General features: G+C 38.7%; 2 protein-coding genes across 5 annotated transcripts; both read left to right on the plus strand.

Annotated features, from left to right (window-relative positions):
• The first annotated feature begins 19,838 nt into the window (after positions 1 to 19,838).
• MRPL19 (mitochondrial ribosomal protein L19) lies at positions 19,839 to 24,164 on the plus strand. The gene is made up of 6 exons (XM_070956729.1): positions 19,839 to 19,907; positions 20,762 to 20,879; positions 20,966 to 21,084; positions 21,593 to 21,727; positions 21,974 to 22,155; positions 23,436 to 24,164. The coding sequence occupies exons 1-6, from the start codon at positions 19,859 to 19,861 to the stop codon at positions 23,658 to 23,660; spliced, it is 828 nt and encodes a 275-aa protein (XP_070812830.1). The 5' UTR covers positions 19,839 to 19,858; the 3' UTR covers positions 23,661 to 24,164.
• Positions 24,165 to 26,575: 2,411 nt separating this feature from the next.
• Positions 26,576 to 101,014, plus strand: ITSN2 (intersectin 2). 4 transcript variants are annotated; one of them, XM_070933130.1, is made up of 40 exons: positions 26,576 to 26,649; positions 40,043 to 40,106; positions 41,978 to 42,070; positions 43,340 to 43,403; positions 46,579 to 46,742; positions 47,400 to 47,582; positions 48,181 to 48,277; positions 48,498 to 48,640; positions 50,418 to 50,481; positions 53,494 to 53,631; positions 53,726 to 53,805; positions 53,998 to 54,260; positions 54,887 to 55,036; positions 56,356 to 56,496; positions 57,210 to 57,294; positions 57,602 to 57,741; positions 60,158 to 60,238; positions 65,079 to 65,215; positions 65,610 to 66,058; positions 66,599 to 66,720; positions 66,906 to 67,084; positions 67,649 to 67,790; positions 68,763 to 68,968; positions 69,689 to 69,747; positions 71,031 to 71,197; positions 71,546 to 71,591; positions 71,667 to 71,788; positions 72,687 to 72,783; positions 74,113 to 74,304; positions 90,081 to 90,202; positions 92,350 to 92,456; positions 93,426 to 93,609; positions 94,537 to 94,635; positions 94,801 to 94,968; positions 95,695 to 95,907; positions 96,917 to 97,038; positions 97,818 to 97,900; positions 98,321 to 98,404; positions 99,126 to 99,299; positions 99,534 to 101,014. In XM_070933130.1, the coding sequence occupies exons 2-40, from the start codon at positions 40,064 to 40,066 to the stop codon at positions 99,689 to 99,691; spliced, it is 5,361 nt and encodes a 1,786-aa protein (XP_070789231.1). In that variant the 5' UTR covers positions 26,576 to 26,649; positions 40,043 to 40,063; the 3' UTR covers positions 99,692 to 101,014. The 4 variants fall into 4 exon arrangements, with proteins under 4 accessions (XP_070789231.1, XP_070789228.1, XP_070789229.1 ...); XM_070933127.1 differs by lacking the exon at positions 60,158 to 60,238 and having other exon boundaries at positions 71,546 to 71,788; XM_070933128.1 differs by lacking the exons at positions 26,576 to 26,649; positions 60,158 to 60,238.
• Positions 101,015 to 123,663: the final 22,649 nt, after the last annotated feature.

Below are 123,663 nucleotides of genomic sequence, written 5' to 3' on the forward strand. Positions count from 1 at the left end.
AGCCATGGCGTCATCAACAGGAAGCTGTTGATATGCCTGGGTCATATCTAATTTAGCGAAGATGGTACCATGACCCAAAGAATGTAGTAAATGTTGGACTACTGGGACTGGATAAGGGTGCGCCTGCAAAGCACGGTTGAGGGTGCACTTAAAGTCACCGCATATGCGGATAGACCCGTCCTGCTTAGTGGGAATGACAATGGGGGTCTCCCATTTGGAATAATCGGTGGGTTCAAGTATTCCCTGGCCAATAGTTTGTCTAATTCCGCATCCACCTTGGGGTGGAGGGCAAAAGGCACCCGTCGGGGCTTGAGTCTTATGGGTGCCACCTGAGGGTCAAGGTTAAGGGAGATGGGAGTACCCTTATAGTTACCCAGGGAGCCATCGAAGACCTCAGCAAACTTGGAGGTTAGGGCCTCGAAACCATCAGCGACGGTGGTGTGGACGCCCGAGACGATGAGCCCCAACGCCTCGAACCAGTCTAACCCTAACAAACTGGGAAGGCTACCCTTAACAACAAGAACTGGGAGGGACCCTGAGAAATCCCCTTTCTCAACTAGGAAATTGCCACAACCCAAAATGGGAATACTATTCCCCTGGTAATCATGGAGCCTGGTGTTGCAAGGCTGTAGCTGCTCAGGTGAGATGGTCGGCACCAGCTTCTTCAGTGTCTGCCAGGCGAGTATGGATTTGGAGGACCCGGTGTCCACTTCCATTCTGCACGGCCTTCCTTCAACCTGGACAGTCAGGAAGATCTTGTGCTGTCCTGAAGACGCATGGCTGACAGACACAGAGGGGTTTGTTCTGTCCCGGGAGATGGCAAAACAATAGTCCTTTGAGGGGGGAAACCCCTTCCTGCCAAGTCTGCCATTAGCTGGAGCGCTCGTGGTAGCTTCCTGAGGAACAGAACGGCAGACCTTGGCCAGGTGCCCTCTCTTCCCGCAGCAGCGGCAGACAGCATTTTTAAAACGACAAAAAGCGCGGGGATGCTCTTCCCCACAGCCGAGGCAGGGCGCAGAAGTCAGTCTCTTATTCGGTGGCCTCTTGTTACCCCCAGCTGCTTTAAGGCGGTTTACCTCGTCTTTGTCATCAGAAAGGTTGTCGGGGCAAGCATCCCTGATGTGAATAGCGGCACAGCGGGTGGCTGGTAGGGCGGTTGGAAGTCTACGCATCTCTGCCGCCGACCTGTCCGACATTTCAAAAGCACGAGCTTCGTCTACAGCCGACTGTAAGGTGATATCAGTTTTGGCTAAGAGGCGGCGCTGGAGCCGCAAGTCGTGCACCCCGCAGACCAATTGCTCGAGGAGGGAGTCGTCAAGGTTCTCGAATTCACAATTGCTTCCTCCCGGAGGGCAGCGAGGTATGTGTTAAGGGATTCCCCCTCCTTCTGCAATCTCTGACGGAACAGGAACCGGCGGGCAATTCGAGAGGGGGCGGGTGCGTAGTGGCCCTTCAGTTTCGCCAGCAAGGTGGGCCAGGGAACCGTGGACACAGAGAGGGGAGCTACTAGAGCCCTGGCCGTAGCAAAAATTTGAGGCCCACAAGCATTTAAGAAGTGGGCTCGCTTCCTGTCGTTAGAAAAGTCAGTATAATCATTGGCTTGTAGGAAGCACTCAAAACGCTCGATGTAAGCGTCCCATGTCTCTGAAGCCGGCACGAAAGGAGCGAATGTTGCCAGGTTAGCCATCGTGAGAGAAGAAAACTGGCACGAAAAATTTTTTTTTTCCTCAGAATCAGGAAATATCTACCTTCCGTGGTGGGAACTGAGTTCAGGATACGCGATGCTGTTGCTCAGTGAGAGGATCCCATCCTCGTCGCCAATGTTCTATTTTGAAAGAACAGGCAGGGAGACTGAGGCAACGGTTAACAGGAACGGTTTATTAAAATATTAACAGCAACAGCAAATGTCAGAACCAACTCAAACCTTTCTCGCACAGCCGCTATTTATATACCGGCTGGTAAACGCAGCAGCCAATGGCATCTCTTTAATTGTCCCGCCGGCTGAGCTGTCAAGTCTCAGCCAATCGGGAGCGCTTCCGTGTTGCCGGGTAGTGAAACGTCGCGTCTGTGTGCCAAAAGTGGGGGGAACGGGGGGTCGTGCGTGCTCGCACCCACACCCATAATTCAATGCGCCCCGCCCCCTGCACATGCGCATGCAACCCCCCCTGCGCGATCCCCGCTTTTGGCACGCAATGGCACAGTGGGCCTGGTAGGCCCGTTTTTTCGCCCTCCCCAGACTCCAGAGGCTTTCTTGGAGTTTGGGGAGGGAGAAAATGTCCTTCCCCACCACCCCAGAGGCCTTCTGGAGGCTGGAAACAGCCCGTTTCCTGACTTCTGGTGGGCCCAGAAGGCCTGAAAAATCAGCTGGCTGGCGTGCACATCCGCGCTGGTGCTGAGCTAGGGCAACTCTCGCGTGCCCACAGATATGGCTCCGCATGCCACCTGTGACACGCATGCCATAGGTTCGCCATCACGGTCCTACAGCATCCTGACTTCAAGGCTTTCATGCAGGCTGGTGGATGACATGCTGAAAGGGGGCAGTAACAAACTCAGAAACTGCCAAAATCTGACCAGAATTACATGGTCTGGAGTGGGAGTAAAATATTCTGGAGATTTCCAAACATTCCATCTTAAATCAATGAGTTTCACAGATCCTTATATTCTAGCTCCTTGAAAAAGGGTGGCTACTCTACAACTCAGCATGCCCTAGAACTTGAACCTGCATGAAAGCCTTGAAGGCTCCATCAAACTAGGACTCCTCTGATTCGAGTTTGCATAATCAGACTAAACTAAACATATCTTAAGGCTTCCAAGGCACGTCTCCAAGAAAGAAATCTTAGCTGAGGGAATTCCTTTGCTGCTCGTTGCGTCTCCAACACAACTGCTGGAAACACAGGAAATGGGGGCACTGATGGCCTGGCAGTCATATTAGAGGAAGGATTTGGAGAGAGGTGGCAGAAGCAAAACTGCTGGGGCAGGGAAAAGGAAGACAGAATGGAGCTCATACAGGCTTCACAGGCCCCTAGAATAAGGCACCTCACTTACCTAGAGCACGGATGTCAAACTTGTGGCATCATGTTGCCACCACGTGATGCACCACATTTTTCCCTTCGTGGAGCTGGGATAGGCATGGCTTGTGTGGGACACCCCGATCTAGAGGGAATCAACACATGCACAGGAAACTGGTCTCCCATTGCCATCACCTCAGGGGTGAAATTCAGCAGGTTCTGGAGAACTGGTAGCGGAAATTTTGAGTAGTTCGGAGAACCGGCAAATACCACCTCTAGCTGGCCTCAGAGTGGGGTGGGAATGGACATTGTGCAGTATCCTTCCCCTGCCATGCCCACAGAACCGGTAGGGGAAAATTTTGAACTTCATCCCTGCATCACCTCCTTTGCCCGTCTAAGGCAGCTCTGCTGCTGCTGCTACTACTTGTAATGGGGACCAAGGGTTTCCATTTCCACCCCCCACCCCACCCCAGAATCTGCTAATTAAAAAATAAACCATGGAACCCCTGATTTGGAGGCCAGGTTCTAGTGACAGAAAACTGGTTGTATCTGACTGAACATGTTTTCCCCTTAGCCTTTCCTGGAACCTCATGAAGTTCACTGAAATACTGGGATGTCACAACAATCTGATTAGTTATAGGGGTGGAGGAGTGATTGATTACTTCATGACGAGAGGTTTCACCCTTCCTTCTGCCTCAGCTGCAACCTGGATAGCAGCCTTAGGGCCCTTTATGGCTTGTCTGAGTATCAAGAGGAAGGGTTTCCCCACCCCCAGAAAGAAAGGGAGAACTTTGGGAAGAAAAGAGAAGGCATACTGTTTATCTTCCGAGGCAGCTGAGTCTTCAGTTCATGCACAAAGTAGCAACAAAATAGACCAAGCAACTCTGAGGCCTACCAGTCATAATGGTTTGCCTGCTGCCTCTGAGTTAATAGAAGGGGAGAAGTTGGAGCAGGAAATTGCATCTGCAGGCAAAGGAATACAATTTCTACGCAACTTTAAATTCTATTTGCAATTATTTTTCATACTTCCTTGAATAAATATACCATACAGAGAAAATAGATGTTCCTGAATTCTTGTTCTTCCATATATGTCTTACTGGAATTAGAGATCGATTATATCTACATCCCCCAAAACTCACTCTATTGTGCTTTCAGTTCAACATTTTTGTTAAATAAAAGTCACTGATGGGACAAATCACATTATCTTTATTGGATTGAATATATTTTTAAAATTCTGCTTTTAAAATAGTTTCATCAAAATTTGATTAATGTCACAGGAAGTGATAAATGAAGGGTCCACATACAGTTTTATGAGATTCCAGAAATGTGTTGTAATTTTTCAACCAGTAAATATCTTTGGAAACCTTTTAAAGTCAGCTGACAGTGAGAAACAGATTGCCTTTTCATTGATTGCAACATGTCACAGACCTCATCTCAGTGATGTCAGTTACTCACAAATATTTTGAGGAATTATTAAAGTAACAGTATTTTTTAAACATCTGAAGGAATGTTTGAAGAGATGTTTTAATCTACCACCTGTTTCACAGTCTGGAATATGAGCAAGAAAATATGTGTATCATCTGAGAAAAGTAATAAAGATCTGATAAATAGATTTTAATAAACCACCAGCTACCATTTAAGAGTTAATTTTTAAATGAATCTATAAAATGATTGTGTCTGCAAATTACAAGAATTCTACTTGGATTTAGTCCCAATATATTTCAGAATGTCTAGTTCCTTTGATCAGTCAAGCAGCAAGGTAATAATGCAGAAGGATGCCTTTTTGAACCAAAAGTCAAAATATTTCAATCAGAAACCTTTGTTCTAGATACCAGTCCTTTTAAACGTTTACATTGGTCTAGAATAAGGTCTCTGATAATGTAACTGTCTATTAGTTTTCAGTAAAGTAGCTAAGAGAGCACAGATGCAACTCTCGTTTCTGCAATGGTAAGTTAGCATCTGGAAAAATTGCTTTCTTTTTCTGCAAACATTTTGGGAACTTTTATGTATCCCCTTGTGAAAAATAATTCATCCCCTTTTGGATTTTCTGAATGTTTGCATCCTTTTGTCATTAGAGCTTCATGGGGGTCCCATCTATATATAAATGAGTGAACAGATGTTGCCCAAATTGGTGCTCATTTCATTTATTCTGTAAAAGAAATCTTCCAACATGAAGTATGCTAGCAAGAAAGACTTATTTAGAAAAAAATATAACTGAGCCTAGGCAGAGATTTGAAGCTGAAGATATCAGAAGTGTTTCTGCTTGTCATTCATTCCTTTTTAAGTTCTCATTCTCTGAATTTTGAGTCAGCCTTCCTCCTTCTGTTCCCACCCACACTTCCCCATGATTGATCCAAGGCTTAACCACTTCTCTTTCTCCTGGGTTTCTGATTTATCACTCACTGTAACCTAAATTCTACTTCCAGTCTTTGACTAGTGATGTGTAATACAATGTAGATAGCTGTTTTCTTTTAAATGCCTCTGCTCTTTTAGTTTCTATTTGTTAGATCAGGCGCAGGAACAGAAGACGTGACCAGCTCGATACATGTAACAAACTTTATTTACATAGTAACAAGTAAAAGAAGACTGCTGGTGCGCTGCCGGAGCTCTCCTTATATTCGCTCCCGGCAGACGCACCGCCCCTAGACAGGGATTCAAATCTCCCGCCCGATGGCTGGCAGCCAATCAGGGCGGATGCCCTTATATGGACATAACACTCCTCCCCCCTTAGTCTGAGCTGTCAATCTCGTTTACGAAAGTCACGTAGTCGCGCAGGTACGTAGGACGCCTCGGCACCCTAGCTGACCTGCGCAGTCTCACTTGTTCTCCGTCTCCGACCTGGATGGACGGGGCTCTGTCGTCTCCGGGCTCCCTCTCCGGAACCGGGCTTGGTTCGGCTGTCGAGTGAGCGGGGTCACCCCCAGCGCCTCCGGCCGGACCGCAGACCTTGGGTGGCTGGTTCTGGTGGTCTTCTTCCTGGCCTGTGGATCTGTTTCCTCGTCTCGGTGGCTCGGTTCCGACCCGGGAAGAGCGTCTGAGTCTTGGTAAGTCCATCGTTTGCTCCTCCCTGGTCTCCCGGGCGCTGCGGTTCGGTTGCGGTTCGGCCTGGTGCCGGGTGGGTGGTGGCTCTGTTTGGTGCCCTCTGGACCGGCCCGCCGGCTGCGGGAGGTGCTGGCCCGTGTTGCGTTGTCCGACCTCGCAGGGGTGGTGTTGGTCTGCTAGGTCGGGCTGGCGTTGGTCTACCCTGTCTGGTCGGTGGTTGTCGACCTGGTCAGGCTGTTGTTGCGGCACTACCTCTGCGGGGCGGCGGAGGTCTCCCTTGCCGGGGTGGTGCAGGCCTACCTGGCCGGGTTGTTGTCGGCTTTCCCTTCCCCCTAGTCCCTGGTCTACCGTTGGGTGGTGCCTGGGGTCATCCGGGTCGGGGTGTTGTTTCCTGGCTGCCTCTTGTGATGGGCGGGGGTCCCTCTCGCCGGGGAGTCGAGTGCCACCCTTGCCCATAGGTTTGGGGGTGCCCGTCTTGGATGGGTCCCGGTCTACTCGCCTGGAACTGCAGTCTCCCTTGCTGGGCTGGCATGGGCTGCTGTAACTGGTGGGGTGCGCTGCTCCTCCTCTGGGCAGGTCCCGGTCTACCTGCGGGCTGGGTTGGTGGTCCTTGGCCTTGCCGTGCCCGGTGCCCACCTGGCTGGGTTGGTGGTGCCATCCCCCGTGCGGTTGGCCCCGGTCTACCTCGCTGGGCTGCCGGTGTGACAGCATTTGGTAGTGGGCTGGGCCAACCTTGTCGGGGTGGTGCTGCTCTGCCTCGCAGGGGTGTGGTAGGCCTACCTCGTCAGGGTGTTGTAGGCCTACCTCGTCGGGGTGTTGTAGGACTACCTGGTCTGGGTGTGGTAGGCCTACCTCGCCGGGGTGTTGGAGGCCTACCTCGTCGGGGTGTTGTAGGCCTCCCTCGTCAGGCTGGTTTTCATGTGCCCCCCCCCACCTTTTTCGGAGTTGGTCGATGTGGCGTCTCGTGAACTGTCCATCTTCCAACTCAACGATGTAGGATTTGGGCCCGGTTGTGCTGGCAATTTTCCCCTTCAGCCACTTAGGAGAGCCGCTGAAATTCAGCGCGAAGATTGAATCTCCTTTGCTGAAGGCGCGAAGCGGGCGGCTGGCGGTTGCGGTCACTTCCGGGCTGTATTGGGGGTGCAGCCGGTCCAAGGGTGACCTCAACCTTCTGCCCATCAACAGTTCGGCCGGGCTCTTGTGGGTGGTGGCGTGTGGCGTGATGTGCTGTGTGAGGAGGAAGTTGTCTATGCGCTCTTGCCAGTCCCCCGGGCCCATCTTGGTGAGGGCCTCTTTGGTCAGCCGGACCATGCGTTCGGCTTGTCCGTTTCCGGCCGGCCTGTAAGGGGCGGACAGGGCGTGGCGGATGCCCAGTCCTGCCAGGAAGGACTCCATGGCCAGGGATGTGAGCTGGGGGCCGTTGTCTGAGACCAGCACATCCGGTAGGCCGTGTGTGGCAAACAGGCGGCGCAGGGCTCGGATGGTTGCTTCAGTTGTGGTAGATGCCATCGGCACCACCTCGAGCCATTTGGAGAAGGCATCTACCACGATGAGGAGGTGTCGCCCTTGCATCGGACCCGCGAAGTCAATGTGGATCCTCGACCAGGGGTTGCTGGGGGTCTCCCACTTCGCGACTTCGGATTGCGGCGGCGCTGGGCGAACTTCTTGGCACGGGTCACATCTGGAGACCCATTGTTCAATGTCTTTGTCCATGGAGGGCCACCAGACATAACTCCGTGCCAGGGCCTTCATGCGGACGATGCCCGGGTGCCCCTTGTGTAAGGTTTCTAGCGTCCGCCGTTGCAGGGTGCCTGGAATCAGCACCCTGTCTCCCCATAGCAGGCAGCCTTTGATGGTGGACAGCTCCTCCTGTTTCCTTGCGAACGGGCTGAACCTTTCCTCTGGCTTTTCCGCTGGCCACCCTCTGAGGATCCAGGACTTCACTTGGCGGAGTGTGGGGTCCTTTTGGGTGTGGACGGCCACATCTGCAGATGACACCGGGCAGCTGGCGTCGTCATCAATGTGAAGTAGGTGGAGCGTGGGGGCTGGGTCCTCGACCGGCTTCCTCGACGGGCATCTGCTGAGGGCGTCAGCGTTCCCTATGGCTGTGCCTGGCTGGTGCACGAGCCTATAGGAGTAGCCAGCTAGGAAGATGGCCCATCTCGTCATTCTTGGGGACATGAAGGTCGGGGTTGGTTGGTCGCCTGCGAGGAGTCCCAGGAGAGGCTTGTGGTCTGTGACTATGGTGAAGCGTCTTCCGTAGAGGTATTCGTGGAAACGCTTCACTCCAGCCACGATGGCCAGGGCTTCTTTGTCCAGCTGGCTATAGTTCCGTTCTGCGCCGGACATAGTCTTTGAAAAGTACGCGATTGGGGCTTCCGAGCCATTGGGCAGTTCGTGGCTGAGGACTGCCCCCACCCCGTAAGGCGACGCGTCGCAGGTCAGTCTGATGGGGAGCGTCTCGCTGTACTGGATGAGGACGCTTTTGGACGTCAATAGTCCTTTGATGGCCCGGAATGCCGCTTCCTCTTCCTGGTCCCACTTCCAGGCAGCCGATTTCCCCAGCAGGCGGTGGAGTGGCTCAGCAACTGTGGCTTTCTGTTTTAAGAAAATGGCGTAGAAGTTGAGCAACCCAAGGAAAGCCTGAAGCTCCGTTTTGTTTTTTGGGCTTGGAGCTTCATGGATTGCTTCCACTTTTGATTTGGTGGGGTGTATGCCTGTGCTATCAATGAGGAAGCCCAGGAACTCGACTTCCTGTACTCCTATGATGCACTTGTCCCGCCTGACCCTCAAACCCTTGTCCTTGAATCGCTGCAGGACAAGCCTGAGCCTTTCAAGGAGTTGGGGTCTCGAGTCACCGGAGATGAGCACATCATCGAAGTAAGGCACCACCCCTGGAACGCCTTGGAGAAGGCGTTCCATCATGGATTGGAATATGCCAGGGGCAGCGCTGACTCCAAATTGGAGGCGGTTACATTTAAATGCCCCTCTGTGCGTGACAATTGTCTGAGCCTCCGCCGTTTTGTCATCCACTGGCAGTTGCTGGTAAGCCTGGGCCAGGTCCAGTTTCGCGAAAATTGATCCAGATCCCAGGGAATGCAGCAGGTGTTGCACCACTGGGACTGGGTATGCGCTCTGTGCCAACGCCTTGTTGATGGTACAACGGTAGTCAGCACAGATGCGCACAGACCCATCATGCTTCAGTGGGGTCACAATGGGGGTCTCCCATGAGGCATGATCGATCGGTTCCAGTACGCCCTGGGCGATCAGCTTATCCAGCTGTTCATCTACTTTCGGCCGCAGGGCAAATGGAACTCGGCGGGGCTTGAGCCTGATTGGGGTGATTCCCTTGTCCAGATTAAAGGAGATTGGCCTCCCCACAAATTTCCCCAGCTTACCATCGAAGACTTCTTTGAACTCTTCGATGATGGAGTCGAGTTCGTCCCTGCGGATCTCGTGGATGCCCTGAAGTGAAAGTCCTAGAGGCTTGAACCACTCCACGCCCAGCAGGTTCGGTCGGCTGTGCTGCACGATGGTGATGGGCAGCTTTCCATCGAAGTCGTTGTACTTCACATGGATGGTTGCTCTGCCTAGGATGTCGATGGGGTTTCCATTGAAGTCCACAAGTTTGTCTTTCGGGGCTTTCAGCTGGGTCCTTTTGTATGCCGGTTTCAGCTGTTGTAGGTGCTGCCAGTCCATGATGGAGAAGGCGGATCCGGAGTCTACCTCCATCTTGCACGGAGACCCCTCTGCTAGCAGCGTCACGTGGAACTTGGTGGTCCCCTCGTCGCTTGTGTGAGCAATGGTGGTGGTCTGGTGCACCGTTCTGTTTCGGGGATATTCCTCCTCCCCGCGCCGGGACTGGTTTGAGGACCGTTTGGATGTCCTCTGGTTATCTTTGCGATTTTCCCGGAATCGCGGTCTGGGCGGCTCCGGGGCTGGGTCTGTGGCTCTGCAGGCCTCGGCGATGTGGCCCCTCTTCAGGCATCGGCGGCAGGTCGCGTCCCTCCATCTGCAGGTCGCTCTGGGGTGGTCGCCTCTGCAGCTGCCGCATCGCTCTCCGCGGTCGCCATGCGGTGGGGTTTCCCGCCTGGGAGGGCGGGACACCTTGTGGACGGCCATTTCCTCATCAGACTCGGATTGAGTGGTTGCCTCGTCCGATGAGGTTGGGCCCGACTTGTGGATCTTATGGATCCCTCTTGCTTTTACCATTGCAGCGGCTGCTTGTTCGGACGTTTCCGCCGCTGTTGCCTCGTCGAGGACGTCTTTAAGCGGAATCTTCTTCCTGCTGAGGAATTTCTTCTGCAGCCCCACATCTCGCATTCCAAACACAATGCGGTCCCGGATGGCATTGTCCACATTGTCGAACTCACAGTTGGCAGCGAGTTGGCGGAGCGCTGCCACGAATTCTTTGATTGATTCACCTTCCCGCTGGTTTCTTTGCTGGAAGGTGAACCTGTTTGCGATGGGGGTGCCTGTAGGTGCATAGTGCTCCTGTAAGACGTCCTGCAGGTCATTCCAGGACATCTCCTCGATGTCCCTAGGTGCCACGAGGTCCATCGCCATCTCTAAGACGTCCGATCCGCAATGAGCCAGGAAGAGGGCTCTTTTCCTCTCATCATCGAGGTTCTGGTATCCATTGCCTCGCAGGAACTGTCGGAATCGGACCATGTATGACCTCCACTTCTCCCGGGATGGGTCGAACGGGTTCAGCGCGGTCATCGGGGCTTGCGGGGTAGCCATTCTGGAAGTCGCTGTGGTGAGGTGACTTCAGCTCTTTGGGCGATCGTGCCGTGAGTCTTTCTCAGGTTCTCTTCTCTAGTCCTTCGTCGCCAGTGTTAGATCAGGCGCAGGAACAGAAGACGTGACCAGCTCGATACATGTAACAAACTTTATTTACATAGTAACAAGTAAAAGAAGACTGCTGGTGCGCTGCCGGAGCTCTCCTTATATTCGCTCCCGGCAGACGCACCGCCCCTAGACAGGGATTCAAATCTCCCGCCCGATGGCTGGCAGCCAATCAGGGCGGATGCCCTTATATGGACATAACACTATTTTAACATTCGCTACCAGCATGAACTCTTTCTAGCTAAGTACCCTTCTCTGCTGACATCTAACTGTAGATCAAACAGGTCCTGGCATGCAGTACTGTTTGTTCTACTATGTCCCTGTCATTGAGATGAGTTTGTCATCTTTGGCTGTTCTGGTTTAAATTGTGCTTTTCCATTAAAGTCAACAGCAATTATAAAACAGCTTTGAGATGTTTAATTTTTGTTGTGCTTCACTAACTATTCTCTCAACCAGGCAGATAATCTGTATGGGATGGGACTAGCTATAGTGTTGGCCTCTTCCAACTGGGGCAAGCCCACCATCGCTTTTAGATCCTGGGCACTTTTCTTTGCTGTCAACCTATTTTATCTTTTACATGGAAAGAGCTGGGTGCCTCTGCTGCACATCTCTATACATAGCAGTACCTTGCAGCCAGACAAATAGCTGAGAGGCAGACTAGGGAGCTGTACTTTAAAGCAAGAAATATGTCAGGTTTCTAATTTCTTCCACTTTACTATACAGCACTCCCTCTCTTTCCCCTTGCCATCCTCCATGGAGTTTTCTTTTTCATTATTAGAATTTTTCAATACAATAAAAATATACAAAATTAAAAGATTAAGAAAAAAGAATATAGAAAATAAGAAAATGGGATGGAATGGGATGGGAGGGAGGGAGGGAGGGAGGGAGGGAGGGATTGATTTGTATACCGCCTACTCCCGAAAGACTCAGGGCGGTGAACAGCCACAAAATAAAAACACATAAATACAAAATTTAAAAACAGAATAAAACTGAATTAAACAATTTGGCTGAAGACAGATTTAAAAACACCCCAATAAATTAAAAACAAATTAAAATTTGCATTTTAAAAGGGAAAAAGGGAAAAATTAGGCCAGGCCAGCCTGATGGAATAAAAAGATTTTAAGAGCGCGGCGGAAGGTGCGTAGATTACTGTGTAATTCACCTAGCTCACAAAATATTTGTTCACTGGGCTTGTTCAAGACAAACAATAAATCTGATTCAGAACAAGCCTACTGAGTAGTTGATTGGTGAGCTGTGAGTTGCAGTGGAAAGTGGGAGAACCAGCTTTCTCAGGATGCAGGAGCTCTTCAGCAGAATACAGGTTTTCCCACTTTATCACACAGCACCTCCGTTTTGACAACTCCGACTTCAATAGCTCTCAAGCTTCTGTTTCCAGGCTCACCCTGACTGGCACATGATTTTTCACTGGCTGGTGTTGCTCACAAAGACAGCATTTAAGCATTTGCTTAATATAATCTTTCTTTAACATGCTCCCACATGCAAAACCAAGACTCTATTATCCTGGAGCAAGGCAAAACCAAAGCACTAGATGGAATACTGGGATTCACAATGGGAAAGGCAAATTTTATGCGGGAATTGCTTTCTGCCAATTGAAGGAGAAGCAGGTAGCTTAGCAGAGGGGAAAGACAGTAAGCCTCCCTACAAAGTTCTCACTGTGCATCCCATCTAACTCTCTCTCGTTTTGCTAAAGGAAATGATCTTCAATTTTAATGTGTTCTATCACACTTTTTCATCTCCCACTTCCTTTCAGTCACCCTTTAGAGAGAGAGGGAGGGAGGGAGGGGGAGAGAGAGAGAGAGAGGGAAGGAGAGAAAGTTTTCAATTTTTTTTTCAAAACAATCCCTACATATTTATAATGAGGAAATCTTTTAGCAGCCTCACCAATAAATCTTTATAACAACATACTCTAAATACATTGCTTCTTTTCAAAAAGCAAGGAACAGGAGGAGGAGAATCTTGTGAGCCTCAGCATCAGAGTTCTCAGTATTTTTGGAGAGACAAGAATTGATGTTAAGACAGAAATACTTATTCATGAACCTGATGTCTATGCTGTGCTTTTGTCAACAGAACATGTGGAATGTTCAGCATGTTAAAAAAATGCATGTGGAAAAGCTACTGTGCCCCAATCAATGTGATATGCAGAATGCTACATGCCTCCTCTTAAAGTCTTGAAGAAAGCTGGTTTGAGGGCAATTACTCAACCACTGAACGCCTGCAACCTTAAGTCGTGTGGACTTCAATTCCCAGAATTCTACCAGCCAGCATGCATTAGATAGTGCCCAGGAAAGAGAACTTTAAAATGTCAATGGCATTTTAAAAATATAAATTCAATGAAATTGCCCAACCTTCTTTAAAAATTACTTTTTGATTTTTTGCCCACATAAACACTGCATTTTCTAAAGCAGGAATTCCCTCCATATTTCTCCCAAGAGGGCTGGAGAAAATATGTAAATTAAGGAATCTTAAGAAAAAAAAGGGAAAGGGGAAAGACCCAGGAAACTACAGACCAATCAGCTTAACATCAATACCCGGGAAGATACTGGAAAAGATAATAAAAAAATAGATCTGCAAACATCTAGAAACCAGTAAAATAATAACTAGAAGTTAGCATTGGTTTGTTAAAAACAGATCATGCCAAACCAACCTTATTTCATTCTTTGACATAGTGACTAAATTAATAGATGAACGAAATGCTGTGGATATAGTATACTTAGACTTCAGCAAGGCATTTGACAAAATAGACCACAACCTACTTCTTGCTAAGCTAGAAAAAAGTGGGATACATAGCATCACCATCAGATGAATTTGTAACTGGCTGACAAACCATATTCAATGAATAGTCCTTAATGGTACTATGTCCACATGGAGGGAAGTAAGCAGTGGGGTACCACAAGGTTTCATTTTAGGCCCAGTACTCTTCAATATCTTCATAAATGATTTATATGAGAGAATAGAAGGGGAACTTATCAAATTTGCAGATGATACTAAGCTGGCAGGAGTAGCCAACACCGTAGATGATAGGCTCAAGATCCAGATGGATCTTGACAGACTTGAACACTGGGCCCTAACTAACAAAATGAAATTCAATGTAGAGAAAAGTAAAGTCTTAGGCAAGAAAAACAAAAAGTACACATATAGATTGACAGAAACCAATCTTAATAGCAGTAACTGTGAGAGGGATCTTGGAATATTAGTAGACAACCAATTAAATATGAGCCAACAGTGTGCAGCGGCAGCCAAAAAAGCCAATGCAATCCCAAATTGCATTAATAGAGGGATTTAATCAAGATCACGTGACATACTAATACCACTCTATAAAGCCTTAGTAAGACCACATTTAGAATACTGTATCCAGTTTGGGACACCACACTATAAAGATGTTGAGACTTTAGAAAGACTGCAGTGAAGAACAACCAAGGTGATTAGGGGAATGGAGGCTAAAACATATGAAGAACGGTTACAGGAACTGGGCATGGCTAGTTTAGTGAAAAGAAGGACCGGGGAGACATGATATCAGTGTACCAATATTTGAGGGGCTGTCACAGAGAGGAGGGGGTCAACCTGTTTTCCAAAGCATCATGAAGGCCAGACTGTTGTGACCTACCAGCTGCCAGCGGAGCTGATGGAAGACTTGGACGATGAGGAAGTTGGGGAAAAACTTGGCCAGTTCTGGAGCCTGGGGAAGGCTCTGATGGATGCAGACCGTCGGACACAGAGATAGAGCCAGGGCCGTCCGGCATTTCCTAGCCAGAGAGGCAGCTGCCTTTGGAGTCAGAGATGAATGAGGAGGAGGAACAGCTGGGGCCTGTTCCAGATGTGCGTATGCGCAGAGCAGATAGGAGAGGTGAACAACTGAGGACAATGAGTCAGCTCCGGAAGCAAAACAAATGTGGATGCTGACTGGCCCCTCCCTGACTGGGGAATAAATAGGAGGAAAGGGGAGTGGTTTGATTATTGCAGACAGCCATTCACGTTTCTGGAAAGTTTGCTCCTTGTATATTTCGTGCGACAAAGAGTGCCTTGCCAGAACTAGGTTTATCTGTTTCTGTGTTTGAACTGACTTAATTTGCAGCCTCCTGGCTGGGAGCTCACAGCCTTGCATTTACCATAATGAGTGGATAAGGACTATTGTTTCAGTTAACTTATTGCTGGACTCTTGCCTGGCCTTTCTGTTGGTGAATGCAGTTAATTCCCAATGTGTAAATAAAGAGGGGGTTTTCTTTGCAGGGAGTCAGTTTCTTGCTTCTGCAAAGGCCGGGTCAGAACACAGACAAGGAATAATGGATGGAAACTGATCAAGGAGAGATTGAACCTAGAAATAAGGAGAAATTTTCTGACAGTGAGAACAATCAACCAATGGAACAGCTTGCCTTCAGAAGTTGTGGGAGCTTTACCACTGGAAGCTTTCAGGAAGAGACAGGACTGCCATCTGTCAGAAATGGTGTAGGGTCTCCTGCTTGGGCAGGGGGTTGGACTAGATGACCTACAAGGTCCCTTCTAACTCTGTAATTCTGTTCTGTTGAATCTGAAGAGTCCTTGGTGTTCTAGGAGATTGGCTGTTTTGTTGCAGGCGTTTCATTATCCAAAGTAGGTAACATCAGTGCTAGTTCTGAAGAATCTTTTGAGCTCCTCCTACAGGATATACAGAATGGCAGGGGACAGAAATAATTCTGCTGCGACACCTCAAGGGGTTAGGAGTGGGAGGCACTGTTTTACAGTGGTTCGCCTCTTACCTCTTGGGTCGTACGCAAGCGGTGTTGGCGGGGGGGCAGAGGTCGGCCATGAGGCCCCTCACTTGTGGGGTGCCCCAGGGGCCGGTCCTCTTGCCTCTTCTATTCAACATTTATATGAAGCCGCTGGGAGAGATCATTCGGGGTGAGGTATCATCAGTATGCTGATGATACCCAACTTTTTATATCCACCCCGAACCAGCCCAGTGATGCCCTCGATATGATGTCCCCGGTGCCTGGAAGCGGTACGTGTCTGGATGGAGAGGAACAGGCTTCAGCTCAACCCTGCGGAGACCGAGTGGCTGTGGGTACTGGCATCTCGGTCCGATCAAGAGGTTCCATCTTTGGCTATAGGGGGCGAGGTGTTACCCCCTGTAGACAGGGCACGCAACTTGAGTGTCCTCCTGGACTCACAGTTGAGCTTAGAAGATCATATAACAACTGTGACCAGGCGGGCGTTTGCCCAGGTTCGCCTGGTGTGCCAGTTGCGCCCCTATTTGGACCGGGATGCCCTACGCACAGTTACTCATGCACTAGTCACCTCCCATATTGACTACTGCAATGATCTCTACTTGGGGCTGCCCTTGAAGACCACTCGGAGGCTTCAGCTGGTGCAGAATGCGGCCGGGCGGGTTGTGATGGGAGGATCCCAATACGCCCATGTTACACCTCTCCTGCATGATTTGCATTGGCTGCCGGTTGCCCTCCGGGTGAGATTCAAGGTGCTGGTGATGACCTATAAAGTCCTACATGGCTTAGGCCCAGGATATCTGTTGGACCATCTGCAATCAGCAACAGCTCCCCATCATCCGGTACGTTCTCACAGGGAGGGCCTACTCAGGGTGCCGTCAGCTAGACAATGTCGGCTGGCGACCCCCAGAGGTAGAGCTTTCTCTGTGGGCGCACCCACCCTTTGGAATCAACTCCTCCAGGGGCTCCGGTTGGCCCCTGACCTTCGCACTTTCCGCCGCGAACTAACAACATGGCTGTTTAAATTGCCCAGCCTGGACTGATGGGGTTTTGATTTTTAATGTATTTTAATATACGTTTAATATGTATTTTAATATGTTTCTTACTTGGATTGAGATTGTATATCTTAATTGTTGTGAGCTGCCCTGAGTCCTATGGAGATAGGGTGGCATATAAATCTAATTAAAATAAAATAAATTATAAAACCTGAAAACTATGCTGCAATTCCTGTGCTGCAAGAACTAGTAAAAAAAAACCCATAAGCACACACACAACACAGGGCACTAAACGAGCTCTAAGAAACACTTTCAAAATATTGGGTGAAAAGACATGGTGACAAGGACTTCAAAGAAGAAAAAGGAAAAATATTGCTTGCTTGGCTGCCTCGGGCGCATGCTTTTATTTATTTTAATTTTTTATGACCAACCCAATTCAACCTACCAACCTAACTCTGGGCAAGTTATAACAACTCAAAATAAAAACCATAGAATAAATCAAAATTATAAAAGGCAACTGTAATAACAAATGAGCCCTCCCCCAAGATGAGCACCAATAACGCTTAGTTAGCTCGGAAGATTGTATAGCGAGTTTCATGTAATGGTAAGGGCAACTACTATAGCCTAGAAAGCAAGAGACTATGAGTTCATATATATATAATCTTTTATATATAATTTTTATATAATTAATATATATATATGTATGTATGTATGTATGTATGTATGTATGTATGTATGTATATAGGTTCATGTGAAAACTATTTTTTAAACATTCCTTGGATCCAAGTGGAAATTTCCAGTAATGGAGAAATCCCAGTGTTATCATAGCTTATCTGGGCATCAGTATTCATTTCAAAATAAATAACAACAAATAGCTAATAAACAACCAATTTTATATCTCTTTGTTTTTTTAAAAATCCTCACTTTAAAAAACAGCTTAGTTTAGCTTAGCACTGCAATGTAATGTAATGTATGGTAAGCACAGCTAGACCAGATTGCAAATTAAAGTTCTCTCTAAAAAATGCAGTAATAGGAAAAAATCAGTTTAGAAAAGAAGAGCAAACAATACTTCAATTCAGCATAGAATTTGCATATTTTACTTTATATGTAGACACAGTGCATCTTTGCATATTGGAAAAGACTTCATAATGTGATCTTTGAACCTGTTCAGTCTGCTCTTGGAGTGTTAAATGGCCTGTACTGTAAAGGATAATTAAGATTTGTAACTGAGAATTGAATGTATTGCAAAACAGTAATTCTCAGGGGTCTTTGGAAATTAGGATGGTTTAATGCTTTCAGTGTTGATTTTAGAAACCTCTTTTATCTCAATGTTGAGGTGATTATAGAATAACACAATCTTGGAGAAACAATAGGCTATCAGAATAGCATTTACTATTTATATTATTCTCCAATTACTTATAGTAGCCACAACCAAATATTATAGCAATGTTGGATTTTGCTTAAATATTTATTCATACTTGGTTAAGAATAAAGAAGATGCTCAGAAATCTGAAATATAAGCAATGTTTGTTTGTTTGTTTGTTTGTTTGTTTGTTTGTTTATTGCTGCCTATTCACCCAGGAGACTCAAGGCGGCTTACAGGATATAAAACCATATTTAAAACAATAAAACTAACAAAAGGAATCAAATAAATTAATATAGTACAATATAACAAAATCACCTCCACCTCCCACCCCGGCAATAGCAGATCACACAAGCCATTTATGCCAGAAGCCAGAGCTCCATCCAGCTCTGGGTTCCCAGGTCTGCTGACAGAACCAGGTCTTCAGCATCTTCCGGAAGAGTATTAGAGTGGGGGCCATTCTAATCTCTGGGGGAATGATGTTCCAGAGAGAGAGAGAGCCACCACAGAGAAGGCCCTTCTTCTGGGACCCACCAGGTGTATCTCCCTAGGGGATGGGACCCGCAACATTCCCTGCCTCCCTGCTCTGATGGGCTGGGTAGATGTGACCAGCAAGAGACGGTCCCTCAGATAACCTGGTCCCAAGGCATGTAGGGCTTTAAAGGTGACAACCAGCACCTTGAATTGAATTATATGCCAGGTACCTATTGTTCAAAAGTTTGCATATTATTTGTTCCCCAGTAAATCCATACAGGAACTGTTGGTGATTTGCTCTGCCCAGGTTAACCTAATTTTTAATAATTTGTACGCTATCTTTCCATTGAACTAAAATCCAGATGCTGGCAGGTTAGCCACCAAGATTAAGAATATTAATATTTCTTTGCTGCCATCTAGTGGTCATTCCTCTTTTTACAACCCAGATTTGATAGCTTTGCCAGTCTATCCATAAAAAAGTAAACACAGACTAAATTAATTAAAAAGCACAGTTAACAATAAAAACAACATAAAAACATAAATATAGAGTAATACTGTAATAAGATATCATTACACAATTACAAATGCTAAAATATGAAATGTGCTAAAATGTGTAGAAAACTAGTATAGAAATTTCAGAACAGGCAGGATCCAATCATGTTAGATGCACCAATTAAATCTTTCAGAAATTTTTCAAGGGTAGTCATATTTTCAGTTCAGTTGTATAGCATTTTGGAAATAATTATGAAAAGGGTGTTTCAGTATATTTAGAAACACGAATATAACCCCAATCAGCAATTTTTGAAGTAGCTACACGTTTTCCAAAGATGATATAACTGCTTGCCGTTATTCCAGGCAAAGACTATGCGACAGAGATGTGTAACGTTTGTGCATTATAATTGCCCAACATCATTTATGAAATGGAGTACAAACTTAATGCTTCTTAATATATACTAAATGAATTTGGTATACTAGGGATATTCCAAGGCATAGACAACTATTGTTAACATTAGACAAACATAGTATAGATTGAGAATTTGATAGTAAAGCTCAGATTTGCTAGAGAGTGGAAACAGTTTTTTCTTACCGATGATTGCTGTGTATATTTAATATAAATGAAAACAAGGCTTCACACATCACCAGGAAAACTGGGTGAGAATTTAAGAACTTTATTTTGCCCATCAATATACGGGGAGAGGGGCAGTTTGGCGCAGAAAAGCATCCCTAATTTCGACAATTCTCACTTTCAGCCGGTGTAGAGCAGGATGAAAAGTTCTACTGAAACCAGAACGTTCCCGCTTGGATATGATTTTCATTGCGAGAACTAATTTTGTCTCTCTGAGGCTGCCGTAGCATTCTCAGGCGCATGTGCTCTTTTCTCTTTTGACGGCATCGTCCTAAATCGTCATGGCCGCTCTTGCAAGGAAGCTTTGGTCGCCGCTTGTCGGGCGCCATAGTAAGTTTTCGTTCTGAACGTGTTTCGCCTTCCGAGGAGGCATATTCCTAAAAAGAAAGCCCTTTGTTGAGTGTGAAAGTGTTGGCCTTTCTCCTTGGGCATGCTTCTGTCGTTGTTCTCCGCATGAGAGGCTATGGAAAGAGGGATTGCCGTTTCAGTTGGTTCTGTTTTTGTATATCCCGGAGTGTTAAGTATCCCGCAAGGCAGTGTTTCTCAACCTTGGCAACTTTAAGATGAGTGGACTTCAACTCCCAGAATTCCTTGAGTTGAAGTCATTCATGCTGGCATAGCATAGCTGGCTGGGGAATTCTGGGAATTGAAGTCCACTCATCTTCAAGTTGCCAAGGTTGAGAAACACAGCCGTAAGGGAAGATTGTGAGCATCTTAGGCTCTTTCCTTAGAACTCTGGTCTTGACTTTTCGGTATGTAATAGTTGTATTTTATGCTTTTTGCACCTTGCGTGTGAATCAAGCCTATCTTCATTTTTTTTTTTTTTAAAAGTTGCATTTGTCAACTGCGGTTAGCACTTTATGCGTTTGATGGAATGAACCCTAGTCCGCAAAAACTTATGCCATGATAAATGTATTAAATATCAGAAGACTGTTTTTCTATTGTATGAATGGCATTTTCAACAATCCAGCTGCATCCTTTACATGTATAGATATTAATATCTAAGGTGGATCACAATTAGAAGCCAATATGCATCTGATTATATTTCTTAAGTGTCTTCTTAATTTTTTATACAGACTTGAAATACAAAGATGTTTGATTGTACAGGACACAAAGTCTACTAAAGCTATGTAAATGTTGTTAAAACATAGCAGTTAATTAATGTAAATATTACTCTCCCAAAGGGTACCTTTCTTTATCAGCTCAACGATTCAACAGTAAAGATGGAGAACCAGAACAATTTAAGCCACCTCCCAAGCCAATCATTATTGATGAATTAAAACAACAAGCAAAACAGAAACGGTAAAAATAACACTAGTTATATTTAATCTTTAAATGTTAAACAAGTCAAATTTTCTTTTATTTTAAATTATTTATATGTCTGATAGGTTCTTGAGTCCTGAATTCATCCCTCCACGGCAGAGAACAAATCATTTAAAATTCTTCCTTGAAAGACAACATATGATAAAAAGAAGAAAAGTAATCAATATTCCAGAATTTTATGTCGGTCAGTACTATATTTGGAATGTTAACTTCATAATGTGGCATTGCTTACATCATAAATAACTGTGCTGTAATGTAAAAGAAAACATGTTTTTCATGTAACAGTTGTCCATACTTAAGTAAATAATCGAATACAATACTCAGTTCTATTCTAAATGTTACAGAGTTAGTAATATTTATATTATATAAATATGTATAAATAGTATAATAGAGCGGGCATGGGATATGTACATATTTGATCAATTGCTTGGCTGGTAAGCCTGGCTTCTCATTTAATTCTGAAAGAATCAGAGTTTCTCATTAGTTCTCATGCAAAAACCCTAGTCCCATATGCAGTATTTGCCCATGCTGTTCATGTGATTTCCAGAACGTTGAAAGTATGCAACATGCAACAAAACTATATCAGAAAATTGTTGACTTTTATTTTAATGCGTTATATTTACTCTATATTAATTCATGGGTCTGACTTTACTTAGTTTCTGTGAATGTTGAATTATTTTCTTTTCTCCCAGGAAGTATACTTGCTGTTTCTGCAATGGATCCCTATTCCAATGGAAAATGCAACACTTTTGTAGGAATTTGTATTCAGCGATCAGGAAAGGGACTTGGTGCAACCTTCAAACTTCGAAATGTGATAAATGGACAAGGTGAGTACACAAAGTTTGTTATGTTTTTTAAGGATGCAGTCAGGACATTCACAAAAGGGAACAGTGTCAGCTTCAAACAACAAGGTTAAAAATTACGAAGAACTGACCGTATCACACAAGGAAAACTCAGCTTTCATATTTTTAAAACCTGGAGCATTTTGGGTCCATTCTAAGAAAACCTGAATTTGTTAGCTAAGCGTGGTAAGCATTTGCTATATCAATTAAAGAAATAATGTTCATTTTAAGGTGTTGAAATCTGCTATGAATTATATAATCCCCTAATCCATGAGATCAAGGTTTTGAAGTTGGAGAAGAGGCCAGATGATAACTTGCTGTATTTACGAGATGCTCTGCCAGAGTTCAGCACTGTTGATGTAAACATGAAGCCAGTGTCTTACATACTTTATGATGAAGTTCCTGTCAATAAGGTAATATGAAGGGGTAACTGCTGCATGCAGTTAACAATTTGTTGTGCTTGAAAATAATTTTGTGTTGTAAAGCTGTTGTACAGAATTCTGCTTGCTTGGAGAATGTTTTCCCAGTAGAGGTTTCCTGTCAGGTTACAGGTAGTCCTTGACTTATTATTGTAATGGAACCTGCCCCACACAGTCATGATGGTCATAAATCAGGTCACCCAAGTGGTGGGTTTCAAAACTGTTGGCTACCGGTTCTGTGGGTGTGGCTTGAGTGTCGCATCGCTTGGTGGACGTGGCAGGGGAAGGATACTGTAAAATCTCATTCCTTCCCCACTCCAGGGGAAGGTTACTGCAAAATCTCCATTTCCTCCTGATCAGCTGGGACTCAGAAGGTTGAGAATAGATGGAGGCGGGGCCAGTCAGAGGTGGTATTTACCGGTTCTCCGAACTACTCAAAATTTCTATTACCAGTTCTCCAGAACTGGTCAGAACCTGCTGAAACCCACCTCTGGGTCACCCATATTACCAACTTTTTTTATGACTTTTTGTGGCGATCACTAAGCAAAGCTGCAGTTGATAAGCGAACCAATGGTTCACTAGGGGCCAGTTTAGCTGAAAACCAGAAGTAAATGTTAGTTTTTGACTAAGCTGTTGTAAAGTGAAATCACAAGACTGGGATGCTGCAAAGGACCATAAATGCAGGCCAGTTGCCAAGCACCCAACATGCAGACACGCATCTGCAGAGGTGGCCTGGCCATCAGAACTTCGGAACTGGTTGTAAATATCCCCAGGGAGATCCATCATAACTGAATAGTTGCTAAGCAAGTATTATTAAGTCGAGGACTATCTTGTATATGGTAACTACCCTGTTTTTATTATTGTCAGCATTCTCCCCCTATATAAATAATTGTTTTTGAGTTAACAAAGAAAAACATTTTTTTATTACGAGCATGAAGATCTCTCTACAAACTGTGCCAAGTTCCAAAGGTTTCCAAATGATTTTAGGTTCCAGCACAGCATTGTATTTCACCAATAAGGTTCCTGTGTGAAGTACAGCCCACCTATTTTTGTTGCTGTTGTTATTTCATTAAGGAGAGTTTCAGTCAGCAGATAGTGATTGGCACAAGTTCACCCATTCCAAGAATAATTGGGAAACATCTGATCTCTCAGCATTGCTAAAAATCAATATGTATTAATGAGGGACTTTTATGAGTACAAAATAACATTTTTGAAAGTATTTTGCTGGAATACGATATTTACACACTAACACATTTTATTTTGAATTATATTAGATGAAGGTCAAAATGAAGCCCAAACCGTGGTCAAAACGCTGGGAACATCCAAAATACAATATCCAGGGCATCAACTTTGACGAATATCTTACAGAAAAAGACAAACAAAGAATTAAAAAATGGGAAATGCCTTGGAGACAATTTGATATGATACTAGAGTATGATACATCGAAAATTGAAAAGGAAATTCAGAAAGAAGTGAATGAAGAGCTGAATAAAAGCTAGGGGGCTATTACTTGGAAAGACCATCTTTCAAGGAATTATAGGATATATCTTTAACAGTGACTCTTGAAAAAGCATGTAGATGAAAGATATTCTTAGGGGTTTTTTTTGTGTTCAGCAGTCTTTACATATATAAAACATTCTAAACAAGACCAGGTAATCTTTTTGACAATTGAGGAAAATATGAAGGCCATAAGAAACACGTTGGTGACATCTTTAGAAGGGATTGGTCCTCAAAGTTTTAACTTTTTTGCAATGGGAGGTAGCTAAAGAGTTTTTTCATGCATAAACCAGCACATTTCAAAAATAATTCCTTAATTTGTAACCAAAGGGCTACAAAATTGAAAGTGATGGCCAATGGTTGCTCATGTCCATTCCAGAAGTTCTTTTTGTATTTGATAAGGCAAATAAGATAAATACTTTGGATTTGTAGGGCATGCTGAGTAATAGGAAATCGAAGTAGTATAACATATCTTCAATAAAAGCATTGATTACATTATTCTCCAATTCATTTTCTATTGGACCTATGTTTAATGCCTTATAAAGGCAATAATGCATAGTGTCGCATTTAGTCTTATATACAGCTTCACAGTGCTTTACAGCCCTCTCTAAGCGGTTTATAGAATCAGCATATTGCCCCAGCAATCTGGGTCCTCATTTTACCAATCTCAGAAGGATGGAAGGCTGAGTCAACCTTGAGCCTGGTGAGATTTGAACTGCCAAATTGCAGGCAGTCAGCAGAAGTAGTCTGCAGTCCTGCATTCTAACCACTGCGCCATCTCAGCTCTTACTATTGTTGGTTTAGCAGCAGTAAAAATAAAGTGATAATGTTGCATGTATTGCCTCTATCCATTGGTAAAGAAAGGTAACTATCCCAGGAAGAATAGCTAACTATTGTAGTAATTGGAATCTCAATATCAGTGTTTAGTTATTTGAAACAAAAATGTTAGCATATCTTCCAATTTATGTTACTCAACATTGTTATATACTTTTAGGATATAACTCATCCATTATAATAAACCTTCAATTGGAGCATAGTATTGTCAGAAATCACACTGAGAAATCCAATTTTATTCATGTTTATGTATTGTATAAAAAAATTGTAATATTTAATTGGATAAAACAAATACTGGCCAAGATTATAATATGCACTATAAAATTTCTATTCAGAAATAAAATTAAGCTTTATTTACATTATAAATAACATGTTAATTTGAGGCATGATAGCAAAGTAATGCTGCCATGTTAATTTCAGAAACACTTAATTGACTGTTGAGAAGTGAAATTGGCTTTTGATTTCAGCTCATTTCAGTAAAAATAAATGTTTTGAAAGCAGTATGGTACTACTGGGATGGGAAACAGAATTCAGGGCTATTGTCTACATTGAGAAGTAAAAAAAAAAAAAATCCAGAAGCAATAGTTCTTCCATTTGCCTTGAATAAGGCTTTGAAATCATCAGGAGTTGAACTTGGCTCAAAAGACTTTACCTTGTGAGTATAGCTCAATCACTAAATAGTGAATGCTCGTGTTCACATGACATGTTAAGGATATTCAGCTAATCAGTTTTCTGCATTTGCAGAATTTGAAACACTAACTATATAAACTATTTACACAATGTAGCCTATAGAAGCAGTAGGCTAAGATGGGTTAACTAGTGAGTTCTGCAAATAACTTGTACGTTGTATGATAATCTTACCGGATTTGGCATCTTTGGAGACCTCTCAGTTTCCTCTTAAACAATCTTTAGATTGACTGCATTCTTGCTCAGGTTTTGCTTGCCCCTAACTAATAGCTTAAAGTATGTTCAGTCATTATGTCTAGAGACCTTGTCAAATGGAGTCATTCCAGTGTTCTGAAAGAAGTGGTTATGAGATTATTGCTCTTCATTTGGCTTTGTTTTTTTCTATAACTCTTGCTATTTGACACATGCTTGACTGAGGAAGAAGCTTGATGACAAATTGCTGTGCTATAGGGTGTGTAGCATTTAATTGGTCAAACAAAAACCTATTTTTTGATCATGATAGTCAAGGATGCAACTCTATATTAAAGAATGCTCAAATTTTGCATGCTGAACAGCTTATGCCCCTCCTGACATCTGAACCATTGGGGGGGGGGGGGAATCTGTAGCACCTTTTCTAACAACTTTATTAAACGGCATACATCTTTTCTTCAAATTTCTGAAATTAATCTTGGAAATCCAATTTTGGAAATTAGGAAAAGAAAAGCTTTATTGGAAACATTTTCCCCACTAAATTTAAATGTTGAGTTGGTAATGGTAGGTGGGGAGACCGTAGCGCAGAGGGGTATGTTTTCTTCGGTTCTTCCGGGACAATGGGGCAATCGAGCTTAGAGAAAATCCATGGGCATCAAGCAGAACTCAAGTGTTGGGAAAGTATACCGGTGAACCAAAAAGTACCTTCCTCTCTTTCCAGCCTGTGTGGTGTGATGATTAAAAGGGTCACAGGCTCTGCTGGGCTTCCAGACCAGCGGAGCGACGGGAGAGTTTCGCTACATAATGGTGATTGGCCAGAAGAGGGGCTAAACCTCCGTTTGCCAGCCACAGAAAGGGGAGCAGCGATATCTCAAGAGTTTTGGCGCACCCAGAGAACGTGCGCTTTCGGCCATTTTTGCCCACTTGTGGCAAACTAAACCGGTAACAAACAAACAAAAAAGCCGTCTGGGTTGCATCTCCGTTCGGCAAGCGATTCAAGAATTCCGGAAGGAGGTGTTCCACTGGCGATCTGCTGGCTCCCTGAAACTCCGCGGGGGTGCCCGAGCCCAGGCGCGCAGGGAAGTCCTACTCCCGCTTCTTCCCTCTTGTATATATAGCAGCTGGCCCCGACGCCATGTTCCGGTTTTGACGCAACGGTGGTAACAGCCGCAGCCGGAGCAGCAGCAGCAGCCGCCCCAAGAGGAGGAAGTGCAAGCCAGAGGAAGGAGGCAGTCCACCAGCTCTCTCGGAAGAGGAAAGTGCTGACAAGCGGCGCAACAGGTAGGCGCAGGTGCTTTTGCTCCAGGCCTATCGCCGAAGTCTGCCGGAGGGGCGATGGCTGCGCCAGGGCGACCCGCGGTCAGGCAGGCAGGCAGGCGACCGGGGTCGGGAGTTATCGGAGAATGCTGCCTTGAATCCCTTGCCGTGGGGGTGGGGGTGGGGGTGGAGGTAGGCGGTCTCTTTGCTCGTTGCGTTTAATGGGAAGTGCAGTGGTAACATCGGGATGAAGGCGGGTTGGGCTTTGAAGCGCTGCGGCGGGGGAGGCTGGTTGCGGTTGCAGGGAAGACGCATCGGAGAGGAAGGGCTGAGAGAGGATCTGGGGAAGCGTTCGGAGCCGTAGGCAAGGGCAGAGAGGCTTGCCAGCTGCGGCGGTGTTTTGCGAGCCAGCCGCTAAGGGTCCGGGGCGGGACTTGTGCCCGGGATTCGGGAGAGCGAGAGCGCCAGGCCATTGGGAGTCGCCATTAAGCGCAATCAGTCGGCTCCCCTTCCGCTGCATCTGTCAAGCTTGGAATCAAATGCATCCCAGTGTTCCTGTCGTTAGTCCCGGGGCCTTCGGCTGCTTTTGGTCCAAGGGGCTTCGGTTTGCACGTGCGCACTTTTTCTATTGACTTCGTTTTGTGTGAGTTCTCTAGGTGGGTAGCTTGCAGAAGGTGAAAGGCAAAATAAATACAGTACAGCTATGTGTGCTGCCTTGCCAATCGAAATGATTTGGGGATACAAATAGTTACAGTGGCCAGAGCTTTAAAACAAAAATAAAGCTAGAACTGTATCTAGCTTATTTTTAACAATTAATTGTTAAATAGCAAGTCTTATGTTTGTATGTTTTGAAGCTTGTGGATATCTCTCACCTTAATGTGTTTTTTGCACTGTTCCTGTAACTTGCGTTTATTGCTTTCAATCTTAAAATCTGTAAAAATGTCTGATTTCTTTATGAAATTACCCATATATAAATTATATACATATACAAATGCATACACTTTAAATACTTATTTATGTTTCTATAGAAACCATACTTTTTGTAGTATAACTTGGATGATATTAAATAGGTGAATGCATTTGTATGGCTACCCAAAGAATGCTATGTATATTCATATGGATAACTGAGAAATAAGAGTTAATATGCTAGTGTATAAATGTATCTGTGTACTAAAGATGGACAAGCCTTATAACTCTTTAATTATCAGGATATAGTGGAACAAACAAGTTGTTTTATATTCAAGATTAACAAAAGTATTTGTACTACTGTCAATCTGGCCTATCTTCTGTTATTAAAAATAAAGAAGTTTCTTCTTTGGACTAACTAATACTAATCATGACTTTTTTGGCAAAAATTTAGGGTGTGGTGAAAAAAAAATAAGAGAGTGAAATCCATGTTTTCTCTATCTTGTTTAAAGTAATAAGTACGGAGTACACAATTTTTCCATATCTTATCAATATTTAGAAGGAAAGCATACTTAAAAATAACGAGATGACTTGAAAAAACTTTTAACATAATGAGGTGAAATGAAAATATCAAGATTATTATTTTTATTTTAACGTATTTTTTCAGAATCTTATTTCTCGTACTCTAAGAAGTGCAGTTGGGTTAACATGTTTTTGAAGAGTAAAACTATTTAAAGGACATCTTAGGAAACATACATGACATTGAAAGAAACTATTTAGAGTACATACTAATCATGTGAATGTTTGCTCAGGAACCAGTTCTGCTGTGTTCTGAGAGGCTTACTTGTTAGGCTTAACCTCTTTTTTGAATTACTAGGAATATTATGAACCTCATTATGTGCTGTTTGTGAATTTTTATATAAAAATAATAAGTTCTTTGTATAAAATAGTTTAGTATGAGAACTTTCTGAAAAACTAAAGAACGTGTTTGAGTTGGTAATTAATTTTTGACACTAAAATTCTTGAGATTAGTATTCTAATCTCTAGAATAGGATTTTCAAAAAAATAATCATCTAGAGTGTCCTAGGAAGAGTGGGAGATTTATCTGTGAGTTCACATTCTATCATTGCCAAGCTGCTAATAAATTCATTGCTACAGATGCATTATAAAGTAGAGCTATAGTTCAAAAAAAATCCCTGTGTTATTGCCAAGATATCCAAGCACAGTAGGGGTGAACCCATCTCTATGTATGAAAATATTCTACACATATTGTGCAATGAGGCAACCAAATATAAAGTAGATTCTTCCCATTTGCAAATGCTATGGTGCAATCAGGATTGTGACACACATAGGATGTTGAAGTTTGTCACTTGTTCCAAATATTTTATTTATGCAAAAAAATGAAATGGAACTCAGTCAACCTTAATTATGCCTTTAGGTTTGTATATTCACCCCACAAGTAGTTTCAATTTATCCCATATCAGGCTTGCAAGATAAAAAAGTGTAGGTGCATTGTTTTAATTGACCCAACATTTATTGTGAGATAGGTCCTTAATTCATTTTAATATAATCAGATATTATTGATGTGAGTGTATTCTCTATATAGACCAGTGCTTCTCACCCTTGGCAGCTTTGAGTTGTGAGGAATTCTGGGAGCTGAAGTCCACAAATCTCAAAGCTGCCAAGGTTGAGAAACACTTGTCTATATAATTTGAATGCCATCTTAAAAAACTCTTTCCTCTACGTATTATCTGATGAAAGGTAGCATTTTTCTTTTATACTAAAGACAGCCTCAAAATGTGTAACATCTATTAAGGCTTTGCCACCTATTATGTTGGAGGGAAGTCAGGTGGCTTGCAATGACTAAGGATAGAGACAATAGTAGCAGGATAGAGACTAATAATGAAGATAACAAAGTTCATGTTGATGCAGTTTTCTAATGGATTTGAGGATTGGCAAGAGTACTATAAATAGTGAGGAAGACTATAGCACCCCTGGTCAGATATTTAAAAGATGCAGAGATGGATTTTTTTGCCTTTGAAGATATACGTGATGAAAGTATACTGAAAGATTTAGACTAGAAAGCAGATCAAGCAGGAAAGGTGGCATTGGGCATCTGAACTGTCAACCTTGCCAGGTAGAACAGGTTGAACTAGTTGCTGTGCACTTATTGTGTCTTTCAGAGCTACCTGTGGGCTTGGGAAGATTACTTTCCTGGATACACAGGAATTCAAGTTTATAGATTATTATTTATTTATTTATTTATTAATCAAATTTCTATACCGCCCTACTCCCGAAGGACTCAGGGCGGTGAACAGCCAAGATAAAATACAGACAATACAAATATTAAAAATCCCTTAAAATTATTAAATATTTCGGCCGAAACACAGATTAAAACACCCAATTTATAAAATCACGAATTCAAAAATTTAAAATTTAAGAATTTAAAAGAGGGGAGTTAGGCCAGGCCAGCTTGCTGAAATAGAAAAGTTTTGAGAGCACGGCGAAACGTGCGCAGGTCCGGGATCTTCCGTATCTCTGGGGGGAGCTCGTTCCAGATGGTAGGTGCCCCCACAGAGAAGGCTCTCCCCCTGGGGGCCGCCAGTCGACACTGTTTGGCCGACGGCACCCTGAGGAGCCCCTCTCTATGGGAGCGTACTGGTCGGTGAGAGGCTATTGGTAGCAGAAGGCGGTCTCGTAGATACCCCGGTCCGATGCCATGGAGCGCTCTAAAGGTGGTAACCAAAACCTTGAAGCGCACCCGGAAGACCACCGGGAGCCAGTGCAGCTCGCGCAGGAGGGGGGTCACATGGGAGCGCCACGTCGCTCCCATAACCACCCGCGCGGCCGCATTCTGGACCAGCTGGAGCCTCCAGGTGCTCCTCAAGGGGAGCCCCATGTAGAGAGCATTGCAGTAGTCCAAGCGGGAAGTAACAAGAGCATGAGTGACCGTATTTAACGAGTCCCGATCCAGAAAGGGACGCAACTGGCGAATCAGGCGGACCTGATAAAAAGTCCCCCTGGCCACGGCCGTCATATGCTCTTCTAAAGACAGCCGTGAGTCCAGGAGGACACCCAAGTTGCGAGCCCTCTCCGTGGGGGGCAATAACTCGCCCCCAATAGTCAGTGATGGCGCCAACTGACTATATCGGGATGTCGGAAACCACAGCCACTCGGTCTTGGATGGGTTGAGCCTGAGCCTGTTCCTCCCCATCCAGATCCGCACGGCCTCCAGGCACCGGGACATCACTTCAAGGGCATCATTGGGGTGGTCCGGGGTGGAGATGTACAGCTGAGTATCGTCAGCGTATGCATATGGAGAATAATTGGCTCTTTTTGCAACCCAACTTGTTTGTCATGATGTATTTAATCATTTTAAACTTTAAGTAAATATGAATGTCCAGGACATACTGTAAGCATCACTGTCTTCAGGCTGACAAGGCCATATTCAGAGAAAAGCTCAGAAGTGGTCAGTAGCTTTTAAAGTAAACTAGAAGTCTATATGCCTTTTTCAGTAACCTTAATTCTTAATATTTTTCCAAATCAAGTCACAGAGAAACTCAAATATTCAACTGCATGGCAAAGTGTTAGTGTCAATGACAAAGAATGATTTCAACAAAAAATTTTTTTTAAGGGAGTTAGGTAATTTCCATAGAAGGTAGTTTAGACTGAACAACCAGTACCAGATACCTAAGAATCCCTTAGGTATCTGGTACTGGTTGTTCAGTCTAAACTTTTGTTATTAAACAAAAGTTGAATTGTAGGGAGGAGATTCTCTTGTATGTATGTAGGATTTGGACATACAGTGGATATAAAATGTCTACACAACCTATTAAAATGAGGGGCTCCTTGGTGCTTTTTGAGCTTTGTTGCTTTGTTGCAAATGTTTCATTACGTTCAGTACTAATGATGTTATCTAGTTTGGGTAATGAAACATTTACAAGAAAATAACCAAGTTCGGAGAGCACCAAGGACCCCCTCATTTCAACCCTGAGCTACAAATACTGTATTCTCCTTTATTGGTACCTAATAAAATGCCAAGTTTTTGAGATGTAAAAAAAAAAACCATACCAAGATAAATCACTTCAGGTTTTCCACATCTTTAGTATAACATATAAGCTGCACAATTCAATTGAAAAACTTTGAAATTGGGGGGAGGGGGAATAACAGTAAGAAACTAGAATGTGGTTGCGTAAGTATTCACATCCTCTTATAACGGAGATGTGACTATGTTCAGAATTAACCAATCACATTCAGACTGACATTAAACCATCATTTCACACCTGCCATCAATTAAAATGACTCTGATCAAGTCCATATAGGGTTCAGGTGTTCTAGTTGGGTTTTTTTTGTCATTTACTTAGTTACCTCTTACAGCAAAAGCCATGGTCTGCAAAGAGTTTACAAAGCATCAAAGGGATCTCATTGTTGGAAGTTATTAGTCTGGAGAAGGGTACAACTACAATAAAATTTCCAGGGCATTGGATATACATGGAACACAGTGAAGACAGTCATCAACAAGTAGACAAAATATGACACAACAATGACATTACCAAGAAGTGGATGTCCCTTCAAAATTGATGAAGAAGAAAACAAGTCCAAGAGGCCTACAGCAAAATTAAAGGAGCTGCAGGAATTTCTGGCAAGTACTGGTTGTATACTATGTGACAACAATCTCCCATATTCTTCTGAGCTGTGTGGTAGGGTGGCAAGGCAGAAACTTTTTCATACAAAGAAAAACATCCAAGCCCAGCTACAAGCTATATTTTGCAAAAACCTACAAGTCTTGACAAAGCATGTGGAAAATGTGTTGTGATCTGATGAAACCAAGACTGAATTTTTGGCCATAATTCCAAAACATATTTTAGTTCAAAAACAACACTGTGCATCACCAAAATGAAGATGGTAGTGGCAACATTATTTATTTTTCACATTTCTTAATCTCCCATCTTTCTCAGAGAGGGACTCTGGGAAAGGTACAGTTTAATCAGTAAAATTAAGCATTAAAAACAAAATAATTTAAGGGAAAATTTAAAATATATGTAAAACAACATTGTAAAATTTCAAAAGATGGAGAATTCCAAGATGAGATTAGCAGTTAATACAGGCAGGGGGGATTCTTTATGGGGCCAATCAGCCCCATGGTTGTGTGGACCCCTGTGTTCCCCACGCAATGCTACATCGCAGAAGGTCAAAAGATTGGGGGCTTTCCTCATCTCTGAGGGCAAGATGTTCCACAGTGCAGGAGCAACAACAGAAAAAGCACTCTTCCTAAACCCTGCCTATTTGTGTTGAGCTGCTTTTCTTCAGCTGGAACTGGGGCTTTAGTCAAGGGGTGGCGGGGAGGGAAAGATGAACAGTTCCAAATATCGGTCAATTTTGACACAAATCCTTTAGGCCTGTGCTAAAATGCTAAAGATGAAGAGGAATTTCAGCTTTCAACATGATGATCCAAAGCATATGTCTAAATAAAATATCTTCACCAGAAGATCAAATTTTTGTATGGCCCAGCCAGAGTCTGGACCTGAATCCAATTGAAAATCTGTAGTATAATCTGAAGAGAGCTGTGCAACAGGAGATGATCTCGCAATCTGACATATTGATCCAGAACTGCTTTGAACATCATGTGAACATAGTGAACTCTACTGTTCAAGTTGCCTGACTTTTTGGGGAATTCTACATAAGGTTTGGATTAACCGTATGAGCAGCTTATATGTTAAATTAAATATTAAACACCTATTATATATGTTATATTAAGAAAGCAAGTTTGGTCCAGTGGTTAAGGCACCAGGCTAGAAAGCAGGAGATCATGAGTTCAAATCCCCGTATTAGCCATGAAAGCCAGTTGGGCCAGTCACTCTCTCTCAGCCCAACCCACCTCACAGGGTAGTTGTGGGGGAAATAGGAAGGTGTGGTAGATATGTTCACTGCCTTGAGTTACTTGTAAAAATCATAAAAGTGGGATACCAATAAATAGATGGATAAAAATGCCAAATGCAGTCTGAACATTTGGCTGACTTCAATAATAAGAAACTAAAGTGCTCTGGGACTTTAGCATGACTGTAGGAAAAGAAATCAATGCTAGGTGCCTTGAGTGCAATCCCAAAACAACTGGAGCATCACTTGAACACCATTGGCATTGACAAATTCACCATCAGTCAATTCCTATTGCAAGGAAAGCTGCATCATCAGCAGCTTTCCTTGGAATAGCTTACATTCTGTGACAATATCTGTAACAACATCAAACATCCACATCTGACTATTTCAGGGCCTTGGGAAGGACTCAATAGGTGGATAAAAATGCCAAATCCAGTCTGTATGTCTAGCTGACTATGTGACAAACCATAATAAGGTAGAAAAAAATCTGAAATGATTTATCTTGGTCTGATTTTTACATCTCAAAAACCTGGCATTTTAACAGGGGTATGTAGACTATATCCACTGTAAATTCTAGATATAGTAGGGAGGAAAGACTGGGCTAGTCACAGGAAACCAGACATGAAGTGTATTGTCTCACAAATATAAGCTAGCAGGAAACTTCTGACCCCACCCAGCTGAGATTATTGTCACCCAATGAGTAAATTGACATTGTTCAAGCATCTCTTCCTTCTTTCTTTAAAGAAACATTTAAATGAAGCACAGTTTAAACTTCTCAGTAAACGAGCTAATTTATGCTTAAATCTAGAAGGTTTTGAATGATTCTAATACAGTAAATGGAGAACTTTTGAGACACAAGTCTTCTTGTTGACAAAGAAGGTGTTTTCTTCTAATAGTGAACACTATTTTCATGAAGAACTTGACTCGGGAAATGCTAGTATTGCAATAAACATGTGCTGAAAAAAATATAATTTCTTATCCCTCTAGTGAGATGGGCAGATACCTCCAGGGAGTGTAATGGGCTGTGAGAATAACTTGAGGAATAGGAGGAAGAGCTACAACCAAGACAACAGTCAGATAAGAGGAATCTTTGTCTGAAGCAGATATGTAATTTGAGAAAACATCTCAGGCTTGACCCTCCCTAGTTGTGTTGTAAATAAAGGCAGGGAGGTGGGAGGCATTTTCAGACTTGCAAGATTCTATTAATGTAATCTTATAATAAAAGCAGTTTTAGTATTCATGACTTTGGTTTCCAAATCTGGTTTATCTTGAAGGGCTGATATCAGTCTTGCAAGTCTGATAGTTGGCTTGGTTGCAGCTCTTCCTCATGTTTCCCACAGCCTTTTATAAGGAGAGGCAGTCTTGCACGTAACCTGGTCCCGTCCACGTAGGGTTTCAAAAGTGATAATTAGCATCTTGAATTGTACCTGAGAGGAAACTTAAAGGCAGTGCAGCTTGCACAACAGGAATATAATGTAGGCCAACTAGGGGTGCCTGGTGCTGCATGCACCAATCCATACTCGATCAACTGTAATTTCCAGGTGGTCTTCAAGAATAACTTGCTGTAAAAAATTGCAGTATTCCAAATGGAAAGTATCCAACACATGAGTGACTGTGAGCAAGGCCTCCCAGTCCAGGAAAGGGCACAGTTGGTCCAAAAGATGAATCAGTGCAAAGCACCCCCTTTCCCTTAAGCCATGGCTACCACCTCTTCATAGAGGAATAACTGTAAATTTAGGTAGACTCTGAACTTGTGCACAAATTCTGTCTGAGGGAATGCTATGCCATCCAGACTCAGACATGGCAAATCACCAGATGCTGGAGGCCCAAAACCCAAAGCCACTCTGTCTTGCCATGGTTGAGTCAAAGTTGGTTTCTCATTATCTGGACTTTCACAGCCTCCTAATTGCCTCATCTGCCCTACCAGGGGTGGAGATGTATAACTAGTATCATCAATGTACTGATGATACCACACCCCATACTGTCAAATGACCTCATCCAGCTGTTCTATGTAAATATTAAAGAGGAGACGAGAGAGATCCAAGTCCCGGGGGACCCCATATTGCAAAGGCCTAGGGCCCAACATCTCCCTCTCAACACAGACTAAAACCAGCCGTGGAGAAGGAAGAAAAACTGCAGCAAAACAGTGCCAGTACAAATCAAAATAAATTATTATTATTATTATTATTATTATTATTATTATTATTACTACTACTACTACTACTACTACTACTACTACTACTACTACTACTATTATTGAGATATATATGCCTCCCTATTTCCAGCCGGACTCAGGGTGGCTCACAACAGTAAAAAAACATCTAATGAAAAAGTTAAAAAGAAATTAAATCCAAATCTCATAATTTAACAGTTAAAAGTGCAATTAAGACTAACAAGTTAAAAATTAAAACCCCATCAGTCCAGGCCAGCCAGACGAAACAGTCACGTTTTCAGGTCGCGACAGAAAGAGTGGAGGTCGGTGGCCACCCGGAGCTCCAGGGGCAGTTGATTCCAAAGGGTAGGTGCGCCCACAGAGAACACTCTTCCCCGGGGGTCGCCAGCCGACACTGTCTGGCCGACGGCACCCTGAGGAGACCCTCTCTGTGGGAACGCACCGGGCGATGGGAAGCTGTTGCTGGCTGCAGATGGCCCCCCAAATATCACAGGCCTAAGCCATATAGGGCCTTATAGGTAATCACCAGCACCTTGAATCTCACTCAGAGGGCAACCATCACCCAATGCAAGTTGCATAGGAGAGGTATAACATGGGAGCATCGAGATACTCCCATCACAACCTGCGCGGCCGCATTCTGCACCAGCTGAAGCCTCCGAGTGGTCTTCAAGGGCAGCCCCATGTAGAGGGCATTGCAGTAGTCAATACGGGAGGTGACAAGCGCATGAGTAACCGTGCGTATGGCATCTAGGTCCAAATAGGGGCGCAACTGGCGCACCAGGTGCACCTGGGCGAATGCCCCCCTGGTTACGGCCGTTACATGATCTTCCAAATTTAGCCACGAGTCCAGGAGGACACCCAAGTTGCGCGCCCTGTCTACAGGGGGCAATACCTCATCCCCTATGACCAAAGATGGAATATCTTGATCGGACCGAGACGCCGGTACCCACAACCACTCAGTCTTAGCAGGATTGAGCCGAAGTCTGTTCCTCCCCATTCAGATCCGTACCACTTCCAGGCACCAGGACATCACGTCGAGGGCATCGCTGGGTTGGTTTGGGGTGGATATAAAAAACTGATGATACCTCACCCTAAAACCCCGGCTGATCTCACCCAGCGGCTTCATATAGTTGTTGAACAAAAGAGGAGAGAGGACCGACCCCTGGGGCACCCCACAAGTGAGGGGCCTCGGGGCTGACCTCCGACCCCCAGTCAACACCACCTGCGAACGTTCTGAGAGGTAGGAGGAGAACCACCGTAAAATAGTGCCTCCCATTCCCAACCCCTCGAGGCGTCGCAGCAAGATACCATGGTCGATGGTATCAAAAGCCGCCGAGAGAACTAATAGGACCAGGACAGAGGAGTAACCTCTATCTCGGGCCCTCCAGAGATCATCCACCAGCGCGACCAATGCGTCTCCGTACTGTACCCGGGCCTGAAACCCGATTGGTACAGATCCAGGTACTCCGCTTCATCCAGGGCCAACGGGAGTTAACGTGCCACCACGCTCTCAACAACCTTCGCAACAAAGCGAAGGTTGGAGAGAGGATGAAAGTTGTTTAAAATAGCTGGGTCCAAAGCAGGTTTCTTGAGGAGGGGCCTCACCACCGCCTCTTTCAAGGCAAAGGTACAAGCAAGTTGAGGGGGCTCCCATGGCAGCTCCCATAACTGTATTCAAATATATATTTAATACATAATCAAACTATTTAAATTTTACTAGTTTTCCACTACTTGTGGAAAAATAACTCACTGCACTGGAAGCTTTAAATATTTTTGTTTCAATGGAATCTTCCAATCCTTTTTTTCAGTAGGATTAAATCTTGATCATGTGGATTACTTTTGGTTTTATTTTTCCTTTCTATTTGTTTCAACTTTTTTTTCTCCTACCTTTCATTCTTTTTGCTTTTTTTCACATGTGTCTCTGAAGTAATTATTTCATTAGGGTAAGGGTTGAACAAGAAATAAAAACACCACTTACATTACAAGTTTATGAAACAAACTCTCTTCGCATTCAAAATAAATTTTAATTTTTAATTTTTTTAATGAAAAATGTAAACTTACTTAGTTTTCCATAATTCTTGCAATCTAGCTTTTATTTTTGACTCTGATACTCTTTTTTTTTTCTGTTCCATATGTATTTTGGAGTTCTATTTGTTCTTTGTAGCAGCCATTGTAGAAAACCCTAACTTTGTTGGTTTACCCAGCCAGAACAGAAATGAGTTCTGACAGTGAGCCAGCTTTGGGCATATACAGAGAGCCAAAGCCCCCTCAGATCATACTCCAGACTTTCTTCTCTGCTTAATTGGACGCAGACACATATCTAACTAGTCTGGGTGCTCTCTACTGCAAGAGCATGGCCAGGGCAAAGCTTGTATTTGGAGAAAGTTTAAAATAGGATTTTAAAATTGGATCAGTTTAATAGCTAAGTGCAACTGATGATGATACAAAGGCAACACCATGAGGGCATGACATAAACAAAAACTATTACAGGGAAGTTCATGACATGGTTCAGACATTAGAGGATAAAACTACTATCTGGAAAAAGCAGGAACATTGTTCTTTATGGAAATTTTGGCTTGCTCAAACCACCAATATTCGAGGAGTGGGCAGAGAGCTCTTACACCGTGGGATAATAATTTTTACTTGATTAAGAAGCTTGTCCAGACAAAGTTGATCACTGAATGATAAATTGCTGGTCTTTAGAAATTGTTCCAGGGTGCCTCTTATTTTGATTACGTCAGGCCAATGATGTCAGTGGGTAGAAAATAGAAAAAGAATAATTATTCAGAACTTAAATGACCACAGCTTGATTGACTTCTGAGAAGTCAGCTTTTGACCAAATTAGCACATGCCTGATCTACTATGTATCTCCTCACAAATATGTTTATCATACCTGGATAGTAGCAGCATAGGCAGATTCAATAGTTTTGTTCTTTCTACTAGCAGATTAATATTTTAGCTTGTTTAGGATTGAGAAGAATGTATTAAATAAAGCATATGTCTGTCACTTTTATATCCAGAATGTAAAAAAACCACCTTACATTTAACTTGAAGCTTTACACTTAACTCCAGTATTTTGCACATATACAGATTTTTGGAAAAAGGGGGGAAGTACCCTCATCAACTTGAGATATGCCAGTAGCTTCATATTTACACTGCCAACTTCGCTGATGGGACTATCTACTGAAAGGCTGTTCTTGCATTATGTATTACAACCTGTGCACAGGAATTACTGATGTGTTAGAGTAATAAGGGGAAAACACACTTTATATTGATTACTACTCCAATTCTTGGCCTACCCTAGCCACATAGCAACTGTACACATTATCTGAATCTGATGGAAAATCTTTCTGGGAATTACAATCCTAGTAATTAACTAAAGTTATTTAGTAAATAACTAAAGTTATTTGATCTCTGCAGGTACTCCTCAAGTTACGAACAGGTACTTAGCAACAGTTCAAAGTTACGATGGACACCCAAAAGCTGCTTACAATGAAATTTTAAAATTACAATGGTTGTACCATCCTCTCAGTCACATGATCACATTTTGGGCCCTTGGCAATTGACTCACCTTAATGGCTGTTTTCAGCGTCCTACGGTCACATCACCATGATTTTTGACATTTTTTTACCGTTTCCAGAATTTATTTCCAGTTTTTGATTAAAAAGCATCCATTGAGTAAAATGGATTTGCTTGACAACCACAACATTTGCTTAACAACCACAGCATTTCTTAAAAACTGCTGCAATTGCTTATGAGCACCCAAAACGTTGTAAAATTGTGTCTGAACTCATGGTGATGCATATAATGACCACAACAATTTAGGACTGTAGTTCAGGGCTCAATTACAGTAATAAGTTGAGGACTACCTGTATTCTTTTTCTTTATTGTATTTAATTTCTTTCCCCCCCCCCACATCCTTTTCATAACTTTTTCATTCCTTTGAGATCCTTTAATTGAGATTTTACCATTTTTGGTATAGAGATGTATTGATTCTCTTCTAAGAGTATTCTTTTCTTAGCCCAACCCACAGCAAGTGGCAGAATCTAATAACCATGACTGATCTCAAAAAAATTAAACAAAGATAATACTTGGATGAGAGACCAGCAGGTAGTGCCAGATCTATGAATGCTAGATTGAGAAATTTAAAAAGATGCTGGAAAAAGCAATGGCAAAAAAGCCAATTGTTCTGTTCATCTTCATTATCATTTTGAATTTGCTTGACAATTAGTATCACTTTTAATTTTAAAAGTATTGTTAATTAACAAAATATTGTTTCCAGCTGCATGTTATACTTTGTAAACTTTCTCCCAACCCTTTTTTGGGGGGTACTCTCAACATAGATCAGAAGCTCTAATGTAGAAGCTGGAGATTGATTTTCCTTGCCCTTTAAAGAAAGATGTGCTTCCTTTGGTACCTCTGTGTTATTAATAATACTTTATTCACGATGTTTTCTTGCAGATGGCTAAGAACTAGTAAGTTATGTTCAAGACTATGTTGGCTCAGCTTCCTACCACCATAAATGGTAAATAGTTTCTTTAAAGTATTTATTTTTCCAATACTGAATAGGCTCTTTCACTCTGCTAGGTAATACTTTTTAAGAATCTTATGTACTGATAAGTTGGCTAGTCAGTATTGGGTTTTTCATTTAAAAGCTTGTTCTTTTGGTTCTTTTGTTATTTACACACCATTATATTTGGTCATTTTGTTATTTACACAATAAAATGTACCACTTTGCTCTTGGTTTTTATATTTAAAAATTAATTATTCATAATGGTATCCATGTGCGCATACCTATCTATATCTGTGTGTGTGTGTATGTGTGTGTGTGTGTAAAATCCACTAAGTATGAAGGATCAAATATGCAGATATGCTCATGAAAAACATACAGGCATTGCAAAATATATATTTTAATACTGGTATTATTTCAGGAAAAAATAAAGGTGGTACAAATATATATTTACAAGAATGCAGTAAATATTATAGGAAAGACAATATAAGCAATAGAATACAAGTAGATAGCCAATCAATTGGAGTTAACCAGCAAATTGAAGATACCATGTGGCTAACATATTCTAATGTTAATAACTTAAGAGTCCTGATAGACATTTCATATTCAGTTTCTGGTCAAGAAAAAGGTCTCTATTGAAGTGTTAAAATATTTGTTCATATAATTTAAATAAGAGAAAAGAAAAAAACTGTAAATAGTAAACAATACATTAAGATGTTAATGTATTCATACACACATATAAACCTCTCAGCCCACCATCAAAACAGTAAAAAAGAACTCAGGAACCTTACCTCCTACCAGGTAGACTGGAAACATTCTCTGAAGGGGCAGCCAAGCTCTCACTTCAGGTATCAAGTCTGCAGGAAGCTAAGTGGAACTTAACCTTCTTTCCTACCTGCTCCTGGCTGCACTAAGGAATAGCCTCAAGTACACTAACAAACATTCCCCAGTTGTGGGTGTAGTCCTCCTGTCATCCCCAACATAGCTTCCCCAAAGGCCAGTGTGCATTAAATACACTCCATGCCCTCAAAAGAGAAAACCAACAAGGGAAGAACTTTTGGCTGGTTTTAATGCATTGCCATATCAATGCTAAGCAGTTTGCAATCCAGGGAATAGAGGAACAAAGGTCCAGAGAAGGCCTCACCCTTTCTAGTGATTTTTCTGCAGCTCCTCTTTTTTTTTTTTTCCCTGCTTCAGTCAGGAAACCCATGTCAGCTAGCTTTAGATGCAGCCTCCTTTAATGTTAAAAGAAATATTAGTAATATAAAGTTGCATTCTTACAATTTGTAAAATAGGGTTATATTTTATGTCAATGAATTAAAATATTTCAAATAATGTTTTAGGAAGTTGTATGCTCCAGTTCTAAATGTTCTATATTTTTTAGAAAAAAGTGGGTGTTTAAAGAAACATTGATTATGCTCCATTTCTTCTGTCCCTCCATTTCCAAAATCTATAATAATCATATAGTTCTGAATCTAAATAAATAAAGAAACTGGTGTTTTAATGTTGCATTAAATTAGATTCTATGCAAATTAGACTGCCATTTAGAAGAACAGCAGTGGTGATTTTTTTGAGTGTAAGGGATGAAGGGAGAGACAAAAATCTCGCTTTCTACAAAATCTTGAATTTGGGCAGTGTTGATTTCCTAAGAGAGAGTTTGTAAAAATGTGTGAAAAAGCAATCTGAAATATTAAAAACAAGATAATAAAGTGAAAAACTGAAGGAAGAATGGATGACTGCCAAGAAAAAAAAACCACATTCCTGTCAAATTGGTAGGAGCAAGATGGGTCATAAAAGTTTTAGGTTTAATATTATTACTAAGACAACAAAAGTTATTTTCCCCAATTGAACATAATTTTAAAAAAGTATTACTTTTTGTCTTTCAGGAGGCCCAAATATGTGGGCCATCACTTCTGAAGAAAGAAAGAAATATGATAAACAGTTTGACAGCCTTAAGCCAGTTGGGGGTTATATTACAGGTTAGTGTGGTCTTCTACAATGGATGGTTTTCTGTTATATGATTTGAAGATTTAGTTCATATTAGTTGAAAAAAATTATTGTAACTGTCAATACCACAAAAAATGATAGTGCTATAAGCCACATATAAAATTATAGTTGGAAGTAATGAACACATGTTTGTGTTTATGTAATGATTGTGTCACAGTTTATTAGACAATACATGACATGAGCAATATTTTTTGAATTAGAGGTACTCTTAGCTGTCCTAATTTTACACAAGAAGATAATAGATCTGCTTCTAGGAGGCATCACAGTAGATAGTCCCACCTCACCAATCTTGCCTGATTTCAGAAAAGCTAAAGATGGAATTGATTAGCATTTGGATGGGAACACTAGGGAAACTAGGGAAACCCAGGGCTGTAGATGGGCTAGAAAATTAGGGGGCAGGGACTTCTGAGAAAGAAGCAGTGGAAATTCACTTCCATGGTGTTTTAAAGAAAACTTCAAGGACATATCTATAATGACACCAATAGCCAAACCTGGCTCAAAGGAGCTTTAACTTAAGCTGCTTTTGATTTATGGGAGATATGCCCCGTATGGCTTTGGTGTTTCCAATTTTCATTTTCTGCTGTTAGTTCAGTTCTTCCATTATTTTTCAAAGAGAGAAGAGAAGAGAGTTAGGAAGTGGAGTCAAGTACCAGAGCAGCCACTCACTTTCCTGGAATGGAAGAAAGTGTATATGATCCTTCTAATTTATGCAGATTCTGTCTCTGAGTCAGATAGCAAGCAGGGAACATTTATTTTTTCTATATAAGGGAACAGACACCTACAAATGCTGAAGAGAAATGCCCATTGAATAGCAATCATCTCATCCTCTTGATCCCTTATCCATGCTCTCCCTCTGGTTGACTATGATTCTCCAAACTAAACTGGCATCTTTTCTAAAAGGCTCAAGCCTCAAGGTTATTTTGTTCAAAGGCTTTGGAGCTCCTACCCAGTCCAGTATGTTTCTCATTTTAGTCTTTTGCCTTCTCCCTCTCTCTCCCTCTCTCTCTCCCTCCTTCCCTCCCTGTCCCCCCCGCTCTCTCACACACACACATCAGTCTCAGTCTAATAAGAAAATGAAGGTTATGAATTGCCTTTTGATAATAACACTGTAATTGTTCAGTCCAGACAGTTTTTATATCCTATCCCATATCTAAGTGCATTAGAATCTTGACAGAATTCAACTGAGAGTATGGAAATGCATTATTATGTCCTTTTCTGTCCCCTTTCTTCTCTTCATACAGGTGATCAAGCACGAATGTTTTTTTTACAGTCAGGTTTGTCAAGTCCTGTTTTGGCTGAAATATGGTGAGCATCTCACTATGTGAATTCATTATATTAAGAGATTCCAGGCCTACTGTAGAAAGATGCTGTTCCAATGATTGCATGAGATGAGCCTCCTTACTCTCATTGAATAATGTTATGACCAGGAACTTGTAATTGTATGATTTTTTAAATAGATCCTTATTGTTTCTGTATATGAAAATTTCTATTTCAAAACTGTTGATGCTCTCTCCAAAATTGACCCCCTTTCCTCATAAAAACTCCACAGCCTCTTGCTTTACTAAACTGCTGAGCAATGCAATTGTAAACCACAACATCACATGACTGCATTGCTTAGCAGTGGCAATCCTGACACTCCCTGTTGCCACTTTTAACCAAAAGGCGTAAAACAAGGCTGAATATTGGCCCCATTTCTACTCAACTTTTCTATCAATTCCATGGTGGGCCATTTCCTCAACACAAACTTCCCATACACATTAGAGACACATCTATTTTATTCTATGCAGACAATGCAGCAATACTCTCAAGAATATCTACTACTCTTAAAAGAAACTGAGAGCATTAGCACAGTATTGAAAAGAAGACCAACTAGGGCTCAACTATCAGAAACCAAAATCATGGCATTTGCCAAAAGGTCCCAGTGCCAGTGCCAAGGTTTGCTGCTGTGCAGGATGGCCAAAAGGACAGAGGTGGGAGTGAAAATAGGCAGGTGAGGGGAGTTTAAATGCTCCTGAGGTTGTAAGTTTGGACAAACTGCCAAGCACCTGAGTTTTGATCACATGACCACATAAGTACCATATAAGTGCAGCACCACTGAACTTTGCAGGGTCATTGAATGAATGGTCATAACTCAAGGACCACCTATATATGAGTTGGAAGAGTTGCCAGGAAGGAAAGGCAGAGTCTGAATTCAGAGGGAATCCAGACAGGCTGGATCAATCTTTGGTGCATTTTATACTGGAATTGGGAAGATTAGAAGATGAAAGACTAGGAAGTATCCTTAGCATGCAATCATATTAATGTAAATTCTGTGTTCAGTGGACATTACTTTCACACTATTGCATTTAGGAATATATCCTGAATTCACTCATTCTTCATCTAAATATTGTTCTCAATTATTTTTCTCAAATACTTTTTTTAAAAAAAATTGATTTATATGCCGCCCTTCTCCGGAGACCCAGGGCGGCTTACAATGCGTTAAGCAATAGCCTTCATGCTTTTGTATATTTATACAAAGTCAGCTTATTGCCCCCACAAACTGGGTCTTCAATTTACCTACCTTAGAAAGGATGGAAGGCTGAGTCAACCTTGAGCCTGGTGAGATTTGAACTTACAGTAATTGCAGACAGCTGGTGTTAATCACAATGCTATCAGTCTGCTGAGCCACCAGGCACTTGTGTAGCATAGCATAGCATAGCATAGCATAGCGTAGCGTAGAATAAGAATGGAATGGAATGGAATGGAATGGAATGGAATGGAATGGAATGGAATGGAATGGAATGGAATGGAATGGAATAGAATAGAATAGAATAGAATAGAATAGAATAGAATAGAATAGAATAGAATAGAATAGAATAGAATAGAATAGAATAGAATAGAATAGAAGTTTATTTGGCCAAATGTGATTAGACACACAAGGAATTTGTCTTCAGTGCATAAACTCAGTGTACATGCAAAACATCATCATCATCATCATCATCATCATCATCACGCCATGACTGTGTTCCTAAGATCATTCACTGGTAATTGTGCCAGAAGTTTGGATTTGAGTACAGCAAAAACCACTGGGAACATCAGGTTGAGAAAGTTTTAGAGAATGAGAAACTCAAGATCTGTGGGACTTTAGGATTCAGACTGACAGGCACTTGGTCCACAACACACCTGACATAACAATAGTTGAAAAGAAAAAAGTATGGTTCATTGACATTGCAATACCTGGTGATGCACGGATTGAAGATAAGCAGCAAGAAAAAATCACAAAGTACCGGGACTTGCAAATTGAAGTTGAGCGACTGTGGAAAAAGAAATTGTGTGTTGTCCCAATTGTAATTGGAGCCCTTGGAGCAATACCCAAAAGGCTACCCCGCTATTTAGAAATTCTAAATTTGCCGGACTTGAACATTTTGACTCTACAAAAAACCACCTTACTCGGAACAGCTTACATCCTCCGACGATACCTTAACAGTTCCTAGGTCCTTGGTTAGGACTCTGCTGAGCTATTAACCAGCCTCAAAGGCTGTGAATCTTACTAAAGATTAAATAATAATAATAATAATAATAATAATAATAATAATAATAATAATAATAATAATAATAATGATGATGATGATGATGATGATATGAGTAGTAGAAAAGATGAGGAGGATAATAATAATACTACTAAAGCCATATTACATGGGTAAATATCCTAAAAACAGTGGAACTTAGGTCTTCAGCTGAGTGATGGCACAAGGGAAAAACTATCTCTGTGTCTAGATGTTTTGGCATGCAATGCCTTGCAGCAGCATCCTGAGGAGAGGAGTTGAAACAGTTTATATCCAGGATGTGAAGGGTCTATAGATATTTTCTCAGCCCCCCTTCTAACCCATGCAATATACAGGTCCTCAATGGATTGGTATTATCTTTAAAATGGCATATTTACAACTAAATTTAAATTTCTACTATTAAGGCAGAACTCTTAAAATGGATCATTAGTATCATTTCTGAAAATAATTTGAGAATCTGATTGGAAAATGCATCCTTTAAGAAGGATTTTCTTTTACATTTTCTTCTTTTACGTTTATTAACAAAGAGCACATCTGAATGGTTGCTAATTGACAAAGAGTTTATCAGATTGGTAAGTTTTCTACCAAACATACTTTGTAAAGAGAGTTTTGATGTCAGGAATGTGGATATACTTTTATATCCTTTTCATAATAATTATAGCACTTGGTGACTATGGCTAAATACAGCCCTTGGATTAATGATTTTCAGTGTGCTGAATTCTCACCCTTGCCCACTGGCTGCTTTACATAATAGGGTTGCTTAAAAAAATAGGCTTGTGAGACTTGTTCGGAGATTAAGGGATCAGCAACAGATATTGTTAGAAATAGTGGAAAAAACTTCATGCTGTGTTAGGTGTGAGTAATTGATCCACTGTCACTAACAATTGAATGTATATACATACACTCAATTTGTATACATTTTGTTTGTTTTAAAGGGCTCTTAGTGACCTGAATAAAGATGGGAAAATGGATCAGCTGGAGTTCTCCATAGCTATGAAACTCATCAAACTAAAACTGCAAGGCCAGTCCTTGCCTATGGTGCTTCCTCCAATCATGAAACAGACACCAGCATTTTCTCCCTTGATTTCTGCTCGTTTTGGTAATCATACAAATATCTAGAGATTGGCCCCTTCTCTGTTATGGGTGATAATGATGGAGAATTCTCTGCAAATTTGTATAAGGATTACATTTGTTAAAACTATATGAAGAAAATATAGTTAAAGATTATTTTGATAGCCATTGGGTACGGTAAAAACAAGCACTTAATTATATTATTTTCATTCTGCTGCTTTCCAGTGTTTGGACTTATGGTAATTTTCCCAGCCAGAAGGGATTGGTGGAACACATCAAATAATGCTTTGTGCAAGTGTAAGCTGCCTAACTAAAATTAGTTTTTACAATATCTGTCCTGGTGCTAGATACAAATATCCACATTATGGAATACAAATATATAAAAGGATAGTACTTTATTAAGACAATTTTTTTTAAATTTGATTTATATGCCGCCCTTCTCCAGAGACTCAGGGCGGCTTACAATGCGTTAAGTGTTTAATATTAAAGGCATGTTCATAAAAATCCCATCAAAGTAAGAAATATTTAGTCTAGCTCTTTGAATTCTCTGTCAACAGCAAGTTTCATAAAAATCATTTTCAAAAGGGAAACACATGCAAATGGGGCCAGCCATCAATCTCAGGGAGTGGGGTGGATTTCATAGTCTTGGACTGGTGTATTTATATTAACTCTTGAATTTCTCCAGGTATGGGCAGTATGCCAAATCTGTCTACAGTAGCACCTTTGGCTCCTATGTCCAATCTGACATCTGTACCCTCCATTTCTCCCATGGTGATTTCAACCCCACTATTGCCTTCTGCCAGCCCTCCATCATTGCCAAATGGAACCTCCGGCCTTCTTCAGCCATTAGCTATGTCCTACCTTTCCAGTGAGTACCCTCATGCCAGAAAGTTTTCAGTTTTGACAGCCTGATGTTGGTTGTGGTTTGTTCTCCGAGCATGTTGCTTTGACCTGGGAGGCAGCTTGATTAGCTTTGCAGATACTTAAATTACTTACAGTATTTTATTTCCCAGTCTAACTCCTATCCCCTCAAAAGACCGATTATTTTGCTTACGGAATCCCACCCCCTTCCAGGTTCCTCCCTCAGGGGAGGAGGTTTTGGCTAATAGGCATTAGGTTTGGCTAATAGGTATTGGAATCAGAGAGGTTCTCAAAGCTAGTTCAAAAGTTTTCATAAAATCAGATCTAGGTACCTAAAAGAAATGCACTTAAACATACATTAAACTGTTTTTATATATCAGGCTGTCCAATCTTGGCAACTTTAAAACTCGTGGACTTCAACTCCTAGAATTCTACAGCCAGGCATGTCTTAAAGTTACTAAGATTGGATACCTCTTTTGTCTTTCTCAGTACTGGGAGTCAGGGTTCAGGAACAAGGATAAGTCTTTTTTTCAAGTAGAGATGATGATGTTTCTTTCCAGGACTCGACTACTTATTAACCCATTTCAACATTTCTCTTGTTTCAGCTTTGCCTCATTCTAGTTCATACACTCCTGTGATAGGAGGATTTGGTGGTTCCAACATCCAGAAAACTCAGTCCTTGATAGATTTAGGATCTAGTAGGTATGGATCTTCAGACTTGAAATATTAAGTCTCAATTGATAGACTTAATTTTTTTTCCCCCAATAAGACCATTTCTTTTGATTATCTTTGCACCTGAATTGTAATCTCAGTATTTGGGAAGATTGGTTGAGAAAAATAGTAATCTGCAGAAAAATAAAAGAAGAATGTTAATTTTGAATATCACAGGGTTTTTTTTAATCGACTCTGGTTTGTATTACAGTTCAAATTCTTCTTCTACTACCTCATTAACTGGCAATTCACCAAAGACAGGATCTTCAGATTGGGCAGTTCCTCAGGCTGCAAGATTGAAGTACAGGCAAAAATTTAATTACCTTGATAAAGGGATGACTGGATATCTTTCAGGTTAGTGCTGGATGTAAAGATGGGTTTATATTTGTTTACATCCCCCTCTATTATTTTTACAAATAATTCAAGGCTGTAAACATATCCAAAACATCTTCCTCCTCCTGTTTTCCCCACAACAGCAACCCTGTGAAGTGGACTGGTCTGAAAGAGAGTGACAAGCTCAAGGTTACCCAGCTGACTTTCATGGCTAAGGAGGGACTAGAACTCACAGTCTTCCAGTTTCTAGATGGTGCCTTAACCACTAGACTAGACTGGCTCTCAACAATAAAATATTGCTTAGCACATTGTAAGCCGCCCTGAGTCTCCGGAGAAGGGCGGCATATAAATCAAATTAAAAAAAAAAATACACAAGCTTTATTTTAAAATTAATACTCTTTTTCAGTAATTATTCTTCTGGTTTAAAAGCACCTACACATCACATCATATTGTCCTAGTTTTAATTAACAAAATGATTTTTCTGTATGTTTGCAATACAGATTAAAATGGATAGCATTTCAAAGGGAACTATTTTGAAAAGTAGTTTTTTATATATTGTGAAATAAATAAGGTAGAATTTCCTTCAAGTCAAGGGCAATATGTGGAGACTTCATGGATGTATCTCTATCATAGAATGGATATAGTTTGAAATCCTTTCAGGAATATTTTTTCGATTCCCCACAAGCCTACAGCCCTGGATTTCCTGGGAGTTTCCCAGTATTCATCTGATTCCATCCTACTCAGCCTTGGACTATGGACTAAAGAGCTGTACACAAATTGAATCTTAGTTCTCAGATTTAGCTGGTTGATATCCCATTATCAAGTGCATGCAAACATGCTGTGGTTTTTCATGAGTGTATAAATTAGAAATGATGAGCTGAGAGTTGTGATGGCACAGTGGTTAGAATGCAGTATTGCCGGCTAATTCTGCTGACTGCCAGCAGTTTGATTCTCACTGGCTCAAAGTTGACTCAGCCTTCCGTCCTTTCAAGGTCAGTAAAATGAGGAGCCAAATTGTTGGGGGCAATATGCTGACTCTAAACTGCTTAGAGAGGGCTGTAAAGCACTGTAAAGCGGTATATAAGTCTTAAGTGCTATTGCTATTAATAAATTACAATATTTTTCAGGCCATTTACCATACATGGTTGCCAGAGACCCTGAGAGTACTGTCGGGACAAAAACTAAATTTAATTTTGACAAATTATTATGATAATACCAGTTGTGTGCATTATATTTTGCCTTATGCACATTAAAATTTACAATTAAGAAAGGCAGTGCATCTACAGTATCTCCCAAGGTTCGTGAGCCACAGTTCTCCTGGATTCTTAAGTAGTGTAGTTATGTGATTGCAGTCTGGGCTCTTGGCAGTCAACTCACATTTACGATTGTTTGTAGCATCCTGTGGTCCCATGATCATGATTTGGAACTTTTTTTGCTGATTTCTAGCAAAACATATCCATTGGAAAAACTAGATTAGTTTAACAAATTGCTTGATTCACTTAACACCGTGATTCACTTGACTGCCATAAAATTATCATAAAAACTCTGTCCAACTCAATTTATGACTGCAAGAACTTACAGCAGAAATGTTGATCCTAATTCTGCTCATAAGTTGAGAGCTACCGGTACTGATTATGTTTGGAATAATTTTTTTGTAAAAAAAAATATGATATTTTTGGAATGTAATTTTAAATGAAATTAATTCTGTAACTTTTTAAAATATAGATCTTTAGTTCATAGCTCTAACTGGTTTTACATGTTAATGTGTGTGGTAAATTGTTACATTTGATTTATTAAGGGTTTCAGGCAAGAAATGCTCTTCTACAATCAAACTTATCTCAGACACAGTTAGCCACTATCTGGTAAGTTTGTTCACAGATACATGTTTGTAAATTTTTTTAATAGATTGCCATTTTTATTTCAAATTCTTGAAAAGTACTATGGCTGTAACTACCTACTTTCACAACAACCACAAATAATGCTAAATCAAGCATTGTTTTAACTAAAGTTTATTGAATAGCTCAGATTTAATTTTCCAGATAGAATAATCAGGGTTTGCTTGACCAACTCCTGATATTCTTTCTCTGCATTTCTTAGTAGTAGCTGGTGTTTCAAATAACTTATAGCGATGAAGAATGGAATTGTTTTGTACAGTTGCAAGAAAAAGTATGTGAAACCCTTGGGATTACGTGGAGTTTTGCATGAATTGGTCATAAAATGTGCTCTGAACTTCATCTAAGTCACAACAATAGAAAAACACAGTCTGCTTAAAATAATACTACACAAACATTAGATGTTGCCATGGTTTAATTGAACATAACATGTAAACATTCACAGTGCAGGGAGGAAAAAGTATGTGAGCCCCTAGCCTAATGACTTCTCCAAGAGCTAATTGGAGCCAGGAGTGAGCCAACCTTGACTCCAATCAGTGTGATGATATTGGATGTGTTGCTGACAGTTGTCCTGCCCTTTAAAAAAACACATCTGTTTTGGGTTTACTGGTTTCAAGAAGCACTGTCTGATGTGAACCATGCCTCGCAGAAAAGAGCTCTCAGAAGACCTACGATCAAGAATTGTTGACTTGCATGAAGCTGGAAAGGGTTACAAAAGTATCTCCAAAGCCTTGATGTTCATGTGTCCACAGTAAGACAGACTGTCTACAAATGGAGAAAGTTTAGCACTGTTGCTACTCTCCCTAGGCGTGGTCGTCCTGTAAAAATGACTGCAAGAGCACAGCGCAGAATGCTTCATGAGGTAAAGAAGAATCCTAGAGTGTCAGCTAAAGACCTACAGAAATCTCTGGCAAATGCTAACATTTTTGCTGACACATCTACAATAAGGAAAACATTAAACAAGAATGGAGTACATGGGAGGACACCACGGAGGAAGCCATTGCTGTCCAAAAAAAATATTGCAGCACGTTTGAAGTTTGCAAAAGAGCACCTGGATGTTCCACAGCACTACTGGCAAAATATACTGTGGACAGATGAAACCAAAATTGAGTTGTTTGGGAAGAACACACAACACTATGTGTGGAGAAAAAAAGGCACAGCACACCAACATCAAAACCTCATCCCCACTGTAAAACATGGCGGAGGGAGCATCATGGTTTGGGGCTGCTTTGCTGCTTCAGGGCCTGGACAGATTGTTGTCATTGATGGGAAAATGAATTCCAGGGTTTATCAAGATATTTTGCAGGAAAACGTATGACCATCTGTCCGCCAACTGAAGCTCCGCAGAGGATGGGTGATGCAACAGGACAATGACCCAAAGCATACAAGTAATTCAACAAAAAAATGGCTTCAACAGCACAGAATACACCTTCTGAAGTGACCCAGTCAGAGTCCTGACCTCAACCCGATTGAAATGCTGTGTCATGACCTTAAGAGAGCGATTCACACCAGACATCCCAAGAATATTGCTACACTGAAACAGTTTTGTGAAGAGGAGTGATCCAAAATTACTCCAGATCGCTGTGCAGGTCTGATCTGCAACTACAGGAAACGTTTGGTTGAGGTTATTGCTGCCAAAGGAGGGTCAACCAGTTATTAAGTCCAAAGGTTCACATATTTTTTCCTCCCTGCACTGTGAATGTTTACATGTTATGTTCAATTAAACCATGGCAACATCTAATGTATGTGTAGTATTATTTTAAGCAGACTGTGTTTTTCTATTGTTGTGACTTAGATGAAGTTCAGAGCACATTTTATGACCAATTCATGCAAAACTCCACGTAATCCCAAGGGGTTCACATACTTTTTCTTGCAACTGTACATGTACAGCATTGTTGTATTCTGTGTTCTTTAATTTTGTGTTTATGGAAATGGCCTTAGATGGATGCCTGCTTAGGGATGTGGTTGCTAATCTGCTTACTTTTTTGTTGTTTTGCATGTTTCTTTTTTATTTCTTTACATGATGCATATAGTAGCTTGTATTCTGCATTATGTGCAGACTAGGTCATTATGCATTTAATATTGTACTATTATTCCTAGATTGAAAAAGGAGAGTATTGATTTTTCCCCCTGGATCGTTCATTTATTCATTTAGCTAGTGTGCTGCTTAATCTAAAACAATTCATTTTTCATGATAGTGGAGATATGCCATTAAATATACGGTAATATTTTCAATTATAATTACAAAACCACAGTACATAATCATAATAAAAGCATAACGCTTTAGCAGCCTTACCAAATCATGTCACAGAGAATGCAAGTTGATTCCCAAAGTGGTTTCCAGATTTCCACACTTTTCACCTCCCATGTTTAGGGAATGTGTTGGGATGAGCATGGAGGACAAGCTGTATTTCTCTAGAGGAGTTGCTGCTAAAGTTACATTGGAGCTCAGGCTTGTAGGGCTTTATAGAGAGATATCTCAAAGTAGGTTAAAGACAATGGTTATTATCATACTAATAAGAAAATTAAGCAAATGTTGACTTTTTGCTGTTAAAAAATCAATAGCACATAACCACATAACCTAGCTGAACTATATCTGGAGTCCTTCAAATTGATACCGTATGTGCCAATACATGAATTATAGAGAATAGGGAGGCCACTGGCTTGTGGATGATAATGAATGTCCACTCACAGCAGCGCCAGCCTGTCTGGATTTCAGCAACATTTTGTTTTTTATTTATTTATTGAATTTCTATTCTTCCCATCTCCCCTGCAAAAGGTGACTCTTAGTGGCTTACACACTATAGTTGCAGATTTCCTACCTCTTCCTGCCTAACAGTACCTTTAAGTGCTGTTTCTGTATCTGGTTTTTCAAAGCTGGTCCCTGCTTCATCATGGATACCCTGGAGACATTGTATGGAAAGAACAAAATAGCTCTCTCCAGTTCCCTCGGTTCTTTTAACACAGATCTGTCTTTCCTAGGTCTCTGTCTGACATTGATGGTGATGGACAGCTGAAAGCAGAGGAGTTCATCTTAGCTATGCATTTAACTGATATGGCCAAAGCTGGGCATCCACTCCCACTAAGTCTGCCTCCTGAGTTTGTGCCCCCTTCATTGAGGTGCTTAACACAAGGTGACATGTAATTAAAATTACAGAAAAATGCCAAGTGAACTGAAATTTTAAAAAACGACTATGTTCTCTTTTTCTCCTAGAAATGGAAAGCATTTGGAAAATATTAACTGTGCTCTTCCAGCTTATCAACAAGAAGAGGAACCTCCCCAGAAACTTCCAGGTAATGGAGATCCTCTCTTTCTGCATTGCAATAGGGGGTAATATTTTTGAAAAAAATGTTAGTAGTTTAATTATGTTAATTATATCTCTTATTTGATGATTTCTACCATAATCCAATTCGTAAAAATAATTGAGAAGAATATGACCTGATCAGTGTTTATAGTTCAGTGCCATTTACTGTTCTTTAACTTAGTTACCTTTGAGGATAAGAGGAAGGCAAACTATGAAAGAGGCAACTTGGAGCTGGAGAAACGGCGCCAAGTGCTCCTTGAGCAACAGCAAAGAGAGATGGAACGTAAAGCACAGAAGGAAAGAGAAGAAAAGGAGCGAAGAGAAAGGGAGCGGAAGGAACTGGAGCAGAAGAAACAACTTGAGCTAGAAAGGCGCTTGGAAAAACAACAAGAGATGGAGAAACAAAGGGAGGAAGAACGGAAAAAAGAGATTGAAAGACGAGAGGTTGTTTTTCTAATTTTTTTATGATTTAACCTTTGGAAAATTTGTTTCAGTTTGTCAGTTAAGTAAAACTATTCCTGTGAGAGTTTGGGGCTCTTTAAGTGTACTCTTAGAAAATATTTCCGTATTAACAGCTAAGAAATTGGGATTATTTTATATTTTGGCTTTTATTCTGAATTCTAATTTAAGCAGGTAGTTTTCATACAAATAAGTGCTCATTAAAGTAAATGATAGTCTAAATTTCTTGGGATGCATTTTGTGAACCTGAGCATTGATTGGAATAAATACAAAAGTTGCATCTTATGAATAACAAATATCTTCATTTTTAAATTTTAAAAAATGGATAGTATTCCATTATCATGCCTCCATTATTCTTCATAAGGTCGAAGAACATTGTGTCGATTTTGCTGCAAAAGATATACATGGAAGCTTTTTTGAAAATTATATATAGAATGTAAAAGAATATTTATATGTTACATACTAGTTTTTTTTAATATGCATTATTTTTATCTAAACTTTTTTTCCCAAGGTTCTGAGTTACTGTCTTTAATGAAAACAATAAATGAATATGATACTATTCTATTATCGCAGAAGTATTGAAGCTGATAGTTTAGGTGTTTTATTTTCAGGCAGCTAAACAAGAACTCGAGCGTCAAAGACGGCTTGAGTGGGAGAGGATTCGTCGTCAAGATCTTCTTAATCAACGTAATAGAGAACAGGAGGAAATTGTGAAGTTATCTTCTAAAAAAAAGAGTCTTAATCTTGAACTAGATGCATTGGTGAGTCACATATTCCACAAAAGTATAGCATTACAACTAAACATTCTGTTTTAGTGACTTCTACATATCTTTTGTCTAATTGCTTTAATTGTAAATAAATTGTAAAAATTTTTTTTGCTTCTATGGTGTCATTTCTTCATTTCTCATATTAAAGTTAAGAGTAGTCATTTATAGAGACAAAACAACTAAAGGGCAGCATCAGAAGAATTGAAGAAGCTTTCAGCTGTATGGAGCTATATACCCTGTTTCCTGGAAAATAAACCCTAGCATGATTTTTCAGGATGCTCATAATTTAAGCCCTACCCCAAATATAACCCCAGTTAAGATTGTCAACCAGATGGGTGCATTTAGTACCGTATTTCCCCAAAAATAAACCCTAATGCATCTTTTGGAGCAAAAATTAATATAAGACCCAGTCTTATTTTTGGGGAAACACGGGTAGTAACTATGTAGGAGGGGAATACCTTCATTAGTATTTCTTCAACTATGTTTTATTCATTCATTTCAATAACATTTATCTTTGAAGCAATGTGATGTTATTTCTTGTGTTATTCAATTTACACTCTCCCACTTAAAAACAATTGAGATTATCAATTCACCTTAAAAACCATGGCTGAAGTGGAGAGAGGAGTGTCAAAAGAAAAATATATTATAGCATGGGATTAGCCCAGAAGTAAACCACCTACATACTTTTCATCTTTCATAGCTTGGTAAGAGTTTTACAGTTTTGCCTACAAGAAGTGGTAGAAAAATCTAAGTCATTCACTAAACAGTGATCTGGCAGGTGCTTAGAATAGATCATCTTAATAGATCATCCAGTTCCCTGCAGTCCAAATACTAATTGGGATAATTGTGTAGTTGCATTGGGGATATAAAATACTGAACCATCCTCACTGTGGATCTTGAAATTACTCAGTAAATATAGTCCAAATTATCCCTGAGATTACCTTGCTAGAAAGAGTAATATAGTTACAAATTAGTGGATAGTATACCAACAGAATCCCTGCATTGTCCCAGTAAGTAGCTAATTTACATTAAGAGTTAATGAATTGCTAAATGGAGCATCTGGTCATTGCATTCATGTATAGCATATCCATCTACTGCCTATCCAAGTTGCCCAGCATCTAGTCTTTAACTGCTACTCAGTGGAGGAACCTGATAGACAGAACTCTAAGAGAATTCTCTTTAACTTGTACTTAGCCACGTCTCAATCACACATGCCAGAGTTTGGATTAAATCCTAAAGAAGTAATAAATGATTGTATGTCAAGAAATTTGTATATTTTATTGTTGTAATGTTTAAAATGTTTATTAATACAGAATGACAAACACCATCAGATCTCTGGAAGACTAGAAGATGTTCGTAACAGAAAACAAAAGCATAAAAATGAGTTTGCCAATCTAGAAAAGAAATGTGATATGGGAATTATTGAAATCAAGCAATTGGAACAACAGCTTCAAGTATGTGATGTTTTGATAAGTGTGGAATTCATTCCCACAAAATGACAGTCAATGCAGAGAGAAAAAAACCATTGAATTAACTTGTCTATTAAGGCTACGATCCTCTGAGTGTCCCAAGTTTCTTTATTGTTGTTTTTCTTGAGAAGATTGCCTATTCTCTGCCATCCATTCTCTCTTTGGTTTTTCATTTTCATATGCACAGTTCGTTTCTCTGGAAGGAACATATTACTGTAGTCCAATATCAGAATTGAGGCCTTGCACCTTCTTTGAAATTAGGTTCTGGGCAGCAGGTTTATTATTGGAGATATATTTTCCATGCCAGAATATATCTGGCTACATCAGAAATAGGTTTTGTTTTGTTTCATCCAAAGGACACATATTTTTGGAAATGTTTTGGCTTCAGGGATCATGGGATGACTAAAATGAAATCATTATAGTAGGTATATGAGGACTTTTAAGAATTCACACTTAGGAACTGGCCATTTCTCAGATTGGGGATTTTAAGGTGCAAAATTGATATGCGTCTGATACCCATTTTACCCTGTTAATTTCTCAAGAAACATTGAAAATTTGGGCCATAGTCACTTGGAAGCCACTAAATGGGTGCAGGAGTGTTTTTTCTTATCTCTGTGCTTTCATTTGTATTATCAGATTAGGTCAAACACATTATGCTGGTAATACTTTTCTAAAATATACCACCCTCAACTCTACAGGAATATCAGAATAAGCTGATTGCTTTTGTTCCTGAGAAACAACAGTTGAGTGAGAAAATAAATCACAAGATTAGCAACTCTTTTGGTAAGTATCATTGATCTTATGTGTACATGTTTGTAAGAATACATTCATTCAAGAGTTTTTTCCTCCCTCACATGAGGTATGTCTGAAAAGGAATTCTGACACACAGAAAATCTTCCCATTCCTTTTTGTACTGTGAGTGACATAACCCATTCTGCATAACAATCTGACTGTTTAAGGCAGCTCTCCCCTATAGTTAGTCAAAGACTGAAGTATTAGTAAATTAAGTAAATACAATATGTAGATATGTGAGTGACAAAAAATTAAAAATATGTAAGTAAATATTAAATATTTGGTCTTTCATTTGCAGATACACATCTAAATTCACTGCAGAAGAAATCATCAGAAAAAGAAGAATTATGCCAAAAACTTCAGGAACAACTAGATACACTAGAAAAAGAAACCACTTCTAAGCTGTCAGAAATTGATGTTTTTAATAAGCAGCTCAAGGTACAATTTTGTTGTAGCCTTTTATTTAAGCATCTAAGATTGTTTATTTAGCAAAACTTTCTTTCCAATTTGTTCCTTCAACCAATCAAGCTCTGTGGTATCTTCTGTTCATGAAAAATGCATTTCGTTGATGATACTCAAATGCTCGCCCATTAAATCTCCAATTTGATTTTAAAAAGAATTAGTACCAGCATTTTGCAGTTTGGCCCATTTACACCAAGATTCACATGGGTTTTATTTTGCATATTGTAGGATAAATTAATATTATTCAAAGTAACATCCACTAAAATATTGAAAGTGAATCTTGGCATAGGGAAATAGATGAAAATAAGATTTGCAAATACTCTTTTTCTTAATTAATAAAAGCTTATATATAATATAATAAGAACAAAAGGCCAGCTATTTCACTCAATATGTTCATTATTTAAGACACACCAAAGCAGTTTCTTGGTCCATGTGAAGTTAATATTACATCATCTATTCTCCTTCCATTCAACTACAGAATGTATGTCACCACAGTGAGAATTGGGAATATGCAGATAAGGGGGAAATATGGAGAAAACAAAAAGCTCGAAAAGGATGAGAAAACCAAAAATGTGTACAAATTGCAGTTACTAAACATACTTCTAAACGAAGAATCTATTCCATGTTCTTTTTATTGGCAGTTAGGTTCTCCACTTAACCTCTTTCCCGAAATAGAAGTGTGTTTTCAAAATGGAGAAGCAAGGGCTTAAGCTACACCTGAAATCTTCCTTACCTGGCTTACTTAGTAGTAATGTCTTCTTTTCTTTACTGTTTTCTGTCATCTCCACCCAAAAGCTATGATTGCAGCATGACAGCATGATTCAAATCTCTTTCCAGAGACAAAGGTGAATGGAGGGCTTGAAATTGTCCTTCAACTGTCAAATCCCAGAGAGCAAATGAGATGTATAAGTCATTTAGTGACAGTCTTCCCTGCTACATTACAACATATTTGTGTTTAAATTATAAAACATATTTTAGATACATATACATGTATATTAATTAGAATATTGAGGGCTGGCAAAGCTATAATTTTTTGTGCTTAAGATAATCTTGGGAATGTGGTGATTAGTAATTTCCTACTTAACAATATTGTGTCTGAAACCTTTTCGTGTAGCTGATAGATAACAGAGTATGCCTATAAATGTAACAAAGGGAAAAGTCAGTGCTGCCATCACTTTCCATTCTTTACTTTCTTGTTTTCTTCCCTTCTCTAAGTGGACAGCATAGGCAGGTGATATGGAAGAAGCGGCTTCCTCTTCTCAGTTACATAACTGAAGTCTCTTGTGATTGATTAACATTGGAGGCTTAGCCTAGCCAACTACAAGTAGTCCTTGCTTAATGACTACAATTAGAACGAACAGTTCTATCACTAAGCAACCCAATCATTAAACAAGAATCATGTGACTGCAACAGACTAACAACCTCACTCCTGCCACAGTTGTTAAATGTGACATCACATGTCTGTGACTTGCGATTTTACTGCTTTCCATTGACTCTGCTTTTTGGAATGGTGATCCCATAACTTTGGGTTGCTGCAGCAGTCGTAAACACTCGTCTGATGTAAAAGTGCTGAAATGGCAATCACATGACTGGGGATGCTACAATGGTCGTAAGTGGAAAGACTGATAGTCAGTACCGTTATAACTTTGAATGATTACTAAACATGGCAGTCATTAAGGAAGATCTACCTGTGAATCATATATGCTGTAGAACTGAGCAAGTGAAAGGAAATTGTCTGTTTCATGAAATATTGTAGTCAAGAGGATTGGACCATAGTTCCTGATCTGTCTGTTCTGTCTAAGTCAAGGGGTAGAGCAACAAATATAAAAGACTATCCTGCTTTATTTTATTGCTTTGATGAGGTCAAATCCATTATAGTACCTGTTTTCACTGTAGAGCTTACATGCAAATACTGTAGAAAGATGCCTACCCCAAGTACCAATCTTTACATTACAAAATAGCACCACTTCATCTCAAGCAGGAAGCATCAAAGGGTCAACAGTTGAAGGAATGCCAATTCCCCAAACTCCGCCCAGTTGTGTTTATGCATCCTATGGCATGCTTGACTTATTGTGGGAAATGAGAATAGAAATGGAATGGCATATGAAGCAGAAGAAGCGATGGCTGAATAGGAACATTGCAGAGGACAAGAGTTTATTGCTGATCTTATTTGTGAACCATTAATATTACTAATTTTGGCTATAGAAAACTCTGTCTCTCTCACTCTCATTTACCCCTCCACATAATATATGGGTAGATATGATGAGAGTTGAATCAGAACTTTGATTGCTAGATTAATTATTCCAATTCCTTGTCATAACCCTTAAATTCTCCACCTTCGCAACAATCCCAATGAAAAGTTTAACTGCTTTTTATCTGCCTTATCTTACAGTGTGAGACTATGGATGCTTCTATTCTTCAGTGCCTTTTGTATCTGCTAAGCTGTCTCAACAACCTCTTCCTCTTACTTAAGGTTATTTTCTAATCTTTGGCCTTTTTTTGCTTCTAATAATTTCCATGTTTCGTGTGTGTGTGTGTGTGTGTGTGTGTGTGTGTTAAAAATAATTTGCATTTCTACAGCACTTAAAATATTTTCCTATGCAATAATTTGATGCTCTATTGCAGGAAGAGATTTTATTTGCCTTCTGCTTGTTTTTAAACTCTGCCCACTAACTAAATACTTTCAATTATGGGAAAGGGTAGGAATAATCCTCACGTCGCTGCTTTTAAGTAAAATCCTTAAAACTCACAGTGTTTGGTGGATGGATTACCACTCATTACCTCATTAGTTTATCTGAAACAAAGTCCTGTCTGTAATCAAGATTGTTATTATTTTTTCTATTTTGACCATAGAAAAATACTTGTCTATTATATGCATAACAAAGGAAAAGTGTAAGGCCAGAATTCCTAGAATAAGTAAAAAGAAAAAAAAAAACACTTCGTGAAAAACAATCTCTGCTTCTCCCCAGACCAACTAAAATCCACTGATAAATATATATGCTTGATTTTGCCTCAAGAACATTGACAGAAAAAATAATAAACTGGCTGAGTTCTGAAGTTACACTTGAAGAAAATGGCCTGCTACTTTCATTTTAGATACCGGTAGTTATAAAATCAGAGGAAGTTGGATTCAGATCATAAAATCTCAAGACTATATATTCCTGGGAGAAAAACCTTGTGAAATTACAAAGCCCATTACATATTGACTTGTTCTCCCATGTGTTTGGCTTTTTATAACAAACCATCTGCCAAGTAGACTATCACTAAGGCAAGTTTTATATTTTGCAGAATAAAAATTTTAAGATCTTTGTTCCCTCATGGATTACATCTTTAGACTATTTTCAGAAACCCATTTGATTACCTCTTTGGATCCAAGTTCCATTCCACCACAACGTTTAGCTATATATAGCTGAACATGCTACATATAGGATCATCTTCGTTTGGCTTTTCACTATCACAATGTGACAATTGCTCTGATAACTTGCATACAGGCTGCCATATATTGCCTTCATCTTTTTCCAGTTTCCCCTTAGATCAAAGAGAAGAAAGCATTTCCAGAGCTGTTGACATGGAAATATAGCAGTGTTGGTCTTTTGTAGCAAAACAATTGTGTGGTATGAGATTTTATAAATCATTGCTTCAACACATGCACTGAATATTATTCTGAAAAAAAATAAAGAAGTCAAGGAGAATTGAAATGCAGGACAAACTGACAGTGATGTTGATAATTGTCATTAGCTGTGCAACTTTTTTATGTTAATAAATGCTTTTTACAAAAAAAACCTTAGGTATCTACTTAAAATCATAGATTATCCAGTTGAACTTTGTGAATTCTGACCTTCATTTTTCATTATGAAACTGGTCTTTATGTAATCATTCGTTCACAAATAATCCCTTTGAGGACAGTCACAGAGTATCCTGAGAAATGCCAATATTCATACTTTGTATCTATTCACAGAGTAACTGGTCAACTGATTATTTTTGGAATATTGCAGTAGTATTTCTGATAAATAACTTATATAAGAAAATGAACAAATATATGAATTCCTCATATTATCAATATAATGTGTGGATAGAGTTGGCATTTGCTTCCATCACAGGATTTGTTTCCTGTCATTTTAATTCCAGTTTGTTTTAAAATTGTGCGGCTGCTTTCAAAAAGTGCAGGTTTTTGGTACTTTCTGATGTTTCATTACTCAAACTAGGTAACATCATCAGTACTAGTGCTTCAGTGCTTCACTAGCATTGATGATGTTACCTAGTTTGGGTGTAAGATCCTTAAGAAACGTCACCGGTCTTTGGGCATGTGAAAGAATATTCTATCTGTCTATTTAGTATCAAAATACATCCAGAAGACTCAGAATGACAACTCCATGTAACAAGAATAAGATAGGATTGTGCTAGCCTATAGCAGTGTGGAAAGGGTGTCCTGCCTGAGGTGCACTTATTTAGAATGGGATGGGAATTTTGCCAGGCTGTATTAAGCCACACAGGACCATTTTTCTTCTGCCATTGGTAATATAAAAAGAGACATTTTTGAAACAAGGGGGATCTTAGAATGTCCACTGTTTCTGCAACAAAGCAGTTTTGGAAGGTGGAAAGCAATCTATCTTTTCCTACATGTATGATGGAGAAAGGCAGGTAGGTACATGCTGTATATGTATATTCTTCTGTGTATGTGCAAGCACAATTTTTGAAGACTTGGCCTGGCACTTGATTTGGATGTAAAGCCTTCCATTTGAAAACATAAAGCAATGGAATGAAAGTAAGAGCAAGGGATAAATACAGGATTGTTTTTATTTTGTACAATTCAAAGTGACATTCATAATGTGTCTTCTCCCTGTTTTCCTCATAACCACCCAGCCAGGTAGATTGGGTTGAGAGACAGATACTGGCTCAAAGTCATTCAGCCAGTTTCTGTGCTTAAGGAAAGACTGGAACTCCCTCCAATGTCTTAGTTTCTAGTCTAGCATCTTAGCCACTATACCCAAGTAACTCTCAGATTTTGTAATTTATCTTGATCATTTAACAATTAGTTTGACATTTGCTGATAATGTCTAATAGTATAATAAAGTTACTTGATAATCATATGGCTGATATGTACTAGCACAGTCTAATGTTCTGTACTCAATTAACAATGGCATTGTTATGTCAGTATAAAGGGTAATTGCAAGAAAGAGACTTGGCCAGAACTGCAGAAACATTCCACCCAATGCTGTAATTGGCATGCAGCCTTCTAACACTGAATTAAATATGATTGTTTACAAAGCATCTCTTATTATTCAGACAAGACGTAAGATACCAAAAGGTCTTGAGAATCTTTGAGGAGCTTTCTACACATTGGTGTTTCACATCACAGTTTTTATGATTCCTTCCAGTGATTCCATCCCCAACTACCTATAATGCTATAGTTTACAATTTATGGAAATTGTGAAGAATATGTAGATGCAGTAGTTATTAAAGTTTTTTTTTTCACTCTTTGTTGATGGGGAAACTTTGTTTGGAAAATTTCCCATCACCATATGGAAAACTACATAAATATAAGTAGAATTAATAGTGCTCTTGTTGAATCAGTAAAAAAAATGGGATGAGAAATACACCCAACAAAATGCATGTTGTTAATGAATGTAGCGAGTAAAGTAAATGACTTGGACCAAGATATGCAAGATCCATGAATAGACAACAAGGGACAATTTCTTGATCTGGTCTACTTAATGGGGCTAAGTGTGAAACATGTTACATAACTAAAGCAAGCCTGATTTGAAGATGAACTGATTTCAGCAAAGCATGTAACCCAAGTATGAAAACGTTTATTTTTTTTTCTTCAATAATTACTAGAGAAAAGTGAGGGACTGAAAAAGAACCATTTGAAAAGTTCATTGAAGAATGTGATGACAGGTCAGAAATGTAGTGGGAAATAGATATGAACAGTTCAGCTACTGGTTTCTGTTCAGAGACTGTGTATTATGTTTGTGATATTGGAAATAACTCAGAATATCAATAACTCTGTTATACAGTCATCCATAGCCCCTTCATTGTATGAGATTGGAAATGAAACATCAATTCTATGTCTGCTGATACAATTTAATGTTCTCAAAAATGTAGGAAAGGCCTTAACATCTTGAGGTTTTGGCAATTGGTGCAATCTTTATAGAGCTTACATATGTAAATGTCATGAATTACATGTATATTGCAGGGTAAAAACTGTAAAGGTGATGCTAAGCATCCTCACAACGATCTGTGTGTTATCCACAAGATGTGCATGTTTACCTTAATAATTAAGGTCAATGTATTAGTCTTTGGGGAACACTATTGAATAAAAATAATAATTCTCCAATTCCTGCACCAATAAACATGTAGTAAAATGATAAAGTAAACATGCAAATATAAATATCCCAATTACCATTTCTGCCCAAATTAAGTAGATCCTTATGTAGTCTTGAAGCATTGTTCATCTTAGTTGTGTTCATAGATTTTAGATTATTTATTTATTTATATTTCACATTTCTGAACCACCCATCTCTCTCAAAGATGGACTCGAAGTGTACAATAAAACATGATAACAGTATATAAAAATTAAAATGTTAGAATTAAAATTTTAAGTTAAAAAATGAAAAATTGTACAAATTTTTAAGGAGGCAAGAATAATTTAAATTTTGAAAATTGGTTGATAAAGGCAAAGAGAGGGCACTAACAAACACCATGACTGCCTGCTCCTCTGGGCTCCCCACACAAGCCTGCAGAGCCATGTTTTAACTCCTTTTCAGAAGGCCAGAGAATGGGGGCCTGCCTCACCTCTGGGGAGAGAATATTCCATAGAGTGGGGGTAATATCAGAGAAGGCTCTCTTCCTAGACCCGGAAGGAGACTGCAACATACCTTCCCAGCCTGACCAGGTGGGATAGGCTGATGTAATGGGATGAAGCCAGTTCCGTAGGTAGCCTGGCCCCATGCCATATAGGGCAGTATAGGTCATAACTAACACCTTCTTTTACATTGTTTACATTTTTAATTGTTAATGAACAATTACATTGTTTTTCTCCTCTTCATATTGCTGTTTGTTATTTAACATTTTTGAAGATTTTTTGGTGACCCTTTTCAAATAAGTTCTGAAGTAATTTAGTAGAGAAATAACAAAATATTCATGTCTCAGCAATTGAAAATCATCTCACAGTTTAAGGGTTAGAATAGAATCATACATCTTCAAAGTGTTGGCAGGTATCTGTGGTATCATATCAGGTAGGTATTAAATGGAATCATTTATCTAAATTCTGCTTGCTTTTTTGCTTATTTAATTTTGTGCTTTTTTAATAGGAACTAAGAGAAACTTACTGCACACAGCAGAAAGCGCTTGAGCAGCTCCACAAAATCAAACATGAAAAAATTCAAGAACTGGAAAGAAAAAGAACTGAACTTGCTTTGAAAAAAAGAATAGAAGATGAGACTTCACGGTAATGTTTAAAGTATTACTAATTTTTCCTCTAGCCCCTTCATTTTATTTTTTGTTTCCGATTAATAGGCAACAATAAATGCAGATACTGCATTTTGAGAATCCTTATGCATGCTAGCATTTACCACTCTTTACTGATTACATTGGTGTGACAAAATTAAAATCAGGCTTAAGTTTATTTCTAACATTCTGCATCAAAATACTGCATTTCAGTGAATAATACACATTAATATAGCTATAACCAAGACTGCATCAAACAGGTGAACCTAAAACCTTCAGAAGGCAATGAAAAGAAAGCTGGTATAAGGTTCACATCAAGATGTTTGCTATTCATTCTTGCTTTTCAATACTAATATCAGAATAATTATGTTTGTTTCTTTTCTATCTTTCAAAAGAAAAGCAAAACAGGAAAAGGAGAACTTGTGGCAAGAAACCATCAGGAAGGAAGAAGAAGAAAGAAAAAAGCGTCTGAAAGAAGATCGAATGCAGGAAAAGATCCATGAGGAAAAACAAAGAGCTGAGGAGGCCATTGCACGAGAGAGGGAGATCCAGAAACAAAAACCAGCAGAGGAGAAATTTGAAGAGGAAAGACAAAATAAACAAGTAGGAATTCTAAGAGAGACTGAGCAGCAAAGGCAGAAACAAAAGGCAGAAGAAAAAAAAAGACAGGAGAAAATTGCAAAAGAAGCTGAGGAGAAACTTAAACGATTTGAAGAAGGGAAGAAAAGAAAAGATATTTTTAATTTGCAAGATTCTGAGAAAATTGTTTCTCACTTAAATGAGAAAAATGTAAATGTTCTTAAACAAACAAAGGGAAATCTTAAGTCTGCCCTGAAAAATGAAGGTAACTATTCTTTTTTTAGATGTGAGTGGTTTAGTTTGGCTTATTCTGTAGTTTGAAACAACATTTAAGATCCTGAGATGGCTTCCACTCTTGAGATACGACTGTCCCCAGAAGGGACCCTCTCATGGATGCTCCAGTCAGATAGCAGATGTTGTTTTTTGCTGATTTCCCCTTCTCTTTGCTTTGAAATCTACTGAGGACAGGGGACTTCTATGGAACAGTGGTAGTTACCACACAAGAAGGTTCCTGCGTATTAATGGAAAGGCTTTTGTTATGCACATATATGTAAATAGGATCTACCATGACCTCTGATAGCTATCTACAATCTCTTGCTGTTCCTGATTGGTGAGGAAATAGGAGCTTAAAGGGATGGCAATTTTTCAGTAGTAATGATTCCTGTGTATTTGGCTCTTCCCAAGATTTAAACAAGAGGATAAGGTTGTGTGCTTGCAGAAATCCCGACCTTCCTAGAAATAGACTTTTGAAAAAGCATTTGTCAGGAACTAGCAATAAATTAATAGTTTCTCCTTGACTCTTCAGGCCATGCGGTTAGTACTGCTGATTCTAAGACATCAGTGGGCTTTGTGAATTATAGAGCTTTATACCCATTTGAAGCCAGGAATCAAGATGAGATAAGCTTCCATTCCGGAGATATTATTGAGGTAAATTATCATTTCTGAATACTAAATAAATAATTAGTTTACTTAATCCCAAATAATTTTGTTTTTTTTTCTTTACAAAATGCACCAACTGACATGTAGCAGAATTAAAACATATTTGTAAACAAGTAAAAAAAATATTAACATTACATTTGATTATTTTTTTTTCTTTCCTTTTTCCTTTCCAGGTTGCTGAGAAAACTGAAGGAGAACCTGGCTGGTTATATGGAAGTTTTCAAGGACATTTTGGCTGGTTTCCATGCAATTATGTAGAGAAAATGCCTGAAAATGAAAAAGCTGTTTTACGTCCCAAGAAAGCCTTACTTCCTCCTACAGTCACTGTACCAGCTACTTCAGTTCCTCTAGAGTAAATATAAATTTATGTATTCAATTTATATAGTGACCGGCTGTCTAAGAATAATAACCCAACACACACACACACACACACACACACACACACACACACACACACACACACACATAAACACACAAATAGGCAATACCAGCTGAAATTAAAAAATAACCATTAATATAATTCAAATATTTCAATAAAACTATTTCACAGTGAATGCACCAACATCACAAATTTTTAATTTGACATAATGTGAGAGCAGCTGATCTCTGTTCCAGTTTTAAAATGTAAAAGTATTTGTACTGTGTTTTGATATTATGTGCTTCTTGAATTAAAAATGATAGCTGTAATTGGAGGATCCATCTGCATGCAAAAGGTTTTCAAGTTGATTTCAAGAATTGCTCTCTTTCTGCACAGTAAGGATTCCTTAACAATTGCAGAAGCTATGAATTATAAAGACATCCCTAATATGTCCTTTCTGGAAGATCTTAAATGTTATTTGGTTAGTTTGCTATGATGATTTCATCTATTGGGTTTTATTGAAAGTAATTCCCTTATGTATATGTTTTGATCTTGCAGAGTACATTCACCCAGTAAACCAGCAGATGAAGCAGAGTACCAAAATGTATCTTTTGCAAATTTAAATGCTAGCTCATGGCAGCAAAAGTCTGCCTTTACTCGCACTGTTTCCCCAGGATCTGTTTCTCCCATCCATGGACAGGTATGTTCTTGGTACAGAATGGAACTGTTGGCACAGGGTTGGGAGCATCAATATGCCAAGGACACCAAAGCACATAGGTTTTGTACTTTTGGTATTTTATATTTTTGATTTTGTTATTAAATGTATATTTGGGATTGACTTTTCTTTGGGGAGCTCATTTTATTTTATGATGCTGTTATTAACGGCCCAAAGTTTTTGGGAATGAATAATCTACATATGAAATACATAAATATGTAAATAAATAAAATATATTGCTGTACCCGTCTAATCTGTAGCATTCATTTAGAAAAATGTATATTCTATGAAAAGTACTCTATTCTCTTTCATATAATATAATATTACATTATATACAAGAAATACATAGTGGTAACCTGCATAATTGGCTAATTGTTGGTTTATGAATGGTTACCCTGTCTACCACATACATTTTCAAGATAGTTTACCAGACCTTGTCCTGCTTTATTCTATTTTATTGAAAATGTTCCATAATTCAGATGGAATTTGTAGGCAAGGCAATAGATTTTTTTTTAAAAAAAAAAACTTATTTATGGGCAAATATGTAAGGAAATTTTCAGTTATCCAGGTCATTGTTGTCCCAAAAGTGCTTTTCCAAGAGGGAACTGGACTTTCTTGTTTTTCTTTTAAGACATTTAATTTCTCATCCAAGAAGTTTCTTCAGCTCTTGTAGTTAACAATTATCCTTAAAAGACACCTTTAATCTATTTTAATAGGTAATTTAAAAGATGGTGGTAGATATAAGTATTCCTATTTATGTGGTGGAGTTATTCATTTTTTTCTACACTACCCCAAATCAATTGCAGTATATTCCAAATATGCTTAGCTTCTTCCAAAGTAGAGCTGCTATGTTTTAAATCATCATTTGTATGTTTTTGGAGTGAACATATTTTAGTATATATTTTGTGTCTTTAAAACTTGCACGGCTGATATTAACATACTACCTACCTTTCACAGGGACAAGTGGTAGAAAATATAAAAGCACAAGCACTTTGCTCTTGGACTGCAAAAAAAGATAATCACTTAAACTTTTCAAGAAATGACATAATTACTGTGCTGGAGCAGCAAGAAAATTGGTGGTATGGAGAAGCTGGTAAAGGAAGAGGGTGGTTTCCCAAATCTTATGTGAAGATTTTGCCTGGAAATGAATGCCAAAGAGAGGAGTAAGTAAGGCTGTCAGAATATTTGAATTGAAATATTGGCAAAATACATGTGGTTTGTGTAGAAGATGAATAGAAGACATTGGTTGAGATTTGGAGGGATTCATATTGACAATCGCTGTTTCCCCACAGATGATTTTTTAACACGTCTGTCTTTAAACTTTGCTAGCTTTGAATATTAGTTTTAGAATTAAGAACAGTTGCACAGATCATTTTTATTCTCTTTTTAACTGTTCATACATTATATTCCCAAATTTTTGGATAAATTCAGAATTTTTAAAATGAAGTTTGAAATTGAGAAATATATTTGGAAGAAACCTTTTACCAGATCAGTGGTTTTACCTTAACAAATACCATCTTCACACAGAACTTAGAATTCTCATTTCCCTTCCTTTCTTACATTTGTGTTCTTATTAATGCCTTCTGCTGATGGGTTTGTAGGAAATCACCCAACTTTAAACCATGGATTCCAATGATGGCTTCTTTTAACAAATCAGAATTAATATTAACACCAAAGTATGGCTAATGTGAAACACATATTTCACTTTGAATCCACCCCAAGGGTAGGATGGGGAGGGCTATATGGGAAGAGAAAGAGATGAGGCTCTATCTCATCATATCTAGCATGATTTGATGAATTGATACTTTCCAGTATTTTCAAGCGTCTCTGAGTTTGAATAATTGAATATGGAAAAATAACTAACTTAATTATTTCTTCTGCAGACCAGAAGCTGTTTATGCAGTTATAAATAAGAATCCTTCCACATCAACTTGTGTTTCAGGTGAGAGTAAGACTTGCATTTAAGCACTCTGATTCTTAAGTTTTTGAATGAGTGTATGTGTCTCAAGGAATAAAGAACATGCATAGTACTGCACAGTGTTTCAGACATCCATGCTAGAACACTAACGTGTTTATTTGTCCAATACTATAAATGTTCTGAGATAAATATTTGTAATAATAAAGAAAGAAAAGCCTTTTATTCTGGTCTCCATATATTTTATCTGAAGAGTGTACTTTTCCTCTGAATACTTAATAAAATAATGTCATTAAAATGGTTAAATGCAGGTTAAATTGTGACACATGATAAGAAATCAGCATGCTGGATTCGGAGCAGTTAACCTAAGCACAGCATTCAAACTCTCATCTGCAAACCAGCATTAACTTAAGTGAAGAATAAATTTGCTTTGCAAAAGCGATGCTATACTTGCAAATACCAAAATGTGCAGTGTATATCTGTGTGATGAGGGTATGTTTATATCTTTCCCTCCGTTAGTAAGCTACACTATAAATCACAGTAGATAGCATCATATTTGTAATTTACTTATTTATTATTATTATTTAAATTTTTATACCGCCCTTCTCCCGAGGGACTCAAGGCGGTGCACAGCCACAATAAAACAACATATCTCTAATTTAAAAACAGTTTAAAACATATTAAACAATTTGGCCCTTATATTAAAAACTAAAAAACTAAAAACTAAAACACCCATTAAAATTCGTTATTTTAAGGCAGCCCATCCTGTTGAAACAGTAAAGTTTTAAGGGCACGGCGAAAGGTATGTAGGTCGGGGATCTTATGTATCTCTGGGGGCAGTTCATTCCAGAGGGCAGGTACCCCCACAGAGAAGGTTCTCCCCCTAGGGGTCGCCAATTGACATAGTTTGGCTGATGGCACCCTGAGGAGTCCCTCTCTGTGGGAGCGTATTGGCCGGTGGGAGGCTATCGGTGGCAGAAGGCGATCTCGTAAGTACCCAGGTCCTAAGCCATTGTCTGCCATACTAGACCCAGATACATGAAGGGACACTACACACTGCCAGTGTATGGTGTAGGATGTCTGAATGTGAGAGGAATATGTTTATGTGTGATTAAACTATTGCAGCATTACATTTTGACTTTGAATTTTTCTGTCATTAAAAAAGATATCTATAATTTCCTTTGTTGACTGATGTTACCTAAGCATTAGTCAAGGATTTTGAAGTAGAAAGGATTATATGAATAACTGTTTTACAATCTTTAGTCATATACAGCTTTACTACATGACTGAATTTTTCTCTACCTTTTCAGAATATATAGCACTATATCCTTATTCAAGTTCTGAGCCTGGTGATTTAACTTTCACTGAAGGTGAAGAAATAATAGTGAGTCAGAAAGATGGGGAATGGTGGACTGGAAGAATTGGTGATAGAAGTGGAATCTTTCCTTCAAACTATGTCAAACCAAAGGATCATGATGTAAGATTTCCAAAGTGTTCTCCTTTTAGGATTTTTTTTTCCAGTTAGAGATGCAGGAATTCAAGATGAAAACTGAGACTGTTGCAGGGATACTGGTACAAGCCCAAGGAAATGTAATAGGAAATAATTCAGCTTTGACTCAGAGAATAAATATTGCCCATTCTGATGGCACTTGTGGCCAGGGAATAAAAGGCAGGGATGATGGGAGGAGGCAGAATTCATTGCAGAAAGGATTGATTTTAGATTTTCTAGGTTGTGTTATGCTTCAAAAATGGGTACTTGGCTTGGAATAAAACGGGGAGAGATGAAATTAAACTTAGGCTCCCAATTGTTTGTTCTTTCTTGTAGATTTCTCCTACAGCTAGCAAAACAGGAACATTAAATAAAAAACCTGGTGAGTATTACTGGTATTTTTGTGTTCTTATATATTATAATCATTCATTTTACACTGATACATATTTCTCTTTAGAAATTGCTCAAGTTACAACAGCCTACACTGCATCAGGAACGGAACAGCTGAGTCTTGCTCCTGGACAGCTGATTCTAATTTTGAAGAAAAATTCTAGTGGATGGTGGCAGGGAGAATTACAGGTAACAGAACAGGAGGTTCCTCTGACTGGATATGATGTTTCTTATCTAGATGAGCAAATTATGTCTGTAAAAATACTTGTTGCTAAAAAAAATATTTTGAGCAAAACTGCATTTATTTCAAAAAGAAAAAAAATCTATGAAAAAAGGAGACCTCATTGGTTGGTTGGTTGGTTGGTTGGTTGATGAATTGATTATTGAAATCAAAAGCAATATATAGTATCGTATTTTTCAGAGTATAAGATGCACCTTTTTCCCCCCTAAAAGGGGGTGATAATTTAGATGCGTCTTATACACCGAATGTAGCCCCGCCCACCCACTGGCCCCCACCCTTTGGCCTCTGCCTCGCAGCAGTTACCTCCTTGCAGCAAGAAGAAACAGCTTCTTTCAGCTTTCTTGTGCTAATCAAGCTATGCTGAAAACGAAAATGAAAGTAAAGCAGGCTATTTGCTGTAACGAGGTAAAATTGCTCAGAGGCAAAGGCAGATTTCTTTTTCTTGTTTTCCTCACCAAAAAAAGTAGGTGTGTCTTATAGTCCAGAGCATCATACTCCAAAAAATACGGTAGTTAAATTTAATTGAAAACAAGAAGGAATAAGTAAGTAGACATATCAAGCATTTATCTACCAAAAACTAGATCTGTATCCTTCTTGCATCATCTGCTGTTGAGAGGAATGTTGCATTCTTCCTCCTTATGAATTCACAAGTAGAAAAAGAGCACATTTTCTTAATCCAGCTGTCCCAAAATGTATTAATAATGAAGGTATTAAATCTGAGACTGTGGTTCGTACAGAGGGCAGAGCAAGAAAACATGAGATACTGACTCTCTGCCAATCTGAGCAGAGGTAAAAGTGTGCAAGTAAAAGGACATTAGATTTTGGATTGCCAATTGTGTTTTTTAGGCAAGAGGAAAAAAAAGACAAAAAGGATGGTTTCCTGCTACTCATGTGAAACTGTTGGGTCCCAGCAATGAAAAGAGTACGCCAGCTGTTCATCCAGGTGAGCAATTAAAGCTTGTTTCTGATTGGTGGCCGAGTTCATACTTTATGGTAAAACCAAAGTGTTGTTTTTTTTAGCTTAGCATACTGTGTGACTTCATCCGTTGTAATTTGTAACCTATAGTTTATGACTTAAATTCATGTGGGAATCCACACAATTTTGATATATTCAATGAACTACAGATTCTCATAGTTTTAGGTGGTAGCCATATAACGGTATTATTTTCATTTTTATTCTTTTGTTTTGGTTATATTTTGTTCTTGAAACTCATTTCAATGTAGTTATTTATTGTGTTAATTTAATTATTTCTTTGATTTCTTAGACTTCCCTTCCCAATATGTGTGTGTTTCTCTTCAGATTTTACATAAAATCATTGATATGTAGATTAACAACAAAATCATATAATGCATACTTGTTTATGCATTATAGTCAAAATATTTGAATTTTATAAAGCTTTGGGCTTTATACTTTATGAAGAAGAAAAAAACAAATCTTTATTCTGGGAGGCAGTCTATAAAATGAGAATGAAAGTAAAGGAAAATAAAGACAGGATTAGACTAGGAAGAATGTGTTCTATTTTTACATGTTTGAATTTAGTTGCATCAGAATGTGGGACATACACTTATTGGATTTATTATAATTAATATAATAGAATCTTTGGAGGAGACAGTATATAAATAAGCAAGTAAATTTAGGAAAATAAATTAAGTTTCTGAATTTAATCACATTTATTTAAATAAAAGAATTTATTTTCTTTTAAGAATTAATTGGAAAAAAACTGGCATTATTTTTTCCACATTAATGTCCTAAGCATTTGTACTATTTATTAAGACAAGTGATAAATAAGTGGGCAATTTTAGCAATTTATAATTGGCAAAGCTTACCTTCACAAATTATGACGGCAATTGCTGTTATTTGAAAATTGAAAGTCTATTAGTAAACATTTTTTGCCGACCCTTTACTTTCAGAAAGCAGACACCCTTTACCTTATTGCAATTGGGTTTTGTTTTGTTTTTTTACATTTCTATACTTCCATGATAGCTTCTTTTAAGAATTGAGTGCAGAATGGTCAGATCCGCATTTGCTGAGATAAGTCAATCCAGAAGTCGAAACTTTTCAACTCAGAAGCAGAACTGGGCCATTGAGAATAAGATTGCTATTTCTGAATTAAAACTATTTTTGATTATAAAATGTAAATATTTAATATGCACTAACTTAAATAGTTTTGTAAATTTCTAGGCAAGGATGGGGATTTTTGCAAGTAGTGAAATAGTTATTGCTGGTGCTCCTGAAAAACATGTCCTTTGTCATATTTTTTGTTTCTATTAGTGTGTCAAGTGATAGCAATGTATGACTACACAGCAAACAATGAAGATGAGCTCACTTTTTCTAAGGGGCAGCTTATAAATGTAATGAACAAAGAAGATATGGATTGGTGGCAAGGGGAAGTAAATGGCGTTTATGGCCTCTTTCCTTCAAACTATGTGAAGATGACTGTAGACTCTGATCCAAGTCAACAGTGTAAGTAAAATTTGCTTAAGTATTCATGCTTTGGTATGGAATAAATTCAGATACCTCATTCAATATAGGTGTTCATTTGTATGGTCATGTCCATTTCTTCAACAGGAAAATGCTGAGTTATTTAGAACTGCAGGGCTAAAATAATGACTAAAATAGTTTAGTCACTGAGATACATTGCTGTGGACCTTGTGCCTTTTTAAACATGGCAATAGTTTTTAAGGAAATTGTTTGGAAAGCTCAATTAAGTATCCATCAAATTTTTACCATCTGCTTCCAATTATGTTATGTTGAACTCTTCAACATAACATAGTAGTGATAGTGAGTAGTGAGCTATTTGAATAAGAGCAATAGATTAATTTAATTTATATCTGGTACAATCAAAAAAATTCTCAGTGATTCATAACTTCTACAAACAATATAATAAAATCAAAATAACAACATAAATAACATAATCAAATGGGCATACTGCACAGATAAAATAATATATCCTAGTCCAATTTTCCTCAATAGAGTTAAATATAGATTATTGCCTTCTTTCCTTTTTTAAAAAGAAAGCATCAAAGAAGTTTTACAATGTAGGCTTCATAACTTCCAACCTCACAGATCTAATATGTCAGATCTTTGAGATAGACCAAGTCAGAAAACAGACCCTACAAGGCATGCTACCTTATTGTTGTAGGCTTGGTTTTTTGTGCCATCAAGTTAGCTTTTTGTTTCCTGGCAACTTTACTGCAGTTTTCTTGATGTTTTGGCAATGTTTGCACGAACCTGCTTCCTAGGGCTGAAGGAGTGTGTCTGGCCTAAGGTCAGCTACTGACTTCATGCCCAAGGCGGAAATAAAACTCATAGTCTCCTGGTTTCTTACCTGGTGCCTTAACCACTATACCGGACTGAACAAAAAAATAACAATCCTGAAAACTTGTCAAAGTTTCTCTCTGCCCACTTAGTATCAAAGAGAATCAAAGTGAGGTTATTTTGAGTTATCTCTGTACTGAAGCTAAAGCTCTGACTTCAGAGTATACAGCTCCGTTGTTTACATAATATTTCTTGACATCAGTCTTATTAATACAGAGGTTACCAACTTTTCATTATTCTGGTTTCCAATTATTAAGAGATCTGTGTTTTGCCAAGAGATGGAGATAGTTTTGAAGCAGGATTTTATCTTTTGTTTTTTTAAAAAAATGGGAGATCAAGAATTGTTCTAGGTATAATTCCACATGTAGCATAATATAATTAAAGTGCCTGGTAGAATCTAATTATGTCTCAGCTTGTGAATAACTGGAATAGTGTTGGCTTCAGCATTCACTGTTTTGTATCTTCCCTCTGACTTTTGCTTTGTTTACCATTTGATCAATAAAACATGAATGTTTGCTTTCTGTTTTGCAATTGTGATTTGGCCTAATTGAAATATTTCCTTGATATGAAATATGGATTATTTCCTATATGATTAGAATGATTTATCTGGCTTTTAACACAGTAAACAATTTAGTTCATACTTTTAGATTTAACATACTTAACAAATTGGGCTGCACCATAGTAATTGGATAAGCCAGTGTTTTATGTTGGGAAAATAGCAAGATAAGGTTTTCTGGCATTTTTAATCTTCCTCTAGAAGGCCAGTCCCATATTTGTGGATAGACCAGATTGTTATCCTTTAGAGCAATTGCAAACATATCATTTGTCTATATAGGGACAGTTTCTAGATAAGAAAAGTCGTTCCCATATCATAATACTGGGTTTTTGGTTTGTTTTTTATGCATATACCAAGAAGGAAGTTGCTGTAAACAAAATGTCTCTGGTTTGTATATATTATGCAAAGTTAGTAATTACTTATATTCTACCCTAATAATTTGGCTTGTATGAACTTCAGTGTTGGCATCATAGTTATTTCAAAATGAAAACCTGTTTCTTAGAAATATGTAGTTACTCTAGCAAAGATTTCAGTGCTCTACCCCACCCTCCAGGTACACTGAGTTTGTAACCCTATTTTCCCCCTCTCTCCATATTCTGGTATGAACATGGAAAGAGTTGGTAGCATATTTAATGCAGCAAAGGTCTGAGTGCTGACATGAATTGGATGCCTATAAATACACACACATACACATAATATACATATGCATATACATCTTTAATAAGTGTAGTTTGTCTTCCGTGCTGTATATAATATGAACATTATATTTCATTTTATCCACTATAGCTCATTAAATAAAATCTGGACATAGCACCATAAGGAAACAAAATGCTGCTATTTTTAGGTCTGTTCATTCTACTTTATAAAAGGTTGTGTCAGTGAAAAAAAAACCCTTAATTTAATAATGAGATGCCAAAATGTCTTCCTGGAATCTGTCTTATCTCCCAAATTTGATGGATGTTGTAATATAGCACGTATCTTAATTATGTGAGCCTTTGTCCTCGCAGGATTCCTGCCCCGGAGATTGTTGGATGTGAGTCTCTCCTCTTGACGTTGGACTCAAGGGTTCAGTTGGACTTGTTGTTGACATACCTGCCTCCCAGCTGCGTGACAACAGCCCTGCCTGTGCTGCTAGAGGCAATAGCTGGGTTGGTGGTGGAGTTCCCCAGGCTTATGGTACTGGGGGACTTCAACCTACCATTACATGGCGAATCCTCAGATGGGGCTCAGGAGTTCATGGCTTCCATGACAACCATGGACCTGACCCAAATAGTTCAGGGTCATGAGGGGGGACACAAACCCGACTGGTATTTCTCTCTGGGCAGTGGAGATATGATCTGTAATTAAGGGGTATAGAGATCTCACCCTTTTCGTGGTCAGACCATTTCCTGTTGAGGCTGGACTTTAAAACGCCACTCCTCCATCGCAGGGAGGCAGAGCCGATTAAATGGTTCCGCCCCAGACGCCTAATGGACCCTGAGGGGTTTCAGAAGGAGCTTGGGGAGATATCTGATTCCCTTGTCTACAGTCCGGCCGAGACCCTAGTGGCTGCCTGGCATAAGACGGCGTCTGGGGCATTGGACTGGATTGAGCCTTTGCGGCCTATCAATGGCAGCAGATTCAGGAAAGCTCCCTGGTTTACTGAGGCACTCCGGAAGATGAAGCGCCAGAAGAGACGTCTAGAGCGATGCTAAAGGACCAGTAAATCCGAATCCGACCGAACACTTTTAAGAGCCTTTGTTAGGACTTATTTAGTGGTGATACGGGTGGCAAAATGTTCACATTTTTCCACATTTATTGCATCCGCTGATTCTCACCCAACCGCCCTATTTAGGGTAACTTGTTCCCTCCTTAAGGTTGGGGGAACGGAAGAACCCTTGCAGGGTAGAGCTGAGGAATTTGTAGAGTTTCTATCGGATAAAATCACTCAGATTCGGATGGACCTAGACTCTGATTGGGCAATACCGACCGAGATGACAGGGGCAGGTCTTAGTCCTATTGTGTGGGAGGAGTTTGAGCCAGTGACACCTGAGGAAGTGGACAAGGCTGTAGGGGCGATGAGTTCCTCCACTTGTTTGTTGGACCCGTGCCCCTCCTGGCTGGTTTCGGCCAGCAGGGAGATGACACGAGGCTGGCTTCAGGCTTTAGTCAACACGTCCTTGAGGGCGGGGTCCTTCCCGCAGCCCTTAAAGAAAGCGGTTATAAGGCTCCTCCTCAAGAAGCCTTCCCTGGACCCAGTAGAATTAAAAAACTTTTGTCCAGTCTCCAACCTACCCTTTGTGGAAAGGTTGTAGAGAAGGTGATGGCACTTCAGCTCCTGCGGTCCTTGGATGAAACGGATTATCTGGACTCTTTTCAGTTTGGTTTCAGACCTGGCTATAGCACGGAAACTGCCTTGGTCACACTGATGGATGATTTCTGGTGAGCCCGAGACAGGGGTCATTCCTCTATCTTGGTGCTACTTGACCTCTCAGCGGCTTTCGATACCATTGACCATGGTATCCTTCTGGAGCGACTAAGGGAGCTAGGAGTGGGAGGTACCGTGTTGCAGTGGTTCGCCTCCTATCTCTCTGGTCGATCACAGTCGGTGCTGGTAGGAGGACAGGGGTCAACCCCTAGGCCCCTCGTTTGTGGGGTGCCTCAGGGCTTGGTCCTTTCTCCCCTCCTATTTAACATCTACATGAAACCACTGGGTGAAATCATCTGACGACACGGGGTGGGATATCAGCAATATGCTGATGATACCCAGCTGTATATCTCCACCCCTTATCAATTCAGTGAGGCAGTAGATGTGATGTGCCGGTGCCTGGAGGCTATGAGGATCTGGATAGGAGTCAACAGGCTCAGACTTAACCCAGACAAGACCGAATGGCTCTGGGTATTGCCCCCTAAAGATTATGTCGATTGTCCATCCTTGGTTCTGGGGGGTGAGAAAGTGTCCCCCTCAGAATGGGCTTGCAATTTGGGTGTTCTTCTAGACTCACAACTGAGACTGGAACAACATCTGACAGCTGTAGCTAGGGGGACCTTTGCACAGGTTCGTCTGGTGCACTAATTGTGACCCTACTTGGATCAGGAGGCTCTCCTCACAGTCACTCATGCCCTTGTCATCTCACGGTTGGATTATTGCAACACGCTCTACATGGGGCTACCCCTGAAAAGTGTTCGGAGACTACAGTTGGTCCAGAATGCAGCCACACGAGTTATAGTGGGTGCGCTTAGATACACCCACATTACACCAATTCTCCACGAGCAGCACTGGCTCCCTATTGGTCTCTGAGTGCAATCAAGGTGTTGGTCATTACCTTTAAAGCCCTATATGGCTCAGGGCCAGGCTATCTTCGAGACCGTCTTCTACCACATAGCTCTCAGCGACCGGTAAGATCCCACAGAGTTCATCTCCTCCAGGTCCCATCTAAACAATGTTGGCTGGCGGGCCTGTGGGGGAGGGCCTTCTCTGTGGCTGCCCCGGCTCTCTGGAACCAATTACCTCCTGAGGTCCGGACCGCCTCCACCCTATTGGCCTTCCGCAAAGCAGTGAAGACCTGGCTCTTCTGGCAGGCCTGGGGCCGTTGATCTCGTTATAATGATTGTTGAGCCTAGCAACCTGCTCGACACCGCTAACACGTGTTGAAAGCATCGAGGGACATATACATACTTGGTGGTGGTGGCACTGGGTGCAGGCGGCCGTATGCAGGGCGAGGGGAGGTGGTATCGGTGCAACGGGCTTAGGACATCTCCAGATGATGCTGCAACCAGCACCTTCGAGAACCAGCACCTTCGAGAACCAGTTGAGGACACTTACGCGCTAACATGGGTGTGGTGATAAGCAGGGGCGCGGTTTAAAAAGGGTTAATAAGGGAGGGCTATATAAACGCCCGTTTCTAGTACACTGTAGCGCCGATTTCATTCGTCTTTACGAGTCACAGCGTGTAGCCATCCCCGGACGCGAATAAACCAGCATGCCAAAAGGAGCTGAAAGGGGTGCTGCTGTGTTTTGATTGCGTCTCACACAGTCAAGTTGAGAATGATCTTGCGAGACCCGGCCACGAATAGGAGTGCATGTGTTTTAACGTTTTTAAAGTTTTTAATGTTTTTCTTTTTAACATTTTTTATGAGATTGTTCGCATTATTTTATTCTTTGTTGTAAGCCGCCCAGAGTCCCTTGGGAGTTGGGCGGCATAGAAATGCGACAAAATAAATAAAAAAAATAAATGTGCTTCTCAGCAACAAATGGTACCATCTAATCAGATAAGATTAGTATTGTACTTGCAAGCTGGTAGGGAAACTGAAGAAACGTTTTTTTAAAAACTGTTACTCTGGAAATTACATGGACATGCAGTCATGAGGGGTTAAACGCCATTTTTACCTTTACCAATGTTCATTAAGTCATTTTGATGCCCATTTTATCTCTTGAAATAAGTGTTGAAGTCATTGGCCCACAAAAATAGGTGAATATGGCAATGTCTGTTGATAATTGTTTAATTTGATTTCATGCTCTTGATAAGTGGTACTATGTAATTCAAACATCTATAACCCAGATTTTGAATTTAAATAGCATTTAAATCCAAACAAACAAGCCTTTATTATGCCTTTATGCCAGAAATCACCACATAGAAACATAAGAAGCGTAAAATACAATGATAACACTATAATTATAATGCAGGCCATAGTCAGGATCACCAAAATTAATACAAATGTTCAGTTGTAGATGGGATGAATAAAACAAATAGAGGGACAGAATCAGGCAATCTGGGAAGATACATCAGTCCTGGTGGGATAGAAGGATTGACAAATAAGCATTGCTTCTGAGCTTTTTGATTAAGATCAGGTTAAATATTAAAACTTTAAAATTTACCTATCACAAGCTCAGTGAATATTCTAAGAAATTACCTTGCTGCTTGATTTTATTTTCCCTTACGTTAATTTAATTTTTAAAATGAACTGTTACAGCATTTGGCAGTTTTAAACACAGAGTGTTCTGTTTCCAAATAGTTTTAAATTATAAGAAATATTTAAAAACATATTAATTCTGTCTTTACAATATTGGTTATTAAGACAGTACTGCTTCTTATACATTTCAACATATTCTACTATAGTCATTTATCCCTAATTTTCTTTTCTTTTCTTTTTCAAGGACCCACTGTTGTCTTCCAGTATGAAAGCACCTCAGAGACCCACTATACAAGTTTGACTATAGCATGGCGGCAGGGTGGACAGCCTGCTCAGATCTCTGAAACGATTTCTTTGCTTCGCTTCAGTATTAAATCCACTCAAGACTTCACGTTTTGTTCTATGCTGTACAATTACAATTCATTTATGCAAACTGACTAGTGGGTCTTTGTGTGGCTTTCTGCACTCTCCAATCTGATTTTCTCTACTCTTTATTTAGGAACAATAATGAATTATTAGAATGCTAGTCCAAGCTATCTCTTGGCATAATGCAACTTTAGGCACACAAAGACCTACTATTTGTACTGTCACATGGGAAATTGTGTTCTCATGATTAGCATCATATGTTTCCTATGTTGATCTCTCACTATGCATTTCATGTATGATCCTGTACACGGTGACAATGCTATTGTGAGAAAACAGAGCAGAGATAGAATAAAATCTGTTGTGTTGTTTTAAAGGCACTTTATATCACTGTTATGTCTATATATGTTATATACTAGAGCTCTTTAGTTTCACCTGAAACAAATATATAAGGTGGCTTTTGCTACAGAAGTTGGAAAGATTCTGCCCTAAATACTATACACTTCTTGGTATGTTAAAGGAGAGAGTAACAATTTTTTTGAAAGCTGGACAAAGTTTGTTTTTGAGAAAAACTTTTTAGAGCCTTGCTGAAAGTCTGAGAAGCCTTTGTTTCTTAAATTCCTAATACTGTAACACTTAAAGGTGCTTCTCCCTTCTGCCTACCCTCCCTTCCCTCTCATTGGTCCTGATACTTCGGGTGGTTGTGGGATTGGTGGAGCAGCAAAAAGAACCTTTTCAACTGTGGGAGACTTAAGGGAAATATCTCAATGCTCCTGGCATTATCAGCCTTCCAAGAGCATTTCAGATCCTGGTTGTGAGGGAAATGAGCTTGTTGCAAGAGAGGAGCAAGACATGGTACTGTGGGTATTGTGGGTCTATCAAAATGAAAAGAAGCCTTTTGGAGACCACATACCTTAAGATATTTAGAAATAGCATGATATTGCATTCTAGTTGTTTGTGCCTAAGGTTAGAAAAAATCCTCAAAAGAACACTATATTATGACAGGATAATACCGGTCATAATGTAGTGGGCAAGACTGACATTTTTGGCTCCCCTCCCCCATTATTTGGATTTTAAATGCAAATTAAATATATGTTTTAGGTTTATTTTTAAGAAAAAGAACAAAAAAATACCACTGAAAATTAGATACCATGTTTCCCCGAAAATAAGACCCTGTCTTATATTTTTTTGAACCCTGAAATAAGCGCTTGGCCTTATTGCCATGCGCTCAAAAGCCCGATTGAGCTTATTATCAGGGGATGTCTTATTTTGGGAGAAACAGGGTATTTGCTACCAACATGATATTGAAGAGACCAAGAAGCTAAATAGACTCTACAGTTGCCCTCCCCTGCCCCATTTTTAACAGATACATTTTTTAAAAAACTAAAGCACTTTTTAAAATTCCCAGCAATTTAGATTTTTTTTACTACTGCATTGCTTTCTGGGAATTTCTTAGTTAACAATTTTTTACTTTTAACCAAAGTTTTGGGTTAATTTCTTTTTTCATTCTTGCTAACATTTTCTAACATTCACCATTATCACCTCACTTCATGGTGCCTTTTTGGCCAGACAATCAAGCTTTTTTCCTTCCCTGATGTAGTCCATATCCATTTGTAAAGGTAGCCTTGTCCTGCCTGCTAAACTGTTCTAGACAGTTGTGCTGTGTTGCTGTCAGAATTATCTGGCCTGTTTTCAGGAGGTGTATTTGCATGTGAGCATAAGTTAGATGGGATTTGGGGCTGTGTGGAGTGACCCAACTCCCATCCTGTTGGTTTACAGATACCAGTATGAAAATTAGTTCAGTATTCTGATTGAAAGAAGTTCCTCATTTCTTCTGTACAACATTAGATATTTAATTTGGAGTGCATATCCATTTTTTTTCAATATTCTAAGGGTGTAATCCTAAAATTCTTTAATGAGTGATTTATTTTCTACAAAGTATTTTTAGCGCCATTGCCTCACAGTGCAGCCTGTGCATATTTAGTCCGAAATAAGCTATTGTGTTCAGTGGTGCTTAGTCTCTGATAAATGTGTTCAGAATTGCTATTTAAATGAATATAGCAGGCTTATCAAATCACTGATGCCTTTATTACTAGTACAAAGTAATGGATTGTAGGAGGAGGGTCTTTCATGCCAAATTGATCAGTTAGGTGCCTAAATCAAGTTATAAATAAATAAATGCTATCTTGTCTCTATATTATTATTAACAATAGCAGATCTGCAAATAGTTCAATGTTAAATTGATGATTATTCCATACTAATATTTATCATGACCTAATACGTTAATCAAAGTACATGATGGTCTTGTCTTGCAAAGCACAGTTGTAGTTTAGCAGCTGCCAATTAGAAGATCTCTTACAGGAGATATAGCAACTAAATCCCAAATTAAAACCAAATATTAAATTCTGTAAATTAATTCTTGCCAAGCTATAGTTCACCAGCCATTTATAATGGCAAGACAAGTGTTTATTCACCTCTTTGAGTTTACCAAAATAGCAACAAAAGCAACAAAATGAAGTATATCATTCTCCTGGTAGACCTCAGGTTTATGCTGTGTAAGAACTCCCAAGATCATAGAACATGGAATCATATGCCTAAAAGAGCCCTGACAGGTCCCTGCTCAAATGGTTATACCATACTGATCAAAGAGTTGTCCAGTCTATTTCTGAAAACTTCCAATGATAGAACATCCACAACCCCAGAAAGCAAGTTATTCCATTGTTTAATTGTTCTCACTGTCAGAAAATTTCTCCTTGCTTCTAGGTGTGACTTCTGCCAATAAATACAGGAACTGAAAATTTTTGTAGTTTTGGTTGTTGATTGCTTGCATGGGTTTTTAAGGATGAGAACGTGAGCAAAAAGCCTCTGAGGGGTTTATTGCTCATTTCTACCTTTAAAAAGTTTTTAACCTAAAGCTAAACTTGGTACAATTTCAGGCTGTTTCTGAGGCCTGAGGAGTTTTAATGGCAGAAATGAAAGCATTGTGCTTTCTGAGTTTATGGGAAGGGGGGTGGGAATAGAAATTGTGCTGCTGGACATCAAGTATTTTGCCATTAAATTTCAGTTTGATACAGGTAGTCCTCAACTTACGACCACAATTAGACCCAAAATTTCTTTTGCTAAGTGAAATGGTTGTTGATTGAGTTTTGCCCCATTTTATGACCTTTTTTGCCAGAGTTGTTAAGTGAATCACAGCAATTGTTAAGTTAATAACACAGTTGTTAAGTGAATCTGGCTTCCCCATTGACTTGGTTTGTCAGAAAGTCGTAAAAGGTGACCCTGGGACACTACAACCCTCATAAATATGAGTCAGTTGCCAAACGTCTAAATTTTGATCAGGTGACCATGGGTATGCTGCAACAGTCGCAAATGTGAAAAATGATCATAAATCACTTTTTCACTGTTATTTTAAATTCAAATGGTCACTAAATGAACTATTGTGAGGATTACCTGTAATCTCAGGGTACTGGGGACTGCAGGTTGTTCATCCTTGGCTTATCGGTTGCAGAAATGAATTTAACCATATTTTAGAGTTCAAATAATGTCTGGTTGATTTCATAGTAAAAGAGTAATGGGTGTTTGCTTTGGTGTGTTGGACTTAATTTAGCACTAATTATTACTGTTAGAATGAACAAATGGTTACTGTACCAGTTGGGTGAGTTTAAAAAAAGATGTTTTTGTCAGTCTATAAGTTAAAAATCTTCAGAGATAAAACATATTTTAATGCAAGAGGTACAATATAGCTCAAAAGAGGTACAAACTATTAATTGACATTAATAAGAATGTTTGATATGCTTAGGCTACTTTGCTATTATTTATTAGTATTCTATTTCGCTGAGAATTCATTTCTGTATTTATAATTTTATTTCTAGTATATTAATATGTTAAAAAAGCTAGGCCCAAACAGATAATGGCATAACTAAATAATAATTCAGAAACGTGCATAAAATTTGTGTATGGTTATAGTGAGTTATACTTGCTAAAATTTCAGAAAGGAGTATTATGCAACAAATTATTTGAGTAGGGTTCCAAATTAAGATTCTGAGAAACTTACCCAAAACAAAATTTACATAGAATAGGGGAAATTTTCTTCTCCTAATTTCAATATCCCAATTTACAAAAGTTACAAAATAGTTTTCTTTGTCACATGGATTTTCAAAATAAAAAGGAGACTGTTATGATAGTTGAGTCCAAGTTTTTACGCATTCAAAGATGGCTGTATAAATTATGTTCTTTAGCTTTAGATATGAATAGCTTTATTTTTCTTCATTTGGATGGCTAAGGTTTTTTAATATGATCAAAAATAGATAACAGTATTATAGCATATGGGGCAATTTGCTACAACATGTTATTTGTCCCCATTCCAGAAATGGAACTAAAGTTCTCCAAATAGGAATGAGGGATTTCCTAACTTAGAAATTAATATTCAGCTTTCTTAAAGTTTTTAGCTTGTGATTTCTTGACATTTTGAATGGAGTATGAAATAGCTGTGACAATGCTATTTTTTCTGTTTGCAAAAAGAATGTAAAAGTTAGAGTTCTTGATTTTTATTTTTACAAATGAATTGTACTACCCAGTGTGATTTGCCAGAAACGCACAAACCAGTATTTGCTAAAATATGTCCTATGACTTGTATTATTTTTCTATTAAAGTCAATCAGTGATGACAGACTTCCAGCTTTAGTGGTGTTTTGGGCTGCTACCGCAAAACGCTGCTTTCTTGTCATTAATTATGTTTGTTTCCTAAATATCACTATGCTGTGTGCTGTTTTGATATTTGTATTTTGAAGCTTTCTAGTATTAAAGTAATGGAATAATAATCAGTGTTTTGCAAACACAGCCTATGCTGTGCATGAACATTGTTTTTTGAACACTGGAAATAACTATGCAAAAATATTTTATTAAAGAGACACACAGAGAATATCCTTATTGATGTGTGATTTTTTTTCAGCACACTTAACCATTCTCAGGTTTGATGATACATTTTCATAAATTATTCATTTGTGTTGTTCCTTCATTATATAACCAACCAATCACTAAAATCTTCTGGAAGATGATCACATAGCTAGAACGTACTTTAATCAATTGGTGTATGATAACACATTGTAAGCCGCCCTGAGTCTCCGGAGAAGGGGGGCATATAAATCAAATTTTTAAAAAAATGATAGAGGAGAAGTTGTCATTTCTAACATCAATTTAAACCTGTTCATTCAACACAGGTTTTCAATTCTCATCAAAAAGAATTCCCAGAATGTAAGAAGGAAGTTATTACTATTAAATTGGGATCAAACTTGTAAAAATTGATCTCTAAACAAGATCAAGACTAGTTTTAAATTTATAATATAAACATATAACTCTGCAAAGCCAAGTCTTTTAACACGGTATGCATTGCTGATTTTTGCTTTCCTAGCAGGTGCTATAGATTGTCAGTTTCCTCCTTAAATTGTTTTATTCCTCACTTATAAGTGCTACTTTCTCAACTAATCATGTTATTAGGGAGACCAGTGGCATAGGTTAAAAGGACATGCCCACATCCTTCCACCCATTTACTAATTCACAAAGAGATTTCTCTAGTCATTGGATTGATAGTGGTATTCCATAATTCTCAACCAGAGAGTCTAATGCTGTGACTAATGATGCTGACTATTGTGGAATTCTATGGTTAAAGAAAAACCAGTTTTAAAGGTCTTTATGCTTATTTTGGAAAAAAAAAATAAAGCTTAGGAAATCATCTCTGCCTTTATATTTCTCAGAGAATTTAGCATTACATTTTGTCCTGGATTTAGAATGGGTAGGTTTGAATTTATGCTTTACCATGAAGCTCACTGTGACCCTAATTCACCTGCATTTCTCATAGCTTTGTTGTGAATATAAAAGTGGGGGAGAACCATGTAAGCTGGCATTTTTCATCACACACAGACACACACACACACACACGTATGTGTGTGTGTGTTCCTCGTCTTACGACCACAATTGAGCCACAATTTATGTTGCTAAGTGAGAAATTTGTTAAGTGAGTTTTGCCACATTTTATGACTTCATGCCACATTTGTTAAGTGAATCACTGCAGTTATTAAGTTATTAAGGTTATTAAGTGAATCTGGCTTCCTCATTGACTTTGCTTGTCAGCACGTCACAAAAGGTAATCACATGAATCCAGGACATTTGCCACTGTCTTAAAGCTGAACATTATTTAAATATGCTTCCCCACATACAGTTTACATTTCTTCTGTGTGTTAGGGCTACAATAATTCACAGCAGTAGAATAATGGAGATTCAGCAGTATTTAGGATTAAAATGATTAAAGGCCAATTGAGCTTGTATTATATCTGAGAGGAGCATACTGAAGTCTGTTCTTAAATTGCCTGTCAAAACATTCATAGAAACTTCAAACCTCATGAGAAATCTGGGGGCCTTAGAATTTGGAATTATTTTCTTTGAGGAGTAATTTATTCTCCAGGGGAGCAACAAAAAAATTACTGATAAATTCATATGCGTTCTCAGAAAATATTTCTACTGACAACTGTTCATGATTTATGGTAATTGGTTTGTAAATGAAAATGGTTTACTGAGAACAACTTCATATAAAACAATCTATCAGTATAATCTTTTTGCTTTAAATTATTTTTTATGGTGCAAGATTTTTTGTTTGGAGTTATTTTGAATATTTTCTATATAACATGCTAACCAGTCATTTCTGTTCTCTTGCCAACTTTATTATACTTCTCAGTTTAGGGCATATATGAGAATGATCATATTTTTTTCACCAATTGGCAGGACAATAAGGATAGTTAGCTTACATATCAGTATTGGTAAATGGTTTTCTTAATAAATAATTATCTCCATTATTCATGAATAACATCTATGAATAATTTTAATGTACTAGTAAAAGAAGATAGGCAAACTTTTGGGGCCCGTTTACATATTTGGCATTTCGAGAATATATTGGGATTACTTTTATAAAAGGAAGAGTTTATCTCTTACCCAAATACTTGCCACGTTGGGCATGCCACAAAATGCCTACATTCCAGAATCTAAATCAACACACTTGTTTCCCACACCCTCTCTTATCTACTGAACATTTTCTATCCAGCTTTTACATTTTACTTGGTTTGAGGCAGATGGACACTTCCAAATCCCTGGATTGAAACTATCTAGCATTTTTATTTTATCAGAGGTGCACTATGCTCCAAAGTTTCAAAGGCTTTGCTGTATATATTATGGTGCTTCTTTCTTATTATTGAGTGCCAGTTGTTCTTTTCCTTAGTTGAAAGAAACTTTTGGGGAAAAAATTGGGTGGGGAGAGAAACCTTTTGCAGGCCAAGGGAAGTAAGAGTCAGCCACTTGTGCCCAGTTTGTAAATCAGTGATGTTGGATAGAGCAGAATATACTACAAACATAAAATTGTGATGTAACATGAACAGCTCAGAAGCAGACAATAAAGTAAGTTTAGCAAAACTCATAACTTCTACAGTAATTATGAGAACTAGAAATTATACCCTTGATGAGAACCATGCAGACATCAGGAAGTGTGTGTGTGTGTGTGTGTGTGTGTGTGTGTGTGTGTGAGTGTGTGTGTGTGTGTGTGTGTACAATTCCTGGAAGAAACGGATTATCTAGACCCGTACCAATCGGGTTTCAGGCGCGGACACAGCACGGAAATGGCATTGGTCACCCTGGTGAATGATCTCTGGCGGGCCTGGGATGGGGGTTATTCCTCCATCCTGGTCCTACTTGACCTCTCAGTGGCTTTTGATACCATCGATCATGGAATCCTTCTGCGGCGACTCAGGGGGCTGGGGATAGGGGGCACTGTTCTACAGTGGTTCTCCTCCTACCTCTCGGGTCGCACACAGTTTGTTTGGGCGGGGGGATAGAGATCCTCCCCAAGGCCCCTCACTTGCAGGGTGCCACAAGGGTCGGTTCTCTCCCCCTTGCTCTTTAACATTTATATGAAGCCGCTGGGTGAGATCATTCGTAGTTTCAGGGTGAGGTATCATCAGTATGCCAATGATACCCAGCTTTACATCTCCACCCTGGACCAACCTAGGGATGCCCTTTCCGTGATGTCTAAGTGCCTGGAGGCAGTGCAGATCTGGATGGATAGGAACAGGCTCAGACTCAACCCCTCCAAAACGGAGTGGCTGTGGATACCGGCATCTCATGGTCTAGCGCCCCCATCACTTCGGATGGGAGGGGAGTTACTCCTTCTGAAAAGGCTCGCAATCTAGGCTTCCTCCTGGACTCGCGGCTGTCCTTTGTCGACCATCTGACAGCCGTGACAAGGGGGGCTTTTGCACAGGTTCACTGGTGTGCCAGTTGCACCCTTTCCTAGACAGGGATGCCCTTCGTACAGCCACCCATGCTCTCGTCATCTCTTGTTTGGATTACTGCAATGCCCTCTACATGGGGCTGCCCTTGTGGTGTACCCAGAGGCTCCAACTGGTCCAGAATGCGGCCGCGCGGGTTGTTACGGTAGCTTCCTGTTACTCCCGTGTTACACCTCTCCTGCACGAGCTGCACTGGTTACCGGTGGTCCTTCGGATCCGCTTCAAGATGCTGGTACTTACCTATAAAGCCCTTCATGGCATGGGCCTGGGGTACTTGCAGGATCACCTTCTCCCTGCCTCCAACCGCCCAGTGCGCTCACATAGGACTGCCCTCCTCCAGGTGCCATCGGCCAGACAATGTCGGCTGATGGCGCCCAGGATGAGGGCATTCTCTGTGGGCGCACCGACCCTCTGGAATGGTTTACCCATGGGCCTCCGGATGGCCCCCGACCTCCGCTCTTTCCGTGGTGACCTGAAGACATGGCTTTTCCAACAACCTTGCTGATCTGATGGGAGCTTTTAACTTTCATTTTTGGGGATTTTAATTGAGTATTTTAGTTGTAATTTTACTGTTTTATTGTTTTATTTTTGTGAGCCACCCTGAGTCCTTTGGGAGAAGGGCAGCATATAAGTATAAACAAACTAAACTAAACTAAACTAAACCTATTTCAGAGTCAATTTTGGGTTTTTTATTCATTAAAAGAGTCACTGAGAATTTTCATTGCCTATTTGGTATTGAACAAATAAGCTCAAAATGATTAAGAATGCTTAATTTTACAGGGTGTGCTGATCTCCAGAGCCTTGACACAATGCAACCCATGGAAAGGAAGAAGCAGGGTTATATACATGAGCTGATCCAGACAGAAGAAAAATACATGGGTGACCTTCAACTTGTCTTAGAGGTAAGATCTGCTTGGAAAGAAAAGTTGTTACTGTATAAAAATGTCTTCATTGCTTTTAATTAAATTGGAAGGTTTTGTGAGAAATGACCATACAGTATAAATAAAACAGCATGCATACCTCATTATTCAATACAGTATTGTAAGAATCATCAGCCATGAGGATTTCCATATTTTATACAGTAAAACACACATTATGAATATGCAGTGTTATATTTTGTTTGGCCTTCAAACAAATCAGCCATCAATAAATACATAGATACAAACCACATTTACACACCATTCGAAAGAGACAATAGAAAAGGTAAGAAGGAAAAAAAGACCATAATGCATCCAATCCAGGAGCCAACACCCAGATAAGCAGGGATTAACACCAAAAAATCAATCTAACAGAAAACAATAGTCTAAACAGGGAACTACCAAGAAGAAAGTCCCCCATCACTGTCAGGACAAACTACTATATATTAACAGGGAGCAAACCCACACTCTCTAGCCTTGATGATGTTACTTAGTCTGGTAATAAACATCTCAAGCAAATACCAAGTCAGAGAGCACCAAGGACTCCAGAGATAATTATGTCTTGTTCAAAATGCGATTGTCTTAGTTATCATATGATGTCTCCCTTGAAATCATTGGAATTGTTTAAATAAATATTGAAAACAAGACATTAAATGACTGGCACAGGGGTGAAATCCAGCAAGTTCTGACAGGTTTTGGAGAACCGGTAGCGGAAATTTTGAGCAGTTCGGAGAACTGGCAAATACCACCTCTGGCTGGCCCCAGAGTGGGGTGGGAATGGAGATTTTGCAATATCCTTCCCCCAGGAGTGGGGTGGGAATGGAGATTTTGCAGTATCCTTCCCCTGCCACGCCCACCAAGCCACACCACACCCACCAAGCCATGCCCACAGAACCGGAAATAATGGTAAATGAATTTTACAAACAAGCCAAGGATTAAATTCAACTTTACATAGGAAATGAAAGGACAACTGGCGACTCCAAACTTTAATTTTATTATCAAAATAGTTGTCTGAGGAAGATTACAGACTGAACTGTAACTTGTTATGGGCTGGAGATCTTTATGGAGGAAGTTGGACTTCTAGATGGTATGCATAAATATCTCTGAATTGATTGAAATAGAAACAAGCAGCTCACAAGAAATAATAAAGAGCAGCATACTGAGTTTTTGGGATAAATACAAAAAAAGAATTAGTCCAGATTTATTATGTCTTACTTTGTTAATTTTTATGAAAAGGAAAGCAGAAAGAAAGCACAGAGAAGAGAAATTATTCATATAACTAAAGATTTTATTAATAAGACAATCTCGTAATACTTTTATTTTTGTAATACCCTCATATTCCACATTGATTTTAATATTGCAAATGAATAGTATTGTATTAGAAGAACTGCAGAAACAAAAGGAATTCTTAGAGATTTTATTGAATTTGAAAGCCTTACAATATGAAATTTGGAGCAATGCTGGGTTTTATTTATAGATGATTGCTGAAATATGACTCAGAAAATGAACAAGTTAAAGACTGTATAATTATATGAATGCAAAATTAGATATAATGATAGATATGCAAGAATGGGAATTTAAGTGGAAGGAGGATCAAATTTATATACCATACTTGGAGAAAATTAATGTAATGTATTTTATTTGCTGGCATATTACTATAGGTCTGATTGCTAAAATGTATAGTTCATTTTCTGAATATTGTTGGAAATATAATGATTCAGTCAGATCAAGAAAGAATGTTTGATCCTCTTGGTAGAAGAATGGCTAAAATCAGTTCGTCTCCCATAGGAAAAATATACAGATTTGAAAGAATCAGTTTTCTCCATCAGGTGAAATAGAAAATGGAGTTCCAGAATTACCAGAAAGGAGTTTAGTACCTCCTGTCACAGTGCTACAGGAGAGAAAGAATCTGCAGTTGTGTTTTTTCTCAAAATTGATAAACTGAAGAGGAAGGCAACAGTCCTCTTTGCATCTGATTACTCTAATTCAACAATGTCAAATATTTTGAAAAAAAATTACCAGACAGTTTGAGTGCAATAGAAAGAATAAATAAAATATTTCATAAATTATTACTTATTGAATCAATTGTGATTTGAGTCACAACTATCACTAATAGTTCTTCCTCTCTGTAGGTTTTCCAGAAACAAATGACTGAAGCAGGCTGTCTCTTGGAAGCCGAAATGGGATTAATCTTTGTCAACTGGAAAGAGCTCATATTGTGTAATACAAAGTTATTGAAGTAAGTTCTGCTACTGTTTTGTTAATTTTTGTCCTGCTAAATGCCTCAATCCAAAACAGCAATCATATCATTAAGTTACATCCCCAACCACCCCAATATTGTTGAATAGAGACACAAGTTATCTTTTAGTACCTCTTATCTCAGTTTTAAAATTTTCTCCAAAATATAAAGAGCATGTGTCCCTGCTTTCTTCCTTAAGGTTATTCCGTTGTATTTTCTGCCATCTATTGCCTGATTTGATACGAGTTTGAAGGGAGAAGATTTCTAGTTTGGCATTCAGAGTCTCTCTTGATTGCAGTTCCAGGGTTTCAGGCACAGTTCCAGGCACTGGGAATTCCAGGGTGCTCATAGATAACCTCCTTTGGCACATTCCAGGCTTCGTGTCCTGATTTTATCTTTCTGATTTATTTATTTTTTAAATAAAATAAATATTGAAGCAGTATGAGCCTCAAGCATAATTTTCTAAGATTTTTTCTGGAGCTCACACAGATTCCAGAAGCATTATTACAAGATAAAAATGATAGAGGACTATAATCCAATGTTTTGTTTGGACATTGAGATAAGATGGGATGGTTGACATCTAATGCTAAGTTTATATTTGTAACTTGCTTTTGGGCCTTTTGGTTGTAAATAAGATTGACTGAGTGATGGGATTGATTGATTAGTAATGCCCTAGAAGGCTTCAGGAGGTGCTGGAAAGCAACCTTGTCAGTGTTTCTTCTTGCTAAATAAAAGTTTTGTGTATTGTTAAACCCACCAAGACAACCATTTTGCAAAGTATTCAAATTCCAAGTTGGCAAGTTCTGAGAGACTGCATTTTACTTATTCGGTGTGCCTGCCAGATCCACATATCTCCTGTTTCCCACAGTGTCCTGTAAAACAGAAAGCCTTGTTTGCAAGACCTTCTATAGCTTCATCTTTATGGAATTTCTGGAGTCAATCTGTTTTCCTATGGATTTTTTTTTCCAGAGCCCTTCGGGTGCGCAAGAAGACTGGGGGGGAAAAGATGCCAGTACAGATGATTGGTGACATCTTGGCTGCTCAGTTATCCCATATGCAAGCCTATATTCGATTTTGCAGCTGCCAGCTTAATGGAGCTGCCTTGTTACAGCAAAAAACAGATGAAGAGCCAGAGTTCAAAGAATTTTTGAAAGTAGGCTGTAATTCAGTAACTCTCTCTTCACTATCTTTCCTTTCCCTTTGGGTTACATGTGCAAGTATAACAGTAACTTTTTCTACTTGAAGAATAGAAGCAAGCCTTGACTCCCTCTCCAAAAAGCAAAGGTGCCCCTACTGAAGGCCGTAACAGCATGTATAACTTGCTGTAGCGATATATTTTAAAATTACTCTGATGTCCATTAATTTGACTCAAGCCATTTTTCTTTTTCACTGTAAAAATGTAGAGCTGTTAGCAGTTTAACAAAGATAGTGCATAGTGATTAGGGGAAGGACAAAATTTGCAAGTACATGTTGATGCATGTACAAAAGGGGCAGGGCATTGATTGCAATGCTGCACCTGCTGTGTTGCAGGTTTGACATATACAAATAATCTGTGGATGGTGCTGAGATGATGCCTTGATTTAGATCAATGAATCTGCCTTCCTTCTTTCTAGATTTCCTTTATAAAAATACTTAGCACATTGAAGGAAATGTTAAATTAACTGGGACACCTTCAGTTAGGTTACATTATCTCATTATGTAGTTTTAGTCTGTGCATTTGCAGCTTTAGTCAGAACCAGTTGACATGACTCTCACCCTTATCCTATTATTTATCTTTTTTTATGCATATGTCCTTTGGGGGGAATCATGCAGTTTCTGAATTATGAAAGCCCTTTGCTACATTTAAAATGAACAATCTCAATATTAAATATAAGGCTGGTATTTTGCCCAACTCTCAGATTTCCTGACAAGCAGTTTTGTTATAGTTTTCAAAAGTTAAGATATCCTCTTTTGTAAATTAGAGGCACAAGTGACTGGTTACGAAACATACAAAATCAACCGTTATAAACTTTTCAGAAGCTAGAGATGTTCTATAATTCTATAATGTATGTTTCTATTTCAAATTTGTTTAAACTTGTAGAAATTGGCCTCAGATTCTCGCTGTAAAGGCATGCCCCTGTCCAGCTTCCTCTTGAAACCGATGCAGAGAATTACTCGCTACCCTCTGCTCATCAAGAGTGTGAGTACCTGGTTGCTCTTTTTCTGAATCTCTGAGTAAGTTGCCTGATGTGGAAGGGTGAATATAGCATGGCAAATACATTTATGAAAATATAAGAATGGGTTTTTTTTCTCAGTATTGCCTTTTACTTAAGCCATGAGTTAATTTGTCTTTTTCTGCAACCAGATTCTGGAGAATACCCCTGAAACTCACCCTGATCACAATAATCTGAAGCAGGCTCTCGAGCGTGCTGAAGAATTGTGTTCCCAGGTGAATGAGGGGGTGCGTGAGAAGGAGAATTCAGACAGACTTGAATGGATACAGTCCCATGTCCAGTGCGAAGGACTGGTTGAGGTAACACGGGCTCAGTGGTCAAGAAATCCAACTCAAATGTGCTATTGCATAGTTCCTACGGCATGGAAGAAATGTTAGATAACATCTTGTAAATCCTTAGATAATATCTGAATTACATACCTAATACATTCATCCATGCTTTATATAGGCAATGTATATAGAGAGTTTACCAGATGTACAAGAATTTTTTTTAAAAAGGAAAAGACGCTGATTTAATGAATTTTTGGAACAGCTACGTAACAATGGCAATGAAAGAAATACTGGGGCCATGCACTGCCCCAGGATATGCAAGCTCCATAATGCTTTCTGCAAATAGTTATCCATTCTGAGACTTGATTTGTTTCTAGATGAATGAAAAGCATGCCTTTTAAGAAAATAAAAGATGTTAAGAGACATGAAATCTCTTAGTACAAAACCCCAAGGCTACAGAAAGATGTTTTACATCTTCTAAAATAATTAGTTCAAGTTCCAGAAATGTTCAGAGGAATGTTGTATCATTATACCTTTATAAGCCTGTCAGAACACAAAAGCAAATTCCAAAGCCTATTAAAAGCGTTTCATAGACACCAAATATGTAAAAATGTCATATTCCAAATTGAGAAAATTGAATCATTTGTTAGGACTAATTATAATAAGACATGCTTATCAGCAACATGGTTTTTAAGTGGAATAATTTATATGGTGAAGAAAATCAGTGTGCTTTGCATCATTTTCTTTCTCTCCTAGCAATTGATTTTCAACTCACTGACCAACTGTTTGGGACCACGGAAACTTCTGCACAGTGGCAAACTTTATAAGACAAAGAGCAACAAAGAACTCTATGGTTTTCTCTTCAATGACTTCCTGCTTCTCACCTACATGGTGAAGCAGTTCGTCTCTACAGGATCAGATAAACTGTTCAGCCCCAAATCAAATTCCCAGTTTAAAATGTACAAAGTGGTAAGTGAATTCAAGAATCTCAGAGTACTTTCAACTGGGAGGAAATGGGATTTCTAGGAATAGAAGTATGTTGTTCTTTAACCTGTAACTTTCTTCTTCCAACATGCAGCTGGTGTTAATTGTATTATGTTAATTGTGTCACCTTCTATTAGCAATAATAGTTTTGAATTTACTGATCAAAACTCAGCTAAAGTCATTATCTGTATCAATGGAACTTATTTTTTCTAAACTGCCTAAGCATTGGTTAGAGGCATAATGCACCCAAATTGTGGGCATTTTTTTAAAGAACAAGGTTGTTCCATTCAATATCATTATTTAGCCAAATTTCAGCAGCATACCATTAGATAAACACTTGTCTTTCCTTCTTAAGATAAGCAAAGGAGCCATACTGGTTATGGAAGTGTTGCTGTGTTTTATTATTATGCAATTAAATTTACTTTCATGCATTCAAATTTGGGTGAGTTTCTAGAGGCATGTTTTTTCTTGGCTATGAGCACATGGATGATGTGTGCTGTGGCTATTCAAATGCGTCGATCTTTCTGGAAAAGCCTGTCTTTTCCTTTGTCTCAACAAAGGAACAACAAATATACACTTGGGAAGGAGTTCCAAGAGAATCCTTGATGTGAAGATTAAACTTATTCTCCTTGCTTAAGATGTATAGAGCTATATTCAACACTTTTATTTTTTAACAAAAAATTTAATTTGTGGGCACAATAGGTTCTTCAGAAAGAATGGCTGCCTGATTTAAAAAGAAATTAATAGATGAAGTGATTATGGTTATCAAATTCCTTCAACTTGTTTTTTTAAAGAAAAAATAAATGCACTGAATTAAATGTTATTTGCATGAATAGTTGACTCTTCTTTCAAAATCATTCCTAATTTCAGATACAAAATTTATTCAAAACAAGCCTCTTCAGATTAGCAAGTTTTTCAATCCCTCTTTGCTAATCAGCCTGTCACTTTTTGCTGAAATGTTTGAATTAACTGAATCAAAATCTGCTTCTTCCAGCCTATTTTTCTTAATGAAGTCCTAGTGAAATTGCCAACTGACCCTTCTAGTGATGAGCCAATTTTCCACATCTCCCATATTGACCGAGTCTACACACTGAAAACAGACAATATAAATGAGAGGTGAGCCTCCAAATTCTTGCCTAAAAAGGGAATAAATCATTTTCTGAATTTCTTTCCCATGAAATGTCAAAATGTATGCTGTTTTCTTTTTTGTTATTATGCTTGTTCTTGGATTCTTTGACTGTAGTAAATCTTTTACTATCCAAAAGGCTACTGTGAGAAAATCACTGAAAACAAAATGTTCAAACACAAGGGTATATCACAAATTAGCTGCATACTTCAACTTTGTATCTTAATACCTAAAAAATAGATTGGTAATTTCACGAATTGCAGAAATTATAGGATTCATTATACCTGTAACCAGAAACCAGATATAATGAAAGTAAAGAGAATACTAATTGCCCTAAGGGAGACTGGCATAGAAAATCCCTTAAATAGTCTGTTGCAGCTTTAACATTCTATAATTAATGGTACTATAATAAATAAATAGAGAAATTTGCTGCGTTTTGTTATATGGCTACAAACATTGATCAGTACATCTATGTATGTACTATATATCCCATATTTAAAGATTTCTTATATTTCATGTTTTCAGGAGTCAATAATTAGGAATGAAATTAGAATGTGACATTCACAGATTTGTGTTCAGTTGAAGTCAAACCTCTTGTTTTTGTTATGAATAGAATAGAATAGAATAGAATAGAATAGAATAGAATAGAATAGAATAGAATAGAATAGAATAGAATAGAATAGAATAGGTTTTATTGGCCAAATGTGATTAGACTCACAAGGAATTTGTCTATATTATTATCCTTTAACAAAATTATTTATTCTTGTAGAACTGCCTGGGTCCAGAAAATTAAAGGCGCCTCAGAACAATATATTGAAACTGAAAAAAAGAAACATGAAAAGGCATACCAAGGTGATGGTCTGCGATTGACTGCAACTTTTAGTAGCAGCTATTTTTTTGTTTTGTGAGATTGGAAGGATTTGGCATTTATGTCAAGTGATATATTGTGTTAGCCAGGCGACATTTTCAAAAATTCTAAGATGGCAGTATTCATCAAAGATTGGGTTTTAAAATGAGTAGTACCATCTCTAAAGATGTACTAGATTCTTTTTTACTTAGGTGTAGATGTGTTAACAGAAAAACACTGATTGTACACTGATCTGTATAAATACTAATTGACAACCAGGTTGCTGTAGTACCTATTTTTCATGAAACAATTCCAGAACAAATTGATCAACTTGCAAACTGCAGAAATAGCTTTTGTGCAAACCTGCCAATAGATAGCATGTTCTGAATTTTTTTTTTCACATCTCATTTTTCTTTCTTTTTCAGCTCGATCACAAAAAAGCTCAGGAATAGGACGCTTGATGGTACATGTGATTGAAGCAACGGAATTAAAAGCCTGTAAACCTAATGGTAATAATTCAGGGATGGATTGTCAACTATCTGGCCAAATAGTTTAAACTAATTGAGGGGGGATTTGCTGTTCCAAAATATAATATGGGGCCTTGCAGGGGAGATCTTTTTACCTGTATAGTAATGGGGAATATATGAATAATAAAGGTGGGATATAAATGAAATAAACAAACATGCTGAAGATAATTGCAGACATTTATAACCAGATATTAAAACCATGAAGTTATTCTTTGGAGAAACTGTTGTGAATGCACCCTTTTGGCCTTCTGGAAGGTGTTAAAACCTGGCTGTGCCAGTTGGCTTGGTGCTCTGTGTTGGAGGAGGCGGGTGGACTAATAAGAACAAGTAGTCCTCGACTTACAACCACAGTTGAGCCCAAAATTTCTGTTGTTAAGCGAATTAGTTGTTAAGTAACTTTGAATTTTGATCAACCTGACCATGAGGATGCTGCAATGGTCATAAGTATGAAAAATGGTCATGTCACTTTTTTCAGTGCCATTCATTACACTTTGAACAGTCATTAAATAAACTGTTATAAGTCAAGGACTACCTGTATGATGCCACCAATATACCAGTCTTGCCTTTGGTTTTTATTTCCGTATTTAAGGTTCTTAATATTTATTATTTTAATTGTAATCCGCAGAGTTGCTTTGCAGAGTGAGATGAGTAGCATATAAATTTAACATATAAATAAACAAATGCACTTCTGTTTTGAATTAAGGAAAAAGCAATCCATATTGCGAAGTTAGCATGGGATCTCAAAGCTACACTACCAGGACACTGTCAGATACTTTGAATCCCAAATGGAACTTTAACTGTCAATTCTTCATCAAAGACCTTTATCAAGATGTATTGTGTATCACCATGTTTGACAGGGATCAGTTTTCACCGGATGGTATGTGTGGAATTCTGTTTTTCAAATATTTAAAATTTCCTTCTAATTCTAGTGAATAGAAAACAGAAGCATAGGTTCAAAACATTGCAAGATCCCTACTGATTTCGATTGTCCAGAATATGCTGTGATAATGCTTAATTTTCTTTATTTCTCTAAGATCTCTCTTCATTGTCTATTCATGATTATGTTTCCCATTTGGTGATCTGATTTAGGAATGTTGTTGTTGTTATGCAGAGTTTTTGGGTCGCACTGAAGTTCCTGTAGCCAAAATCAGGACAGAGCAAGAAAACAAGGGACCTACAACTAAACGTTTACTACTGCATGAAGTACCAACAGGGGAAGTTTGGGTACGCTTTGATTTACAGTTATTTGACCAGAAAACACTTGTTTAAAAAGAAAAAATATGTTTTATTTATAACAGCCAGGACCAGCATAGATCATTGAACTACTCTTACTGGCATGTTTTACAAGTGGTGTATATATACTGCTGCAAAATCATTTTGCCTGGTCACACGGACATTATTTCTCCTGGTATATATTCTTTAGCTCTGTGCTTTGCACTCCTATGTTGGTGGCAATCTATGCAATATACTGTATATGAGATAATATAAGACAGTGCCTTTCTTTATTGAAAGTAAATATTTTTAAAGCAAATGCCAGTGTTTATTTCAGATTCCTTTAAAGCGTTACCAAGGAATCTGGCAATTTAAAATGTTTGAAATATCTCCACTTAGATTTCAATGAACCATAGGATATTTTAGTTCTGGGCTAAAATCATTCCCCAGGTTCAAAAAATGGAGTCTGATTGACCCTTATCTCAGGTTATCTCAGGATATAATTGTGGAAGAAGTTTCAGCACTTCAGAATCCTTTCAAAATTATATATTGACACAAAGTGCAGCCTTTAAAAAACTTGCTTCTGTTGTAAAAAGGAAATAAAATCTCTCTCTCAATAATTTTGCAAATTTACCAAAGTTTTTTGGTGGTAAATAAGATAAATTTTGTATAATGTGGGACATAATGACTCGGGCTATTTGACTTATCTGCAGAAGCAAACAACCAAAGCACTCTCTAAAGCCACTGCTTAAGGCATCAGGAGACCATATCCTCTTCAAGGTGGCCCATCAGCAGCAATCCCAGTAAACTGTACAATAGGGAGCAGCCTTTGAAGCAGCCATGCCAAGCCACACTGGTACTCAAGCCATGGCTTCAGAGAGCGCCTCCAAATGATTCACGTGGCCTAATAATGTTTTGAAAAGTGGAGTTTCTTGCAGATCTCAATAAAACATGCAGCTAAAACATGTCCTAGTCAAAGATTCCAAGGAGGAGGAAGTTAATGTTACCTTGGGCTCTATAATAAATAAAATAAGCTGGTGAATATACTATAATTTCTCTACATATTAATATGTGGCATATTGCTTTTTCTAAGCCAATTGTATTGTATTCTGGAATGTAAATGAGTAAGAAAGAATCTAGGAAAGAAATCGTGCAAAATTATCAATGTTTTAAAACTAGTTACATTTACTACTGGAATTGTTATATAGGATTTTATGGAATTCAATATTCAAGTCAAAAGCGTTTGTCCAAACTCCTCTGGTATGGCTTTACTAATAGAGCTTGAGCACAGCTAGTGTTTATTTATTTGCAATGTTTACAAATGTGCTGCAATTGAACCATGCTCTTTATTGGGAAGGTTTGGTTCCTCTTTATAGAATGTAAGGGTTGAACAAGAGATGTGTATTTTGAATAAGCATCTCAGATATATGTATTACTTTTAATTTAAAATAATGAGTGAAGTTGTATGCCTTAAGTGCTGCCTTTCCATATAGCTAAGTGAATTGCAAACCTGAGAAACAGTTTTCTGAAATGCATTTTTATTAATATGAAATAAAAACCTATGTTCCCAAAAGTTAAATTGAAGTTAAATACATTGTATAAACGTCTATATGATAGTCATTTCCGGGCAAGTGGAAAAGAAACAAGCACTATTGAATTTTTCATAAGCCAAATTGCAGTTTAAATACTCCAATACATTGAAGAGGAAAAAACCTCCAAGTTTATACCATAAGAAAACAATTACATTTAAAACAATTAAAACATTTGAAAAGAAATAATTCTGGTGGTTCTGTCAGGAGATACAATTTATCTTGAAATTTATGTACTCATACACACAAGTATATTTCTTGGGTACAGAGAAAGCAAAACATAGCTCTACAGAGTGCTACAAAGATAATTTTCTCACAATTTTAGACCATTTGAATTTTTGCCTCCTTTTTTATTTGCAACTGATATGCTTCAGGCCAACAGAAAAAGAGAAAATTTCAATATTAAAAAGATATTCCAAGCAGAAATTTTCATTAAATTGTCCCTAACAGCCATTCCTTCCCAAAACACATCAGGAGAAGTAATCTGTCTGCTAACAGTACACAACTACCCTTATTCATCAATACATTTCTGGTTCTTTTCTACTTTTCTCAAATGTGTATGGTGCACGTATGTGTATCCTGAACATCAAGCGTGCACATTACTTTATTTGCCATCAAATAGTTGGGTCTCAAATCCTACTGCTATGCAATGAAACTTCACTTTACCTCAAGAGATTATGTTTAGCAGAAGAAAACTATACTTTTTTAAATCAGGTATATTTTAACAGTTCACAACCATGAAGCAATGTAGGATTAGGCAACTGGCTTGAAATTACTTGCGCTTCAGTCTCTGAAATTGAAAATTGGAAAAATAATGCTTTTATTTGAAAAAATATGTATCTTCCTGTAAGCTGCAACACTAATTCTATCTTTGTTCCTGCGCATTATTTAGGTTTTACAACTTCAGTACTTGTCCAAAAAGACAATACCATAAAACTGAATCAAATGAAGTCAAAAGACAGTAAGTTAAATGGATAAAAAAAATCATTTCTGGTGATAGAGGAGGATTTTATGAAAGAAAATGTCAGCTCTGAGTTTTAAAGATAAACTCTGAATTAACTCTTAACTCTATCAAAGAAGATTCCTTAAATATGTAAAAAGTCTATACTGCACCAGGAGCAGAATCACTAATTCGTCAATGAGCCTTTAGAAATTTAGAAAGTAATTGAATATTTTTTAGCTGCTTTGTGGACAGGCTGTTAAATCTGCTTTGTATCTGAACAGGAAAACAACTTATGGAAACAGCAAAAGCCATATTCATGCTAAATCTATGAAAGTCTGTTGTTCAGTCTTTTGGAACAATTCAAATGGGGTCAGCAGAGTCTTGGATTTAAAGACCAAAAGATGCTTTGGAGCATGTAAAGCACTCACCTAGCATCTGATTGCAACTTCTTAAGCCAGATGCATTTTTCCCAGCAGCTACAGCAAGCACACACTACTCGCAGAAAAAAACCACAGCTTCTTTTAAGAGCATATCCCTGTGTGCCCCAAAATATCTTTTTATCTCTGTATCTGAAGCACTGTCTCCCCGTATTCCACTTAAGATTCTGAAATGAAGTATACTTATGTAGCAAGTTCTGTGATTTTCCCCTATAAGAAAATATGAAGCAGCTGCTTAGCAATACTTTTGAAAGCAGTAATATGCAATCAGAATTTTAAGCATTTAAGCATAAAATCCCTGTAGCCTGTGTTTTACTATTCTCAGTAGTCCCTGATGCGGAAATAAGCTTCTAATCATTCCTTCTAAGTAATTGGATCACACTTTTATGCACCAAATTTTGGCATTATCCCTTTACGAGGAATCAGTTTCAAAGAAAGATCAATAGGAAGCAAATTTTATTTTTGGTTTCGAAACTGATGAGCCGGTAAATATTTGTTTTGACAAAAGACTGGCCATTTGGGTGAACTCTGGTTTCCTGACAGAGGGGAATCTCTTCTTCAGTGGAGGCCAGGACGGGTCACCCCAGCTCTTGAAATCCATAGTATTCTGGTTTCTAGTTGTGCTCATTTTTTGCCTTTTAACAGAATGAAATTAGGATGGTTAATGCTGCCTGTTATTCTAAGCACTAGTGTTTACCTCTGTTGAACCAATTGTATGCTGTGCTACACTGATGCTGCTTGACACTCAAAAAGGTGGCCAATTTTCAAACATTACCTTTTGATTTCAGTGATACATAAAACCAAACCTTGTTACTGTTGATGATGGTGGAGCTGTGGACAATATAAAATGCATAGTGAACAAGCAACATGGAATTACGTTCTGTGAGGGACAGGACAAATCATCTTCAGTGGGAAGTCTCCTCCCCTTGACTTTAACAGGCAGACTGTTATAATGTTGGCAGAAGGCCTGGGGCTAGACCCAGATCATTTCCTGTTTTCAACCGGAGAGCAGGTTCCTGGCTTTCCTGGTTGTTGAGCCCCTAGGGAGAAAGTTTATTTCCTTCTTTCTTGCTTTCTCTTGCTCTTTACCTTTCCTAGCTCTCATATGTGTCTTCCTACAAAAAAGAAAAAGAATAAGAACAGGAACCACACACTTCCCTAGAGGTAAATTACAAGGATTTGTTCCTGCCAATTCCTCTTGTTTTCTGGAACTGAAATTTCAAGGTCACAATTGGATCTAATTACTGTAACATTGCCTACCTAATTCCATTGTTCCTACAAAATATAGGTCAGACTGTGAATGTTTACTGTTTAAGCAAAGCCATTGTGTTTTAAATGGATCAGATGAGAAGGTTTCTTTTCTTTTATTCTAAAACTGACCTTTAATAAGGGAGGAAGGGGGTAACCAATGTGAAAAACAGTAAAAAGAAAATTTAGTTATTTTGCTAAATAACCTTAATACATTGAGGTTATTTAGTGATGGTTAGTGATATGTTAGAATGTCAGTTGCATTCATCATCATTCCATTTGTAATTCTTAAGAAGATGGGCCTTAATGAAGAATCCCTAGAAGTGCTATCCTGAATTCCATTTCACAGAAGAGGTTATCTTGCTACAAATCACTAATTATCTCACACAGCCTAGTCCTGAACCAATGAAAGTGAAAATTAAAGAACTAAAGAAGAGTATGACTCATTCAGTTTTAAATTGGAGATCAGAATCTCAGCCCGATACATATGAATAGTCTTCTTTATGTATACTTGAATACAGACTGGGAGAAGTCTCAAGTGAGAGTGTAAGAATGGTTTTCTTCTATTAGAGAAGAGGGACCACCCCTATCAGGTCCAGCAGAAAGGGTATGGTAAATGTCCTGTCCATGAAGGAGACTCATCTGATGGGACCTGATGGTTATACTTAGTGATCAGAGACTTGCATTTGCCTGCTTTTTTATGAATTGGTTTCAATTAGGTATTTATTTAGCTACTGTGTTTTTACTGTTTTCCTGTGCTTGTTTATTGGTTGTGTTAGTGTATTTGGTTGTTTTTAACTATGAACTGTCCGAAGTCACAAATAAGAAGTGGCAGATATACAACTAGAAAAAATGAAATAAAAGAGATACATTTTATACTGAGCTGCCCCTAACAATCTTCAAAGTAATAAAAGACAGCAATTTGCCCACAGTGGTTACCCATCACAATCTACCATTTTTGCATCAAAATACAGCATCGCATAACTTTTTAGAGAATATATTTTGATCCCTTCTGAAACAATCCAGAGTTCTTTATGACAAACAATATATTGTCTAAATGCGGAAAAAGCAACTACAGATGTCTATCCCACAGACTTCTTCAAGGGAAAATTATTAACATTGATATACTTTTATATGAAAATAGATTGGACAAAAGGATTAATCTGTGACTAATGAAAAGAAAGCATTTGTCTGGTTTAAGAACTTCATACATGTGGTTACTGTTTAGTATTGTTATCTAAAAAAAATTTTTGGAATTTTTAATCAATTCTTTATTACTAATACACCAATGTCATTATTTGGCATACTGTCCTGCACACAATATTCTCAATTCTACTCTGTGCAACACACAGATTTTTAGTATTTTCACTGTTGATTCATTATATTCCTCCTCCATGAAACCACTTCATCCTGGCTTGGATAAATTTTTCCTTCCCTCTGCAGTTTCATATAATTGTTTTTCTGGCAAATCTGAATTTACTTTCTCCTCACTTATCTTATTTGGGGGGAAAACTTCACAACTGTTCCTCAAAAGTCACAGGTGTGTTTTTTTTAAAAAAAAATAAAAACTAGCTTTGTATCTAAGGATGTGATTTAACACTTCAGGCTGATTTTTCAATTTTCCTTAACAGTTTTCAATGAACTTCTAACAGGATTTCTCATTCAAATAACTAACAGCAAAAGTCCCTATTTTAGGACAAGACAAAAACATGACTTGATTTAAAGCATAATCTAGGCTGAATAGGCCTCCCACTTTATGCATTCATAGACCACAAAACAGCCTATATAGGAGACAAACTAAAATGGCAATCGTGTTAAATCAGTTTTTCACAACCTTAGCAACTTGGAGATATGAGAACTTTGGCTCCCAGTTGATCTCAGAACTACCAAGGTTGAGAAGCCTGTGTTGAACACAAAGAAGTCTCATATTGTGAGACTGTTAGTGTGTAGTTAACAGTAATAAGAATTTCAGTTTATCATGTATCTATTAAATGCACAAACTTCAACAAATTTCCAAACAAATTTTGTAAGCAAATTTTCAAGCTTCAATAAAGTTGCAGGAACTGGGTATGTGTAGCCTAATGAAGAGAAAAACTAGAAGTGACATGATAGCAGTGTTCTAATATCTGAGGGGCTGTCATGCAGAAGAAGGGGTTGACCTATTCTCCAAAGCACCTGAGGGCAAGACAAGGAGTAAATGGATCGAAGCTTATCAAGGAGAGATCCAACCTAGAAGTAAGGAGAAATTTCTTGACAGTGAGAATTAACCAGTGAAACAGCTTGCCTTCAGAAGTTGTGGGTGCTCCATCACTGGAGGTTTTTAAGAAGAGAATGGGCAGCCATTTGCCTGGAATGGTATATAGGGTATCCTGCTTGAGAAGGGGGTTGGATTAGAATGCCTCCAAGGTCCCTTCCAACTTAGTTTTCTGTTAAATTCACCAAACGCCAAGTATAACTAGAAGTGTTTTTATAATAATCTTCAACTGTCTTATAAGCCATCATATTATGTATTTTCAAATGACTACTCATTTCCAAACAGGAAATAGCATCTACACTAAAGGGACTGATTAAATGGGCATTCTTTTGTTAGTGTTTTTGTTTTAAATGACACATGTAATTTAAAACAAAATGGGACATATGTCATATATTCCTAGAAGGAACCAAGCAGGCATATGACTCCCAAGACTCCTCCCCTTAAAATATGTACTCATCCATCTATGGGGTGGGGAAGTCACAGAGAAGAAATAAAATATGCATCTCAACAATCAATAAACCCTTTTGACCTTGTGTGGTGAAGTACAAGTATTAAAGAGCAAATGTCATCTTGATTGTTTTGTGGCTAACTGCAGACACACGTGGCTATACAGCCTACCACAGAGAACTACATTCAGTTCTGACAAAGTGAAACTAGAAGCAACATTAGGAAGAACAAAAACTGAGCCTCATCACAAGAAGAGATTCTATTATTTCAGGGGTGTCAAACTCAAGGCCCGTGGGCCGGATCTGGCCCGTGGGGTGCTTAGATCTGGCCCATGGGGTTGCCCTGGAAACAGTGAAAGACCGGCCCGCAGTGCCTCTGTAGTGAAAACAGAGCTTCATAATCATATATTATTGCTATTCAACAGAAAATGAATTTTAAATGTAAACTTTTAAATGTAAAACTTTGTCAAACTTTACCGGCTTTTTTTACGGACATCACTTTCCATATACTGGAATGGGATTTTCAGCCACTCTGCGGGGTTCATAAGCTGCCGACTCAAAGGAAGTGGTGGTAACTCAGTCTTATGTAGTTCATGAATATCTTTAGAGGAATATAATTTTCCTGTAGAAAGTTGCAAGGCATATAGAAGAAAGGCTTTTTCCTCCTCATTAGGCAAGCTTTCTGATGAAAAAAAATCTTTACAATATTGAGACAAATCCAATCTCCCCACCCCACCACTAAGTTACAGACATACCATTTGATGAATATATCACACTGTGGAAATGATTTCTAATATTTTCAAATTGGTCATGCCATTTTAAGATTAATGCAAAAGTGAAAGACAGAATAATAATTCAACAATCTGGTCTAGGATCTCTAAAGTCTCAGACATTAAACCTGAAGATTATCAGAAGCAAATAGAAATATTACAGAACCTGTTTCACACTGCTGCATAATGCTGGCTTCAATGTATCTTCCTTCTATTTCCTTTAACAAGGGGTCATGTAAAGGAGGAACTGATGCCTAGAGAGAAAAAAACAGCTATTTATATTTCAATACTTCATGACATCAGTCAAACCTAACCAGGTAGTCCTTGACTTATGACCACAGTTGAGTCCAAAATTTCTATTGCCAAGACAGTTAAGTCAGTTTTGCCCTATTTTACAATCTTTATAACTTTTCTTGCCACAGTTGCTAAGTGAATCACTGCAATTGTTAAGTCAGTAACATGGTTGTAAAGTGAATCTGGCTTCCTCATTGACTCTGCTTGTCAGAAGGTCACAAATGGTGATTGGACATTGCAACTGTCATAAATAAAAGTCAGTTGCCAAGTGTCTGAATTTTGATCACGTGACCATGGGAATAATGCAATGGTCATAAGTGTAAAAGGCGGTCATAAGTCCCTTTTTTCAGTGCCATCGTAACTTTGAATGGTCACTAAATGAACTGTCTGTAAGTTGAGGACTACCTGTAGTTCAGTTGCTATATGCATCAAGGAACATTTAGAAGCCTGAACACTGAACCTTGAAAGAAAAGTGCAATCATGTCACCCTGCAAGAAGATACTAAACATACTTTGTTCATAACTGGTGTTGAAGTATAGATACTGAACTTGTCCTCCTATTCTTGGGCTTAGCCAATTCCTCCATCCCACAATTCAACTTTAGATTTTTTTTTAGCTAGACCCAACTGCCCAGTAAAGATTAAGGTTGAAGGTAAAGTTGGCCCCTTCTTTTTTCTTATGCACTGCCAAATAAAAGGCTCCTTGAAAAAGATCTGGTTTCTGGCCAATGCAGCTGAGTCAGGTACTAGATAAACCCTCTGATTGCTTGCTCCATCTTCAGCTCAACCAGAAACATTCAGCAAGCCAACATTTTCTAATTTCATTCCCTAATTTATAATATAGGAGTAACTACACCAATGCATCTTTTATCTTTGATGTGAGCATTAGGGTAATCATTCTATGAAGAACTTGTGCACATATTCTTACTCTAGGAAACCTTGAATATTTTATCACTCTCTTTTCACCATTGCTTAAAAGGCTTACACAAAGAGAGGCAAACAAGATGAAACTAATTGTGTGATGTGCTATTCTCTAATTGCTCTGTAAAACCATGTAAATTATGTAAATTATACTCCAGCAGTTACAAGCAATAAACATTTCAAGTGTGTAAAATACTGTCTTTGTCTTCATAGTTCTTCCCTCCTATGCTCTTAGAAATTACAAATCCATTCTATTTAAGCAGCCGGAAACTGGGAACTACAAGAACTGCATATGCTCTAAATGCGGGAAGGGGGAAAGGTGAGAATCTTCACAGGAAAGGCAAGACCAGCTCTGCAATGATGTGTCCTTATTTAAATTTTGGTAGCCAGGAGGCCAATTCCAGAACTACCCATTCATCTGTGAGGTATTTTCCACCTCTTCTTTTAAAATGTCTAACCCAAGCTTGTCCTTCACAAGTCCAGTCCAGAAGGCTAAGAAAAAGAAGTCAACAAGAGCTCATCAGGAAAACGGGAATGCACAGCCTCTCTCACCTTCCACAAGTCTGGAGTAGTCTTCAGGAAGAAAGGATCATAAGATGACGGACTATAACTTTCTAAAAATGCACCTCCCTGAGTGAGTAGAAAGAGCACTCGGTGAACCTGTGGCCATCACATATTACTTCAGAGTAGAGAATTAGTATTTCCTGTTTGATAGCTTAAATAACATCTAATACAAGTATCTTACACAAATTACTCTTATAGTCCCAATTTACATAACATCTTACGAAACAACTTTTCATAACATACAATAAAATGAGTTTATTTTTATCAGCAGTGTGAATCAACAACACTGAATCAGGATATTTTTATCCATTTTATTGGAAAGGGGATTCATTCAAGCCATTCAAAAACCAAGTGTTTCAGTTACTACACAAACTCTATTAAATGAAGCCCCAACATCTTTTCAGCATTACCGAGGTTGACATTTTCAGAGGGCAATTGCCCTTTACCTATAAATTAATGGAACTTTTTTGAAGAAATTTTAGTTATTCGAGACAGAAAGGACCAAATTACAGTTTCCACAAAGCATAATTTTAGACACCTTTATTTTCATAACTACAGACCTTTCCCCTCCTGAAAAAGGAGCTTGTGTCCAATCACACTTGGCCAATAAAAAAATTCTTTTTTCTTTTCTTTTCTTTTCTTTTCTTTTCTTTTCTTTTCTCCTATTCTATTCTATTCTATTCTATTCTATTCTATTCTATTCTATTCTATTCTATTCTATTCATGTGTATGGGGACCAACAGGGAGGGAGGGAGGTTAACTATTTCCTCTCCATCCTTTCTTCCTGCCACACTGCAGAAAATGATCATTTCAAAGAAAAACAAAATGTATATGTTTGTTTAGGGATATTTTCAGCAGATAAAAAATGTGAAGGAAATGTTTAATCATTCTCTTCATATATGCCGTAGTTCTGATACTAATAAGGCAAAACTTAACTTTTTTTTCTGAAAAAGAAAGTTACTATGACTAAGCAAGCTTTTAAAATAAATTTAAATATAACATGTAAGTTGAGGAATGATGGTTTAGTTTTTAGAATGAGATGTAGACTACATTTCAAATGAATTTTTATTTGTTCTAAGTTCATTTGTAAAACATATTTCAATAACTGAACTAAGGAGCCATGCAAACTGCACTTCTAGGGATGGGCTAGCATTCTCCATTACAAAAACGGGGCAGCCTCACAATTTTTTTTCTATTATACATATAATAGGATAGATATAATTATAGATATAATATATATATACATTATAAATGACCTTGAAGCCAAATCCATTGACAGTGATGAAATTTCCCATACAGCTGGATATCATTAATAAATAATCCCAGGTAAAATTTTTATGTTATGCCTTATATAGATTTACAAGAACTATATCCCACTAAACAAAAATTATAGCATATATTCCTGCTTCAGAGTTCACAGCCTTACAAACTTTAAGGGAAATAACAATATCATGTGGGCAGACAATACATAAAATCCATAATTACACAATCTCTTGGTTCTTTTTTTTCTTCACTCCATGGTGCTTAAAATACAATTGGCAGTGAATCCTGAATCTCTTAAGTCATCAGTCATTTTCAATGAACATTTATGAAGCATCACCACCATAAACATTTGAATCTGGACTACCGTAGAAAACTGGCTTTTATTTATGGGCCAGAGCACTGAAGAAACCCAAAGCATCTTCTGTCTTCAGGGATATTTAACACTGTCGCTATTCTTCTGCCGGGCTTGATACCTCCTCTGAGACTGGATAGGCGGAAGTACAGGGAGGAAGAAAGGGTTATGGGAATGATAAGCACTGAAGTCATAACCATATTTTGGTTCAGAATCTGGAGGATTTTGTAAGGCCAAAGAGCTATCCATGGCTGAAGGAGCAGATGATTGAAGGACAGGAGATAAGGTAGGGGGAACTGCAGATTTTGGGACAGATGACAAAGCATTTGGGGAACTGACCAGTTCTGTGGGGGACAGCTGTAGGAAAGGTGAAGGGAAAAAAATAGAAGGTGAATGGAGGTAAGGGGGAAATGGAGGAAGTAAATGAAAGAAATGAGATGGAACAGATGGAGGAAGTAAGACTGAGGGGAGAACGATAATTGGAGGGGAGGCAGATGGGGAGACGGAAAGGAGAGAGAACGGAAATGGAGGAAGAAAAGAGGGGAAATAGGAACTATAGGGAGGACTCTGGGACTCAAAAAGTGGATGAAATGGAGGAAGGAGCACACATAATGAAACGGAGGATCCTGGAGCAGAAGAAGCCTAGTAGAAGGAAAAATACAAGGAAAGCAGAAAACAAATATATGAGCAGAAAAGCACAGAATGTTAAAATATACTAAATAACAGTAGAAAGTCAAGGACAAGTTTCATTCTTTCTTACTGCCAAAGGCAGTTAAGTGGACTGAAATAATAAACTTTAAAATAACAGAATGCAGTTATATATACAAATCCAATCACTTGTTAATTATGATGCACACATATAGAAATGGCACACACTTTCTAATCATTTATTATAAATCTTATTTTTCATACTTGCAAATCTCTATTTTTGCCTTTTGAGGATTACTCATTGATATTGCCTCCAAGACTGTACGTAAATGGATAGAAAGAGAAATTTATCCAAACATTTCTGGACAATATAGCAAATCAGGAGCCCAAATAAAACAGAAGTTTAATATGTGGCTTGCATTTATATATACTGCATACATAAACGGAGATTAGCCAATTGTACACACACACTTACACATTTGTATGTATGTGACTTTTCAGTAATTATCATGACTGGGGGAATGGAAGACGATTTTGCAGAGTGAAGCAAAATAAACCAAGAATAGAAATAACTAGGGTTACTTATGTTGATTGTAGTGAGGAGTTTCTACTCCCCCAGGTCAGACCCTGGGAATCTTATTATGAGGCTCAAAAACTGATTGATGTCAGTCCTCCAATTGAAAAATCTGCAGTAAGTAAAATAACCTGACTAGTTTTGACTTTCTGAGATTATATAGGTAATCCCCAAATTATGACCACAATGAGCCCAAAATTTCTGTTGCTAAGCAAGGCAGTTGTTAAGTGAGTTTTGCTCCATTTTTCAGCCTTTCTTGCTGTACACTAGTGCTAAGTGTATCACTCCAGTTATTAAGAGAATCTGGCTTCCCCATTGACTTGACTCATTAGAAGGTTGCCAAAGGTAATCAGGTATTACCTGCAACCACCATAAACACATTCCAAGCATCCGAATTTTTTGATCACATGACCATGGGGATGATGCAAAGGTCAGAAGTGTGAAAAACAGTCATAAATCATTTTTTTCTGCCACTGTAACTTCGAACTGTCACTAAATAAATGGTTGTAAATTGAGGATTACCTGTACTATATGTTCAAAGTTGTGCAATGAGTCCATGAGAGCAATTTAAATTCAACTTTCTATATCTGCTGGTTCAAGTCTTATAACTGGTCTTTTTTTCCCATTCTGCAGTTATGAGTTCCATGCACTTCACTGATGTTGTAGATTAGAGTGAAGAATCCTGCTTGGTTTGCTCTGTGAGTTATGCTCCCTTGTCTTTTCTTACAAGCAGGCAGATTGTCTTCTTTTCACACATACCTTAGATGCTGCTTTCACATTAATCTTGCCACTACATTTTCGTTCCTTGGCATATAAAGTCTTTGGCACAGATTCAAATATTTCAAGAAAAAAAATCAACCATTCATCTTGATGAATCCAAAAGGAAATTAATAATTTGGTTAAATAAATTTGGCTAAATACATTAAAATATATATCAGAGGAAGTAATTGTTTTTTTCTCTAAAACAGATCTTATAGAGGAAAAAATATAATTTTCCCTTCCGCATTTTACTTTCCACCCATCTACAGAAAAAGCAAACATAGCAGAGAGTCCCAGGCTCACCCTGAAGTGCAGCAAATGCCAGTGCATGCAAATAAGCAACTATTAAGGGCTAGGATCTTCATCATTATAGTACCAAAATAAGTTAGAGATGAGGACAGGGTGCCAAACTTTACTGTCTGCATTGTTATATTCCTGCACATAGGCACCGTGTTTCACTCTAAGTGATAAAATAAAATAAAATCATCTTCTGTTCACAAGAAAACATGCTTTTGATTAGTTGAAATCCTATATTTGACTATTCAACCCAGGTAATGCTGAAGGTTTTTTACATGAAGGCATCACCAGAGCTCAGTGAATTCTCAGAATATATTATATACAATGACACTCTCTGCGCAGGCTTCATTTCATCTATTTCCAATGATCTCTGCCTCACTTTAAACATGCAACAAGTTACTCTGTTTCAGTGTGGAATGCGGCTTGCTCGGAGAGACCATCTGACCACTACCAAGTCACCTCTTCCAACTCACTGCCACCATCATCAAAGGACAGCTGCACAGGGCCACCTCGCTGTTGTCAGCTGGAGGAAAAGTACATGTTATAGATTAGCCATCACTGAAATGGGTCTAGGACAACTCAGCACAGCCAGCTCACCACTGCCAAGTTGCCCCAGGACAATTCCACATAGCCAACTCGTCACGGGGACAACTTGCTGCAGGTGGATGGAGGAAGAGCCAGGTTAGCAGGTGAGCGAGCGGGTGGGCAGAGCACAAAGCAATGGCCAGGTGTTTCCCATTTTCATACCCCACCAGCTCTGCTGCTGCACTCTGGACCAGAGATCAGGGATGGCAGTGGCAGTGATGGGCAGGGTAGGCGGCGGGGAGGCAGTAGCAGCCCAGGGCATCTCATTTTCACACACACCCTGCTGCCGCCGCTGTCCCCAACCTCTTCGGCCTGGAGCTCAGTGCGATGGCAGAGGCAGTGGGGTGTGTAAAAAAATCCAGCCGCCACTGTTGCTCTGTTCACCTGGTTGCTCACCTGCCAACCTGGCTCTCCCTCTGTTCACCTGCAGCAAGTTGTCCCTGCAGTTAGTTGGCCATGTTTAGTTATCCTGTGGCGACTTGGTGGCGGTGAGTTGGGAAAGGCAACTTGGCAGTGGTGAGCTGGCCATGCCGAGTTGTCCTAGATCCATTTCAGTGATAGCTAATCTACAACATGTGTGTCAAAAGTGACACACCATGACCTTTTGGTTTCATCAACACCTGACAGCAACTGTTCTCGAAAGCACGCCCTATTCTTGCAGAATTTGAGAGGCTTCAGAGGCTGCATGAGAAGCTCTCACATGGCTTCTGAACCCTCCAGAAGTCGTACAAAAGGGCTGCGGGACATATAGCCCCCAGAGCCTCTGAAAATTGCATGAGAATGAGATGTGTTTTTACAGTTTCCGAAGGCTATAAAGTCCATGGAAGAGCATTCTCCAAAGTTGCTTCAAGAATGAAGGCCTTGTGCAACCTGAAGCCGGTAGTCTGCAGGGGCCTGTCAACAGAAAGAGAGCACCACTTGAAGATAAGTGCCATGCAGCAGATCCTGGGGAGTGCTGCATAGTGGGGGCAATTATGCCAAGGCTTATGTCCTTGGGGAATGGCGCAAGGCAGCTTTTTTGAGTGACAGCAGTGGCAGTAGCATTAGCACTTAGACTTATATACCGCTTCATAGTGCTTTACAGCCCTCTCTAAGTGGTTTACAGAAGTCAGCATATTGCCCCCAACAATCTGGATTCTCATTAGGGCTGAATGTGAGGCCTCGACTTCTGCTTCCCAGCCTCAATGCTGAGTGCCACTGTTGAGTGTGGCCTAGATAGGGAGGGGAAGGGGGATAGAGAATTGTTTGTTTTTGATCGACACACCAAAAAAGTCAAGTTAGGTATTTTTCCAATTTTGACACCAAGGCCAAAAAGGTTTGCTACCACTGCTATATCTACTGAAATTTAAAAAATAAAATAAATTCTAATCGTGTTATTTTAAACTGGCACAATAAACAACACATTTCCTTCAGATATTACTATTAAAATAATTATAACTTCTATAAAGAGCTACAAATAATTTCAGTTTTCATCCAAAATCACAAATCCAATAATTTTGCAAACAGCTTCCCAATGTCTTGTAGTAATAATAGCTTTTCTTTTCCGATACCTTCTCATTACAATAGTTTAGATAAAGGGAGAGCTGTTTTCGCTTCCTCTCTTCTATTTCTTTGCTTGACTGGTTGTCAACTTTGTCCTGAATTTTCTGAAGCAGAGGTCTTGAAACACTTTCAAACCATTTCTTGTACAGCATTTCCCTTCTCCTTAGAGCTAAGAAATCATTGTGCTTCAAATACCTGTCTACTTCCTAATTAACAGAGAAACTATTATTAACAAAGGTAGAATAAATAATGAACTTTTAAAACAAATCTGACAGTATAAATAATTCATAGAAATTAAGAAACACTAGTAATTAATAAATATTTAACACATTATAACATTCCTCCAAAGACAACACTTGCATATATAAAATATGTATCACTAGTGCCTACAAGCCACTGCAATTTCATGTGATTGCTACAGGAAACCAATTATGTGATACTTGAATATATAGTATACATCTTACTTGGTACAGATATATAATTTATCTGTTGGACTTTTTAAATATATATACTGTATAGCAGCCAAATACAGGCCTGAGTCTTCTTAACTAAAATTGTGTTATATTTACCTTGACAAGAAAGACTAGAATATTAAACTATTTAAGGGATATAAAACATACAGGTTATCAGTCAAAGCTCTATTTATATTTAGTGTTAATGGCTGTTGATATACAACTTTTCTAATCTTTTTTTTCTTTAGATAAGGTTGCCATTTGTCATAATTGAAAACAGATCAAATAAATATGAGATTATTCTTGGGGCTATTTGAAATAGGTAATCTGTAACCCTACAGGTATTGTTGGCATGTTAAGGTGTTGTTCCTGGGAGTTGTATTTCAGCAATACCTGCAGGGCTACAGATTTCCCACTCCTGTATTTAATATTTCTCAAAATTATGCATTGTATTTCCTGGCTACAGCTCTAGAACCACAACTCATTTCATATTTTTTTAATAGTTTGAATGTGAAATCAAACTTGAAATACGTACCCTGTTTCCCCAAAAATAAGACATTCCTTGATAATAAGCCCAATCGGGCTTTTGAGCGCATGCACTAAAATAAGCCTCCGTCCGAAAATAAGCCCTCCCCGAAAATATTTAAACGCAGAGTTGGAAATCAGGTAAGATGGCAAGAGTAGCCCCATCTTACTCCATGCGCCCCAAAATAATAGGACCTCCCCGAAAATAAGGCCAAGCACTTATTTCAGGGTTCAAAAAAATATAAGACGGTCTTATTTCCAGGGAAACACGGTAGTATCTTTTTTACTTTGTTCAATCATGTCCAATTTTTGAAGACTGTCTGGATAGGTCTCTGCAGTTATCTTGGCAAGGTGTTTCAAAAGTGATTTGACCATGTTTCCTTCCCAAGGCTGAGAAAAAGTGACTGGGCCAAGGTCACCCAGCTGGCTTTGTGCCTAAGGCAGAACTAGAACTCACAGTCTCCTTGTTTCTAGCTTGGAATTTTTAATCACTACAGCAAACTAGCTCGCATGATCTCTAATACTAAAGCCTTACATGACCACTATTAGCTATGTCAAGGCAAATTTGGAAAAGCTAAGATTAATCTATCCCAAAGGAAATTAATAAAAATAATAAATAAAAAAATAATCTATTGTTAAGGCACCAGACAAGAAAGCAGAAGCAAGCAGCTATGAAAGCCAACTAGGTAACCTTGGGCCAGTCACTCTCTTACTAACTCAACTCATAGGGCTGTTGTTGTGTAGAAAACAGGTGGAGGAAAGGTATCAGATATGTTCACTGCCTTAAGTTATTTGAAAAAAAATAATAAAGGCAGGATGCAAATAATTAAATAATACAGAGAGGACAATGCAGATAGATGGCTTTCCTAGATAAAAGTGTCATAAGAATATATCAATTTTATGATAGATCTTAAACATGAAATTGGGCTTTTCCCCTCACCACTAGTGATGTGTTTTCCTTCATGGATTAGAGAAGCTGTTTGGAGAAGTGACTACAGTACTGTTGCACATTGATAACAGGATACAAATGTGGGCCCCAGAATTAGGGCGAACAATGAGGTTAACTTCTTTTGGATACAAATAGGAATATAAACCTCATGCAACTTCTTCTATGAAATTGGTATTTTCTGGACAAAACATTCCCTTTGGTTTTCAGGCAAATTTTGTTTTCTCTAATATCAATACACCAACCAGAGAAATGGCAAGCCCCATGCCTACTGTAGCTGGAGGGGGAAGTCCTGCATAAACCTTGAAGATCACCAACTTCTTTCTGGATCCTCCTCCATAAGAATCAGGATGTTTGCATTGTATTGTTTTCCAATGGAAAACCCCACTTTACTGCTGCATTACTTTGATCCACTTTTACCCTGACTCAGAAGTAGATAGGAACTGAGGAGATTCTGTTGGGAGAAAAATGTCCTTGACTAACAGTAAAGAGGGTATTTTGGCACTGGGGCAAGAAGGGAGACGTGGATAACTACAGTACCCATCTTTTTTTATTATTTTCATCCAATTTTTATCCATCCATTTTCCCCTTTTTTCCTTTCAAAACAAGCTCACAAGCTTCAATTAACCTAAATAATAACCCAGTAGTAATGCTCTCTACATGGGGCTCCAACTGGTGCAGAGGGCGGCCGCGCGGGTGGTTATGGGAGCGACGTGGCGTTCCCATGTAACACCTCTCTTGCACGAGCTGCACTGACTCCCGGTGGTCTTCCGGGTGCGCTTCAAGGTTTTGGTTACCACCTTTAGAGCGCTCCATGGCTTAGGACCCGGCTACTTATGGGACCACCTGCTGCCACCAGTAGCCTCTCACCGGCCAGTACGCTCTCATAGAGAGGGGCTCCTCAGGGTGCCGTCGGCCAAACAGTGTCGACTGGCGGCCCCCAGGGGAAGAGCCTTCTCTGTGGGGGCACCTGCTATCTGGAATGAGCTCCCCCCGAGATACGGAGGATCCCGGATTTACGCACCTTCCGCCGCGTCCTCAAGACCTTTTTATTCCAACAGGCTGGCCTGGCCTAACCTCCCTTTTTAATTGTAAATTTTAAATTTGTCTAAAATTTTAGGGTTGTTTTAATCTGTTCTGGGCCAAATTTATTTTATTTATACTGTTTTTAAATTTTGTAATTCTGTGTGTTTTATCTCTTGGCTGTTCACCATCCTGAGTCCCTCGGGAGTAGGGCGGTATATAAATCGAATAATAAATAAATAAAAATAAATTAAATAAATAGTTATAAAGTCGACATCATCCTTCCCCAATTTAAAACCCTCCAGATGTGATGCCTTACAGCACAGGTGTCAAACTCGTGGCGTCACGTTGCTGTCACGTGATGTTTCACTATGTTTTTCCCTTAGCAGAGCTGGGGTGGGCGTAGCCTGACAAATCTGGCCCGTGGGCCACCAGTTTCACATCCCCGCCTCACAGCTATCAGCACTGCAAGCCATAATGACTAACCACAGACCACTATTCCCTGGAAAAGCTATTAGACTTATAGCTGAAAAGTAAAGGATCAGATGTAAAAGACACTTCAGTACTAACAATTTAAGCTTGTAACATCTTTTTTTTTAAATAACCAGGAACAAAAACTTTTACAAACTTTTTCATTTGTGTGATTTTTGTCAAGAAAGTATAAATATTGGGGGGAGGGAGGAGACTTAACACTGATGTTTTTATTCCTTCTTTTTATAGAAAATTGCTATTTCACAATAAGATTTCCAAAAATCAAAAAACAAGGTCTTCTCTTCCTGCATGACGGTCATGGGTATGGACTACTGGTCCAGGTATTTTTATGTCTTTCTCAATAGTCAGAAAGTTACATTGCAAGCAATGTTTATTTCTTACCCTTATAAAGCAGCTTTCTCTTTCCAGCAGCAACTGAATGGGACCAATAACATCCTGGCTTTCATTAACTAAAGCCTAATAAAATATCAGTAAAATCTGTGAAAGAGAACTACTATATTAAACATACTTATTAAAAATAATTTTATAAACAGATCAGCTTTATATGATACAATGAATTCCATGCCACTGAGAAGAAATGCAAAATAAAATTACATTAGAGTTGGTGCATCATAATATATATATCACAATATATCATAAGGATGGCAAACTGTGTTTCTTCAGATGTTGATCAATTACAAGTTCCAAGAACCAACACACTGACCAGGCTAATTTTTCAGAGATCCAGTGTGGGCTAGTGATTAAGATATTAGGCTGGGAACATGAGTCCCAGATTCAAATCCACTTTCAATCAGAACAGCTTGTCTTTCAGCCCAACCAAGCTCATATGGTTATTGCTACAGGGGAAAAAATAATATATGTCGCCTTGAACTCCTGAAGGAAAAATTAAAATCTAACTAAAAAATAAATATCTGAAGAAGCACAGGTGGATTGGATCCCTAAGTAGATTTTGAATTTCAGTATAATAAAAGTGATGACAGACGTCATCATTATTATTACCTGAACTGTAGCAAAGTTTAAAAGAAGATTTGATTCTGATTATTAGAAATTTCAATTTTAAATGCTTTAAAATCCCTGAAATAACTTGGAATAAATAGAATATTCATAAATTTTTCAATAAAAGTTTTAATAATCTGTTACCCTAAATTTAGCAAATTCAGTATAATTCTCCAGAGAACAATTAAATACTCTATTATGCTTTATATATGTAATGAGAAGATAACAATTAGAAAATCTGCCTCAATATAACTGTTTTCCTTACTCTTTATTACCGTAATAATATACAATTTTCTACATGTATCACTAATAAGTTATTAAATTTGATAAATTAAACAATATGCATATTAAAATGCTTAAATTAAATATTTAAAACAATATTTAATATTAAAACAATATGAAAACCAGTCTACAATTCTAAAGATCAAATTGAGAAAAATCATCTTCACTTCTCTTCAAAAAGCCAAATGAAACAATCTTAGTTTTGATCATGGGTAGTTGATAGACTGAGGGAAGTATTGAAGAAATTAGACAAGGTGAATAGGAGCTTGATGGCTATTGATAATCATATTCAGAACAAATAATTACTGGAAGGAAATTAACCAAGTGACTATGAAAGTCTTTTATTATTATCTATGACAAAGAAGGAGAACATCTTCAGCAGTCTGTTGGGGATCTGTTGCTGGAGAAAACCCATATTAGGAAAAGATGATGAAGCATTCCACTGACATCTCTGTGAAAGACATGTCCCATCACAAGCAAAGCTCCTTTCTGTAGAGACATAGGCCATGTCCACCCCCATATATATATATATATATATATATATATATATATATATATATATATATATATATATATATATATATATATATATATATATATATATGTTTTTCTTCTAGCCAGGTTTTCCCTACATAGCCAAGGTGTTTTTTGTTTTTTTTTTTGTAGCTCCAGTTCAGTAGAATCACATCTACTCGGTTCTGGGCTTTTTTCCTTTCTATATATATATATTATAACCTTTTTGTAGTAAGAGCAGACAGGAATTCAATTTCTTCTAATCTCCAACAAACACATTCAATAAACTGCATGGAACTCAAAGAATGGATCGCTTGCCTTCTAAGGCCTTTTGAAATATGCACTTTGCTATGAGGTAGCAAAACATCACCAGTTATAGATTTTTGTCTCTATTCAGTGCCCCCAATACATTGGTACCTGTGCAATAGACAAGTGCTTCTGTGTTAGCCAACTCTCTGAAGTTTTTGTCTTTTCAGGTTGACTTCTTCCATAAACCTTGCTCTGTGATTTATTCAGGAAACTAGTAATTCCTGGAAAAGACTTATTTGAAAAATGAAAAAAATCCAAGTGAATGAATGAAACTTTTAGCTACCAAAAATCAAACTTACCTATACAAAACTTACCTCTGTATGTATGTATGAATTTTACTTTCAAATATTAGTTCAAATTACAAAAATACAATATATTGTGGGTTCCATTTAATTTCTATCATAGGTCTTTTAAAAAAGATCCTTAAAATGAAAAGCAGCATCTGTGGATAATCAAAGAATTTCTGCCCATAATGGAAGGAAAGCAAGCATAAAAATAAATGAAATACTCAGCATGTAATTGAATATTGAGCAAGGAATAAGACAAAGATAGGTGGGGTCTTCTTAGTTGCTTAATATATTTATGGACAAATGTATAAGAATGTTTGTGGTGGTATTAAAGGTTATTTTGGTTGGAGGGATGTGAACATGCACATATTTTCATTATGCAGAAATTGCCATTTTATTGGTTAAGAACCAAATGCTTTGTAGTGAATGAGAATGTATTTCACTTAAATTGAAAAAGTATGTATTAGAAACATTAGCATCATGTATTAGATTAGAACTTTTATGATTATTAACTAGATTTTTAAAAATATGTCTAAGATGAAACTCCGCTTTTACTGTTGTAAATTTCTACCATTAAAATATTTATCTGATGATGTTGCACAGGAAAATATTGATATATTCACATCCAAACCTACTTGCTTCAGATCCGGCATCAATTGTTCCATTTGAGCTCTTGGACAACGAAGTCTTATCAGCCACTCCAAGTCTGCACTCTCCTGCCTTGGCACTCTTGTATAGTCCTAATGTTAGAATGTTACAATAGGTTGTGTTTGTTGCTTTGTGTTCTCAGACAATATTCTTCAGATTTAACAAATATATTGGCTCTCTATATTTTCACACACAAGTTACCAAACTGTATCAACTTCCAGTATCTCACTGTTAAAATGAAACTCTAAAGCAAATAAATGATGTGGGTTACCAGAATGTTGATGTGCACAGAAAGAACTTTTCCAGTGTTATGTCATAACTACTATTGTGATATATTGTAAAATGATGTGGTCTACTCAAAAAAAATATTTTTTTTTGGAAAAATATATTGAAAGTTAATGCAACAGCTATTAACACCAAGCTAAGAAATCAGAAAAAGTTAACTATACAAATGACATTTATTCAACAGGAAAAGGCATTTTTCTATAAAATAAGTATTTCTGAAGTGTAATTGGAGGTGGCCATCTTTTTTCATAGATGGGGCAGATGATAATAAACAGCATGCTATTATTAAAACAGCAGATATTATTGAAAGAGACAATGCTTTTTATCACTGCAAATGAGTGTTTAAAAATGGTTGGTTATACATTCAAGGCAGTTACATGAGATAGATTATAAGAACATCAATTGCCGTAACTATAGGCTTATAATGGCAATTGGGACCAGAATTGCCAACCACTAAATGACATGGTTATGAACCTGTGATGTCACATAACCATGGTGACAATGCAATTGCTAGAACTATGAGATCCATAGTTAATACCATCCAGTCACCACAATAGTAACCTTGAATAGCTGCTGAACAAATGGTAGTAACCCAATAACTACCTATATTGTAATGTGTCAAAATCCATTGAGCTAGCCTGAAATATTTGATTTATGTGAGTTAAGCAATGTTTCACTTCATTTTACTGATAAAGTTTTTCCCCCCCAAGATAGTTACTTTGAGATCTGAAATAAAATGTTTAATCCATATACCTGATAAGATGTAGTAGGCGTCAATTCTGTTTTCTCTGTGAAGTCATCTTTTTTATCTAGAATGCTTGAAGTTTCAGTTTTTGTAGACCGAGATGATATGCTCTGTTAAATTAAGGAAAAGCATTAATTCTACAGTAATATGGAGATATATCCCATTAGAATCAATTTGACTAAAACAATACAACCCAAGATCAGATTAAATCATGATTAGTTATATTGATTCTAAATTCTAATTTTCTATTTTCTTAATTAAAGGGCCCTTGTAACCCATATTTTAAGAATTTTTTCAGTTAAGATAATTTATCTTTCTTTATCATAACTATATAATTACTAGCATTAAAGACAGTAAAACATTATTGTATAAGATTTTCATAGTAGAGTTTTATATGTTGGAAGAACTACAGTTATACTAAGAAATAACTGTACTAAGAGCCTTGGTAGTACAAGGGTTTAAAGCACCCTGTTATTAAGCTGCTTAAGACCAGCTGCCTGCAATTACTGCAGGGTTCGAATCTCGCCAAGGCTCAAGGTTGACTCAGCCTTCCATCCTTTCTAAGGTAGGTGAAATGAGGACCCAGTTTGTGGGGGCAATAAGCTGACTTTGTATAAATATACAAAAAGGATGAAGGCTATTGCTGAGCACATTGTAAGCCGCCCTGAGTCTTCGGAGAAGGGCGGCATATAAATCAAATTAAAAAAAAATAAAAAATAAAAAATGTATTCCAAACATAGATGATAAAAAGATACAATATTGGCAGCTTCCTAATTCCTCTTTCTTAATTATATATTCTTATTTTACAAATTAATAGATAAACAATGCATATTGAATATTTTCATAGTTGTGAGGAAATCAATACAGGTACTACAAAGTTTAAAAAATACTCATCCTCATCCTCTGCCTGTAATGCAATCGTCTGAAAAACACAGCTTGTACAAGGGTTCTATTTGGAAGATGATAGATAGTCCTTGACTTACAACCATTCACTTAGAGACTATTGAAAGTTACAATGGCATTAAAACAAATTATGACCAGT

This window comes from Pituophis catenifer, unplaced genomic scaffold, assembly GCF_029215685.1.
Source record: "Pituophis catenifer annectens isolate HBS135680 unplaced genomic scaffold, rPitCat1.0.hap2 SCAF_1, whole genome shotgun sequence".
NCBI lineage: Eukaryota > Metazoa > Chordata > Lepidosauria > Squamata > Colubridae > Pituophis > Pituophis catenifer.

Bases quoted from the DNA above. Each gene is read 5' to 3' on its own strand.
- MRPL19 (XM_070956729.1), top strand. From the start codon at position 19,859: ATGGCCGCTCTTGCAAGGAAGCTTTGGTCGCCGCTTGTCGGGCGCCAT. The intron at 19,908-20,761 runs GTAAGTTTTCGT...ACTCTCCCAAAG, and splicing joins GCCGCTTGTCGGGCGCCATA to GGTACCTTTCTTTATCAGCT. The intron at 20,880-20,965 runs GTAAAAATAACA...TATGTCTGATAG, and splicing joins CAACAAGCAAAACAGAAACG to GTTCTTGAGTCCTGAATTCA.
- ITSN2 (XM_070933130.1), top strand. From the start codon at position 40,064: ATGTTCAAGACTATGTTGGCTCAGCTTCCTACCACCATAAATG. The intron at 69,748-71,030 runs GTGAGAGTAAGA...CTACCTTTTCAG, and splicing joins CACATCAACTTGTGTTTCAG to AATATATAGCACTATATCCT. The intron at 98,405-99,125 runs GTAATAATTCAG...TTTTGAATTAAG, and splicing joins AAAAGCCTGTAAACCTAATG to GAAAAAGCAATCCATATTGC.